Consider the following 144,179-nt stretch of genomic DNA (forward strand, 5'->3'; position numbering starts at 1 on the left):
CTCTCCTCACGAAAAAGAACTGAGTTTTCCAGTGAAATTTCCCCTCAATATATACCCTGGCGCCTCTAGGCGCCTCCTCTCTTAATCTGCATACTCTCCGGCAATTTCCCATTATTTCTCAAAGTTGTTTCTGAGGCCCCGCCTAGTCATTTACATGCTTCTTCTGAAATCCCCTCATTTCCCCGAAATTACCTCATACGCCTCCTCAGTGACCTAATATCCTGTTTCTTTGAATTCCCCTTATTTCCCAGAATCATCAGCTGATGCTTACTCATGTGCCCATGTATGGGTTTTCCTCTTTTCTTAATTTCCTATTATTTTCGGCCTTTTTCGTCACTGTTATTAAAAAAAATATGCTCAAGAGAGCTCTACTTCCTAGTTGGTATCACATTTGTCGTTCAGCCTTTCACGACGGACGCTTCGTGGATTACTCCTCTGTTTCAGCTACAATGAGTAAGTTTTTCTCATTTCTCTCATTATTATTTTACTTTACTGATTATATGTTAACGATTATATGTTAGTTATATGAGATTAACTTTGTCATAAGTTCTTACTTCTACTTGGTTATATTATATTGCTACTGTTGCTAAGCTTTATTGCTGTAATGTTACTTTGTATGTTATCTTAGAGTCCTTAATGTTGACTCTTTTCAGCTTTGCTGACCTTTTGAACTTTATTATGATCTCAGTCTGGCCTCCAGACTGGGCTTGCTTATTGCATACTTTAAGCTTTAGTTCCTCTATTTCTAGTTCCTCTATTTCTATTGAAGGCTACTCCCTTTTCCCCTTAGGTTCTCAACCTCAGGGTCAGCCAATTCGTCCTGGTCACACCATCTGGATTTCTCGGTCTACTCCCTATAGGAGGCCAATTCCTGCTGAAGTGTTAACCACTTTCCGTCACTATCACCTGAGTCATCTGTCTCATGAACTTTGCTCCTTTCTGGAACGACTGTGTCCCCCTACACTCCCTGAGCAGCCTCTCACGCCTTTTCACATTGTGCAAACGTCTATGACTCGGTCTTTCTCGACTCAGACATTCCTGACTCCTGTCGTGGTGGACCAAAGGACACAAACAGATGGTTGTCCTCACGCTGAACCCTGCTGCCCTAGGCTGACAACTCCTGCCTCCCCTCCTCGTGTCTCATCTCCTCCTTTCGCCTATATACGCCCTCTCTCTCCCACTTGGGCCTCTTCCCCTTCTAATTCTGATCCTGGTTCCCCAGGCTTTGTCCCTTCTTCTCCCTCTCCTAGGCCTGGGTCTCCAGCCTACACTCCTACTTCTCCCAGGCCTGATAGCTCTGGGTCTCACTATTATCATTAAGTTTATTTTGTAATAAACTCCTTCTTTCCTTATTATACCTTCTGAGTCCTGTGTGTTTTATTTATGCATTAGTTATATATCACTTTACTCTTATTATGACATCTGAGATCTATTCTCATGTATCTTATGATACCAATCATAATACTCTTAAAGTATGATCCCTACTTCTTTGAGGCACTTCTATAATGTAAGATTTTGCACAACATCGATTTTTCACAACAGCACTGGTCAGACAGTGAATGGTCTGCCATTGCAATATATGACCATGGGAATGTCTTCTATTTTAAGGGTTTTTTTGTCAGTTACACAAGACAATTTGTAAGACTATGGTTTCTTGTAGAGTTTGTACTTCAAAAGAATCATTTGTACATACTGAATATGGCATATGTTTGTGCATGTGTGTTTGTTTTTTACTGTAGTGAGACTTTGTGCTTTTGCGGGCTGAAGCGTGGATCCACATGGCAGCAAGTCGGTTATCTTTTCTCCTGTCACTCACCCAGACCTGACAGTCCACAGCACAACATAAGTCCTAAAAGGATGCCCTCCTCTGCACAGCGCAATGCTGGCTACAGTCCAAGAAGTGGACTGGCTCTTCATGGATAGACTTTTATGTGCTCTCCCCTCAGAAGAATGCAAAGCAATTAGGCTCAGCCATCCCACCCCCCAGATAGATGTTATAGAACCTCCAAGGTGCCCTGGCTACCCTAAAAATAGGTTGGGGTAAGCATGGGAGAACCACCAACAGTGAGCCACTATCTATCCTTCTGTCTCCTTAACTTCATGGCTCAGGGAAAGAGAAGTACCCAGGAGAGAGGCCCCACTGGGGATCGTCTTGTCGACGAGCCAATGCTCTGGACTGCCATTGCCACCCAAGGCCCCGAAGCCTTGTCTAGTGGGTTGCACCCTACAAGCCTCGCCTACTCTTAACTGCCCAACAGTGACAGTGGAGATAAAAGGCAGATGGCAGCACGATCACCCTGGCTCAGTCTTCGGTCCAGGGGCCCAAAGTAAAGTCAGCAGGGACCATATAGGCTGTGTGTACATGGCGTTCTGCCACACAAGTGCATATCAGCACAAAAACGAAAGCAGCAGCCCCAGACCCTCATTCCTTGCCCCCAGGAAGTATATATGGCTCAAGAAGGAAGGGATGGCCCTACGCCTTCTGAAGGTCAGACACTTTGCAATTATAATAACCTTGTCTCAGCTGTGTATCACCAGATTCCCAGGGAGGGCAGTTTTGCCCAAGAGCAGAAGGAGGGTGACTGTCTCCACCACTGTTGTGGCCAGCTGCTGTTATTCCTATTAATATCCTATTATTGGCATGCCCTTCAATCACATTGGCATGGAACTCGTCAAGCTGCTCCTGAAGTCAGCCTGGAGTCACGAGTACATTTTGGTGATCATGCACCACGTCACTCGATACCCTGAGGTGGTGTCAGAAGGACACCACCCGCAACATCCCCAGAGAGCTTTTGCCATCACTGCTGAATCTGTGTTTGCATGTGCCTCCACAGATCCCAGAGAGCGCTCCTTGGTCTAGCGGGGGCCAATGTCACTCTGTACAAGTGGCAGGATTTGACGGAGTTGGCCAGTTTGTTCTCCTCGTCCCTGTCCTAACCCTTCTCGTCCAGCAGAAGATCAAGACACCCCCCCGGTGGTTTTAAAGCGGCCATACAGAGTCCCCAAAGCCTGATGCCAGGCCACAGAAATGTAAGTAGGCCGAATACTAGGGTAAGGCATCATCAAGGAATATGTCAACCCCTGGTATAGCCAGATTGTGGTTGTCCCAATGCCTGATGGAAGCCTGCACATATGCAACAATTTCCAGAGGCTCAACCTGGTATCGGTCTTCGATGGCTACCCTCTCCCCAGGGTGGACAACCTAGTGGAAAGGCTAGGCAGAGCCTGGTTTACCTCCACCCCTGACCTAACTAAAGGCTACTCTTACTTTCAACTAGTTTCTCTTGCCCCGGTTGCTAAGGAGAAAACAACCTTCAGCATCTTCCGGTCCTTGGAGCACTCTGGAAGGCTGGGCTGACTGTGAACCCGAAGAAATGCCATCTGGGGCTGACAGAGGCACAGTACCTGGGGTTCCAAATCGGCCAGGGCCTGCTCATGCCCCAGAAAAAGAAGGTGAAGTTGTACCCCAACGCCTGACAAAGAATCAGATTTTCCAGAAGAAACCGTTTTGGAGTGTTGAATGGATATTATCGTAACTTCTCCTCTGTAGCTTCTCCCCTCTCATACCTTATGAAAAAAGGACAACTGGGTGCAATGGACAGAGGCCAAGGAGTAAGCCCTCCGGCTACTGAAAAAAGCCCTCACCAGCAGCCCCTCCTCCAAAAACCCGGACATCAGCCTCCCCTTCCTGGTCCATACGGACACGTCAGAGCTCTGCCAAACGCAGCTATGTGGCTATGGAACGAAAAGCCCTTATGATCAAATGGGCCATGAAGGAGCTCAGGTATTATTTAACTGGTTGGCACTTCACCTTAGTGACCGACCACACCCCCTTCAATGAATGTCAAAAGCCAAGAACACTAATGCCAGAGTGGCTCAGTGGTTCCTTGCATTGCAGGACTTCTCATTTCAGGTCCATCACTAAGGGGGCACACAGCCCGGGAACGCAGATGGACTGTTGAAATGACACACCCTTTTCGCTCTGCAACCAGTGGCAGTAACTTCAGAGCTGGGGGGAAACTGTGATTGCGAAGCATGCACCACCACCTTTAAACACCTCCTGCTACTATCGCAGTGGTGCTGAAAGGACAGTGGCGCTTCAGCATCACATTTGTTTTGGATAGCTGGAGAGCACATGGTGGCAATGCGAGGTGGACTTTTCAGCTAAGAATTCAGCGGGCAATCAAAGCTCTTCACCCACGGCCAGAAGACACGATGTGTGGGGAGCAGTGCATTTAGAGAGGTAAATGGCCTAAGGTTGCAGAAGGTCTGTTCTCTGTTCTCCAACATTTTTTGTTTGTCCAACATCAGATTTGCCCATGGAAACTGCTGAGGTAGACCAAGAAGACTGCACCTGATCTCGCTGCATGCTGCAAGTCTCCTGTGACCAACACCACCTAGAATGCCAACGCCATTCTGGTGACCCTACTGTTGAGTGTTGCTCCCGCCACATTTAAGTGAACACTTTAGAACTCTTTATATATTGTATCTTTATCACTGGTATTAAGATTATGCCAACGGGGTCTGCCTAAGTTCTGCCTTAGCTGCTCTTTGTTGCTCTTTGTTGACACCACCCTGCCTTCACCACCCTACCTTGCCTATGTTCAACCTCTCATTGCTATGAGTCACCACAGAATATTAATTTAGAATTTTAAGGATATTCAAGTGTACATTAAATAATACTAAAACATCTAAAAAAATTCCCCAAAACTGTAAAATATTTATTTTCAAATTTACTTTTAAGAATTAACAGATAATCAGCTTTTTTAAATTGGTCAGACTGAATGTAAGTTTTATATTCCTCACTAAATACAGGATGCCATACGATTCAAAAAGCTTTATTTGATCATAGCAGTTCACACTAATACGCTATACACTCAGTACACTTATTCCACAGAGATTTTTATTTTCATTTTCATTTTTATTTTCATTTCTCTTATCTTACACATCAGGTAAAACAAGCTCTTTTGGCTTATTTTGACATAAACAAAGAGACTACAGACTTATGTGTTCTCCCATGAACACTGTTGCCAATTATGTGATTCAGATGAAATGCTCCACAAATTAGTGGTTATTTTAAAAAATAGGAAAATGACAAATCTAGTGATGTTTTGAACATATTTGAACTCACATCACAGCTGCTGGTTAGAGACAGTACATTCACCAGTAGATACATCACCAGTCACTGAACACTATTGTTTCCAGAAAACAGTCACAGATTACCATAGCTTTCAACAACCAATCATCAAAATCAATAGTCCTATATTTCATGTCATTGTATCTTTCTGGCCTAGACTCAAGACTATTACTGCTTTTATAACACTTAAAGGAACATAGCAATGTGGGCAGTAGATTAATTCCCACTAGATTTACAGTCCCTCAGAGAGAAGCCAGATGTCACACCATAATTGTACACCACCTTTTCAGGTCTGGGTAGAGTCATGACTTGCTTCAAATAACATATATGCCTAAAATAACACAAACATGGACCTTAATGCATGTGTAAAAACTAACACACTCAGAAATATATGAGTAAGTCATTGTTATTAAATTGTAATAATTATATTGATTCTTTCAATCAAATAAATTATGAGTTATTTTTTCTGCTTATTAAGTCATTCTTTTTGACATCTTACTGTATTTTACTACACTATGATAGAGATTATATTTACCTGATATTCTCGTCATGGTGAGAAGGTAGGACATAAGTGTAAAAATGGCAGTCTGGATCGTTTGTGCACGTTTCTCGACAGATCTCAGATGTATCTGTTTTAAAGTCACGGTAATCATGGCCAAAGAAGTGCAGGCCTTCATAGCGTCCTGTTACCCAAACTTTGGAAGAACAATGAGAATAAAGTGGATTAACTGTAACATCTTTTCATGCACAGAATAGAAAGTAGAAAAAAAATCTAACCATTTGAGGGAGTGCAATTTCGTGTTGGAAATCCAGAAAAAAGTTCTTCTTCTTTTACTGGCTCTAGCTCACTTACACTGTCTGTATGCTTTAGGAAACAATGCATGTTGATCCTGTGGGAAAAAATCAGTTTTAAATATTCTGATCATTTGAACATTGACTTTCATGCTCTTGTCATCCAGTTCAGTCTGTTTCTCAGAGTGAAGACACCAGGGATGGAAAAAATACTGAGAAATTATAATTTAAGTTAAAAGTATCTTATTTAGACAAAAGTGGTTGTGTCTAAATTTACAGTAAACTGAGGGAATTAGAATAATGTCATGTTAAAATGTAAAAAGTAACGATTATTACTTCTCTAAACTGTTAGAAAATAAACATTTTACAGCAACTATGCATTTTTAATTGGTTGTTTTTATTTTTATACAACATGTTTATTAGACTCTTTTTTCTAGCACTTACTCAGGCTTTGTAGAATATTTGGAAGTTGTGTAGGTGAAATGTGTGCAGCGGGGATGTGCACTACACAAAAACTGACAGTGTTGAGGTGAGACAGCAGGGATGTTCTCAAAGTCATTTCCTTTGTAGTGTATGTTAGCAAAGATCTCCTCCTTACATTCTATAATAAGATGTATGTTTATTAATATTAATAATAACATTTTAAGAATTTTATACCAACACATATCATGAGAAAATTTGCTTACTTTCTTTAGTCCTATACAATGAATCTGAAAACCCTGACACAAGGCCCGGTGTTTTTATGAGTACTGATGGTGTTGAAAAAGTCCAGCGGTATTTAAGGAAGCACTTTTTCCTGCACAGACATCACCAACTTTAACCCACACTGAGTCATATTCACATTTAAATGGAGTGTGTATGTTAAAGATCTACACATTAGGAAGCTTATTATTAAATAAGCACAAAGTGTGAAGTGGCATGGTCTAGTTACTTGTTATTCCAACCTTGAACTTATAGCAAAATTTTATGTGTGATGTTCACTAACAAATAGATAAAAATCTCATTGTTCTTAAAGTAGTTTTAAAGATTTTTAATGTTATCTTGTGTTTATAACTTGTCTCTTTATCAAGTTATTGTTTTCAACTGATCTTATTTTACTGCATTACAATACAGATTATATTATATATTTACCTGATATTCTCATCATGGTGAGAAGGTAGGACATAAGTGTAAAAATGGCAGTCTGGATCGTTTGTGCACGTTTCTCGACAGATCTCAGATGTATCTGTTTTAAAGTCACGGTAATCATGGCCAAAGAAGTGCAGGCCTTCATAGCGTCCTGTTACCCAAACTTTGGAAGAACAATGAGAATAAAGTGGATTAACTGTAACATCTTTTCATGCACAGAATAGAAAGTAGAAAAAAAATCTAACCATTTGAGGGCGTGCAATTTCGTGTTGGAAATCCAGAAAAAAGTTCTTCTTCTTTTACTGGCTCTAGCTCACTTACACTGTCTGTATGCTTTAGGAAACAATGCATGTTGATCCTGTGGGAAAAAATCAGTTTTAAATATTCTGATCATTTGAACATTGACTTTCATGCTCTTGTCATCCAGTTCAGTCTGTTTCTTAGAGTGAAGACACCAGGGATGGAAAAAATACTGAGAAATTATAATTTAAGTTAAAGTACAAAATCTTACTTAGATAAAAGTGGTCATATAAAAAGAAATTACTCAAGTGCAAAGTAAAATAAAGTATACTGAGAAAATTAAGATAATGTCAGGTTATAATGTGAAAAGTAAGGATTATATCTTCTCTCAACTGTTATAAGATGAAAATCATTTTAAAGCAACTATCTCTTTTGAATCAGTTGTTTTTGTTTTTACCCAAGACATGTTTATTAGACTCCTTTTTCTAACACTTACTCAGGCTTTGTAGAATATCTGGAAGTTGTGTAGGTGAAATGTGTGCAGCGGGGATGTGTGCTACACAAAAACTGACAGTGTTGAGGTGAGACAGCAGGAATATTCTCAAAGTCATTTCCTCTGTAGTGTATGTTAGCAAAGATCTCCTCCTTACATTCTATGATGAGATTAAAAGAACAAAAAAAAACATTATGTGGATAATATTAATTATAACCTTTAGCGAATTCTATACCAACATACATCATGAAAATAATTGTTTACCTTCTTTTAATCCCTTAGTTTTATACAATGAATCTGAAAACCCTGACACAAGACCCGGTGTTTTTATGAGTACTGATGGTGTTGAAACACTCCAGCGGTATTTGAGGAAGCACTTTTTCCTGCACAGAGATCACCAACTTTAACCCAAACTGAGTCATATTCACATTTAAATAAAGAATAATAATATAATAATTATGAAGGTAATGTTTTCAACTGAGCTTATTTCATAGTGCTACGATACAGATTATATTATATATTTACCTGATGCCTTTATCACGGTAAGAAGGTAGGACATAAGTGTAAAAATGGCAGTCTGGATCGTTTGTGCACGTTTCTCGACAGATCTCAGATGTATTTGTTTTAAAGTCACGGTAATCATGTCCAAAGAAGTGCAGGCCTTCATAGCGTGCTGTTACCCAAACTTTGGAAGAACAATGAGAATAAAGTGGATTAACTGTAACATCTTTTCATGCACAGAATAGAAAGTAGAAAAAAATCTAACCATTTGAGGGCGTGCAATTTCGTGTTGGAAATCCAGAAAAAAGTTCTTCTTCTTTTACTGGCTCTAGCTCACTTACACTGTCTGTATGCTTTAGGAAACAATGCATGTTGATTCTGTGGGAAAAAATCAGTTTTAAATATTCTGATCATTTGAACATTGACTTTCATGCTCTTGTCATCCAGTTCAGTCTGTTTCTTAGAGTGAAGACACCAGGGATGGAAAAAATACTGAGAAATTATAATTTAAGATAAGTTATCTTATTTAGATAAAAGTGGTCGTGTCCAAATTTACAGTAAACTGAGGAAATTAGAATAATGTCATGTTAAAATGTAAAAAGTAATGATTATTACTTCTCTAAACTGTTATAAGATAAACATTTTACAGCAACTATGCATTTTTAATCGGTTGCTTTTATTTTTATACAACATGTTTATTAGACTCTTTTTTCTAGCACTTACTCAGGCTCTGTAGAATATTTGGAGGTTGTGTAGGTGAAATGTGTGCAGCGGGGATGTGCGCTACACAAAAACTGACAGTGTTGAGGTGAGACAGCAGGGATGTTCTCAAAGTCATTTCCTCTGTAGTGTATGTTAGCAAAGATCTCCTCCTTACATTCTATAATAAGATGTATGTTTATTAATATTAATAATAACATTTTAAGAATTTTATACCAGCACATATCATGAGAAAATTTGATTACTTTCTTTAGTCCTATACAATGAATCTGAAAACCCTGACACAAGGCCCGGTGTTTTTATGAGTACTGATGGTGTTGGAAAAGTCCAGCGGAATTTGAGGATGCACTTTTTCCTGCACAGAGAAAACCAACTTTAATTAGTAAAATGCACTAGGATACAAACAATGGGTCATATCAGTGTTCAGTTAAGTGCATTTATCAGGAGCTAAGGAAGTCCACCACTCCCTTAAATCCTCCGATAATTTCTAAAAATAAAATCACCCTTAGAGTCTTTGTCTCTAGAAAAAAAAAAATCAGTTGTTAAGTTTTGCTTTAATTAAATATTTTAAATTGCATATGATGAGGACAAATTTGCCTGTTTGGATGTAGTTATTTTTTGTTTTACCCCAAATGTGTTTATTAGACATTTTTTTTTAGCGTATTTATTACTATTAAAGTGTCACCTTGTGACAGGAATTCTGTCTCTTTTAAGTATGAAAGATCAAGTGATTCAGCTTAGCAATAAGAACTGTCTCTTACGTGCCTGAATGGCTCCTTATAATTCTTTTACAAACTGGTTTAGATTTTTTGAACAGTAATTACCATACTTTGAGTGTGTCAAAATTGTTTTCTTTCTTTTTATTAAGAAAAAAAATTACTATCTCAGGCCACTATCAATCAAGCTATATTAAAGCTAAATAAAATGCCAGTATTTGACTAGTTGCTGTAACAAAAAATTCTTCTGAATTCTATATCTATCTACATTGATCATATTGGTGTTGGTTCTGTTTTGCTGCCAAAACAGCCCTGACCCGTTAAGGCATGGACTACACTAGACCCCTGAAGGTGTGCTGTGATATCCGGCACCAAGATGTTAGCAGAAGATTCTTTAAATTCTGTATGTTGCAAGGTGGGGCTTCCATGGATCTGACTTGTTTCCATGGATCTGACATGTGCATCAATAAGCCTTGAAGCCAGTCAATAAGCCTTGACCCTGTAGCCAGTTCACCACTCTTGATTTTGGTGTATGTTTACACACACACACACACACACACACACACACTCACACACATACACACATATATATATATATATATGTATATATATATGTATGTGTGTATATATATATATATATATATATATATATATATATACACACATACATATATATATACATATATATATATATATATGGGTGTATAGATATATTAATATGGTCTTGTAATGTTAAAACAATGCTTCTGACCTGTTTTCTGCATGTGGGAAGGTCATTGTTGTGAATGAAAAAAATGCGCAGTCTGGATCACTGGTGCATTTCTTCTGGCACTCATCAGAAGTATTTAAGTTCAACTGGACATAGTCTGATCCTGTGAAATCTAGGTCCTGATATGTCGATGGCAAACAGTTATCTGTGGAAATAAAACAGTTTTTAAATTCTTCATAGTACAGCCACATTTAACATCTCATAAAAGCACTAATACAAAACATCTATAAGAATAAAGAAAGCATGGGGTCTTGTGATGGTGCACCAGGTGTTTCAATGACAAACTAAAAAAATGTTGCATTTACTTGTTTTGTTACCCTGGTGCATGAGTTTGAAGCCTGAGGTCACACCCTTCAGCTCTGCAACCTGAGATGGGGATCCAGTGGCTGTGTGCTTCAGGTAGCAGTAAAATGCCCTTTAAAAATAAGCAGTTTTAGTGGGTGTTCAATTACTGTAATGTCTTAATGAATTTTAACTTCACATTAGTGCCATACAGGAAAACCAGTGCCAGCTTGCTCACAGTTGGTCATCCTAAAATGACTCCCTTCTGCCAATATCTTCAATATTAAAGTCAAAGATTTACTGTTATATTACACCTTAAATATACAGACAGAATTAATCTCAAGACATTTCAGGAACATCAGACTAATTAGGGAGATATATGATAGTATTATTTAAATAAATACAAAAAAAACACTTTACAGTACACTTTACATTTTTGTCTGTTAATCTTATGCATTAAGCCATCGCGGATGCACAATACAAAGCATAGAGATCATTCTTGCCATAAATATAATAATAATAATAATAATAATAATAATAATAATAATAATAATAATATTTGTGATAAATTTCGTTGTCAGACTTTCAAATGATATTATTCACTAAACTTGTAAAATAATATGATATGTAAAATCATTTTTCAAATGTAAAACAGGTGTCAAATTATGTATTTATAATGCAAAATTTCCAGACATTTTATTAAAAAAATTATTTTTACATTTAAGCATGTTTGAAATTACGACTCACTTAGGAATACCCATATTGTTTCATGTTTTCAAATAGTGTCACAAGCTCATTAGAAAATATATCTCTGAAAATTCTTGTTTAGAGTAACTCCAGTATATAATACTAAATAATCTAACCTGTTATCTTTGTTCCAATCAGAGCGTAAAAACGTGAAGAACAAGCAGGAAGGGTGTTGTGTGCAGGCCAGCTGACAGTGCTGGACATCTGGGGAGTAAATCTGCAGAATATCATCTCCAGGAAAGTCCACATCCACCTTCAGCTCCTGGACTGTAGAAAGTAAAACAGTAAAACAATGCAGAATATTTGCACATCTGTTTGTAATTTCCTAATAATTCATTAGTTATAATGTCAAATAAGTACACACAGTTCAATCCAACCACTTACAAAGCTATAGCATTAGAGCACTAAATAGTGTGCAATATACAGTGCAATATATAAAACATGTTATGTATATGTTATTGATTAAATATATATATATATATATATATATATATATATATATATATATATATATATATATATATATATATATATATATATAATTTTTAATCAATAACTGTAACACTACCTTTACTGAAGGAATCTGAAAAAACACAGCAGAACACTATCAATGCATATACTCTCATTCTCCCTGAAAAAAATTCACTGCATCTGCTTTACACACGATGAGCCACAATTAATACAGTCTTTAGAATCACAGGTTTAAAAATTACAACGATAAAGGAAAGTTCATTGGCTTACATTAAAATAAACATGCCACTCACTAACTAGATAAATAGGTCAATGCGGGGCAGACTCATCCTTAAACCAGTATCAAAGTTCAAAAGGATTCCCAGAGCACCTTTCCTATTCTGTGTTGGCAAGGACATGGATCTGGACTTAAAAACAGAGCTTACTGGTTTTTGCTATAAAAAGTGAGATGCTTAAAATAAAGACCTAAAAAGCCCAAGAAATTACTCACCCAGGAAGATAAACTAATTGCTGGTTCAATTTCCTTCACTTCTTTGCTTTAGTTATTTAATGACCAAATAATTCATTATTAACAGCATGAATACAAGTGGCAGATGATTTACATTTTAAAGATATTCTGCCTTTTTATTAATGAACAACTTTATTCTTCTAGTTATATCATTATATATTATTTGCTGTCATAACCTTCAACATGGAAAACCCAGTCCTCTTTCATAAACCCCACTGCAAACAAGTGAGGTAAAACATCCACTAGAGAGGACTTCAATCTCTTCAAGAACAGCACAAGAAAAAAGGGCAGTTATGATGGCAGTAATGGCTCAAGTAGTTAAGGCTCTGGGTTGTTTATTGGAAGGATGGGGTTCAAGCCCTAACCTACCTGTTGGGTCCTAAAAAGGTCCTTAACTCTCTCTGCTCCATAGCTTCCCCTGCGCTCTGACTCCAACCTCCTCAGCTGGGATATGTGACGAATTCCACTGTGCTGTAATGTGTGTGTGCCAATAATAATAAAGTCTTCTTCAAAGTATTGCACATATGTACTAGATGCAGGGTGCTGTGAATTTTTTGTAAAAAAAAAAAATAAAATAAAAAATACTAATGGTAAAAAGTCTAATTTAAAGGTTATGTTTCTTTAAAATTTTAGTGTGAGATTAAGCTAATTAAGATTTTTCCCTCACCATACAGATTTAAAACAAAATTAAAAAAAAAACATTTTTTTTAAATCTTCCTTTATCATCACTGGTTATTCAAAACCACTTTCTTTAAAAGGAGATGGCTTTCAGATTTGTGTACAGTAACTGAACTTCCCAAGTTTGTACTGACGCAACAAATCAAAATGTGCTAATACAAATATACCCACTGAGAAACAGGAGTTACTGAACTGTGTAATAATCATTCAGCCATACTTAGTAATACTACTCAATACTCTTACTATTTGGAAACAAAATGCATATAATGTCCTTTAAATGTTGAATCATATTCCATGTAGATGAGTTTAAGGGGAAACTCTGTTGAAACTCTCCATTGGTTTTAATATGCTTAGCCTTATATGTGTAACCTGTACAAAAGAGAAATCGTGAAAGTGTACACACATGCAGGTTGTTTCAATAAATCCAACTCTGATATATTATATACTGGTTTTATTTAAGTCATCAGGGAAATGCAGACAGAAATGGATCTTGAAAGCGTGCAACACTGCTTCCTGTTTTCATACACAGAGCTGAGGCCTGAAAGATCATAGCTTTAAAGTCTTCCTATGCTCAGAGCACTTTTCATTTCAGCACGCATATCCCAGGGACAGACTATTTCATATGCCGCAGACTTTATAAAAAGCATCTCTGTAAATGATCTGATTTCCAGGACATACCTTTGGCTTCAAAGAGAAAACAGTGGATCCTCCACCGGAAAGAGGCTTTTTACATTAGATTCTAAATCTGTTAGAGTTACATGTTGTTATAATACTGCATTAGCTTATTAAAGGAATAATGGTGCTCATAGCAAAACATTTTTCTTAAAAATTAACAATTTAGAGCCCAAACACCAGTCATAGATCACAATAGCTTAAATGACTGCATAACAGAGAGGCTTTAAGTAGTGGTTAAATATAAAAAGATTGGAAAGTCATGACCCTGCGCTATTATGGCTAGATCACACACACAAAAAAACGATTAGCTTGGCTTATTAAAGATTGAAAAAAAAAGAAATACGTATAAACAACGATGCATGACGTGTACATGAGACATGACATATGTATTCACAATACCCAAGACTTCATTTCAGAAGTGATATTAGCATTTGTGAGTTAATATGAGGCTGCTTCTCAATCAATTCTCTAATGTAGCGTTACCTGAGTAAATGGTGGCAATCAGGTTCCAGTCTCAATTCAGAACTATTGCATATGGCTAAAGAAATCTCAACACTTTTCTTTCTGCATGCGCAGGAGCACCACAGATTTAGTGCACCTCATCATCACATCCAAACACCTGTCCTGCAGGTTTCTCTCCCATTCCTTACCCCTGTTCGCACGAGGCATCTATTGTCAAACTGGTACACTTGAGAATAGTGAGAAGAGGTGTGTGTGTGTGTGTGTGTGTGTGTGTGTGGAGGCTTTAGCATGAGGTGGAAGGTTACCATTCTGCACCATAACTGTCTTTTCCTCTTAAAAGATGCATTAAGACTTCTTGGAATGCACAATACAGTGTATAGAGATAAATATTGCCATTACTACAAGCATGATTACTGTAGATACATACAATTGCCTCTCTAGCACTAGAGGCAATTTGGTGTCTTGCCGTACACACACGTCCTCCTCCGAGGTATCGAAGAGGGACGGTAAGCGGCACGATTTCAAGCCTCTAAAACGTTAAGCACACTTCTCCCTCCGCTCACTCCTCATCCGCAGCTTCCCTTTTGGTTTCGTCAATCTTCTGATCCACATGTTGAGTAGCAGGACTTGGAAGAGGTACTACTTCCACTGCAGGCAGTGTGGCTCCATCGGGCTCAGTCACTTTTCTCTGAACAAGCTCTTCCTGATAAAAAAAAAAAAAAATTTTAAAAAAATCATTGCCTTTTTTTTAATAGGTGACCACAAATGCACTTCATGTGTTACATTCTTTTGTATTTTTATACGTTTATCATATACTTCAGATTTCCCTACAGTTCAACAAAAAATTTAAAGGCCACACAAAATGTTCATATGTCAATTAAGAACACAACATACATAATACACCATTATTAATTAAAATTAAAAATTAAGCTAATTAACATTTTCCCTCACAATAAAAATAATTTAAAAACATAATCTTCCTTTATCATCACTGCTTACTCAAAACCACTTTCATTAAAATAAGATGGCTTTCAGGTTTGTGTAACTGAACTTCCCAAGTTTGTACTGATGCAAGTCATAATGTGCTAATACAAATACACCCACTGAGAAACAGGAGTTACTGAACTGTGTAGTAATCATTCAGCTACACTTAGTAATACTACTCAGTACTCTTACTATTCGGAAACAAAATGTCCTTTGAATGTTAAATCATTTCAGTAGTTTTTTTTTTGCAATTATCTTCATTTGATTCTAAGCAAAATTCCATGCAGATGAATTTAAGGGGAAACTCTGTTTTTTTTAAAGGGGAAAAAAAAAATCTCCATTGGTTTTAATATGCTTAGCCTCAAATGTGTACAAAAAAAGGAATCATGAATGTGTACACACATGCAGGTTGTTTGAATAAATCCAACTCTGATACATTATATAATGGTTTTATTTAAGTCACTCACAAGAGAGGCAGATTAATAAAGACAATTTCATTCTTTTATATGTTCATTATGTTTTATAGGATAAAAAGTTTAGAATGATTTAAATGCTTTATGTTATCTTCAAGAATTACAGCACAAGAATAAAGGGCAGTTATGATGGCAGTAATGGCTCAAGTAGTTAAGGCTCTGGGTTGTTTATTGGAAGGATGGGGTTCAAGGCCTAACCTACCTGTTGGGTCCTAAAAGGTCCTTAACTCTCTCTGCTCCATAGCTGCCCCTGCACACTGACTCCAACCTCCTCAGCTGGGATATGTGACGAATTCCACTGTGCTATAATGTGTGTGTGCCAATAATAATAAAGTCTTCTTCAAAGGATTGCGCATATGTACTAGATGCAGGGTGCTGTGAATTTTTTGTAAAAAAAAAAAAAAAAAAAAAAAAAAATTCCTAAAAAGTCCAGAAGACCTGAGGCAGATTAATGAGGAAAATTTTTCTGCACTAATATGTTCATTATGTTTTATGGGGTAAAAAAAGATCAGAATTACTTAAATGCTTTATGCTTGCTACTAAATTCATTCATTTTATTTATATAAAATACATTTATAAGAAATTATTGTGCAAAAGACTTTAATTCAATTTTGTGACACATGTTTAGTTAATGGCTTCTGCATTATTGAGCCAAAAAAATTTTTTTTTCAGATTTCCAAAATCCTTTTTTTTTATAAAAAAATTAAAGGTTACAATACATGTAATATGGTGAATACACCAGTAATAAAAAAAAAAACATTACAAAGAAGCTTGTCAGGTTTTAGTGACAGAGGAACTGTGGCAGATCCAGGAAGCAAATTTCCCTGCACTAATATATTCCTTATGGTTTAAGGTTAATTAATGTAAATAAGTAAATAATCAACGATTACCGAAAAGAAAGGAAGAATATGCAGTAGATGTATTGTTTTATTTGTGTAATATTTACCAGTTTTAATCAAGTAGATTTACTTGGAATCGCATGACGTGTACAGCACCCTGATCAAAGGCCACAGTAACATATAAAGTTGGCATGGCATATTTCCTTGTTTATTTATTAAATCCAATATAAACCCTAATGTACCCTGATAACATCATCCATTCATTTTGAATAACGTATTCAGATAAAGCTACATCAGTTGTCTTTACCATGTTCAGGTTCGTTACAGGCCTTTTTCAGGTCAGAGTTGTTATGGTTTAAATTACTAATGTGTTCAAAAACTGGGAAACAGGACCAACTAAGTTCATTAGATATTACACAAACCTGTACACACACCTGCCAATAAATTTTCTGGTCACCGACCTTCCAGTACAACCTACTTACCCTCCTCTTCATCATCTGTTATAATTATGACTAGAATAACTAGTTAATCTCTCACCTGATCTGGAAATCGCTGACTCGCAACCTGTTCTCCAAACTCCTGGTTTTCAACCTCTTCACCGTTTGAGTGACAGCTGGGACTTGGTACTTCTATGCCATGACTCTCCAGAATGGCAGCCTCTGAGAACGTGAAATAGGGTGGTTGGAGTAAAGAGAGAAAAAGGGAGAAAAATAACCAATCTAGTTACTTCCATAAGTAGCTTTATTACATAGCCGTTATTTCTAGCGTCTAGGTAACGTGGAAAAAGAAATAAAACACAACTAGAGGTGCTGTTAGAGGAAAGTATTCAATATGAGGGTAATGTGGAGCTGAGATTTTGGCATGTCTCAAGTAATGGCATGTTAACACAGCAATGCAAACATTTTTTTTATTATATAAATGATATCATACATTTTATTCCATTTATAGTTACAGAATATCAATGCAACGATGTAGATCATGTTATCACTTCAGTTATAGCAGCTATAAACCATTGTTCCCTCTCTAAAATCTCACTCGAGGTTAATAAGACTGATATAACTGAAAAACTATCCCATCCTAAAGACTTTGCTGTTTTTAGAAACTTAAATAAACAGCTCGTGATGCTGAGAAATTCCTTTATATCCTCAATATCCTTGTCTTTATCATACTGACCATTGCCAACAGTGGAAAAGGTAGAGTATCTACAACAGACACCCATTGAGGTAATTACTCAATCATTTCTTATCAAACGTTTGTCCTCCTGATTCTCATTAACTGCAGGCCATCTCACCTATGTTGGCACGTCTCTTCATCTCCTTCCTGCGATTGGCGAACCAATTGTACACTTTCAGTGCAGTGACTCTCTCAAACTCAGAAAGTTTGCACCCTGAAACAGAATTTCCCCACATGTGATTATTTCTTTTTATTTTGTCCAAGCTAATCTACCTTAATCTGTAGTGTACCATCACCAAGAGGCAGTGGTAGAGACAGGAGAATATCTACAAAATATCTACAAAATCTTCAAACAAAACAGTTAAAGATTTCTCACCTGGTTTTTGGATGACAGAGTTGCAGGCGTTGGCGATCTCCTCTCGTTTGGCCTCATCAGGATACTGATTCTCAATAAAGAAACTGAGACAGGCAACAAATCAGGCCCAGTTTAATATTAGTAAGTAACGGCCGGTGACGCATTTCATCCCGAAGAAATATTTGTCCCCATACATGCAAAAATAACATCTGCATTCGATAAACATTCATAACAAAATTTACAGATGTTAAAAACACTATTATTATTGTTATATATACAATTTCTAAGTCAACAGGACTGTTAATAGTCCATAAATATTCAACTGGCTATACTGTAAAACCCAAAGAATGCATCTGCTTGAGAGGCCATTTTAATCTTTTTATGGTGAACTTTACTTATAGCACAGCAAATCCTGACAGTTTTTACACTAGTGCCTAAGCCCTCATGACTGCCATTTACATCATTTTTCCATCAGCTAGACAGACCTTACATCAGATAAAATCACTTTCATTTGCATTTCATTTTCAGCATGTAGCTGATGGTCTTTTCCATTACCGCTTAGAGTCTATCAAAAACCATATCCCTGTGCATGTACTAAAAGGCCAAGGCCTACAATACCACAAGGTTAAACCGTCTCCGTGCTAATTATAAGGGTTAACACAACATGAAACAGTCAGTTAATTGTGTGTAATGGTAAGTCTTCTATAATTTGAAATAAATGATGATTGTTATCTTGCTTTCTTGCTTTTTGTACCTACGTACATAATTTCTTGAGCAGCTAAATACAGTACCAGCATTCTTAACTCTAACCCATTTAACCATTAAAAAAATTTTTTGTCCTAAACCCAATTCATTCATTCATTCATTCATTCATTTTCTACCGCTTATCTGAACTACCTCGGGTCACGGGGAAATCCAATTCATTATCTTTGAAATAAGATGCCTGGAATGTGTTGCGCAGTCATTAGCATGTGCTTTGGGCCCTCCAGTCGGTCTTAGTGAAATACTATTGTGCTTTTTGTTTACTGGTCATTTATAAATGCTTGTTTGCAATGTGATATATGCATCCAGATTTATCTGTGAAATTTGGGAATGCTTGATGAGCATTTTTGCTTATTCGAACCGTTCTAAATAAACGATCATGCTCGAAGTATACTAGTAGTCACTATTAGTAGCCAGGTAACTATTAGGTGGGTGATTTGTAAAGACTAAGATTTTTAGAAAGAATCAAAAGCATTTCCAAATCTCTGTGACTGACATGTTTTTATCTGGTCCATGTGCTGCAGAGCCCCTTTGTAAATGTCTCACCTCTCCATGATCGACTGGCACTCTTTCCTCCAAGTGAAACGGCTGCCCCTCCTCAGTCTGAAAGGTCCCCCAACAGCCGCCCTGTCTCCGGGGCAACCGGCAACTCTCCAGTCAGGTTCCTCCTTGACCAGCGAGCGCATGGACAGAGTAGCACCTTCACACACATAACAGGACATGAGTCATGAAACTAAACTAGAACTTCCTTCATAAGAATGTCTAGTGTTGGACAGACATACAGTAATGTATGGACGATGCATTTTATTTTTTATGAAAAATGTGAAAGGAGTGCTATCCAGGTTATGCTTTGCCTATTGTCCAGGTGTAACTACAGCAGCTGGCTTCATGGCGGTTACCTGGCTGGGCCTGCTGTGCAGAGTACCAAGGGAGCAGGTGCATCAGTAGTTCTCTCTGTCTACTCCAGGGGGTGTCAGTCCTGCTCCTGGTGCCCTGAGCATGCTGGTTTTCAGTCCATCTGAACCCTTTAAGCCATTTGGCCAATCAGAAAACTGGATGTTAACTAAGGTCGCTTCCAAAGTCCAAAAAGATCTCATTAATGGACGAATACAACCATATCACTCAGTTAAAGCCTGTAGGGAAAGCTGACGTTCTACCAATTTTGTCAGGAGTTGCATTGAGATGTCTGTAATGCAGGGGATTAAGTGTGCAGAGACATGCTCGATACTGCGGCACTGCAGAGGATTACAAAGCAACATGCTCAGAGCTCTGTTAGTACAGTTAGGTGGAGCACGGGCGAGGCGAAAACCAGCAAGATCCGGGCCCAGGATTAGGACTAAGAGGTACATTGTTCAGTCTAGATCTGAGGTTCAACAGGAAGTTGAGGAGAGCTAAAAGTCCTGGAGGGTTTCATCCAAACTCTGCATTACTTCGTCAGCCCTTTAACCTATGTCACATTAAGTGTATTAATGTGAGTAGATGACTGTTTTGGCTGGGTGACAGCTTCTTAAGTTCATTTTGCAAACAGTACGCACATCTATAGGCTTTGCCAAACCCAAAATTAACTCAATAATATAAATGATGGCAAATGAAATAAGCTGGTTTCATTTCAATCTATAATTGAAAAGACTTTTTATAGTTACATAAGGCCCGTTTTAGAAAGCATACTGAATTACAAGCCCTCGAGGACCATGTGGAAAGGAAGTGTAAAAGAAAGTGGATGGTAAGTGGATGAACACAAAATCTAATTCAGTGACTGCTTCCTCCTGAAATACTTTCACCCCATGCTACATGTATCCAAGACTCAGAAGCCATTCTCACCTGGACTGTTCCTCTCCAGCAGATACCAGCGGTAAAAAGCCCTGCGCTTGGAGTCGCTCATCTCCAGGCCCTGCTGCAGCAGCCACTGAGAGATGTAGCTTTGACTGATACCTAAAAAAAACCGTGTATAATAAAGGAACACAGCCCTAATACATCGGTAAAGACATAGAGCATAAATATCCCAAGTGTGGGTCAAGTGTGATTTCACAAGGCGAGGGAGACAAATGCACAGCATGTTTCACACGTGTCAGCGGTACAGAATCTTTGCGAAATTTAGGCTATTTAAGGAAAATCCCTGACAGGATGGTAGAATTTAATCTTCTGCATCATACTGCTACCCTACTAATAGCAAGCATCCCTTATCAAGATCCTCCTATTGTATAAGCTAATAAGCTGGAGAGAAAATTCCCATTATTTTAAGCTCACTAGCTAACAATAAAGAAAATAATTCATCTTTGAGCTGAAACTTTGTTATATGCTATTATAGGAGAAGTGGTAAATTATACTGTATCCTGGAACTGTTTATTTCTTGGTTACATAACAAACATGAGGACAAAGTTTAAGACACAAACAATACATACAGCAGTTATAAGAGGCATATACAACACGTTTATTTTTATTTTATATGCAAACTTGCAAACCTGCTTTTTATATTTAAGTGAGAAAGGAACTGTTCTAAAGTACATTATATATAATATTGTGTGTGTGTGTGTGTGGGTGTGTGTGTGTGTGTGTGTGTGTGTGTGTGTGTGTGTTGCATTGCTCCGTTCTGCCATTCCCAGGTTTTCACAGAGAAGAGCAGAGTGTGTGGAATAATATTATTAGTAAAGTGCTAGAAAAACACTGTATAAACTGAGCACACAAATTAAGAGAACACAAATAAATCCAGTTTGACAAGTACAAAATAGTTGCGTGTCCCAACACTGCTTTTACTTGGATTTCAAATAAACGTACAAACGTGGCTGGAGCCTAGTGTAAGAATGTCCTGAATTAGCTCTTTGTTCAGTGAGCAAACAAACAGATGAAGCACATTATTCTTAAACAGGAACCACTTCAACTTCCTGAGAAACTTCAACTTGCCATGAAAATCAACAGTGAATTATTTTCTTTGAAATTATATTAAAGATATTGGCCTTTTTTTTATTTATTTTTTTTAAATTTATTTTTATCAAAGTTAAGTGTGCAAAGCAAGCATAAATTCCAAGGTCAGTTTGTTTTTTCAGCAACTTGAACTTTCGGTGTATCTGTACGTTCAAATGCACATCAGTTCTGAGTGTGTAGAAATTATCTTTAATCTAAAACTATGATTTTTCCGATAATTGTTTTCATTACGGCTCGATTAATTTCCATTAGAATTTTGCTGAAATAATGATTTGTTTATTTGATCAGGATTGAAATTTGTCTCAGTTATATTTATAAATAAATCTTCGATTTGAATCATCGAACTTTAAAAGCTTTAAATATGTAAGCTTTAAAACTGTCTTCTGCTGACTGAGACCCTAACGAGTACTAACATGAATAAAAATGTTGCAATAAATAAAGTTCACATAACTACCCGCAGGTGAAGATGGAAAATGGTTAAAGAGCTCCTGGTTATGAAAAAATACAGCACACATCTGCCTACATGTATATCCACCTGAAAAATACTACTTATTTCAGTAAAAACAAAATACTACAAAAAGACAAACTACTAGACAACCATTTCCTCTGGTGTAACTCTATTAACAGTTGTGTTGTTTTTTTCAGCTAGATTTTACTTCCTTTTGCTGGATCTTGGATATTCATATTATGCTGAATGTTTTCCAGTTATTTCATGTAAAGTAAATGTATATGAAGGTAAACTGGGGCAGGATGTATACAAGACAAATAAAGGTCTACTGGGAGAAAGTTTGCATCTTCACAGCTGAAGCTGATTTGCATTGAAACAGTTTCATAAATCAGACACAAATTACTTCATGCGTTATTCCAGAAGCTCGAACCAGCAATCGATTCTAGAGAAATTTGATGAATAAAAACTACAGTGCGGAGCTGAGCTGATTACCTGTAACTTGGCCGACAATAGCCTGAGAGATCCTCCTGTTATTGAGGAAAGCCTTGATTTCCTCCTTTACCAGGTTACTGTCCCTCCTAAAAGCCATACACAGAAATCACACATATGTACACATACTGTAGGCTAATATTCTGTACTATTAACATGTCATAACCAAACAGACTGCATGCTTACAAGTAGAATTGCGATGAACCAATGCAATAACACGGTAATATGTAAAGTTAAGCATTTATACAAACTAAACTTTAAACGACATAATAAATTATAATCAACGACAAAAAGCGGAATACATGACATGACATGATATAGATAAATTAAATCTTGACTGATGTTCTAGGTAAATAATTTCTAGCTAATTGGTATCACAATTCCTGAAGTGTCCTTGTGTCCTCTTAAGCCGCAGCAATTTGCCAACTGTTTTATTTACTAAAAAACGTTTTACATGTTAATGCTGTGAGAAGGTTTGTGAAATAAGTTTGTTTCAGTGACGTTAGCAGATATATTCCCTCACTTACTCGGTCAGTTATCAAGACAGAAACAAATGCAGCTCGTTACAGAGAAATTGGCAAAACACACACTTTCCTAAAGACTTTCCTACAGCAGAAACCTTACTTTACTGAATTAAAGTGGTGACAGCAGAGACTACTTGTTAAAGGAGTTCAACAAGGGCGTTGTTAAAGGACAACAATTCAATACAATTATACACTGTTACAGTTTGTACACTAAAATGATTAGTTCAATCACTGAAATAGTACAGATGAAAAGTACTGGTGCGGTAAGAAGGAAACCGAGATAAACCCTGTTTACATTCTCACTATCAACAGTTAACGTAGTCAGAAATTCACCCTACATACCAAAGGAAACGGCACCACTCCAAAACATTAAGCTTTAAAACGTCTTATTAAAGCCAGCTGTCTCCGTCCCACTCCGTCTGACCCACTTTCCAAAAGCCTACAACTCTATGAAAATTACACGGCCACTCCAGGGACATCCCCTGCCATCCTCTGAGGTTATATTAATCACCCATTCCTATTAGTGTTCTGAAAAAAAAAACAAGGTAATAACAGCAAAACAAAATGATGTGATACTATTTATACCTCATGTATTCCTCCACCTTCTCTTCCAGATCCCAGTCCTCTTCTGCAAGGTCATAAGTGAAGGACCTCTGAACTCCTCCAGGTGGGTACAGGGGTGGAGACGAGGCATCGTAACTGTTGCTGGGGGAAAGTGCAGCATCTAGAACCGGAGTTTGTGTGGTAGCTGAGGTGAGAGAGGAAGATGAGGAGGATGAGGATGAAGGTGCAGCCGGAGCTGCAGAGGTAGGAGCCCTGGGCGGGGCTGAGTGATTGTCACAGAAAGGCGAACGGTGCTCTGGATCCAGTCTCTCTAGAGACTCCAGAGCCTGGAGGATCTGAGGTTTGGTCAAGCCGGACAGCCTGAGGCGCTGAAGCAAGTCGATCTGCTCGATCGTGTAGCGTGGCTCCACATCACAGCACTCCATCCTGGCATCTGTGAGAAGAGATCCTTCTGTAATTGAATTTACGAGCATAGCAAAAGGACTGAACTAAGATCTTACAAAGAAAAAAGATCTGCATTCCAGCAACTACAGAAATATGTTTTTGCATGCCATATCACCACATCATTTCTAAAAAATCTGGCCACACTGCAACCCAATTTTTTTACTTTAATGCTCCACTTCTTATATAGTCAAGGAAATCAGATGAGACGTTCTCTCATTTAAGATTAAGAGCAGCGCCATCTCATAGAAACAGGCTAAGGAACCAAGTGCATCAGCAGTGCTAGGGCTGATTTCTTTCTATCTCAGACTGTAGATTTATGAAGAAGACGAATCTTTTATCAGTTACATCAGACTGACGACACAGCCCCTGGATTTCATCTTTATTTGTGCTTATGTTTTTCAGCCTACTTCCCTGACACATCCGCAACACACCACGCTGGTGTAATGAATGTGAACAAAGTGGATTATTTTTCCCCATCATCCTTTTTTCAACCTTAAATGTGCTTGGAGGAGAAACAAAATGTAAGGTGAATAATGGTAAATATATTGACTCTTAATTAATCATGTGAGGATGTGTAATTATTTGTCCCTCATCCTTCTTATTATACCATCACTAAAGTCTTGTGAAATAAATTACTCTATTACTCAACACGAACAGTTGAATTGTTCTAATATCACCACTAGCTGTCACTGGCTTAGACTGAAAGTCTGAATTGGTTTAAATTTAATTTGCATTCATTTCATTTCTTGACAGAAGTCAACAACTGCCCTAAGGTGTCTTAATAAGCCTCTTGTCGGGTTAAAATAAAAGAAACCGCAGGAGTATTTTTACTGGTGGTTTTCCATGAAACTTTTTTTCACCACTTTTAAAGCTACTACGTTTAGCAATAATGTGATTTTATATTTATTAGCAAGTTTGACACGTGACTGAATTTAAATAGGTTCGATTCAAACACCAACATATTAAAACATGTCAGGCTATAAATACGCTTTACACGGACCGAATGTATTCTGCTGGCAGAAGTTTCAGGAATTAAAAAGCCGTATAACATCAATAAACACCCGGAATTCCATTGTACAAATTTCAACATTAAGCATAATATTTAAAGACACACTGCACTACACCCCATATGAGCTTACTCCAAAAAACATTAGCCAAAAAGTGGAAAGCATACAATTGTCTAGAATGTAGTATAACAGAGATTTTTCCCTTCACTAAAACTAAGAGGCACAATCCTGTTTCAGCATGAAACTTGCCCCTGTGCACAAAGCAAGCTCCATTAAACCACGGTTCATCTTCCAGCTTGACGTAGAGGAGCTCAAGCAGCCTGCACAGAGCCCTGACCTCGACCTCACTGAACGTCTTTGGTACGAACTGAAATGCCAACTGTATTCCAGGCCTCTTGTCCAAACATCAATGCACAACCTTACCCATGTTCTCATGGGCAAACTAACAAATCCTCCCAGCAAAATCTAAAATCTAGAGAAAAGGCTTTTAGTTAGATTTCATTATGGGTGTCATGGTGAGGTGTCCATACACTTTTGTAAACAGGATTAGTTAAAAAATCTACACTGAAGGGGGGTCAGTGAAATAGTATTGTTTTTACAGTTAGAGAGGTCTTTGGAACACAAAGCTGTTCTAGACTACAGCTGAGGTCGAAACCAACCACTAACTGATTAGTGGAATAAAAGTAAGAGAGATGCATGTGTGTGGATGGATACCTGAGAGTTGCGGGGACACGCGGCCCGTGGGGAGCGGCTCAGAGCGCGGAGCCACAGCGCGGAGACTCCACTGGCGCATGATCCACTCAGCACCGGGGCTCGGGGACAACGCCTGCACACATCACCGTACTCTGTCAGCCTGGATCACACAACTATGACAAACTATGACAAGTGAAGCACGGGGAAATGTAGATAACAATAACCCGCAGTCATGGCGTTTGTTTGCGCGGCTCGTGCGTGCCAATGTTCGGGCGCTGCTGCAGTTTTCGGTGCTTTAGCTTTAGCAAGCGAGCAGCTAAGCGCTTTGGCCAAAACACGAGCTGAAAATTATTTTATTATTATTGCTTTAGTGCTCGTCTGATAATGTTCTAATGCAGGGAAATCCCTCAAAATCCAAATCAGAGCAACAGAAAATGCAAAGCTGGTAGTGTTAATAATGCAAACTAGTCCACAAGCCTGTAAGGAAATGCATCGCCGCGGATTCCGGATACTTTTTTAAGGATTGCGGACGCACGCGAAATGGCAGCGGAGCTCTGATGAATAGCTGAAGAAGTGCCATAAGTGCTGTAAGCGTTAGCAAAGCGAGCTAACGCCGTGCACACACACTCACCTCGCCGTGCAGCTTAACTCCGCTCCCCCCGGCTTTCAGCTCGGCCCAGCTGCACTTGGCTAATGAAGGTGATCCGGGAAGGGTCACATTGTCCCGGGATGCTGCAGTGGTTGTGTGGTTCGGTGCATGAGCCGCCTCTGCGTTTACTGACCTCTCACCCGCGGCGAACTTCATACAGGAAGTGCTTGTGATTCCACCAGGAGGACTGAGGAACTTTCGGTACACTGTATTCATCATAACTCATAAATGAAACTGATTTCTGACATTTTATACCATATGTATGTATGTGTGTGTATATATATATATATATATATACATATACATATACATAGATAGATAGATAGATAGATAGATAGATAGATAGATAGATAGATAGAACTTTATTGTCATTTTGCACTTTTGGCATCTACCAGAAGTGTAAAGAGTAAATAGACAAGTGCAGATAAATATGTAAACATATGTACAGTATGCAATAAATAAATAAATAAATAAATAAATAGTTATATACAGTATGTAACCATATGTACAGCGTGTGATATATATATTGTGAAATATTAGGCAGAATTTACAGTAGGGTATATATAGATACACATAATAAAATAGTGCAGATGTATGTAAGGCACAATATGTGTAGAGAATGAGGAATATATGAGGAGTGTATTTTGAGGAGTATCTTTGTATATTTACTGTGTATCTAAGTAACAAGCAAAAGTACAGTTTTGGACAGAGGTCCATCACAGGGCACCATGCAGACACAAATTAATACATTCATTTACAATTCATTCAATTAAGCATGACCAGTTATCCTGCTGGCATGTTTTAGGAGGTGGAAGAATACCAGAGAGCCCAGAGGAGAACATTCAAAACTCCATACCAACAGAACCTGATCTTTGGCTTGTGCTGGAGATGTAGGAGTGCAACATTTGTGAAGCAGCAAACAGCGAAAAGTACTTCTTCTAAATATCAACGTTGCTTGTCCAACGAAATTAGTGGACTGAATATAACTGTTTTATAGAATAATACTAAAACAATGCGGTCGGTCAGTAAAGACAACATTGCATAAAGCCTCAGATAACATTTAACTGTAATTAGTTCAAATGTCATGTGTTGTTCGCTTTTAATAAATTAAAATTTGTAATTGTTTTTTCACATTTTATTTCCTACTTCTAGGCTAATATATTTTATATTCCTGTTAATGCTATGATTATCCATGTTGTATGGGGAAAATAATCACTTCTACTATTTATAGTTTTAAAAATGACAAAACTGACTTGTGAAAGTGCGTCTGTTCTCTGTGACTAAGGATCTGTGGGAGGAAAGGTTTTAGACAACTTTAGGGGACTTGACAGACGGTTTTTACCACAGAGTTTGCTAAACTGACTCCTTACCCAGCATGATCTTGCTGCAGTGTTTGCTTATTTTCTACTTAGTCTCTCGCTCTTTCTTTCACACACTCACATTGTTTTATTTACTTACTTCACTGGGTTGGCCACCCTTGGTCTACATAAGAGCTGCAGTAAGTGGCACACCTCAGACAGTTGAAGCAAGTGTTTGGAGCCAACACCTCGTGTCCTCTAGGGTGAAAATGAACTGGGCTTTTCTTCAGGGCCTTGTCAGTGGCGTCAATAAGTACTCCACTGCTTTTGGTCGAATATGGCTGTCTTTGGTTTTCATCTTCCGTCTGCTAGTGCTGCTGGTGGCTGCTGAGAAGGTGTGGGGTGATGAGCAGAGGGAGTTCGACTGCAACACCAGAGAGCCAGGCTGCCACAATGTCTGCTATGACCATTTCTTTCCCATATCTCCCTCTCGCCTGTGGGCACTCCAGCTCATCTTTGTCACATGCCCTTCTCTCCTGGTGGTCCTGCATGTGGCGTACAGGGATGACCGTGAGCGGAAGCACGAGCTGAAGTACGGCGAAGGCTGTTCTCATCTCTACAAAGACACCAGCAAGAAGCAAGGGGGTCTGTGGTGGACATATCTCTTCAGCCTTATAGTCAAGATGGCAGTGGATGCCGTGTTCATCTTTCTTGTGTTCTACATATATGAGGCCACCTTCTTTCCTTTGCTGGTGAGATGTCAAGAGGCTCCTTGCCCTCAGGTGACTGACTGCTACATCAGCCGGTCTACAGAGAAGCGCATATTCACCATCTTCCTAGTGGTGGTCAGCTTGGTCTGTATCCTGCTGACATTTTGCGAGATACTGTACTTAATTTTTAAGCGCTGCCATGAATGTGTCATCTCGCAAAAGCTCAACAAACGTGAGAGACATAATGCATCATTATTTTCTCAGGCTAGCAAACACAATCAGGATAACATGACAGAGATGGCATTGGTCAACAAAGCTAACAGTCATTCTTCAACTAAGAATATGAGTGCTCCTGCGTACAACTCAGCCATCTCATAAATGACCAATATTACATTTAATCAATGATATCATAACAATTTATGTAATGTCTAATGTATGAGACTCTACTTTTTTTTAATTTCTTAATCTTGCTTTCCTTTTTAAATTCTAGTTTGTTTTAAAAAAGGAATGATTAAATTAAATAAATGGATGAATTTTCCAGCTTCACACCCAGTGTTCCTGTGACACTGCCTCCAGATCCACCTCAACCCAGACCAAGATAAAGCAGTTGCTGAAGGTGTATGAAAGAATGTAATAAATCTAAACTACAAATAAAAAACTATTAAATGCAGATTGATATTTCTTGTGCTGTGTGGAAAGACCTGAGAAAAATAAATGTATTAAATATTTTTTCTGTCAACTGTCTCTAATAAATACCCAAGATCAGAGCTAATGGGCTACATTCTAATTTATTACTCATATAAGACATGACCTGTGAACTCATTTAACACTAACTGAATAAAAATGACAGAGATCATTTAACATCATTGTTTGTCTGACAGTCTGACAATGGGGAGTAAAACAGTGCATGTGCAAAGGGGTGTGTGTGTGTGTGTGTGTGTGTGTGTGTGTGTTCATTATTTAAATGTACAATAGAGAAATCAGATCAGCACACACTATCAGATCTTTTAGCAATAGCTGGAGGTTTAAAAGAAACTCCCTGAAAGACAAACAACCTGATTAATCAGCATATATCTGCTCCATCCTCTATTACTCATATGAAATTAAAAAATAATAGCTCATTAGCTTGACGGTATGTATATACCGTTCAAATCTTTTGTTATACAGCTTTATTTCTTGAGTAAATAAAGACGCCGTATTTGAGTCATAAGAACTTGAAGGAGGGTGACTGGAGCCAGGCACCAGAATGAAGGTAAATAGTCTTTCACGATTATAGACTCAGATAAGCTTTATTCCTGAACAGTCACACAGGATGTGATAATATCCATGCTAAAGTTTTGCCATGCAATGTAAAGTAATGTTATGGGTGACATGAAACTAGTTTTCAAGCAAATGTGTTATGATATAGAAGAAAATGCCTTTATAAAATCAAGAGTGAAAATCTTTTTATCACTCCTTTGGAGGTTGGGATCAGAGTTCAGGGTCAGCCATACTACAGTGCCCTTGTAGCAGAGATGGTGAAGGGCCTGGCTCAAGGGCCCAACAGTGGCAGCTTGACAGGCTTGATCCCTGACCTCTCAACTGACCACCCAGAGTCTGGCCAACTCTGTCCAATGTCATGTATTTAATTAAATAAAATGATCATGATGGTCTGGAAGGGATGCTGTCATTTAAAGGTCTGGTGTAGGACTTCTATTTCTATTATTATAGAATGGCTGATAAATTGAAATGAGTACAATAAAGATATATTTTTTTAACGAAAACTGGATTGTAGTGGACTTGTTTAGGTCACTTTAAAAGTTTCCTCCCACGTCAAGCCAACGTCAAGATAAAGTTTTAAAGTGCCAAAGCCACACCTCTTATTATCTTAACACAGGACAAAACCTGCGGACTCACAAAGTGCTGCTAATCAGTGGAAGAGTGAGGAGATGTTTGGAAGGAACTTGAGCAGCTGGTGAGCAACAAGATCTAGACATCAGACTTAAATCTATGGAACATTATAGGTATGATACCTTGGCTATATTTATTGTTTGCATATTGTTTCTTTGGAAAATAAAATTGAGATTTCATACATTCATGTAATCCACAGCTTTCTAGCCCTGGTCCTAGAGTTCACCATGGTGTTTCACATGGTAGTGTTTTTTCTGCTCTGACAAACTAATTCAGCTCAGCTTGGCCTGTTAACTGGCTGAATAGTTGAAAGTGTGTTTGTTAGAGGAGGGAAAATACTAAAATGTGCAGGACAGATATAACTCTGGCACCAGATTTAGGAACCTGTGAATAATAATACTGTTTTTTTCAAATAGTATATTTTTTTTCTTGATTAACTAAATTGAAATGAAAAGTGAAATGCAATAATAAGACATGTTTTTGTATTAGTTTATAAAGGTTTCCTGTGATTGTTGTCAATCACTTGCACCATCAGAAGAACACCACATCTACAGCTTCCTTGATTCCCTAAACAACAACTGAATATAGGACTGTAGACTCTCTAAACTTTTCTAACCCATAACCCAAGACAGATCTTGTGCTGACATGGATTGGAAGACTTTAGAATCCCTCCTCAGTGGCGTAAATAAATACTCCACAGCTTTTGGACGCATCTGGCTCACTCTGGTGTTCATGTTCCGCGTCATGGTGTTTGTGGTGGCTGCTGAGCGTGTGTGGGTCGATGACCAAAAAGAATTCGACTGTGACACCAAAAGACCTGGCTGCCCCAATGCCTGCTACAACTACTTCTTCCCCATTGTACACACAAGGCTCTGGGCCCTACAGCTCATCTTCATCACCTGTCCTTCCTTTTTGGTTGTAATGCATGTGTGGTACCGTGAAGATCGCGAGCGCAAATACCAGCTAACACATGGTGACGGGGCAAAGCTCTACGATAACCCTGGGCAGAAACATGGAGGTCTTTGGTGGACATATCTCATTAGCCTGTTTGTCAAGACAGGTGTAGAGGTGGGATTCCTTTACCTGCTGCATATTATCTACAACAATTTTAACATGCCTCGCAGTGTGGTGTGTGATGTCGAACCCTGCAGACAGGTGACATGCTACATAGCACGGCCCACTGAGAAAAGGATCTTTACATACTTCATGGTAGGGGCTTCAGCCATCTGCATAGTCCTGAACATAACAGAGATTTTCTACTTGATCGGCATGCGCATTTTGCATCTTAACCACAAAGGAAGCCACGTCACCAAAAGCGGTACGTGTGGAGAGTCGGAATGTGATGAGTGTAACATGCCTAAGAACACAATCGACTACAAGTTAGCATGTCCTGAGAAGGTAGAAAAGCAATCTTAAAATGACAGACTCAAGCCAAAGATTTTGTTTCAATACACAACATTGTCATTTGTTAAGATTTGTCTCACAATGTTTAAAAAAAGCAATATTGAATTGTATTGAACAATATTTTTGGCCCATATTTAAAATGTATACTCTATCATCTATAAATGATCATTTTTAATAGAATTAAAATGATATATTTATAATACTATGTAAGTGACAACCTCTGGTGTAAAATGGTTTTGTAACAATATTCCTAAAATCTTTTATTTAGGGTTTTAGGGTTTTAATGTCTACGGTCTTAAAGATTTTAATCGATTTTAAGAGCAGGTAAAAATGCACATGATCTATTTATAATTCTAAGAATATTTCCTCTAATCCTGGCATCAATATAACTTGCTTTTCATTGTAGTAATTATTGTATATTTAAAGCTAATACATTAATGCTTGTAGAATACTTTGTTCTATAATCATGTTTTTTCTTCTTAAATTGATCTGTTGTAGTTATTGGCCTTCATCGCAACTGCTTTATAGGCTACCAGAAGTGATAGCAGACACTTTTTCTGTAAGCTGCATTAAATAATAAATTCTATAAGTAAACAATTGATTATTTTCTTGTTGCTTTTTATGTATTACAGAGAAAAATATCATGTCTCTAGCATTAAGAAGGCTGTATATTATTTTTCATATGCATTTCTTTATGTATAGGACGTAAGCCGTCTTGTTCTTACACAGAATCATTAGAATGTGATGAACCTGTTGCTTACACTGAGTTTAAAAATAGTCATAACCATGTGGGATAAAATAATACAACAAGTCTTGAACCGAAATGAACTGCAAGATAAAAAAAAAAAAAAGAGTATACAAAGTGCATTCGTCTGTGAAGGCAGAAAAATACATTTGATACATACATATAAGTATATATGAATATATATAAGGCATACAATATATTTGTTTGTTTGTTTTTTAAGTGGCCTAACATTTATGCTTCAAATAAGTGTCATTTTAATGGAGTGAAAAAAGCAATAATGGTGGTAATAAACATTATAAAAAAAACCTTTTTTGGAAAAAAATTAATGACTTAAACTAGATACCAATCACCTACACGAGACAACCGAACCTGAGTGAATCAGTGATTGAATCACTGATTCGAGTTATTTTAGTGCCAATGCCCAAAGATTCGAATCACAGAGAGTCATTTTCCATAACACTTTCCTGTCTGGCATTTTTTTTTTTTTTTTTTTTTAAAAAAGGGCATCTTTCAGCGCATGCGCACTATTTCTACCAGCTGAGTTCATGCAATTCTGCGCTTTTCTAGCTGCTGAACCGATCAGGTGTGGAGCTTCATGTGCAGATTTGTGTTCATTTCCGTCGTCGTGCTGGAAGTTCGTGTATGACTTTATTTATAGTCTTAAATGCCTTTGGAGGCGCAGGATAAAATGGATAATTCAGGTGAGCACCACATATATGCAGAATACAGGTGAGGTCTGTGTTATTTAACTCAATGAAGTACTGTAATCACTGTTAAAGGTTTGATCACTGATTTATTAAGGCTAAACCAAGTAATTTATTAGTCCACTCTTGGCCAGAAAGAGAAGGAGCTATTGCAGATTGTTTGTTTATTTGTTTGTTTAATTTATTCCAGATAAATAAATGCTGCAAGGCCTGCATCTGTGTTCTGATTCATTTGGTACACCTTGATCTGTGTGATGATTGTGTTGGACATTTTGCACCAAAACAAATCCTTATAGCCTCCTTTCCCTCTCCTAATGGTTTTAATAATTCATGTGGGGATGTGGTAGCCTAGTGGATAAGGTATTGGGCTACCAATCAGAAGGTTGTGAATTTGATTCCTACGTCCACCAAAGTTGCCACTGATGGGCCCCTGAGCAAGGCCCTTAACCCTCAATTGCTCAGTTGTATAAAAATGAGAGAAAATGTAAATCGCTCTGTATAAGAGTGTCTGCTAAATGATGTACTGTAAGTAATTGCCAGTAATTTTTTTTACCAGTAGATTTTGTTTAATAATCACTGAAGCCTTTCTGCTTTCAGTAAAATGTGGACAATTTGAGTGGAGATAAAAAAACAAACAAAAAACCACACTGTTCCATTGAATGTGTAATGATTAATCCAAATGACATTTTTGATGAAGCAGTCTTTGCCCTGACCTCAGTGCAGGATCAATACTAAACTTAATAGGCTGTGACTTTAGACAGAAAATAATCTACACAGACTAAATTCTGTATTTCAAGGCTTTAGCTATTTACCTTATGATATGACTGATTTCACTATTTGTTGAGAACTTTCTCCTTACTGTGTTTTGAATGGCTGTCATCTGCGTAAATTCTTAACAAACCAGTTAAATTGTATTCATGTTGTAATAGGCTTTGCTAAATACAGTAAAGGGTAAGGCCATGTTGACATAGAGTTCTGTTCTTTTTTTAGGGTTCTGAGTTCTGAATTTTGTTTTTTTCATTGCAAAAGTCACAACATTTTTGAAGCCATGTGCAATTATTACGTATGTATTCGGCGGTCCACGCAGTAAATCAGCTGTTTAGCTTGTTTCTAAACTTAGAGACTATATTAAGCATGTTGCCTTTAGCTGTGACATGCATTCCAAAGCAAGCAGGTAATTTTATGTTTTGAATTAAAGTAGAATTCAGGGTGTCTTGTCTATGAGGTTAATTTTCTAGACTTGGGCTTACTCTCCAAAAAGAGAGTGTAGTGCTTTTAAAATTACTATTAGTACTGCTGGCTAATAACAAATAGTATTTAAGAGACAGTATTTTAAAAAAATGCCATGTCTGTAGCATATGTGTGGTTACTACAGTCTCTTTCTTTTTAGAGATAAAAGAACTTAAAACTCTAGGAATGTATGTACAGTAACTGCGATTTCGCTGTTAACCCCGGGTATGAAAATGACCTGCATACCTTCTGTGTCTGCACACATACCTTAAAACGCTGCCAGAAAGTGCCGTTAGTCATAGCATTTACAATAAATACTGCTGTCATGATAGCTGTCTCCTCTTTAACCTTCTCTCTTCTTCCAGATGACAAGTAACCCTAGCTGTTTTAAGAACCGCACATACATGGCTGACTAGCTACATGTGGAATTAACACGATTAAATGTAATTTTGATTTTCTTTGGAATTTAACATGGTACCTGGGCCAAAAAACATACTTTATACAACCGTACAGTGCATGATGATCTCCAGATAGAAGTAGCACATATTTTCTGGTTCTTGCTAAACCTTTCACATGCTTCATGTCTGTTATTGTGTGATTGGTGTCTGTGTGAAGAAACTCTTTTCTGAGTTCATATTAGTTATGGTCTTATGTTGCAGATTCTGAAAGTACAGTTATGTTCATCAAACACTTCAGTATGATTTAAAGTATTAATTTATTCATGCAGTACATATATTTCTAACAAACTTCAGAAGTGTAGAGCACCATACAGTATGTCACTTTTACAACACTACATGGGTGCAAGTCAGATTCAAGCATTTATTTAAAAATCAGGTATTTATTTAAGCTCTACACCGTCACTTACGTTCTGATCAAAATTTCAGTTTGATCAATCAAGCTGTTATCATGAAGGCTTGTCAATCCGGCTACTTCCACATTATTTGGCTTTATGTAAACGTACTGATTGGGATCACTTGCTGCCATGTTTGAGAAGTTGTACTTATCCCAGTAAGCCTGCTGCTAGGTTAGGTTCCACGGATGCATTTTGGCTGTATGATCACAATCCTATTGCCACCACTGACAATGCCAGTTGCTTAAAATTTGAAAAAAACTAATGGCCAAAGAAATGTCAAAGCATAGACTTGTCCTTAGAGGGTAAACCTTAAAAGGGGGTCTGTGTTCTGGGGTGTTGTAATGTATCATTGTACAATTGTAATGTATCATAAGAGCCAGTCCTGTGGTTGCACAGCATGATCTGCATCTTATGACATTAGCATGCATGAAGTTCACCACTCAAATCTAGAAATGGATAGACTCCACTATTGTTCACTATTGGGTTAGAGTGACAACTTGGTGAGGACATGTAATTAACACTAGCATAAATGTTACAGGGGAGTCATGATCTTTATCAGTACAGAAGAATCTCTCAAAAGTTACAGCATCTTTGCACTCTCCCAATTAAGACTGAGGATTCTGACAGGTCACTAGAGCGAGGGCTCCTTTGGAGGGCATTAGTCAAGTTTTGATGTCTCAGGTTATTGGTTCCCGCTGAGCCATGTCTGCTACCAAATTATTACTTTATTAGAAAGTGACTCATTGCTTTTTGGTTTTCCTTTGATGTTTCAGTCATCAAAGTAAATGGGCTTTTGTGATTAGTGAGTGGTTTCTAGGTTACTGACTTTGTATGAGACTTGATTTGAAGCAGTCAGTACAGTATATGTCTGATCTTTAAGATATTCAACACAGACAGGCTCCAGCTCTGTGATCACTGCCAATTTCACTGCTATGAAAGCCAGACACTGTATGCACATGCATGATTTCTGCTCTAGTGTCTGATGAAACTACATATGAACAGCTTTAGTAAGACCTTCACTGAAGGATGTCACTTTCAAAGCTCTAAGTATAACAATATTAGTTTTTAATTTAGGTGTGTTCAACTGCAGATTTCTTTATATAATGTTTTTTGATCTAATGTTTATATATGACTTAATGGAGTTTTAATGAAACTGTCAAAACCTCTTTCAGTTATAGCAGTTAAGAGGTATGTATGTGTTTCTATCTCAGGAGTGTCCTGTGCCACTCTGCATAGGCTCAAGGCTCTAATGAAGATGGGGCTGTGTATGGTGTTGGTGGGCCATTTGAATTTCCTGTTGGCGGCCCTTGTCCATGGCACAGTTTTGAGGCATATCGGCCAAAACACCCAGACGCTGGAGTATGCTATCTCCAACATTTTGGCTCTAACAGCCGGCCTCGTGGTGAGACATGCCAGAGCAAACAAACACTTCCATCTCAACCCAGTGAGCACAAATATCCAGTGTCAATAGACGTCCTTATTAGGGGCAGTGTGGTCTGAATGGAATCCGGACGATAAGAAGACCTTGATGCACTGATGCATCCCCTACATACATGAGTCTATTTTCATTTGGATGGCTTGTATGTAATCATAGTAGGTATTGTTTTTGTGTATTAATACTTACTCTGGCTACCATCTAAACACCCCACTATTGAAGACGGACACTTTTTTAAAAGTCTTTAAAACCTCTTCATGCTCACTGAGTCATGTGTAGCCACCACCATCTTACAATTATTGCAGGGTTGAAGTTCAACATAATAAATTTATTAGAAATATTACAGCTATAATTTGGTCCTTTATCTATTTGTGTGTTTCTTTCCCTAATGCCTCTGTAGGGAATCTTGGTTGGAATCCTCACCATAGTCCTTTCTAGAAATGAGAAGAACAAAGTTCTGGTAAGTCTGAATGAAGGAATCTGTAATTCTTCATCTGTTTGTTCTTAGCTGTAGTTCAACACTTAAAGTACGTTCTATGATCCCTCCCACATTTCAAACACATTTATTTTAACTTTGGGTTTGTGTTATTTGTTTATGCTGGCGTTGTCGCCCTCTTGTGGTGCATGAACTCGACACTAGTAGTCAGTAAAGTAACAATTTATGTAATATATTTGATACTAAAAGATGCAACTCAATGTAGTAAATAAAGGGGAAAGCAGTCTAAATGAAACAAAGAACATAAGATGAGTTTAATTAAAAAGGGGAGGATATAAAATAAAAGGGCAGCATGGTAGCTTAAATTAAACACACGTAAACAAAAAAGGAATGAATCTTTTTTTTTTTTTTAAATGCATCACATATAGAAAAAAAATCCAAGGAATTACTACAGATTATTTTCAGTAGTTAGAACTGTAACAAATGTTTTTTGTTTTTTTTAATGCACATGTTCTAATTTATTATTGCTATCATTCCTAGCGTAACAGCTCATTCACACTATTTGCTCTAACAAGTTGCCTGCGATTCACCTAGATCTCACATCATCAACAGAAGAGCACATGCACACTGTATAGATGACTGCTGACAAAGCTTTAGTGTAATAAAAAAGGGTATTAATAATGAGATGTTCTAGATATAACAGTTTAGAAACTGAACAATGAACAGGATTATTCAGTGTGTTTGGTCCTACTGTCTGAATAATATGTTCACTAATATGTTCTGAGGCCTGTCTCATTGATCTGTTTGTACCTTGTTTGTTCAGTCATGGTGGGTGTGCGTGCTGAGTGCAGTAGGGGGCGTGCTGGCTGCTGCATCAGTCGTTGGGTTGCTGGTCGCTTTGGTTTGGACTCTAATTAATGGTACTAAAGGCCTTCTGCTCAACTGCAACTTACCTGACAACATGAGCTACTTCAGCATCACTTATGAGTGTCCCTTTGACCCCACACGCATTTATGTGAGTAACTGGTCAGACACTGAACAGTCTCGTATTACAGTAGATCACTGTGGCAAACGACAAACAACCAGAAATGACATATTATTGTAATCTCCTTTGTCCAATGGAGTTAAGATGATGATACATGATTATTCTTTACATAATATGGGGATAGTGACTGTAAATTGTGATCTAATTTGGTTAAAGTAGACCTTGGGGGATAAGCCTTGGGGTGCACTGGATGAGAAATGAACTGGTAGTAGGTAATAATGTTTGCTGAAATGTTGGGAAGAGAGTGGTGATGTACTTCATGCATTACTGAGCCAAAGCACAAAAATGATATTACCAGTTACATCATGGTTAATAGGAAGCATATTTATAATTCATTCAAATAAATGGCATTGCAGTACCCACAAAAATGTACCCACATTGTATTGGAGAAACACTGACTCCAGAAGTATAGGCACATTTCAAGGGATAGCAATATACAGTACCATAAACAAGCTACTTACTTACTGTTTCTTTAACAGTCATTCTTGGACTTTATTTTATTTATTATTATGGTGTGTGTGTGTTCGCTCATTTTTTTTATATTTACTACACTGACCACTCCTCTTAAATGTCTTCATTTACCAGTAAATTCTTATTGCCTAAGTGAATAAGCCTACAAAACATTTAACATTTAAAGAGATCCAATTAATTACTGAAAAATATCTCCAAATTATGATTTTACAGTTGTATATCAAATCAAATTTTCAGCTTGTTAAAGAATAATTAGATCATTAGCACAGTAATCTGAATTTATGGCCCTGACTATTGATCTATTTTGCTCCCTAGTGGTGTAACAGTGTAGTTGTTGGATTTTTCATATCAGTTATGACCCAGAAAATATTTTTACTCTATATTTATTTTTATATTCTATTATCTTTTTTTTCCCCCTTCACCAGATTATACCTTCATCAAGAAGGTACCAATGCCATATATTTGACATGCTTATTTTAACTCAAAATATGCACAATTCATTCAGTACTAACAGGAAGGGAAGAGTGCCAATATTTTTGCAATAGACAGGATTATCCTGCTACAATTTTGCTGAATCTAAATCCACATCCCGACTTCTGTTAAACAGCTTTGTGACAATGTCTGCTGTAAAATGCATTATACAAATGTATGAATGAATGAAGTTGAAATGAATTTTGTAATATTACATAAATGTTGTTTATGTAATCCTTTATCTTTCCTGGAGATATAATAATGTCCATCAAATTCTACCCATTCTTTAACAAATCATTGTACCTAATGAAATGGTGAAATCCCCCGTTTGTTTCATTTTTCCCCTTTTCTCTTTCTTCTTCCTGTGTCCTATTACTAAAAGCTGGATGAAAACAAATTGTGTGTGCTCTCACAGCAGCTCTTCTCCACCAGAACAGAGAGGCTCTTGTTTCGAGAGCGTATTTTTCATCACTGTGAAATGATGCCCTCTTCTTCTGTTCACTGCTTATTGGCTGGCCCCATGCGAGCTGATTGTTAGCACTGAGGCTGAAATTGTTGCTGTCACATATTGGTCACTGTTCATCAAGCCATGCTATCATGTGTGGCCATGCACACAGAAAGCAGTCTCCTCTCTTTCTTTCCTCTCAGGGAACCACTCTGATCCTGTGGGTGCCGCTGATTGTGACGAGTGTGGTGGAGTTGGTGGTCTCCGGGCGCTGCTGTGCCGCCTCCATCTCTTTCATCCGCCGTAAAACAAGAATATACTGCGAGACTAGATCGGTGTGTAACACTATGTGATACGAGGTTACTCCGTTTGTGTGCAGATTACTCATGATCCTTAGTATTTGCCTGCATGGATGAGCAATTTACATTTATATAGAATAAAAGAAAGTATATGCCATGTTTTATTTTATGTTTATATTCTACAGTGGGTCATAGAGTCAACACAGAAGCAAAATAAGAGTCCTAGTCTGTTATTTATCCTTATGAACTTAGATAATTCTCTCTTCAGGTAGAAAAACGACACCTTTTTGCCCCTGACAACATAATGAAAACATTGGGGATTTTCTTTATTCTTTTGTGTGTCATTAGAAATACATTTATGGGAAATTCTATTATCATATGTGAATCTGAGTTATAATTGTAGGCTTGCTTTTAAGTTCTGAATGCAGGCAGAACATTTTTTTCTTGTTACAGGAACACCAAAATATGAGTGAGTAGATCCAATACTGAGGGCCTCTAGTACAAAGATTATTATTTCTTCGTGGTTTTTGTTATACGATGAGGCTGTACATAATCCTGAGGTGTTATAAACAGCTGTCTGGCTTTAACATAACTGCAGTACAATCTAGATGTTGTGTCTTGAATCATCTTTACCACCACACAAACCCCTCACACTATATATTCCAGTGATTATATCGCGCTTGCTGATTTTTATGCACAGCTTAAAAATCATCTTGCTGCTATCTCGATTTCCTGCTGTAATCAATCACATTTTTCATTAGCATGTGTGTATATAATTACATTTTATATCGTTTAATGACATTTAATTGTTTGTGGTTGGGCTCATGTCTCACAAGGCTTAGCGAGTTAGCATGTTAATGAATGCAGCAGTGTTGATTTGTTGTAGGATGGTGCACGTTGTCACATGTTTAGAGACTGAACTAATTCCTTAGCAGTGAGCTCTGAGAGGTTTATCAGAGATTAGATTTTCTCACTTCAGAACCCATTACTTGGATCAGTTGGAATCCAAGTTGGCTCCCAAAACGTTTGATTATAGAGATTTTGGCTACAGACGCGTTTTAGAGAGAAGCCAGGGATATAGAAAAGTATTTCCCATCTTCGTGATTGCTGTGTTGGATGCATCGTTGCTCTTGGCCCTACCTGCCTGCAGTTCCCCCTGATGCACAACAGATGTGAAACAGCCTTCATGGGTTTTCCAAATGTCACTGCGGCTTGTGACAGCCATCAGGAACATTATGCTAATTGAATGAGTTTCCATTCTATGAAATTGGATTTGTCAAGCACATATAGAAATATTAAACATTACAAATGCTGCATTAAAACAACTCTCATCTGTTTCTGCTTCAGAAAACGGACATTTTAAGGGTTTTCTATGTACCGTACTAACTATGCTTCGCCGTGGGTGTGTCTGTATAATCACTCAGTGGCATGAACATGGCGACAACCAACAACTGGGATTTATTAAGATTAATTCTGTCCACTTGTGTGTACCACCTGCTGCTGTGAAAACGATTATAAATTTAATGTGCAAGAACCAATTAACTATTATATATTCTGTGTTAGTTTTGATAAATAAGCTACCTGCTTTGACCCCATCTCACCCACCATTTTTAAATAGTGTTTTTTTTTTTTTTTTTTAAAAATCCAATCCTCTAAGAGTGTGTGTGTGTGCATGCATGCCTGTGTGTCTGAGAAATTGGGCATATACACAGCCAGTGATGTATGACTCATGCTGCAGCAGTACTGTAATAGTGTGTGTGTGTGTGTGTGTTTTCTTCCAGGTGAAGACCCTCAGAGCAGCTGTGCCCCCAGTGCTCCCCTGCCATGTCCCACCACCCCTCCGTTACCATGGAGACCGTGAGCTGATGCGCCCCCCAGAACAGCACGAGCTGCTGCGAGCATCACGGCCCTACAGCTCGAGCCGCTCGGCACAGATCAGAGCGGCCTCGTCTCAATTCAACAGAGCCTCAGTCAACAGGGCCAGCTTCTGGATCTAATTATGAGCTTTTGTATTACACTGACCAAACTCGGTGCTACTTGAACAGAGGTTTGGAAGGAAATTAAATTGGAGTGTGCATGTAATTGTCTGTGCACAAGTGCTGCCTTCCACACGAGTTTACTGATAAAATTTGCAGTCCTTGGCGGCTGGTCTGAATTGAAAAAAGCACCGTTAAAGTACTTTTCTTGAAGGGAGGAAGACAGGCAGGATGGACAAGCTTAGTCTGCCTTGTGTGTGTGTGTGTTTGTTTGTATGTGTGTTTTTGATAAATAATTGAACCTTGAATAATGTGCAGAAAATTACATGCTAAACAGATTAAAGTATTAATTTCAGGTGAATTTTTTTTTGTCTTTTGATAACCCTGATGTCTCTTAATAAAGTTTTCAATATAGATGTGTGAACTGTGTGTTGAGTGAAAAAACACCTCACCAAATAACAATAACAATAATAATAATAATTAATAATAACATAGAGTAGAGTGGATCAATCAGGTGTCAAATAAACAGTGATGCTGCTCAAACTCTTCTGATTTTGCTGCAATTCTCATGGAAATCACCTCCAGACAAAGTTTGAAACACAAGTATATTTGTCATCAATTTCAGCAAAGAGGTTGGGGGATAGAGGGGGACAATCATGATGTCTTCACTTGAGGTTTTCATGCAACATAAGAGAGATCTTGCAATAAGGTACAGTCTCAGTACAAATCGGGAAGTAATGAGTTGGAAAGCTAGACAGAAGCTGCAAGTGCAGCGAGACGAGAGCGACTGAAGCTCCGTCACCACACAAAAAGACGTAGGAGGTGGATTGAAACGTTGCCGAAGAGAGATGAAATTTTCTCTCAGTTGTTGTGACACAGAGTAGAGAGATAAAAGCAGTGATATTTTCATACACCCCATTCAATCAATTGTGGAAATAAGCCCTTAGAGCTAGCGCTCACTGGGATAACCTCTGGTCTTGTAATAAGAAAAATAATTATCTATCAATTTTGTAAGAGTGAGGTGTGATCATAAATCATTGCACATTCTTTTCTGCCATTTTAAAATGACCTGTGTGTTACAATATTGTGATTAAAAATCAGTTGCAGGTGTGAAAAAATAAGGGTTTGGAGGAAAGGAAAGACCCAAAATACAATATGAGAATAGAACATGGGTTAGCAGTAGCCTGGGCAAACTGAACTATCCAGTGAATACAGAACTGTTGGCAACACATCTTTAAAAGGAGAGTAGTTAATTTGAATGCATGCGTAAAACTGATTGTGCGTGTGTTATGCTTCAGATAATGGAACTGATGAGCAGATATTTGTGGATGTTTTCAGATTTCGGGTTGGATGTACAGTCCTGAACTTGTAACGTTCTGAGAATATTAAATCAGGGGCTCAAAAACACACACAAAGTGAAACTATAAAGATAGTGCACACACATGCACAGGAATCATGCACAAAATACACTCACTTTCACACACACACAATCGCATGTGTTTCAAGCGTTGGACTTCAAACACCATGGAACATGTCCCCTGATGCAATGACCTTAGAAGGAAAAAGGTTCGTTTCTGGGTTAAAATTGAATGGCAGACAGAATTGTATAATGTTGGGGTCATGAAATATTCCTTCAGAGTTTTGCAAACCCTCGACAATCACGTTACAAGACATCTCGCATGCCTCAAATCAGCAAGTATGAACTTAAAAGTCTTGTTTCAGAGTAAGATCACCAGTGGTTTACTGCAGCAGACCTGATGACGCAACACTGATGCTTTCAGAGATGAAATCAAAGTTTCACAATATAAAACACGTGCAAAAAAAAATAAAAAGATGAAACAAATAAATAACCTTAAAGGAAACAATACATATGTACAAAAAAAAAGTAAAAATCAAGCAAAATAAAATAACGGGATCTGCAGCCTGCTCGTACTAACTTAAAAATCATAAGCAAACAAATCCTTACATCCAGTCCATCAGTCCACTGTGTCTACTGGATTTATTTATTTTTTTATTATTTTTTTATGGATTTGGATACTTACGTGAGCTACATAATACTGTCTGAGTAAAAAGGCATCTACACTACCTTCCTAATATGTTTTATATGCGTTTATATGTGTATATATATGCATATACACATCTATAGGAAAACCAAAAGGAGGAGAACAAAATAAACACAGGACAGCTAGACGTGAGAGGGTGAGAGAGAGAGAGAGAGAGATAGAGAGAGAGAGAGATGAGTGGGAGTGCATGCACAATATCCAGGGAACGGTCCTTCCCAAAACCAGGAGCCTGGAGACTGGTGGCTGAACACCGTGAGCCGAGCGTTCCATGGGCATCAGAGACACGGACAGACGAAGCGCAGCAGACAGAAGACGTCGTTGCGGGTGTTGTCTTTGTTCTTCGGATGTATGCGTGTCCCTTCTCAAAGAAACTAAACATAAAACAGATGCTTTTTTCCCCTTAAAACTCTTCCGTCTGGAACACAAATAACAATGAAAGACGAGAACCTTCATGCACAGAGGGCCTGTTTCTTAAAGGACTCAAAACTGTGAGGCACTGCTGGGGTCGCACTGCAGCAGCCGCACGATGGACGGATCGCTCTTGGCACCTTTTATGAACTCCTCCAGAGAGAGCTTACCTGTGTGGAGAGACAGAGAAGTGAAATGTGAGGAAGATAAAACAAAAACATTCAAACACATTTTAAAGATTTGCTCCAAGAACAGCTTCATATCTCACCATCATTGTTTAAGTCCATTTGTCTGAAGATCTTATCCGTCCTCTTCTCTGGTGTGGACTCGTCTTCAGGCATCTTCATCACAGAGGACACCATTTTATAGATGGCCTGTGACATGATACATAAAGATGTTAACAGTGTTAAGAGGAGAAATAATGTGACTAGTGTTTGTTTTGGGTTCTGTTCTCTGCCTCATCCTGCATTTGGCTTGTTACCTGATTGTGTTCACCTGTTTTGTGTTCGCCTTGTTATATCATCTGTGTGTCATTGCTAATTGTGAAGTTTTGTCATCCTATGAGTTACTTAAAGCCTTTTCCTGAGTTTGTTTTCTGTGTGTCATATAACTTCCTCATACTCATGGATCAGCATGTATTGTGTTTTATAAGTTTGTTTATTGTTGACCTTTGCTATAGACTCTAATTAACTTTCCTGGATTTGTCCCAACGCATGTTTCTCTACACTTAATTCAAATATTAATTCTGGGACTCATTCTGATTATGCAAAGTTTGACCATTTATTAGTTACTCAAGACTCACTTCATTTCCTCATGTCATTTCCCTGCATTTACATTCTTATATAGGTCACAGTTATTCACAGTTATCCGCTTTTTATTTTCGTTTGTGAAGGTCAACACATGCTTCATCGGAGACACATGAAGCCAGCTACTTCATCTTCAGTATACTGGAGCCAGCCCACGATGAGCTCTGAGGTCTCGTTTATCTGTCGAATTCCATAAATGTTATTAACATGGTGTTTGAATGAAAACTGACAAAAAAGTGTAAACACCTTTCTTCCCAGTGCACCCAGGAGAAATTCTAAAAATTGTGTGTGTGTGTGTGTGTGTGTTTGTGTGTGTTTGTTTAATTTAGTGATTCTAGCAGCAAACCAATCACCAGAACATAATGACGTTTGATGTATTCGACAGTCGCTTCTGTCATCCTTTAAAGGGCGAATGTGTTTTTCAGGACTATGTCGATATTTTGCTACATGATAACTGCCTTAAGAGCCATTTTCAGATAAAACTGCTTTAAAATGGAGACAGAACTAGAGAGCTCATTCATTCATCAACATTAAGCATCTTCAGTAAGCTCCTTATGGTCACTATGGAAACAGAGCCCAGGAACACTTGGTTTAAGATGGGAATAAACCCTGAATGCGACTCCAATCTGTCACAGGGTGCCATGTGAACGCACGTTTACACAATTTGTCTCATTTAGGGAAAGTCTAGAGTCACCAATCCACCTGGAATGTCTTAGAGGTGGATGGAAACCTGAGAACCAGGAGGAAACCCACATGGATTCGGTCATCATGGTGGCCCTGAAGACATCATTATAACAGAATCTCCTGCATGGACTATTTTCAACTGATTAGTGATCAGTCATGCAAAACAAATGACTCTAACTAAATTAGCTCTTGGGACTATTTACTATTCATTTTGAAAAGTTCCTCTTTCTCACCACCATTTCCAAAGAAAATATATGGAGAATCTTGCTATTAATGCCCACACCATCATGAGCAAACAAAACATGTATTAATAATCATGTCTTAATAAACATTTATGGGTGGGACCTAAACCTTGTGCAGCTGCACATGATATTAAGCATTTTTGGGGATTTATAAATGGAATGTACTTTTTAAATTTAATAAATGACCAACAGGACACAGAAATCCATCTTTCTGACTAAGAGAGCAAGGCCAGTTCTGCTCGTGGATGTAGATAACATTGGCATCTTCGTGATTCAAACTCCTGATTCGATTTCAACACTCTTTCTGTTACAGTAGAGTGGAGTGCCTCTTCAAGTGCTCTCTACATTAAAGCAGTGCTCCTGATAAAAAGCGATCGTTGCTCACCGGTCGACTGTAACGGCTCTAAACCTGCAGATAATCCCGGCATTCTACAGGATGGGATAAATAGTTCCCAGTTAAATTTAACCATCTAATCCGTACAGGAACAGCAAACTTGCTGCTGCTGCCACCATCCCCCTCTACATCTACATAAATCTCCTGACTGGGGTCACAGGCTAGGGGGTTTTATTCAGCACAGAGCACAGCCTGCTCTGATTGCAGCTGAGTATAAGCTGTGCACGTTGAGCACATACTAATAGCACTTCCCCTCTCTCAGGGCTGCAAGCAAAGGCTCCTGAACTCCCACTACAAATGAGTGTGTGAAATAACGAGTTGAAGCATTTCAAGCTCTGCACCTAAGTGCACTCGCAAAGCAGAGTCAAAGATAATATACAGTTAGCCTTGTCTGACATCCTTTATTAGAATCATGTCAAGCCAGTCTGACTGCATGGGGTCTAAATTTAGAAAGTTGTTGAGTTTTCCATGGTGTAGATTCACTCTAATGAAACACATGGCCTTATGACAGGCAACAATTAGTGAATCAGACCTGACAATCTATTACACGATCCATACAGAGTAGACTATTTCATTATAAAAGCCATCGGGTACATCAGGTACGCTGCTGTGGAGACAGGAGAAAGAAAAAAAACACTGAAGCAGACGCAAAGGAGATGCAGGCATGGGGTAAAGAAAGCAAGCTAAATGTAATTTGTTAATATTTCACACTAGTGACTAGAGGAAGCCAGTTCTCCAGACAGCTACATAAACCTACACTGAAAATACTCCTTTTTTGCCTTTAATGAACGATAAAACACTGTTATATGACTTTACATGATGTTCAGAGATGTGTACAAGGCTGTGTTCAAAGATGTGTACAAATCCCATCCATTACTGCTTCCTTTAATTCCTGCAAGTTATTTTTGTTGCCTTTTAAAGGTAAATAAAATGTTCATTCACGCCTGCACTGTGGTGGAGTGAACTCTGTTATAACCAGTGCTGTGTGACAGAGTGCTTTCTGAGCTGCGGGTTGCACATCGCTATCCAATCTCACTCGGCTAGCCCATTTCAGAGTCAATCTTTCTAACTGTGCAGCACGATTGCTCACACGAGTGCGTTTTAAGAATTCCTACATCTTTAAAAAGTGAAATATGATACACAGATGTATTTTGTTTGCACATTGTATTACACCTACTTTCATATAGCTTAAAAAACAATGAAGCTTGCAATGTAATTTGTAGCCTGTGTAAGGTTGGAAACTGAATTTAAAACAAATTTGAACAAATAAAACAGCCTATAAATAGTGATGTCCTGAACTATGGAGAACTATGGAGTACTGTAGCAAAAATCTGTAGTCATGCTTCCTCTAGTAGGTTTTACGTTTAATTTCTTGATGGGAACCAAATGTCTGTACAGCGATGGGAATGGCTGACAGTTTGGAAGTTGTGAGGGCAAGTAGCTTGTCCCCATGATAATATTTATATTTCTGTCTGTCTGTCCGTCCGTCCGTCCGTCCGTCCGTCCGTCCGTCCGTCCTTCCTTCCTTCCTTCCTTCCTTCCTTCCATCCATCCATCTATATCTGTCTGCCTGTCTGTCTAGCTATCTTTGTTTTTTTGTGACAAAAAGACTTAATTAAAAAAGCTAACAAATAAATTAAAGAATCCAAATGATTTGCTGATTATTATTTAGGTTAAGGTTAGGGTTGTGTGTGTGTGTTTGTGTGTGTGTTTGTGTTTGTGTGTATGTGTGTGTGTGTTTGTGTTTGTGTATGTGTGTGTTTGTGTGTGCGCCTCATCAATGAAAGCATAGATAATATTAATTAATTAATATTAACATTAACACCATTTAAAAAAACTGACACAAGTCCATCTCTAACAGAACAGCATTGTGTGCAGTGTGTGCAGTGTGTGCAGATTGCAGATTACAGCACAACGGCTCTAGCACATGCCACTCAAACATCCAGCAGAGGAACAGCAGCTTAACATCACTGGAACTATAAACTTTCTATATTTTTCTCCTGAAATTAAAAATTGTGTTGTCAAAAAAACGTATTTTATTGTCAGATAAGAAGGCAAACGTTTAAAATGATTATATCAGGCACTAATCTGGAATGTTCTGGAAAGTTTTTAGGGAATTTCTTGATCTAATGTTTGTAGTAATCACTAGACTACAGTAATCACTACACTACAGTAGATTGATGGGTAGTGTTTCCACCACACACAGCTCCAGACTCTGCATTTCAGTCCTGAGATCAGCTTACTGTCTGTGTCAGGGTTTTTTTTAATGTTATGGGTCCACGGGGTTTCCACTGGGTTCTCTGGTTTGAGTGTGTCATGTTGTCGTACTACAGTTTATTGTCCTAAATCATGGTGTATTCCTGCCTCATGCGTAGTGTCGCAGTGCTACCGCAAAAGCATTGATGAACATTTCTCATGAAATTCTCTGACCTGCACAATCTCGAGCATCTCGTCACGACTGATGTACCCATTGCCATCAAGGTCGTACATGCTGAACGCCCATTTCAGCTTCTGATCCAGCTTTCCCCGTGAGGTCACACTCAGAGCGATGATGAACTCCCGAAAGTCGATGGTGCCGTCGTTGTTGGTGTCAAAGGTGCGGAAAACATGCTCTGCAAACTTGGAGGCATCGCCGTACGGAAAAAAGTTGGCATATATCTTCTTGAACTCCTCCACGTTCAGGTGGCCACTTGGGCAGTCTTTAAGGAATCCCTGAAGAAAAAAAAATCATATTGATTTATAGCTTAATAAAATACATATTCCTTTATTTGATCTAATCTCCTTCACCTGTTGCATATCTGTGAGTACCTTAGACAAGAATTTCTAAATTTCTAAATTTACTCAAAATTCATTTCATACAGAAAGTCTAAGGGCAGTAAATATTATTGCAAATTTCCCATAAATTACAAATTCCTGACAGTGAATCAGAAAAAAATTAACGCTTTATAATTAACCTGATTTGATGAATAACACAAAACCATTTAGAAAGCTTTGAACAGCCAAAATTTGACAGGTTAGCATGTAATACATTCACATACATATATATATATATATATATATATATATATATATATATATATATATATACACATATAAGTAAGATAATCAAGCATTAACTAGCAGGCTATAGAAGTAATGCAGATAAACTCTACTGGTTACTGTGGATTCTAGGAGGTGGGACTTTGTGTGTAATGGAAAGGAGCTGAGGATGAATAAGCAAACAAATCTTCCTGATGCTTACTTATTTGACATTTTAATCACTACAGCGATTAAATACACCCCTTTTACCCAATGAACCTTAATTATGATCTTTAATACAGGATTTATGAACTGTGTTAACACACATTATCTGAACACGCTCATGTGAATCCATGACAAAGCCCTGTTTCGACCCCTGAGAGGGAAGCCTGTGAATTAAAATACAGGTCAGAGTGTTTAAGCTCTTTCCTGCCCATTAGCCATCCTGAGTCAGTGTAGCTTAAATTTCAGCACACGGTTCCTAATTCATTTACATATCTGGGTATTTTCAACGGCTTCACCTCAGGGCCATCACATCAGTGTCTGATCCCTGAGATACAGAGACTTACTGCAGCTCATTTCCCAAGTCCACTATACAAAACAACATAAAATGCTCAAGGAAATCTGTGCCTTTATATAGGAAGACTAGAAATAGCTACAGTAATATAGGTCCTATATTATAAAAATAATTTCTTACAGCTGCTTTATCTTACCTTGTACCACTCCTGTAGCTCATGGTCTGAAAACTCAGTATTCTCCCTCAGGTCCTGTAGCATCTCTGGCCTAAGCTTGCTGTTCTGCTTTCCCATGGTGATGAGTGTGTATGTGCTCAGCAATGACACAACCCCGGGGTCAGACCTGCTAGCAAAAACACACCAATTAGGGCACAGAGCAATAAGCAGAGATGAACAGACATGCCAACAGAAAAGAGCCCTCATTACTGCACCGAGACCATGCTTGAGTTTCATTAGGAACAGACACCACGGGATACCATGCAGAGAATTTAAACATAATTAGACGTCACAGACCCCTTTTAAATCAAAGTACGATGTGGCAGACCTACTACTGGAACAACCTCAGTGAGGGTGAATTTCTCTACTGATATCTTTATGGCTCGCTTCATGATAATGACCAATTTTATTTTTCATTTCATTTTTATTTATATATTGAGCTTATGGGAGTGTGTAGATACAGCAGGGTTCAGTCCATAGTTCAGGTTACTGTCTGGTGGCGTTTAGCTCCTCTACCCTGTGTCTGTGTGGGTTTCCTTGGAGCTTCCCTGTTTCTTTCACACCTCTCATAAAAGTGCTATGAGGTGGATCGTCTAAGCTAAATTTCCCCTGGAAGTGAAAGCATGTGTAAATTGTCCTGTTAATGACTGGCATCGCATCCAGGGTGAATTCTTCTGCCTCATTTCCTGTGTTTCTGTCACAATCCAGACCAGAACATAGCAGTTACTGAAGATTTCTGCTTTCCAGCAAAGTGTACCATGTTCAATACTTATATTTTCATTTACATTTCAACAAAATGAATTAATTTCAAAATCAGCTCATAATTTCTTAAGCTGCTGAATAAAAGATGTCGATTCTACACTCTTCTATTCATCCATCTCTTCCACTGTGTATCCTGCAATTAGTTTCCAGACACTTCAGCCTCAGACACTTTCTGTGCTGCTGATGTAAAATCAAGTTTAGCTGCTTCACAGGGTTGGCGCAGTCTGTTTTTAGCTGTCGCTTTACACGGATCACGTCTTTGTCTGTTGCCATGGTCAGGTGCTTCAGTAGGTTACTTGTACTTTAGAGAGAGGCTGATAGTGTTTAATCTCCTGTGATGTTCTTGTCTAAAAAGGTGAAGCAATTGAAATGGTAGCTAAACAGCCGCTCGATTCAGATGACATCCTTCAACTTGAGCGACTTCACAGCCAGCTGGCGCAAACCTGCTTAGCCCACAGCTTGTACAACTAAGTTTGTCAGTTAAATTAGAAAAATAAAATTTAGATTAAGATGATAAATTTAGATTTAAATAATTGAAATGGTTTTATAGAGAATTGCAAAAGTCTATACGGTACATTTACAGCATTTGGCAGACACCCTTATCCAGAGTGACTTACATTTTTATACAAGTGTGCAACTTGAAGTTTAAGGGCCTTTCACAGGGGCCCCAGCAGTGGCAGCTTGGTGGACCAAGGATTCAAGTTCATGTCCTTCCCATTAGTAAACCAAACACCTTAACCACTTGGCTACCACATCACAAACTATTACAAATACATCAGAAGTAACTGTTAAGTAAAAAAATAAGTGACTTTTTTCAGGGACAAAGTAATTGCACCCAACACTGATATTGTACAAATCTGAATCTGTGATCTCTGGGCTGCTCTTCATCTCTCTCACCATCCTCTCTGCTGTAAGTGCCTCTGAGTCCTACTCCTAGCAAATTTCCAACCTTTTAAAAAGCTTTTTTTAAATTATGGTCCTGTATTTTAATATTCACTACTTAAGGTATGAATCATCTCTCTCTCTCTCTCTCTCTCTCTCTCTCTCTCTCTCTCTCTCTCTCTCTCTCTCTCTCTCTCTCATTTTTGTTTTATGTTTAATATGTGTGCAATCATATATTTCATCAGAAGAGACAGAGCAACTTACTAAAAACACAAATCAAAGATGACAATTTTAATGCCTTTATTTGAAATATTTTTGATTTCATATTTTTTAATGCTGTCAATATTTTTGACATGTATGTTTTTGGGAGAAAGGCTATTATTGAGGAAATTATTTTCTTCCAATATGCTTTTGATAGCGTTTAAAACCGTTTTGATTTTTTTTTTTTTGAAGAGAAGTAAATATTTCTTGTTTGAATGGAAAATTAGAATCATTATGTGTAATCTCAATTTTATGCAACCATTTTACTCATTATTCTTTCAAGATGTCAGTAATTACAAAGCCTAGCGTAATAGTGAAAGTGTGTTTATACTTTTCTGTATTTGTGTGTTTACTAATAAATCAATTGCATCCTTTTCCACTCAAAAATGGCTCTGCTTCTTTTACACAGACTCAAAAATTCAGCAATCGAAAAGACAAGATGGAAGGAAAAGCTGTTTGAGATAAATGTTTTCATGGCATGTTTTGAGAACACAGTCGCAGCTCAGGAGCCAAGAATCTGCTGTAATTAATAACACAGTCGCCCACGCTGCCTCCGTATCCCAGTCCAGACACACCAGGAGGAAAGCCATGAGAAAAAGCGCTGGAGGAGAAAGGAGGAGTGATTCACAAATATTCTTAAAGATCTAGACGCTTCCAGCACAATGCATTGGCCACATGCAGGTTTTCTTATGAGAAGTTAAAGATGGGATTAAAGATTAAGTAAAGTAAAAGCCAATTAAAGCATTGGTGATGTTGATTGCTCAAAAACTGCAAGTCTGATTAGTCTGAAGATGATTAATAAATTGATTTATTGGTTTTGAGCCAAGCCACAGGTTTATATTAATACTCATGTCCTTATACGTTATGGTTTTTATAGTAACATCTCATTTTCTTCTGTGATGGACACGCCACATAATAAGAAACAGACTGTTATTGCACAAATTACATGAATAATGGCGTGTGATTTCTTGTGTTCTCTTCAAAAAGAGAGGCCGGTGAAGGAACAAAAGTGTATAGCGGAAGTGGGGGTAGTGGTAACTCAGTGAATCAGTGTTGTGCTTGGTGAAGTGATAGCTCAGGGTTTAAGGTGTTGGGTTACTATTCAGAAGGTTGTGAGTTGACATCCCAGGGCCACCCAGCTGCCACTCATGGGCCCCTAAGCAAGGACCTTAACCCTCAATTTCTCAGCTTTATAAATAAGTAATAAATAAGGATGTTTGCCAAATTCAGTAAATGTGTAGCTGCTGTAATGTAAATGATAACAGTGTCTTATAGTTCTTATAGTTGCTGTGGTATAAAGGGAATAAAACACTTCAGGACATCCTGTAACAGCACTCTTTGCATTTTTTATTAGCAAAGACTTTTAATAAGCTTTTGTTTCTAATATGATCGTTCTCGTATGACTATGATTATGCTAATAATTATAGCTTGTCCTATATCAGTTCCCCTCCTCATGGCCTCTGGAGAGAATTATAAAAAGCTCTCTCAGTCTAGTAGGCTCTGAGGATTTCCAGCTCTTACGCAATGACTCTCATAAACCACAGAGGCTTGTTATTAACTTGTGCTTTCCCCCTCAGATCCACATGCACCCTTGACCAGTTAAATAATAACAGTTAAATCTTTGACCCCAGTTCAGTTTGCTGAATATTGGATTTCCCATAAACGCAGATTCGGTAGACGTCATGTACGCTGTCATTACAAAGTCCTTTAGGACTCTGACTTTGCGGGTATATTTAGGTTTAAGGGATCAAAGCTGCAACACGAAGGGAATGTGGGAAAACACGACGCCATTAACAACAAACAGAAAGCAGAAGCAGCTTACTCTGAAGACAGGCCTAATGCTTATGCTGGAGAGTTCAGTACATGAGACACTGCTTTAATCGCCTAGATCAATGACTTTACCCTTTTTATGATCTCTGCCAGACTGCAAATTGCAAACCAAAGTTGATTTAGTTTGAAATTGTAAATAAGTTGAAACCGTTTTGGTCAGAAATTGAGGATTGATGTTAAAAAACAAGCATGCTATTCATTTCCACAGCTCAGAGGATCTGCTAACATGCTCTGAAGTACAGCACTTCACACAGCCTTAATGTCATCACCCATAACCCCAGGTGTCATTCAAGTGTTATCAGCCCAAGTCATCTTGTAGCTTAATATGCCTTTCAGAGAGATGACTTAAGACAGCCTAAAGCCTGCCTTAAATAAATTCACAGAGGAGAAGGAAGGAATGCTGAGCTTTTTCCCTCCAAAATGCTCTCTTGGTGATTTTCTAAGTAAAATTACCAACAAATTACAAACAGATCTGACTATTTATTTGTGACTCCATGTTATAAAAAGCTCATCTCATAAAAATCTCTTAAAAAATATCAGCAAATGCACAGGAGTGGAAGGTCAATTCAAATCCACTGTTTGGTTCTAGCTTTTCTTTTTAAATATAGCCAAGTTTCAATTTTCTGGACCAAGTGTTCCAACTAAAGTGTCCAGCCTGTTCATCACCCAGGACAAGCTTTCTATTAAATTTTATCTCACACACAGCTGTTCCTCTATGTGGGTCAGGATCACGACTGCTAATCCAGTTGTGAAAGGGTGTGTAACGGGTGGTGGGGTGGGGGGTATTGGTTGTACAGTAATATTGTAATGACGCTGTGGACAGATTGGTTTCGACAGGCAGCTGGAGGGGGTGTCAACATTCACAAAGGACAAAGTGAAGTTCAAGCTGACAGCTTCATGGAGTTTAATGAATTGAAACAGACAAAGGGATAAATTAGGAAAAGAAGGTGTTTAGCTTAGCAAAATCCACACATAAAAAATGTTTATTGCTTGACTACATAATACATACAATTTAAATATTTTAAGGGTGGCTTCTGTACACTTTTACAGAAGGAGTTTCCAGCCTCAGCACGTTGTAACAGTAAGTACGTTTCCAGATACAGAAAAGTCTTCAGGACAGAGGGGTTTGTGATTCTATGACCAGCAAGCTTTTCGTCTCATTAACATCAGGCTACATTATGCATAGCTCTTATAATGTAAGCGATAACATGAACTCAGTTAACAGTTAAATCTATCTCTAAACTGTTCTGAACCCCAACATGTCGTTCATGTACAAATTAAAAATAAATGACACAGTGGTAGAAGCGGAACGACAGACTCAGGTTTGGCTTCCCATCGGGCCGCATTGCACCACACTGGCATGGATTATGGATTATGTCGTACAGCCCAGCATGTGCGCTACTCCTTACTTAATGCACAGCACCTAGCCGCTGTAAATATTTGAAGATTAATAAACGTCTAACCAATTATGTCAACAAAATATCATGCTGAAATCTTAAAGATGATGTAACCTGATGTGTCTTTGAGACATGTTATTTTCTTAACTCTTTTCTAGATTTCTGTCTTCATGAATTCTACAAACAGTTTTTTTTGTTTTATCCTATCCTTATTATCCTGAGTCTACTTGCCCAGCATGTTTTATTGTCTTGTACCTTGTTCATTCAAGCCTGTCCTAATGTACACTGCATGCTGTCTAGTGATTATCTTTTACCACACCACAGTGCTGAGGAACAATATTGTGTTCAACTTTATTACTGTATTTGGCAGGAATGACAATAAAGCTCTCTCCTGCTACTACTGCTATTGCTGCTAATGCCGCTAATACTTCAACCGGTGCCGCTACTACTATTGCTAATACTTTAACACTACACATAGGGGATGTGCAGGGAACAAAAACCTGAAACTAAATGCTTGTCAGTCAAGTACAGCAATGTAAAAAAAACTCAGTTATTGATCAAATCTTTTCAGCAGTTCAGACGATATTGATTCTGTGTGATGTGCTACATGCATGGACAAACAGATAGATGGATGGAGAGCCCTGCATGCCAGAAAGGAAAACAAGATGCCAGCCTAAGTGCTGAGAGTGAGCGTGAGACTGCCTCTGTAGACCAACAAATCAGAGTATTAGGACAAGGGTACAGAAATGCTAGCAAGAGAGTGGATAAAAATGCTTCCCACAGTGAGAGGATATTATTGCAGTAACTATAAAAAGGCAAGAAAAAGAAGACACAATTGATTTTTTTCCCCACCCCTCATCAATTTTCGAGAAACTTAAGAAATCTGATCTCTGACTTTTTGGTCTCTCTCAATTCCAGTGTATCTCTCTTTTCTTTGACCTCTATCTTCTTGTCTGTCCTTGAGTGTGTTTTCATTCCCTCTGGCTTTCTCTTTAATTGCCATGTCTTTCAATATTGCGTTTCTCTTAAACAGTAACTTCTGATCTGCCATCTCCTTCTTCTAACATTTCGGCCTGTCTCTCTCTCTCTCACACACACATTCCCCCTCCAACTACCTACAGGCCACGGACACACACACACACACACACACACACACACACACACACACACACACAATTGTCTTACTATCCTTATGAGGACCTTCCTAGTAACAGAATTGTTTATGCAGCAAATTAATGCTATGCATACACCTAAATCTAACCCTAATTTTCACCTAATTAATCTCATTGCCTCTTTCTTTATTTCTTTCTTTAACTAAAGGCTGCAATTTTTTGACAGGAGCAGTTTTCCTCATGTGGACCGGTTTCAATTATTCCTATGCTTATAGAGACATTTAGTGACCATAAAGACACTTTCTTTACAAATAACCTTTGAATAAATTATTAATGCAGCTAATGTCTATGTGCATTTAAACCTAATCTTACTCTTTAAGCCAAATAAATACTTTTATTTTCATTACATTAAAATCTGTAAAATAAATAAATAAATAAATAAATAAATAAATATATATATATATTCCCTATTGGAATAACAGTTTATATATATATATGTTTATATTTATGTATATATTTATATATATACATATATGTATATATATGTATGTGTGTGTGTATATATATATATATACATAAATATAAACATATATATATATATATATATATATATATATATATATATATATATATATATATATATATATATATATAAAACTGTTATTCCCAATAGGACTAGTCAAATATCCCCACAAGGTCAAAACTATCACATATTTCTTTCCCTGTGGGAATAAAAAATAGACACGAAATACACACACACACACACACACACACACACAATCCCTGTGCTGACATCCAATATTACAATATTACAGGGTATTTGATCCCTCAGAAGCCAAAGATGGCTCTCCTCCCTGAAAATCCTCTGTTGACATCCCCTGCACATCAAACAGCAGTGTTTGCTGAAGCAATAGGCAGCCTGCCTGTCCTGCTCTTCCTAGGTGTGCCAGCAACATTTCCCAGAATATGCTGCAGTTAAAGATGTTCAACAGCGTTGCTATGACGTCTGAGCTTTACAAACGCACACAACCTTGTGCTAAACTGTATGTTTCAGGGTAAAATATTTGCCACTTTTTGTACCTTTACCATCAACTGTGAATTAGGTGTATTAATCACTAGTATTCATAAAAGCCTCATGATATAATCAATATAAAGCTCTATAAACATATACAGGTATAGTCTTACAGGTATCAGCTGTCATACAGCCTGCCTCAGACAAACTAAGACATTTGTTGACATAAGGTTGCGCTATGACACTTTAAACATCAAGACATTGTAGTTCTGTTTACTGTTACTGCAAGGTAAGTAAGGGTTTTATGTTAAAAAGAGCAAGCAGTCACTTAGATCTGAAAGAAGTCTGTTATTATCATGTCACTGGCTTTCAGAAATTCCTCGAAATAGTAATGTGAAACTCACATTCATCAAGGCCAATGTAATGACAGAGTTAGAAAAAAAATCTATTTTACTCTCTCATTATATTGTCAAGTCACTGACACAGATATTCAGAAAAAAAATCTTGATATTCATTTAATTAACAATTATGTAAGAAATAAAACATGATACAGCAAAAAGTGATGAAAAAGAACTAACAACATGGTGGTGGTGTGATGTGGTCTGGCTTAGTGACCACAGTTAGGATTACATTTACACCATTTTCTTTCTGACAGTGTACAATGTTACAGCAGGCCTGGATCACTGTGCTGTTCCAGTCTTTACACCGCCAGCAGGAACAGCTATTAATGAAGCCAGCACGGGTCAAGCCCCGACCTAAATCACTGAGGCATTTATTTCACAGACAGCTCATATGAGAGGGAAGGAGAGGAGGAGGAGTTGGTAAAGATAGGCAGTGATGAGGAAGAGATGGAGAATGAAGGAGATGTAGGGAGAAAGTATAATAATGAAGGCGGTAAAAATAAGAATGAGGTTGTGTCCTCGGTGGGTGAGTCCCTCCGGTCAGGGTGAGAATAACAGCTCACTTTGCAGTCTTCATTTAATTCCTCAGCTGGGACTTCTGCCAATCTTAGATGTCCATTCGTCAAAAGGATAAGAGTGTGGAGAGAGTCTGGGTTCAATGCTTCAAACAGTTTTTCTTTAACATGTACTGGGTGGAAATGACCTGCCAGAGTCAGATGAGGTGCAAAAACAGAGGTGCACATTCATCTCTCAGTCTCATTACACTGGGGAACAAATGATTAAATGTGAATTAAGGGATATTACTCAGAGAGAGAGAGAGAGAGAGAGAGAGAGAGAGAGAGAGAGAGAGAGAGAGAGAACCATGTGTGGGCGTAAATGTTCCAAATGTAGGCAGATGGATGGAAGTGCAGCTGTATGCCATGGGCACCCCACACCACCCGCCCCTTCAGGTTCATGCATCTACAAACGCATCATTCAGAGTGCTCTGTTATCAAACCAGCTCAGTTCAGCTCTCACAGGGAAACAGAAAATACTGATTGTTATAATCACGACCTGCCTTCACACAACACGCACACAATATTTATCATCATGACGGGGTTGCTGCACCCTGCACAGCGTATGGAAAACGGATAATCGGAGGTCTGCTCTCACTGGAGGCTGTTTGACCTCTGATGCACAGCGTGTTGGTGTGTGTCATGGCTAAAAGCAGGATGGAGGATTAGCAGGAGAGCGAGTGGATAACTGCAGCTGCCTGTAATCATTTGGAGAAATAATGATTAGGCCTGTTGCCAGAGTGGTCTCTTAAAATGGGGTCCAATCCTTTGAAATTAAGATAAAATTCTGATTAAAGGTTGATGAGCATGTATTGTGAGCACAAAAGCTTCTTTCTGACAAGTTATAATATCTAAAACACTATTTTGTGTAAAGAACATGTATTCAGTGGCATCTAATGTATTTTTTTTTAACAATTCTTCATTTTTAGGATAAATAAAGTCAGATAGATATGTATAATTCCAAGGCGCAATCCCAGGAAATTCATATTAAAGTACAGGCAGAACATTTCACTTAATTAGTGCAGGTATCATTTTGAAAAAGACAGAAGAATTGGGTCAAATGCAAACATGCTTCCGTTGAGGAACTTTTAAAAGGTCCTTTCTATTTCCATGTGGGTCAAGCAAAGAGGGAATTCTGACCTCCATTCAGCACCAAACCACAGAGAGAGAGAGAGAGACAAGCCCCAGCATGGAGCTAAAACAACCCAAATTTCATCTTTAAAAGAGAGAACTTCCTACTAATTATCTACGATTACTATCGGAATATGTCTGAGAGAGAAAATATCAGGTACTGACATCAGCGAGTGAAAGTCTTCATATGGTTCTATCTGACAAGTTTGTGATTTTAAAACATTCAAATCCACAAGGTTGTAATACACAATAATCTCAATCAGATGCTCCCTTTTTATATTATTAGAAGCCAAAAGAAGAAAAAGACAAAGAAGAAAAAGACAAAGACAAAGAAAAAGAAGGAGAAAGAAAAGGAGAAGAAGAAGAAGAAGAAGAAAACCTCTCACATATGTTCAGTGGCATGTAAATAATATAATGCAATAATAATAATAATAATAATACTAATAATAATAATAATAATAATAATAATATATTTATGACGATAATTGTTTGCCCAAAAAGGTCACTAGATGCTTATTATCCTGAGATTCAGAAACAAAATCACAAAGGTTGATGTATTTTATTTAAGTAACACTCAAGTTTAAAAAAAATTTTCTAGTCTCTTTCTATAAAAATCAACTACACAGTTATTATCCTTGATATATGTGCCTAAATTCTAGCAATTAAATGTAATAAAATGTTAATAAAATATAAACTATAATAAATGTGAATGTAATATAATTACATTTAATTATCTTTAGGACAGAACATGCTGTTACAGTATCATTGTGTGTAATGTTCACTTTCAAAATCATTTTTTTCATAAAATCTGAATTTGAGAGTATTTGTAGAAGATGAAAAAAGTTTCCAATGATTCAGTCATTTTGAGGTTCCATAATGTACATTAAATGTCAAAGTGTTCATTGAACATTAAAATTCAAGTGTTGCCATGTTGAATTCTTTGGGAACAGTAACGCTAGTCTGCGGCTGGCAGTAAGACTCAGAACATAACAACAATTGCTTCTGAATGTTTGGTTTTTTTGATAATTTGGGTGAGGCATTTTTCATTGCCATGGTTATGTGCTGATTAAGTCAAATACAGAGCAACAATTCCCTGCAGACTTCACAAAAGTGATCACTGTTTAATAGCAGACAATTATCTTATCACAGCTGAAACAGTACAAGTTTTAATATATATATATATATATATATATATATATATATATATATATATATATATATATATATATATATGTGTGTGTGTGTGTGTGTGTGTGTGTGTGTGTGTGTGTGTGTGTGTGTGTGTGTTTATGTATGTATGTATGTATAACATTTTTTACTCATTTTTATTTCATCATAAATAATCAACAACATGACCAGGCAAAATGCCTCAAACACCGAACACCTTTGCTGTTTTTGAGTAAATCAGATATTAAAATCGGTGCTTTAAACCTTTTACACTAACACAATGCACTTAGTCAATGACGTGTTAGCATTTAACAGCCTAGCAGGATACAAAAGCATTAGCAACTAGGCTGTTAGCATTTAACAGCCTAGCAGAACACAAAACACTGATTTTGGTCATGGGTGTGTTAATGCCTTGGTTTTATACCCTGCTAGCATCCATCATCTGCTAATTGGTCCAATCACTGTTGTAACACCCTTTCACTGTTAACCACATTAGCATTTTTCCAGAAATAATTTGTAATAAAGCAGGAGTGGCCAATTTTTGTAATAACTCCACATTAGTGAGCACCTCAGCATGGTGCATCTGCTAAGAAAAGTATTATGAGTTCAGGAAGTGAGTCACAAGCATATGCCTGTTGGATTTCATCAATGCACACCAGGAAGAGGAACAGGATTACATCACATCGAGAGAAGAGAATAAGAGAGAACACACACACACACACACACACACACACACACACACACACACACACACACACACACACACACACACACACATATACATATATATATATATATATATATATATATATATATATATATATATATATATATATATATATATATATATTCTTCTGTATACATATTTGCCCTAGATGTTTAATTTCTGACTTTTGTATTATTGGGTCAGTGTCAAAAACATTTCAAATTTTTATTTCAACCAAAATTAATGTTTGTATGTTAAATCTTGTCGGATGTCAAAAAAAATTTGTATGTCAGTAAGGAAGATATAGTAACCCATAGGCCCATTCTGTGCCTGCTGCTCAGGTGTCATTCTATTTCATCCCAAAAGTGCAGTCCACAGTATTTTTGCAGTCTACTTTTGCAAACTGTGTCTTCATGGACCTCACGTTGTTCACAGGTGGTCTGTCATGCTATAACTTGTTTGGGATTCTCATTTCCAGTGAGAGAGATCTTAAATCTAAAGCATACAAAGGCATTCAACTACTGTGTACCTTTTGTTACAACTGTACTAGTTGCCTAACTGCATAAGTGTGCACACCATGAACAAATACTTTGTTGAATCTCTTTTTGATTTTCAGACATACCTTTTGGAATTCAGGAATTATTATACCTTTTAGAATTGATTGCTGCAGACCATAACACATTTTGCCACATGGTTTGGGGTGAAAAGTGTGAAAGGGCTTTTGTCTAGCCACCCTTCCTCAGAATGTTGTCACATGCAGAGAGTAATCAGTACTTGTCAGATATTCCTGCAGCTTCTTTAATGTTGCCGTAGGACTCTTGACAGCCTCCCTGGTAAGTTTTTGTCTTGTCCTTTTATAAATCCTGGAGGGACATCCTATTCTTAGGGATGTCAGTGTGGTGCTATATTTTCTCTGTTGGTTGATGATGGCCTTTACGATGTTGTATAGTACATCTCTTGATCGATACAATCAACAAGTGAGATACCATGCATGCTTTTTCAAGAACATATCTTCAGCAATTCAGAGGAAACCAAGATGTCAAGAAAATGCTTCAGAAACAGCTGATCTTTATTTGGGGTTAATCAGAATCATTTCACTGATGACAGCTTTATACTAATTACTTTGGCACATAAGACTAAATGTGATTGATTATTTCTTAACACAGCCACATCCGAAATTATAAAAGGGTATACAAACTTGTGCAACTAAGTTATTGTTACTTTTTTATTTTTCATATTTTTTCTTAAAGTGTTTCTAGTTGTTTTTCACTCAGTTTTTATATGCTATAATTTCACACAGAGAATGGAAATGTTCTGACACATGTTTAATGTTTAATGTTTTAAAAAACCTGTTAATACATTAATACTGCGTACCAAGCCTGTATTTAATGAATTACATTGTTTTCCCAAAGGATATTGTAAAAAGTCTGTTTCCAATAAAATGCCCGAGAATGATAACCAGGCTGTAACTTCAGCAAGGGCACAAGGGATTCTTAAAGAAACCTAATTTTATAGCACGGAGACAGTAAAGAGTAACATTCGGACTTCCAAGGAACATCAATCAATAAAAAGTCATTGACCAACACTTTTAGATTTGAAATTCTGGGTTGATTTTTTTATTTAAACTTTTGTCATTGACTTAAGTAGTGTTTCCCACATTACCCACAATCAGTCCAACTACCTGCTAATAAGATAAGATAAGATATACCTCTATTTGTCAGACAATAGGGAAATTTCTCTGTTACAGCAGCAAGGAGAAAGAAATGCAAATATATATATAAAAAAACAAAAAAACACAATATACCGTATATACATAACACAATGTATAAATACAAAGAAGAAAAAAGAGACCACGAGTCAGTAGTTATGCTAACAGACATTGCACACAGGTAATATTGCACGTTTTTCAAAATTTCTGTTATTGCACGTGTTGTTTAAATACATTGTTATTGTTATTATTGCAGTTAAACAGTAATAAAAGTGGTGGTGAGATGTAATTGTTAGTTTATTAGTAGGGATGAGCGAGTGCAGCATTATCTGTATCTGTATCTGTTAACCATATGAATTATCTGTATCTGTATCTGTACTCGGAGTGGGTGGGGCCTAACCCGGAAATAGGCGGGGATTGTCTTGAAATGGGCGGGGCTTTAAGCGGTATGTTATTTTAAGCATGCAATTGATATGGGTTGATCAGAAATTGTTAAATTTTTGCTCATTAGAAAAATATTTACAGGACAGCATCAGGATTGAGCTTCAGATCAATGGTTTTGATCACGATAGCAAACGAACTATATTACAGAACAAGTTTTGCAACAATGAAAACAAAACAATGCAGTGCAATTATGAAGTAAAATGTAATGAACAACATAACTTTCTTTTTTAACTTTTAATTTTTTATGATCGGTGTGATTTTTTTAAATTTTTTTGGTTCTTTTTTATTTTTTATTTCCACACCAGGTGTGTGTGTGTGTGTGTGTAGCTTAATAATTAGTTTGTAATATTTATAACACTAGCTTACTACCTTTATGTTTTTATGAAATACAGCAAAAACGTGTCAGACACTCAGTGTCTGGTTACTGGTTAGAGACAGCTGAAGGTTTAAAAAAGAAAAAAAATCTCCGACAGGCAGAGACGCAATGCGAGTCGCATTCTACCAAGCAAGCACCACGTCTGAACGAACCCACGTTTACCAGAACTCTACTGGTTAGTAAGTACGTATTATTAACGTTACAACCTGAAGTAAAAAGCTGAAGAAACCCTAAACGTTAACGGAAAAGACCCGCGAACCCAAGTGACTGAGGGAGAGACAGAGAGCTATTCTGTGTGTGACTGTGAGTGAGCAGAGCGAGACACAGCAACACAATACATCTGTATGTGTGTAGGGGAGGGGCGCTGTGACTAGCCTATCACTGTAGGGGAGGGGCGCTGTGACTAGCCTATCACAGAACGCTGACACAATCAGATACCCAATGATGATTTTCATTCAATCCGAGCACAGATATTGACTCGTATTACTCATATAATACTCGTACTCGGCAGAAGTGCTTTATCCGTACCGGATACTCGTTTCAGCCAAGTATCCGGCTCATCTCTATTTATTAGTAACTAAAGAAAACAATGCAACAGTGCTTTAGTCCTTCAGTCTGTCCATCTCTCTCTCACAATCACTGCTGTTGTCACTGCACTTGTTATCTCATAGACCATTAACTTGCCATATTGTTGCTGTAACTTGGCTCAACTGTGCAATATAGCTGCATCATATTCTCAAACAGTTAAACGTGCACTGTCTTCACCAATAAATAGTGGTGAATGAGAAAAGAAGCTCTTGCTCTTTTGTTTTTAGGACCTAACAGCAAAACCTGTTTATCTTCCCTCATGTATGAGATTACCTTTAGTTAAATGAGAAAATATTTCTCCTATTTGAACATATATAATGAATAATAAACATACAATACTATCCAACAGATCAGCACCAAAATCACTTAGCACTTCACATATATTTCAATATAAACATATTTGATGTGTTTCTATTGACTGTTGTTATTTCCCTATAACTCACTATCTGAATAAAATACACTATCTAGCCAATTTTCTTATTGGTGATAATATAGAAACATCTGTGAAACTGAGCATGTTAATATCTTGTTGCTATATTGTTACATTTCTTTGCCATCATTGTCCTAAGGGGATGCAAACTTTTTGCGTTATTACTTTCCAGCTCACAGGGTAACAGTTGCTGAGGTCCCATTTTCCCCTCAGGGTGCCAGTCTGCTGTCTGCCATTTTTTGACTGTCCCATTGCTCTACTGGGGTAAAACATAAACATATCCATCATCAACTCGCAGCCTAGATGTGATTCCTATGGCTTCCTACAGAGTGTATGACTTCATAAAAGGTCATGACTCTGACACTGAGAGATGGGCAATTATAAATTTTTCATACTGTATGTAAAAATCTTCTCCGAAAGTATTGGAATGACAACGTATTGGGACGACCAATTCTATTGTTTTTTGCTGTACAATAAAAATAGTTTGGTTTAGCTTTTATTTGGTGATACTGTTAGAACTACATTGTACATACAGTCTTAAAATAAATGAGTATATATAACACTTAATATTTGCATACATATTTGCAGACTTTTTTTGCACTAACTGCATTAAGCAAATGACCCACTGACATTTGCAGTCTGGTTCATCACTTGATGAAGTCTTTCTTGTTCTGGCAGAGTGTTTACAGTCATTGCCTGCCTGCATACTGAAGGTCCTCCTAATTAGATTTGATGCACTTGTCTTTAAACTGACAGAAAGAATGTTTCTGTAGACTTCTGAATTAATTCTGCTGGTACCACCATGAGTTAACAAATAACAAAAGCACTCTTCATGTATGTATCCCAAGCCAAGGGCAACAATCAATCTAACTGTACACTTGGGCAACAAGAAACACCTGTTTCTATGTTCCTGTATATCACATATATAATAGGTTGAATAAAAAGTCTAGATGTAAATATCAACAAATAAAGTCCTGAAAGTTTGTTTGATTCATCTTTTCATCTCAAACCGAAATGTCTTCAGTACATTGTACAAACAAAAGAATTGGCCTTGTTGTTCCAAGACTTTTGGAGGGAACTATGTATTTAACAAAGGATTACGTCATTGCATCTTCTCTCTTTGGAATGAATGATAGTCAGAGAGAAAATGTGTTATGAATTCAGCATGAAATGCTTTTGCTTGTTTGCCCTTTAAATTGTCTATCCTACCAATTAACACTAACTAATCTGCCTAAATTTCCATTTTCATTGCTATGTTCTAGCTAACATAAGCTAAAGTCTTAATCTGCACTAATTTTGAGGAGCTACAATTAGCTAACTATGATTTGTGACAAAAAGCTTTTTAGCATTCATAAATATACATTGCTCTTTCTCTAGCCAAGTAGCTAAAATAAGATAACACGATTTCAAAGTCATATAAGAAAGACATTAATAATCTTCATGACTAACATTAGTCTACTATAAGTTATGTTTATAATCTAAAATAATGCTTGCCACATACACAAGGAACTAAAGTGACAAGATTTGCTACATCATGTCTAAACAAAATTCATAAATGTTCATCCTCTTAACTGCTAACATTAGCCAAGCCAAGCTAAGCTGACAGGAAATTTGAGAGGAAATCTCTTTAGTTATCTGTTTGTTTAATTTTTCCTGGTGTAAATTCACCTGATTAGTATTTAGCCGTTAGCTCTCAATGTACCAGCTTGCAATTAGGACATAATTAGCATTCCACCTCTATGCTGATCTTATTAGTGAAGCAGTTGATCAAGTTTATTGGCAATTAGCTTGCAAAGCTATCTGCCAGTCAATAGCACAAAAATTGCCATGTTTTACTTAGATGTGGCAAACAGCAGAAAATCTTAGGTCAAATTAGTAAATAGTTTTATACCTGAATTTTCTAATATGCCATGTTTCTATAAGCACAAGCAAATTATGCAAATTGATGGATGATGGCAGTCTCCTACAAAAGCTTAATTTGCTCTTTTGGGTAAGTCAAGCCAAGATGTCAGAACACAATGCATGTGCAGCAGTTAATTTTCAATTTATCAGTAACGCCGCTTCATTTTATCATTAAATTCATCCATGCAGAGCTGAATAGTTAAGCTCTGAAACAGGGTGAGCTGTTCTGACTCACCACTATTTCAACAATTTATCAGTAAAGAGCAGTCCAATTGATTTTTTAAGTCCAGTGCTGTGTGACTCACCCTGTGACAACATGCCGGATGTGTTTTTTTTCTATGTGTGTTCAGCTCCATTTCTTGTATTATTTCATGATCTCCATACAATTCTGACATATGTTTCAAAGAAACATTAAGCATATTTCATGATGGACCTCTGTGTTTGAATCAGCTTGTTTATTTCTGCTGAGATCATGATCCAATCCACAAGTGGTACAGTCATAGCATCTAATCTTAGCTGCTGAATCTGGCTCAGCTTATTATTCCTTACCATTTTTAATTTTCCACATAAAAGGGCTGGCACATTCAGATGACTTTCTATGTGTATATTATGTACTGGGTGCAAGAGGTACAAAGGTCATAGACAACAGATCTCTCACTACCGCAGACACTTACTGAACCAGAAATTTGGTGCCAGGAACCTACTGTACAGCGCTGACTCACATAGCCACCACACCACAGGTCTGACACACCAACCTTGGCTCGAACCATGACTGTGTAACAAAAAAAAAATGAAAAAAGATGTTCCTCTTACCTTAAGCACAATTGAGGTAAAAGTCACGTTTTCCACAGAGTAAAATGAAGGTACAGTATGAGTGAGTACAGTATCTGCCCAGATTGTGGCCCAGATTCACTATGGTCAGATTTAAAAATCATTTATATACCTACTGTTGAAGTTTTTAATTAATTAATTTTAAATTCATTAATTTTCTATAACATGACTTAAAGTAGTGCAGTTTGCTACTTTACCTAAAGCTGTGCACTTTGCCACTACATAATCGAAACCTAACCAAAAACACACAAAAACATGCACTTAGTAAACAAACAAAAAGTATAATTATTTTTATGATGAAGAATTCTATAGGATATAGAATTTATACATGTTTAAAGATATTTTCTAAAAGATTTTTGGAAGGAGTCTCAAGTGTCAGCGCTTTGTAACAAGGCTTTCCACCAAATGAAAAATTGCAAATGCTTCAACATGACAAGATATGTTTTTGTATTATGAATATAATGAAAGAAAAAAAAAACAGAGCCTGATAAGGGCGCAAAGCTGCTATAACATCAGTAATAAGGTGAAAAAAACAATTTTGTAGACGCTAGACAACGTTAAATGTAACTAAAAACTAATAAAAAGTATGATGTGTTCTTTACAAAGATGTAATCACTGCTTTGGTATAAGTGGAATAAAATACTTAAGGACATGCTGTTATTGTAAAATAATCAGTCGCATTGATGGACCTCTATGTACTGTAAAAGAATGTTATGTATTGAAACAACTTAAACAAGAGTAATTTAAAATCTGTCCAAAGAGACGGAAAGCTTAGCTTAAATATAGAGGTATTTTTCGTTCTTTGTTTTGTTTTATGTCTTTATATACAAACGTTTGAGCTGGAGACCATTTAGAAATCGTTTTGAAAGTTTGCAACATGATGCAATATAAATGCAAAGCACATAATCCAATAAAGGCTGAAAAAAAATCAAATAAACTGGCTCACATTGAACATTTCTCACCCACTGCAGCACTATTGTGAAGCGGTATTTTTTCCACCCGCTGGCATACACAGCTGATTACTTCCCGACCGTCTGTAACTCCATCCTCCATAAAAGGAGCACTCAAACTCCAGCTATTTTAGCATTTGTACCATCTTGTCCTGTTTCAGTCACATTTCTGAAGAGAAGCAAGCAAATGTGCTGAAATCAGAACTAAATTATTGACAAAAAATTCGGTCGATAAAGAGGACAGCAATGAAAAGGAGAGGCAGCAAAGTGATTCAGGACCACAATAATATGGGAATAATTTCATTTCCAATAATGTGCCAATTTTGTGCCAATAATGTGTTTTGTATTATGAGATACAAGATGATGTTTAATATTAGTTCAAATAAGCCATTAAATTAAGCATATATACAGAACATGGCAGCTCACTTTAATAATTTTGTTCAATAACAAATATTTTGTGATCTTTATATAAAATATGCCTGGACTTACGCCCAACTATATGAACTGCACAATTATGAACTGTATCAAAACCAAAAACACACTCAAACACTCATCACTGACACTCGTCTACACCACCACCCATATTAAACTGTTTACATGCTGTCTTGCACATTCACTCACTTGCGATTTTGCACACCACATTTCATTATTTCATCCAAATGATGCTATTACACAAGAGTATATATGTTTAATAGAACCCTCTATATTCATAATCCTATATTTTTGCACTTTACTGTATGTGGCTAGAACTGACTTACTCTTTAGAACAATATTACTGCATTTTATGCCTGGAAGGAATAAGATTTGTTTTTATCTATACTACCTCCTAATGTTTAGCTTTACACTAAATAACCCCTAAAAAAAGGTCAAATGCTTATTAGAGGAAAAAAAAACCTACCCATTGCGTTCCTACGCTGTGTAAACTATCCAACCCAGAGGCTTGGGAAACTGCACGCAGCACTAGTGAGAGGAAAATATTTGAGAAAGTATGTTATACGAAACATTACAGAGCCCCACTATCCCATTTCCTGTCTGGACGAGGACAGTTCTAAAAATACACATTCTCTTTCATCAGAATACAAATTGCCTTCTCAGCAAGAATTTCCCCTTTAACCGTTATTGTACGGTACATAAGACAGCCTCTGTGATCACATGTTACACACGTCACAGTGACTTTGATCCAATTCTACTGTGTACAATACAATGCCCTTATTTTCTCCATAACTATTTTTGTTCTTTATTGTTCTGTTTATTTTTTTTTAACCTAAAATGGCTCCCAGTCTACTAACAAGTGAGAATAAAGTCACACACAATACAACTTACTACAACAACTATATATATAAGTAGCTCGTCTGTAATTGCTGCAAACTAAACTCTTCTAGTATCTAAGATGAGGGCTCAGTCAGTAGCAAAATTATTTAGACAGTGCCAACAAAGACGATTAATCTGAACTTTTTTCTGCAAATATCATGATTTTTAGATTTGTTTTGATGGGCAAAAAAGGTTATCAAAACAAATCTAAAAATCATGATATTTGCAGAAAAAAGTTCAGATTAATTGTCTTTGTTGGCACTGTCTCTTTAACAAAAGAAGACACAATCACTGATATAGTGATAAGGTTTCTGTAGGAAAAAGTTTATAGAACATATTTGGAGGAGTCTCCATTACTAACTTGTTGCTCCATTGCCTTTTTAACACAATAAATAAAATCAGTCTAATCCTAGTAGTATAAAACATTGCGGTTGATTATTTCCCTACAAAAGCATCATTTTTTAAATATGTATTACTTTGTGTTTCTCTTTTTATTTGTGAGCAATTTTTGACATGAGAAGTATAGAAAAGAACTTGTATGCTACAAGTTACTCTACATTAAAGCTATCATTTAGGGAAAAGCTGTCATGGATAGCTGGACAGTTCGCACTGCTGGACAGTGTTTTGTTTACGTTATTCTTATGTTCCCACGTGTTTCTGCTTTTTTTGGGCTTGCACGTGTTTGTCCCACATAATTATAATTAATTTCTAATTACCTTCTAATTACCTTTCCCTTATCTTGTTTGTCTTTTACTGTGTCCTTGTCTCTTGTTGCCTGGTTTTGCCCTCTGTTTTATGTTTTTGGGTTTTGGGTTTTGTTTCTCTGTATCCTGTTTTGTATTTTTGATACATAGTTTTTCCCTCTAGTGTTCTCCTGTGTTTGTCTAATAGAAATTTAACTAGTCATTCCTAAGGGGTCACAAAGTGGCTCCACATCCAAAATAAGAAAAGCAGAAAGCGAACAAGACTAACATAAGGAATGGGTGATAGGACAAAAATGTCATTTCCTTTTTAAACAAAATATGTATTCATCCATTCAGTAATTGATGTAATCTGCTCAGAGTCATAGTGAATCCATCTATCCTGGTTACAGAGTAGGACTTAATACCCCATGTTTTTTTGGAGGTAGATGGAAACTAAAGAGAGAAGCCATACGGACATGGGGACAACGTGTAAAAACTCCACGCAGACAGTAACTCAAGGTAAGGAACAATCAGGGGAACGTAGAGCAAGGAAGAAGCATTAACCATTGTGCCACCGTGTCATAGTCCGCTGTTTCCTTGTTTTTGCTAAATAAACCAAAATTGCTAAAGGCCAAAACTGATTTGAGAATCCTTTGCATTGTTCATTTATGCTGTTTCCATTTGGAAAATGGCTCAACACGTCGATAAATTGATTCTCATCCTCTGCATTTGTAAAACTGACTAATCTCTCTGTATATCGTCTGAACCTTTTGCATAACTGAAAGCAGAATTTGTTTTTCTAATCTTTCCTAGCTCGTCACTACCCAAGTTTTACTTCCTGAGAGGCAAACCATCACTGAAATCAGCTTCCTGTGGTCAAGCATGAGAGGTGCTCTTAATCCCTCATGTGTCTGTGAAATGCTCTTCAAACAACCTGAAAACAGGGAAACTGACTTGAATCCACTGTAGAACAACAAATGCCTGAACAGCATCGTGTGACAGATATGCTGCTAGCTAAAACAGTACATCCTGCTTAGCATGTATTAAACCTGACATCACAGGTTTGGATACAAGGCAGACATCTCCTCACATACAACATATCCCTAGGAGTCTTTAGAAGACTGCAGACTAAACAGTATACAATCTCAGATTTCAAAACAAAAAAAAATCAGTCCTGATTTTTCCATAACAACACAAAACAACATTCCATTATTGAGTCTGCATATTTTTTCTCATTGAAACATATAGAGATCATGAAGAGAATTAACCACAGGCACTGAGAATAATTGCCTCCCTGACAGCACTCTCTAATGGACGGCTGAGATGAGTGTTATGGAGTCTTGGGAGAGGGCAATGAGAGGCACTCGGATGGTGGTAAAGCCCACATCCACCCAAGAACACAACATACTCACATGATACCATAATATAAAATACATCAGATACATCATGATTTGAAAACATGGAACAGTAACAGAGGAACAGCTTCACATCAAATTATTTGTTGATGCATTTTCCATAGTTCTTCTAACTTAGCCTTGACTAAATAAACACAGTGATAAGCAATCAGACTGTCAGCTTATCTAAGTTCAGGTTATCTAGTGTAATAATATCCAGGAGTTCATCAACCTGATTAAAGTCTTAATACAAGGCTGGTGATCACAAGGGGAATTAGTAAGAACACCTCTGAGCCCAATGAGACTCCTGAATGGAGTCTGAGCAAAAGCCTCAAAGGGAGAGTCATACCTCAAGGAACAAATGAATCTACTGCACAGATCCCTTAATGTAAAATGATGCCGTTAACAAACTCCATGCCAACACTGCAACCCCGAAATACTATCATTTTCAATTTGATTCACCCGAGTAACTTTCAAAGGAAAACAAGCAGATCAGATGCACAAAGTTCAATTTAATAGGAACACCTGCTAATTTATGCCGTTTTTCCACGATAATTTCTAGAGACTGATGTGTGAAAATACCAGATCAGCAGTTTCTGAAATACTCCAGTTGGCCCATCTGGTACCCATATCCATGCCATGGTTAAAATAACTTAACTTAAAGTTATTTTATAACTTAATAACTGAAAATTTCTCCCCGTTCTGATGTTTGATGTGAAAATAAACCGAATGTCTTTTTCTTCTGGTTTCACCATCTACAGCCTCAGAAGCACTTTGCTTGCACAGCTAATAAATAACCTGTGTTCAAAGTGCTGTTTCTCAGTTTAATACACTTAATTATTCTACACAAGTATTGTTTAATAAATGTTAATTCCTGTATTCTTCTCATATACTCACCAGTCACCTTTTAATTTGCACGAGAATACAGTTATAAAAGCTAATCTTGTGGTAGCTTTGAAATGCATAACATCGTTCAAATTCAGATAAAGAGCTTCAGGTATTTTATATAATATGATCTCTGTGACATGGTTGTAGGTGCCAGACAGGATTATTAACTAGTTTATTGGTAATGGTGTGGAAAACAAAAACCCTCTAACGAGCAACAGCTCTGTGGGTAGAAATTCACTGTTGACATGAGAAGTCAGAGGAAAATAGCTAGACTTATTTGAGCTGACAGGAAGGCTTCAGTAACAATACAATACAGTTAAGTATAATAAGTACTCTTTACAACTGTAGTAATCTGAAAAGCATCTCAGCTCTGCCAAGAAAAGGAACCTAAAGCTACAATGTACACTGGCTCACTTTAAGGAGACAAAAAAAGGTTGGAAGAAACACACCCAACCTGCATGGTGCTAACATTTCAGCCCCTTAATACTAATAAAGCATCTATGTGTTTCTGATTTAAAAATAATAATAATAATAATAAAAAAAAAATAATAATAATAATAATAATAATAATAATAATAATAATAATAATAATAATAAATAAATAAATAAATCAATTTGGTATATTTCTCAAAAAGCTTGGGACAACTAAAAAGCTCAGAAAACTATTTCATATAATGTATGCAGTTTTTGTTATAATTATGTTGATCATTTATTTATTTACTGCTCAATATAGTAATTATTATGGTACAGGGAAACATTTAATTTCACTGTATTTAAAGGCATCTGTGCTTACTAAATGTCTAGAGAGCACACAGAGCATACAGTACATACAGTACAAACACTAGGTTTAGATTTCACTCTGCTTTCTGTGTGAAGAAAATACATCCAATTTCTACAGAATTATGTTGACAGTAATAGCTTTGTGATTACAATATTCATTGACAGTTACTTAAAATAACTATATAACATTTCTAAACAATGATCACCAATTCCACACAGTTACTGTGTTCTGGTTTGTGTTTTACAATTTTTATGAAAAGTTAAAAAGAATAGATTAAGGAAAAAGTTATCGCTGTTATAAATTCATATGAAATCAGACAAAATCCAACCATGCTACCTTCGCTTATTTACCCTATAACATAATCCTGCAATCCATGATGATTATGTCAGAGGCAGGAAAGAGGCTGATTGCTTAAAGGATGAATGCATTAAACAGTAACAGGGTGGAGGTCTGCATCATTATGCCTCGAATTATGCTGTGATGTTATTTTCCATAGATACTCCAAACTAGATTTGCCTGAAGAAACACAGTCAATCAACCAGGTTTATTTTGCATCAGGGCATCGGGCTGTCTAATTTTCTAGCAGAGATATATGGTGCATCGTGTTAGGAATTACAACATTTTAACATTAACAAAATTAAAGGTTTGCATTACAGAAGCATTTATTATTCATAACTTTTGTATAAAATTGAACAAATTCTTGTCATACTGCACTGATCTGCAAATTTTTACATTCGATTCATGTTTTGGTTCAACTCTTTCAGAAATCAGACATGTTCTGCATTAAGGATGATATAAAAGTATTCTAGTCATAATTTCAGTTTAGAAAATAGTGTAATGATCCAATAGAGATGTTGATGATCAAAGTTGTTAAATATATAATAATAAGTGCAATTTAGCAATTTCATTCACACTGATGACTGACCTCATGTAGGCCGGACTGACCACGCTGGAGGCTGGAGGCTGGAATCAACATATATGTACTTTATGTACTTTAGTCCAGTGGTTTTTGGGACTTTTTGAACCTAGGGCCTACTTTAACTGTAATTTTTATTTTTTTTTCGAATCACTATAGATTTATTTCATGAACATGAGAATCATGAACATATACAGTAAAATTTTCTTGATTTATAAAAGTCATGGAGCTTTCTGACATAACAGACTAGGTCCAACATATCTGATATTATTTACAGGCTACTTGTTTGTAAGTATTTCTGGTTTAAAGTAAGTACATACAAACAAAGTGAGCAATCCAACATGTTAATAAAAGACATTAAAAAACAAAACAAAACAAAAAAAAACAGACCATACTGCTATGCTTCTCTAACCCCACTTTGATAACCACTTCTGCAGTCAACAGCATACAGTCATATTGCACACAAGTTTGCTGAGTTTGCTAGGGATATTTACACACATTAATATTTGATTGCTGACTTAAAAATTTTGAAGCTATTTTTTTTTAAATCTTTTTTTTATTTCTGTGTTATTTGTTCTAAACTTGTACATACATTAATGTCTTTTTATGTTAAAAAAAGCATGGTATTTCAGTACTGCTAACATTTCAGAGGTCACATCAACCCCACATGTGAATAATCACATATTTCACGTTTTGACATGTAATGCCTGTTATGCTTTATTTTCATGTGACTTATTTAGATGATTAATTAATTTTTACTTCTGATAACATATTATTCATATAATGGCATCTGTCTTAGCTGAAATTCTCAGGTTTCTTCCCAGTTCACTGATACACACCTGTATGCAGCTAGGTGCGAATGAGTATCTGAATGCTTGTGAGTGTGATATATATATATATATATATATATATATATATATATATATATATCCAGGGTGTATTCCTGCCTCACATCTAGTGTTCACAGTACAGATTCTAGATCCACCACAAAACCCTCACCAGTATAAGTGAAGATGAATGAATAAATGACAGAATGTATGAAAGGATGAATTACTGTGCATTCCATAGTGAAATTAAAACACTGTTCAAGTGTGCTCAGGTATGATCAAGAGTAATGTATGTCATTATTTCGCCAGACAATGTTTCATTCACAAACTAGTGATCAGTGGGATCAAGTGAGCTCAACATGAAGCAACCTCCCACCCTCTGGAGTCTCCTAATCTTCTTATCTGGGACTACAATGAGGGTCAGACTGGTGCAACATGAATGGGATGTTTTTATTCATTTATTTATTAATTTTTTCATTGTTACCCAGATTGCTCAATAGGACAAAAAAAAACAAACACTTATCCAGCTCGTTCTCCAGCTTGTGGAGACTCTACAAGGTGTTACTTATTTAAAACAACCCAGAAAAGCAGAGCACCGTCCAACACAACATAACCAGAGCGCGCGGCGTCCTCCGTCGTTAACAATTTAACACTGATATCAATACTGCAGATGAAGAGAAAGCCTCAGTGGCTCATTTACTTACCGCGTCCGAAAACGACTGGATTCCTCCTCGGCGTGTTGATACGTGTTAAGCTGGGACGTGGTGTTGTTTTGTTGTGGTGTCCTTACGCAGTGGCTCAGTGCCGCCCTGATCCTCGCACCATGTTACCACCGGGACCAGCCGATTGTACCGGAGAGAAGACAGTAGAGAGGAGAGATGGGGAAGAGAAGAGAGCAGAGAAGAGAGGAGGAGAGGAGAGAAGAGAGAGGAGAAGGCGCTCGGCTGAACACATGCGACTGGACGAGCGCATTTAAGCCTGGGGTGGGGGGTGGGGGGTGTTGCAGGGGGCAGGACTACACAAGCCCTTTTCATAGGATGTCCAGCTTCCTATAACTGTAACATTCCAGTCTAGGGTTATAGACACGAGAAAGCAAAAGAGGACAAGATCAAAGTAAGGGCTGGTACGGTTTAATTGAGGTACATTTGCAATATATCAGATTTGAATCTTAAAATACACTGATCCCATAATGACATTAATGACTTGGCTATGTATTTACTACATTATGCAAATCAATGTAAAGAATGTTGTTTAATTTACATACTATAATAGAACAACGATGCATTAATATCCACGTGATTTAAACACAATCCTGTTTTTTATGAAATATAATAGGGTATATTAAGACATAGATTAGAGTATATATATATATATATATTTAGTCTAATCTATTATTCTGAAAACATCAACATGTACACTGATTACATTTCAATGGAAAATGTTTAGATTATATTTTTAAAAGGATTACCTTGGAGGATTACTTTGGGGCAAAGTTTCTAAGGTTTCAGTCTTTACTTTTCTTTACCTTTTTATCCACCGTTATTTTATATAATTCATTCAATATTAACAACAATAACAGGGGTTAAATATTTTCAATATTCGTAACCAATACTTTCTAAACTTCAATATAATCAGTAACAATGACACCGAAACCACCACAGCAAGAAACAGTAAGGTTTATTTTGTAACAGATTTCCTGTAGCAGCTGTAAAACAAAGGATTTCATAGAAATTCCAACATTAGTCTCAAAATTAAAACTGTATACTTAGTAGGCCTAAATAGGCCCTGCTTCATAAGATCCTTCATGAAAACATCATTTGATGCATGTAAAAACCTATCAATGCATCATTTAACCACATGCGTGGGGAGTTTAATGCATCCAATCATGCATCCATTACATCCCTTCACTTTTTCATTCTCCACGTATTGTATTTTAAGAGCATTCAAATTATCCTAAACCATGTATATAGAAAATGGTTAAATTCTAAAAAAAATAAAAATAAAAAACTGCACATGATTGGAACTAGTTAAGTTTTGACTAAATAAAATAAATGCTGCTATTGTCCTGATGATCCTGATTCAATATATATATCTATTCTATATATATATATATATATATATATATATATATATATATATATATATATATATATATATATATATATATATATATCAATTCAATTCAATTCAATTTTAATTGTATACCATTTTTAACAATGGACATTGTCACAAAGGAATATACAAATTCAATACTTAAATTATAATTTAGAGAATGTATTTATTTTATACATTATTTTAAATATTTTTTTCTAATGTATTTCCTATTTTTCACTTATCAGCCTGTTTGCGATACCTAGTCCTGCAGCTATGCCTCAGTTTGAGGTCAGAGATGAAGTGGCTAATTGTGATGGAAATTGTGATTTCAATGTTGGCATCTGCTAACCTGGGTCACCCATGTAGCCACAGCCTTTATAATACATGCACAATTTAAATGAATGTGATTCTTATTATTAATTCTCCTATTACTGCTCAGGGCCCCATCTATGGGATTGAGCTCACAACCTTCTGATTGGTAGCCTAAAACCTTAATCACTAGGCTACATGTACATCCACAAGTTACAGCTGCATCCCTGTAAACCTTAATATGGTTCAGAAACAAATGAGATTCAGCCAAATTTGGAGTTGAAAATGTGTATAGGTTAATAATTTCAAAGGCCAAGGAATTGAGTCACATCTCCAAGAAGCTCAGGAGATTCCTAATAATAGCTTTTTTTTAATGAAAGGATAATATTCCCCAAATACCTTGAATCGGCATGGTATGATTCATCAGCCTCAAGAAGAAACGCAATATATAATTTGATAACCAAGAATTGTAAATGTTGTAATTTTAAACTTGTAGTGACCTCTATTGTTTTCACCCTCTGAGAATTCTGCAGTCAGAAGTGTGTAATCATTGGACACTGTGTCCTTTGTATGGTACCAAAAAATATTACGTATAGTAAATCGAAAACCGATGAAACCAACATCAGTTTTAAAATTCATTTAATATAAATATTGAGGTGGGTATGAAAAGTATTCAATATTTTACACCTCAGTAAAGAACTATTTCAAGAGCATTTAAATCCCTTAACAAATAAAACTTCAGTAAACCTTACAAGATCAAAGCAGAAACATCATCAATGAACGCAGAATGTTTAATATCATAAACAGAGTGGGTGGGCTATGTTATAAATTGTGTATGAAATACTGTGGTATGGCACCACAGCAGAAAAACGCCAAGTGACATTAAAAATTAAAGACTTCGATTAGAGAATACTGCAATTCCTTCAGCCAGTTTGGTAATATATTTCAAACACGAGAATCTGTTATTCTGAAGCACTGAGGAGAACATACGCACAGGATGAATTTAATCCTTTTAAGAACATTTTGTTTTTTGTTGTTTTTTTTTTACTTTACTTTAATGTATATGACAGTAGGCAAAATCTTTAATTTTATTTATTCATCCCAATAACTGGTTTATTCTGGCCAGGGGTGTGCTGGACAAGGAACCGATCCCAGGAACACTGGATATGAGGCAGGAGTAGATGCTGAATGGAATGGCAAAAAACAGAAAGCGCTATTGTATACTCACAGAGGCTTGAAGAGATCCAATTTAGATTAGATTGTAATGTATATGAAGGGGGGAGGCTAGTTTGCCTTGCACCACCAGGGTTGGGGGTTCAATTCTTTACCTTGTTTGTGGAGTTTGCATGTTCTGTTGTAGAAAAGACATTATTTACTTTGCAGGCTTGCTAATAAGGGATAGATTTTGGGCGTAGATGATAGAGATAAATAGGCATTTAATTTTAAACTTTGGATGGATGAATGGAAGGATGAATGGATGGTTGGATGGATATGAATGTCACAGTGGAACATGTCAGGTCAGGGCTCTCCAGGATCTTTAGAAGGATCCTTTGATTCATGTATCCAAGCAAAGAAATACGACAATACCTTACATAAGACATTATCTTTATGCCCACTAAAGGAGATAATTTAGATCCCACTAATGCCACAACCATTTATGAAAGAAGTCCAAGACATCATAATTGGCTGGGAAGGATAGTATTTCCTTTCTCTCTCATCCATCAGAACACCACTATCCATTAGTCTTTCAAGCCAGACATCATCATTAAACATATCCAAGAACTATCTACATTCACTGGAAGAGTTGTTGTTTTGAATGAGACAACACTTGTTAGAGGGGGAAATGGGTTCTTAAAGAAGTCTTTGAATAGTTAGTGGATCTTAGTTTTGTAAAGGAATCCTAAGCTAAATCAGTAAAGTACTTCTGACTGATCACCTTTAGTCTATGAGAGAACATTTCTGTCCTGATGGAGTTTGTCTCTTTCAGGTTGACCTATACCATTCACAGGGGATCACTGAATGGATCAACGGAAATGATGGAAATCATACAGTATGCAATAGATAATACAGTCAAAAGATTTAACCCAGCTAAACAATCATAGATTTTCGAGACAAAGATCTCCACCACCATGATCAAAACACTCATCACAGCGTCAAAATTATGTGTTTTAGCCGTCAAACTTGACTGGCAATTATCCATCAATTCCAGGTCTTTATAACTCTATAATAATTAAAATAACAAGGACATTACTGCAAACCATTAAACTACAAACACATCCAGAGTGTGCTGTGTGTACCAATGATATTATGCAAATTATTTAAATTAACCAGTGTTATAATTAGCACAAGTATCATTTTGACAAACTTGCAGGCTTAGTGCATATGTGTGATCAAAAGAAATGAATGACATGCAGCTGGAAGCTAAAGATAGCTGATGCACATTGCAATGACTCAGCAAGTGCTGATTTCATTAGTTGTGCTGAAACTCAGCATCTCCCTACTTTCCAGGCTCTGCCCCTGTCCTGCACATAACTGCTTTTCTTTTACTAAGTATTAAACTATAAATGAGAGATTTAATATTATTGAATTATCTGCTATTCACTTTCATTGGAGGATTCAATCTTTCTGTCATCCAGATGTTTTTTCTCATTCCTTGTGTGCAGCTCGATTTTCCTTCACACTTTGCTATCAACAAAGTTCAACTACATGACAGCTGGAAGCTGGTAGAGAAGCTGATCTGCATGCAGACCTTGCTGAAGAATCCTGGAAGAAAACTAAAATATAGAATTTACTTCTATATAATCAGAAGACATAAAAAAACATTTAAGGTAAAACTTTATCTATTAAATTAAATTTATATATAATAATAATAATAATAATAATAATAATAATAATAATAATAATAATAATAATAAATGAAATTGCTGCTGTGGTTGGTAGTGTAGTGCTACTGGCTTGCTCTGTGGGACAAGAAGACACTTTCACCTGGTCATTGTCAGTGGCAGCTAATCCTTATACAGCTGATATCACAATTTTAATTTTAGCAGATTAGCATGATGAGCTATTTCTGGGGAAACAAAATAAGCTGTCCTGTAATCCTGCTACAATCTTGAGCAATACCTACATGGCAGATGTTATGGATGAACACAACCTAGCCACTTCTCTCTGTAAGTTAGCAGGGAGTTTGGTTTAATGTACCTTTCATGGCTGCAATGATTACATAGGGCCTGTAAAGAGTTTTGAATAATTCTGAAATATTAGTATTATAGTTTAGTTATGAATCTTCTTGATCTCTAAACTGTGAGGAGATGATCTATGTGGTTTTGGGGAATTTTTAAGTCATAGGTATTCTCACTAATTTGCGCACTTTCAGTGCTATGAATGAGTTGGGAATACACTCTTGGGTGGGATTCCAAGCCAATGAATACACCATGTAGACATCACACCTAGGAATAGTTTATCTTAGCCAATCCACCTTTATGTTGTATGTGGGAGATGGGAGAATACCAGAAAACCTAGATGAATCCCACATGGACACTGTGAGAACATGTATCCGATATATGTTGACCAGATAAAAAAAATTATCTTACTGTTAAATTTCAAATCATATCCATTTTGATGTTTATATTATACCATGATAAAGAAATAAAACAACCTAAAAGAAGTCCTCTACTAAATGACTGATTTGATATTTTTGTGTCTGCCATCATTTACAGAAATCCAGTGTGGACATCTTTCCACATTATGATCATTTTTAATAATGATCCATGACTTTGTAATGTGTATATATTTTTAAAAAAGAAAACATATCTGAGAAATGCTGTATGTGTCAATTTTCCTTTGAAGTGTTCGTTTGAGTTTAAATATCTATATATTTATTTAAAAAAAATAAGATTTTAACAAAAGAAATGAGTCTAAATTGAACACATTACTAAAAATACATATTATACTTTCAAATGAAGTCCCTTCTTGGGGTCCATTTTTATAGAACTGAAACAAACAAAAAAATATTGCAGTGATGAAATCATACGTTCAAACCATATCTTTGGAACAGAGTGGTGATAGTTATCATTAGGTTGCTATAATTATTTTTTACAATGGTGCTGTTGAATCCTTGATTCTGATTGGTCAGTAGGTGTTAATTCATTTTCTTCTTATAATACTTAATGTTTTCTATATTCACAGAAACTTGTATGGTAGATGCTTGTATGGAAGATGCTAATCTTAAACTAATAAAAAATTAAGCTTTCTGCAAGGATGTTTATTTACCGTTTATAAAAGAAGTCTCTTAGTCAGTGCTATGTAACAGTCAAAGATACTGTTTCCCATCATGTGCTATTGACTTTTTCGATAAAAATAACTTTCAATAATGACAGTAGAAAAAAGACAGGCTTGTGAAAGAATGATTTTTTTATAGCTTTTAAAATGTAAATGATCACAGGAGATACATTTAATTATAAACAGATAAAAGTTATGGTGTGTTTTCCTTTAATCAATAAAGGGTAATCATACAGAAAAACTCTCTTAAACATAATGTTCACTGTGGTTAAGGGTGTTAATAAATATTCAGCTGTATTGTGGTATTTTAGACATTATTATAAAAAAGTGAAAAAGAAATAAAACTCATTCAGGACTGACATTTCAGTCCACAGCTTTTAGTAAACACTAGTGTGATGCCATGTTATTATTTACCTGAGTCGCCCATCTTCTTCCTCATGAAATCATGGTAGAAAGCATATTTCAAATGACCTGGATGAATATTTAGTGTAGCTTGAGTTTCCAGAGAGAACTTGATTTTTACTGTTACAGCTATCTGCATCCTTTATTAGATAAGCGATTGTTAAAGATGAATGGGTTGTAAACACAAGGGGCACCACTGACCTTAAGATGGTATATAATGTAATTACTTTGCTGCCATTCTGCATGAGGATGTTGTTGTCTCATCCTTCACTTCTTTCAGTTACAATATCATTTAGTTTTTTTCAATCATACTCATCAGCACCTACTGTAAATACAATGGTCTAATTGTAAAAGATTAGATTGCTTAACAAGTAGCTTTAGTTATGTTTACATCTAAATGGACACCAAATGAAAGGAAAAAGCAGTGGTTTTTAGAATGCAGGCATTTTGCTGGTGTAGTTTGTGTTTACTTGTGCTTGAAGAGGAAAGTTTGACTGCAACTCTTATCGGTTCTATAATGAAACATTTCCATCCTGGATGGAGTGCTGTCTTCCAGGTTGACCCACCTCCAATCCACAAGTTCAGGGACTCATTTAGCATGAGAATCCTTTGCCATGGTCTTCACATGCTATAGATATTACCCTAACCAAACATTTATGGGAGATACTGTATTGGCATGATGCATTAGATATGTTTGACAGCACTCTTTACCACCATCGTCAGTTTTCATCCCTCTATTACGGTTTCAGAGACTTGTAATCAATGTCAAGGCACAATATCCACAAAACTGTTCTGGAGTCTTGTGATGGTTCAACCTTACACATTGTCTTACCCCTAGCCTTCCACAGAGCCAGAGAATCCACCATCCACCTGACAATATTAAGGTAAAAACATTAAAAATACTTTTGTTTCCTGACCTTGGAAGGTCTCCTTACTTTATGCCTCTCAGACTGCTAATCAATAATCAATATTTAGTTACTCGGACAGACTTGATTGTATTCTCAGCTTGTGTCCAGTGCTCCACCATATCCACCCTGAACAGGATAATTAGTTCATTTTTAAGCACTTGAGTACACTGAAGTGTGAAAACATTCCCATCCCATAAAGATTTCCACATAAAACTGGTGCTTTAAAATATGCAGCATCTGCAGAATACACTGATAGCTATAAATATTTGAAAATGAATGCTTGTGTATAAAGTCAGTCATCTTCGGAAAACACCTCCATCTCACTGGGCGATGTAAAGGCATACAGTATATCAAATGATTGAGATTGAGATTGTTTGAATATGCACTTCGTGCTCTACTTGAGTGAGGCTGACGCTTTTGACATGAGTAACTAAACAGCAAGGGATGGAAAAATAAAAAAATGAAAACAAATCTAAATTAATAATGGCAGTGGAACCCACCAGCAGGAGCAGAGCATCAATGCAATATTGATGAGCTCACTACAAGAGCAGCAGGAATTCCAGCCTTGTCTACGCAGAGGCTCAGAAGAATAACAAATAGCTAATTATCTGGGATAATTATTATTTATTTTTATTTTTTTGCATATCCACAGTTACCATGTCTCAAACCGTTCATTAAATTAGAAACCAATACAACTCATAGTGTGCTTCAGAGAGATAATGAATAAGTTCTAAACTACAAGGAATAACATTTATAAATGAGGACAAGTACAGTCAACGAGGTTCTTTTACTTGGGTGGATTTGGGAAACTCCAAATGTGTAAAATAAACAAGAGCATCTATACATTCTATCATACATCAGTCGTAGATGGGCATTAAAATGCAGAAAGCTACACGGGAGCAACCTTCATAAGGTAGCTCAATAAAACTAAAGCCATGGCTCAGGTGCAGTTCATTACAAGATAATAATCTAAGAAGCTAAGTCTGAGGTAAAGATATGATGATGTTAAAGACTTAAATCCAGAGTATGAACACAACAGTAAATTGACTGATATTGTGATCCTAATATACAAGGGAAGGTCATGATCAGGGGCTGCTGGTTTAATTGGGTTATGAGGGAGAAGTTCCCAAAGTCATTAAAAGATAAAAAAGAGCAATCTATAATTATTTTAGACTTTTTATCATCTACATCAGATTTTTCATTAAAACAAGCATCATAAGAACTCCTAAGAAAAATACAAAGAATGGTATGAAGAAGTTGGGCCATGAGGATGGGGTTGATTTCCGTCTATCACAGACTGCGCATTCATCAGTGACAGGTCATCATGTATCTGTAACATGCCACAGCAATGATCAATATATAATCAATGATTGAGAAATACAGTCCCAGTCTAATAAATAAAATTACATGAATTATTTCATCTCATTCTTTTTTCTCAAAATATTATCAAAAGTTACCCAAAGGACAAATTACGCAATTCAGATCAATTTTTATGTCTCAAAGCAGCTTTACAGAGCAAAAAAAATATATAATACAGAAAGTTTAATATTATATAAAGGTTAGTATTATACAAAGGTTCAAGATTAATATTAGACATATTAAATGTGTTTGTATTTATCCCCAATGAACAAGCCTGAGGTGACTGGTGAGGAAAAACTCCCTTAGATGGAAGAGAAAGAAACCTTGAGAGAAACCAGACTCAAAAGGGAACCTCATCCTCATTTGGGTGACACTGGAGGGTGTGATTATAAATATACAGTCTGACAATTGTGATAAGTGTGTGTTATTGTGGGCTAAAGATATTAAGAGTGATAGACAGAGCTAGTATTAACTATAAAATATAAATATGTTATGTGGGACAAGTGCATAATTAGAGTAATAAAGATTTGTGCCATTGGTGCATGTTGATTATTAACTAAATATGGAGGAAAAGCAGCAGCATAAGAAGAAGCACTGTTCAAACACAGTAACTTGGCTAGCAGAATAGCAATACACTCTTCTAGTCAGGGTCCTCACTGCCAGCCTTGAACAGTTTGAGGTCATCTACCAAACACCCTGAAGCCAATATGGAGTATAACCCAATAACAAACTCTACACAGAACAGAGGAGGGAAAAAATCAGTTTCTGTCGACACTTTTTTAGTAGCAAGATTCAAGAAAGTAGACAACAATAGAACAGAGTATTATTTTTGTTATTGAACACCGATTGGTATTTCAGTCAAACGCTACTAGCGTAATTTGCATCAATCTATGTAACGTACACGGGCATGTAAAGCAGCTGAAGGTCCCAATTGCAAGATTCAAGTGCGTCCCTTTTTTCAACAATAGAAAACAACAATAATAGAAAAGCTAACTAACATAAATATAACAAGCATGACAAATATAACAACAGACTGCACATGACTACAGTAACATTCGCATCGATGTGATAGGCATAAGAACAGAGACAGAGACACTGACTCACAGAGACCAAGAGAAATAAACAGACATATATAACACAACTAATGGCGACATGGCGGCAACACAGGTAAGGGCGTAGCACCGCCCACACGGAAACAACAAAAACAAGTAAACAAGACAACACATTCCAGGAACCGACAAATCTCCTGAAAGTCTTTAATTTAGTATTAGACTATTTATCATGTGATATTAGATATATGTTGACAACATAATGTATAACAATAGCATGTTACTCTCCGACAATGTCATCATAACGCATGTTCAATTAGCCTAAAAGCCACTGGATGTGCAAATACTGTTTCAGAAAGTCCTTTGCATTTACTGTTCATACTTCAGATTTTCCATGGACATCATCAGGGCAAAATTTAACAAAAATAACAAATAGCTCAGAAGTGACTGTATTGTTTCTTCAAAAGCCACTTTAAATGCAAATCCAGTTCCAGAAATATCTAACTAATATGTTGCATGGGAACAGTGACAGCATTTATACTGCGTTTGGTTTTTAGGATATCCATTGTTATGCAGAAAATTAAAAAAAAAAATAACAACAGGAATGAAATTAGAATTTATGGTATTTCCAGAAGGACTAAGTGTGTATTACAACCACCCTGAAAACAAGCTCTGCAAATACACACCAACATTTAGAATGCTAAGCAGTAAAGTACAGTTAAATAACACACTAAGTCACTTTTAATGATGAAAACTTAAGGAATCCAATCATTTATTCATTATAAAACTGTCTGGCTAAAGTTTGAGCTGAAAGAATTCAGTCGGAGCCGCTGAACATTGTGTGTCATGAAGAGATTTTTCATTAATTAAAGACACCATCTGTTTGTAAATAATAAGTGAACATGTCTTCAAAAGAGTTCCAGCTGAATAGTTGTTTCAGTTGTCTAGATTTGTCATTTATACTGTATGGTGAATATACCCAATCTATTTGAATATCAATAATCAAATACAACTCAATCCAATCGTATCTAACTGTAGATACTGTTATTCCCATTATTATTACAAATTCTAAGCGTATTTGTTAAACAAATTTGTTGAACATTGAACAAATGAAAAAATAAAAAAATTATCAATGAAAAATCTGAAAGAAAAAAAATTACGAGTTTTCAGATTCTGTTCCTAATTAAATTTCCTACTGGGTCTATTTATTTGCACTTCTAACCTGGCAGATTCAATTAGCCTTGAAACTGAGAGTTACTTCAGTCTTTGTTTTTGCTGGTATGGTGTTTTGGATTTTTCTTCAGACTTGCATCTGCTGTGAAAGAAAATCTGAGAATAAGATCCTACATTACGTCCTGACTGCTAATTAGGTTGTAGTTTTGTTGTCGGTTTGTTTGTTTCATGTTGTTTTTTTTTTTTTGTTTTTTTAATCCAATATTTAAGAAAGAAAACTAAACTGGACTACCTCACTGTCAAATCAAACAGTAACTAAGTAAAACTTTAAGTTTCAGATCATAATGTATGACGTTTTGAATCATTCACAGTACATTTACCTTTAGCTTTTGGCAGACAGCTTTCTTTAAAGTTTAACACTTATACGAGTGCTTAGTAGACTCTTTCAAACAGATACTCTCATCCAAGAATACCCTGACCTGTGAGCTAATACCATGTTAGGGGAATGTTAGTACAGTGAATAAAGAAAACAATAGTGGAGAGATTTTGTGTAAATAAATTAAATAAGTGCTAATTCAAATGCTCGGTAGAGGCGTAAGGCTTCATTCTTTGTTTGAAGAAGGCCAGAAGTTCATTCCACTACCAGTTCTGGCAGAGCAGCATGCATCTTAATCAGCCTGAATATTCTTTCATACACTATGTGCCTTGTAGTTAAAATGATTAATTTTGCCAGTGTGATATAAACCTCCTCTTTCCAGTGTGCAAAAAAAATGTCACCAGGTAGGTAGGCTGCATCAAAACAATATGTATTTAAAAAGAGATATATTTTAAAATGATCTAACTTCAAATTGAATCGACTGTTTTTTTCATATTTTCAATTATCCAAAGTCCATTGTTCAAAACATGCTGTCTGCAGCCTTCACAGACAAATTTAATACTCAAGCCGTTAAAGCTAATTGCGTGAAAGTCATTTTTTCAAAAGATTTTGTTCTTTTATACTGAATTATGCTTTATCTCCTGCTTCCTGTTTCCTGGGTTATGCATGGTTTTATTTATTCCTGGAGAGCTAATTTCTCAGAAGGCCTATGCTTTGTCTTTGTATAACTAAACATGGTTATGTAAGTGACCAATTAACCCAATACGAGGAAGAAATTCTAGGCAAAGATAAAAGAAATAAGCATGAACTGAACAACAAATAAGACAGACCCAAATATGACTTATGAATTATTGAAAATAAAATGCACTGTGTAATAGTTTAGAGAATTCACATAACATTTCAGATAAATAAATTAAGGGCAAAGGAATGTTTTAGAAAGCAGTATAATAAAAGGGACAGATACACTCATGAATCATGGCCTGGCACAAATTTCTTATTGTTCATAACTTCTGTTAAATGAGAGCCATTGTTTACAGAGCCATCGACAAATGAGTCTGGATTGAGTACAATTTCACTGTGTGGAGTTAATCTGATTGGTTATGCAAGAATGAAGATTCATCATGATTGTTCTCTAGGCTTTACTAGAAGACAGGATTGGGTAATATTTTAAAAGAAAATGCTTTCCCTCTAGCAAATTCTCATAATGTAGCCTTTTGTTCCACAGACCCAAAGCCAATGCAAATCCATGCACTCACAAAATTTTCCATGAATCATCGAAAACATTTCATTTTCATGAGTTATAATCTTTGTAGTATTGAGAGAATAACTAATAACTGTAATCTGTTAGCAGCTTATTAAGGCTGCTAATTAGTGCTAATGTCAAGAATAGCTAGGTTAAATAATTATATATGCGGTCTATTGTGATCTTATAATACTAGATATTACTACATTAATTTTTGCAGTGGATGTTTGTGGATGTTTTATTTGATATTAAACCAGAACGTGATTAAATTCTTTATTCGTATATGTTGGAAGTAGAAGCTCAGACAGGTTTATATCCATGTACTCACTTTAGTAATTAAATGTTTGTATATTATTAACACAAATACATAATATAATAAAATAATAAAATAAAATAAAATACATAAAATAATAATATAATAATTATGATGATGATGATGATGATGATGATGATGATTTTTTTTAAGCTGTCTCGATGGATATGTTTAATAAGCATTTTGGGAAGCAGTTTCTAAATCTAAATACACCTTACCACCATTTTAAATTGTGGGGACTGAAACTGTGCCTAACACCTACAGAACAATCATACTAATACTAATTCATTGGTTCTTTTCTGACTCATGTGACTGTGAACGTTTTAGTTTCTCTTGTGCGGTTACTGAGGCTACAGTTTCTCTAATTACAGTTACTGAATAATAAGTTGAGATCTCATTAAGGGGAAAAACTCACTTATTAAATAATGTGTAGAATGATTAAAATATTTATAATGTGATGTTTTACTTTCATTTTTTTCTTTCCTATATTTCACAGAGAGTCACATCCATCAATTTTCCATCTACGAACAACCCATACACACACACACACACACACACACACACACACACACACACACACACACACACACACACACACACACACACACACACACACACATAGTTATATAGTTATAGAAAGTGAGGATAAAGTAATTATGCTTACTAGTCATTATTATTTTACTATATTCTCTCAGTGATGATGGGATTCACCATTACAATTTATGGAATTAGGTCTGAAATGTTCCTCTTATGGAATTAACATGATATTAGAAATCTTAATATCTGAAAATTAATGACATCTAGAAGCACCTTAATTATCAAGTGACAGTAAAGATTGTGCAAAATCACATGTAACTTTTTGTTTTTAAATATACGGCATAGTGGCACAGCAGGTAGAATTGCCTCAGAGCTCTGGATTTGAACCTAATATTGGGTTTATACCTTGCAGAGTTTCTCCCCATGTTTGTCTTGGCTCCCTAATACTGTCTATAAACATACAGGTAGTTGAATTGGTAAACTCGTTAGCTCTGGACCCACCCTGACCAGGATAAAATGTTTATTGATGATGAATGAACTTTATTTTTATCCCAAAGATAACTTATTTAAGAAATATAATTTCAAATCAAACAATATGCTCCAGAGGCATAACCAAAACTGAATACAGCCTGGTCTGCTCAGCATTATTGCACCTGCTACAGAGCATTATTTTACTTTGAGACATATTGCGATCATATAGGAATGTAATATAAAGGTAATTTTCTGTGGTGGTGGATGATGGCTTTGCTGGGCTTGAAATTGTGCACATATCGCTTTACATGCTTCTATCAGCCAGTCAGTGAGAACATAATCCATCAATTATTCATAGCAAGTAATGCACACTTTGTCTGAACAACACACAGTGACACTGTTAAAGATAAAAACACTTCCTGAAACTTTCTGTGTGACTTTTCCATTAGTTTGGGAATATTAGTGGCGTATCAGAAGCAACACTGTAGTCAATGATTTTGTAGGAAGAACACATTAAAGCCCACTATGAAAATATCAATCACATTTGCAAAGATCCTTCGATCCTTTAAGTCCAGTTTGAGACCAGCTTCACATTGGAGTGATTTAATTAATCTGGATTGCTCCAATTAGCCTCTCTGTGACTGTCTTAATCACCAAGACAAAAACCCAGACACCCCAGTCCGAAATAGCATCATGCTGGAGGATTGTGTGCCTTATTTTTATGCAAAAAGGGGTTAAATGTTTCCGTTCTGCTCTCGCTGCGTTAATGAGAATGAATTTGCGTATGTATTAAATTAGATATGACAGATTGTTGTTCCTTATCTAATCTCTAATGCCTATGTCTGAAAAAGTGTTTGTCTAAAACAAAATACAATAGATACTATATACATTACTATCAAAAACAGAGTCCAAATTTATCTTAGATATATGACAAGACCATCTAAGAACACGTCATACTCAGTGAACCAAGTCTACAAACAATATTATCTGTGACTTTGCAGCAAGACAGACAGCAAATAAGACTGAGAGATACTGCTCTTGAGCCAAGGCAAACATGGCTCCACCGAATCAATCCATGCAAAGACCTACAAAAAAAAAAAAAAAAAAAAAAAAACGCCCTTTGGCACCTCATCACTTTAATTAAAAGCAATGTGTTTCCATGGCAACAAAGTTGGGATGGGTTATTGTGTGATGTTGGAGCTTGAATTTCTTTTTTTTAATGTCAGCATCTCACTAATAATATAATTGATTTCATTGGCAAGACTTATTGCCCATGGCTACATATATATATATATATATATATATATATATATATATATATATATATATATATATATATATATATATAAAGAGAGAGAGAGAGATATTTACCAAATACAAAATGCAGAAGACTTGAGTGATTTTTGAAAACATATAATAAACATAATATACGTCACATACATATAGGGTCAAATTTAAGGGACTTGAATATAGCAGTAGAGGAACAAAGATTCTGATACCAAGCCACTGAAAATAGCCACATGACTATATAATAATGGGATGTATTCATGAAAAATGCAAGCTTAGTTAAAAGTACCTTACAGCATTCCCTTTACAAAAGGATTTTTTAGTTATTGTCAATATATACAGTATCTCAAATCTTGGGGTCACATATAAACAGATGAGAAATGAAAAGAAAACATTAATAAATTAAGTGAGAAAAATAAAGAGTGCAGATGTTCCCAGATGTTGTCCATGATCTCAGATCGGCATCTTAACATTAACAAAACAGTCTGTATGTTCTTTTCTAAGAGGTCCACAAATGTACAGCAGGCAGATGTTTTTATAGAGGGAGAAAAAATCATGGAAGTGTCCAATTTTAAATACCTCGGTATTATTTTGGACTCTAATTTAACTTTTAAAAAGCATGTAAAAAAAGTGGCTAATACCATCAGATATAATATGGCTAACTTTAGATACATTAGGCCATATATAACAATAGAGGCAGCCAAACTATTTATGCATGCCATGATTTTTTTCTCACATATCATACTGTTTCACAAGCTGGTCCCAAGCAAATATGACAACTCTAAAACCAATTGAGACCCTTTATAAGCAAACCTTAAAAATATTAGATCAAAAACCTATCAGTCATCACCACTGTAATATTATTACTAAATACAACTTATTCAGTTTTAACAATTTCTCACATTATCAAGATGCTTGTCTCATTTTTAAAATCTTACATGGGCTTGCACCCCCACCACTGTGTGAATTCATAAAACTGAGAAATAACAGTGATAGGGCAAACAGGGCAGCTACCAGGGGAGACTGTGTTATACAGTATAGGCGAAGTAAGTTTGGTCAAACAGTCTTTTCAGTACGGGCCTCAAATTATTGGAATTGTCTCCCTACTGAACTCAGAAAGAGCACCAGCTATTCATCATTTAATTCAAACTCAAGAATTGGATTAAAAACACTCAAAATTGCAATCATCAATAGTTAACTTATTTTATCTTTGGTACTGTCCATTTTTGTATTGTATTTATTATTATCTATTTAGTGTTTTAATTTGTTTTGTGTTTTTCATGTATTTAATTTTTGTACTATGATATCGTGTTGACCTGCCAAGGGACTGCAGATGAAAAATAGCTCTTCAGCTAATTCTGGCACATTTACATTTTGAGTGTAAACAAAAAATGTTGATTGATGTGCATTGTCCCTTTCAAATAAATAAATAAATAATAATTAAAAAAATACAGTTTTTAATTTTAACATTTCCACCAACAAGAGAAACATAACAACATTCATGGGTAGAATGTAATACAATAGAGAGGCCACCAGGGGCAGCATTATTGTACCCCACATCACTGTGCACTCGACAGTCCAAACACTGTTCAGGTTTATTTAATGAGCAAAAACATATAGACATATATAGGTTTAATGTTGAGTTTATGTGAACTTGTGCATGCACTGTAAACATTGGTCATTTGCCACTTTAAAAAAGTAAAAGCATAGAGTACTGTGGATTGTACAAAGCAGAAATACCTTTCATAGAGGAAATTCAATAAGACACACAAGAACACACCAGCAAACTTATGCTCAGTAAGTGGAATATAGTAAAAGGTTGATGTGGTCTCATGTAAGGCCCTTGATATTGTTCTATGTAGTGGTAAACATTTTGTTTTGTCTTATTAAAAAGATTTGTTATAAATTAGATTACGAATAAAAGCCAAATATTTTATTATATTTCTTATAGCCATTTTCATTTACAAGACACATTTAAGCCAATTCACATAAATAATTCATATTTATATATATTTTCTGCATCCCTGCTTTGTGGTACAAAATGCTGAGCAGGCCAAAGTTAAATTCAGTTTCAGATCATGATTTTCAATATTATTGAGTATTAATTGAGTATTGGGTATTATTAGGACACACATGACAGAAGCTTCAGTCACAAACACCGGCTGTTTTTAAGTATCAACAATGTCTAAAGTAAAGATCTGTATTTTGATTTCTGGAAAGAATTTCATTAAATAAGTTTGAAAATTGTAGTCATGCATTCAGTGCCTGTGATGTCTGGATTAGTGTGATATGGAAGGAGAAACAGGAGAGCAACTGATCTTGAGGTGACTGAGAATGTCAGGACATGATCAGACTTTCACTTTAGTGTGTGTGTGTGTGTGTGTGTGTGTGTGTGTGTGTGTGTGTGTGTGTGTGTGTGTATAGAATACACTTCTCTCCTCAGTTTCTTTACTAACTCATGGTGGATCACAATGAAAAACCTTCGCACTGGTGTTTGGGATTAGAGGAGTTAGTTCTTGTCATACATCCAGGGATGGATTACTGTCCAGGCCTACTGACCACATGCCCAGCCTGCCACTAGATTGGAAATAAATGATAAGACCATTACACAATCACAAACAACTTACAATCACAAACAAACTTACTCTTATATAATTTATTTAGGGTTAAGGGCCTTTGCTCAAGGGTGCATTGTATTAGCAATGCTAATACAACCTTAGCCGTTCACATTGTAAATATTTTACACAATTAGCACACCAGAAATTCTTTTTTTTTTTTCAGCAATCACTTCACCCTGGTCAGGAAAGCAGATCTGGAGTGTTACTGGGAAGACTGTGTGCAAAAAAAAAAACAAAAGCAAATTTTTATTATGGTTATGGAACATAATTGACATGAATATCTGCCAGTCTTACATGCTGTTTCTGTGAATGAATGCTACACTGCATGAGTTGAATGCTGCCCAAACCCAATCTGGTTACCATGGTGAGGGGTAAAATGGCTTCACTCCCATGGGGACTGACTAAGGGGTATTAGACTAACAAAATATGGCATTGTCTGAAGCGTTTTATTTTCCTTCTTTTTTTTTTACACTTTGCAATACCGTGTTATCAAGGCATGTGTACTGCTGTGTTCTAGTGGCTCATAAAAAAAGATTATTTCTACTTTACCAGGCTTTTCAAAACCAAAAGCAGGAGTTTCATGTCAGGGTTTTGTGCTTTTCCTTACCTTTTCTGCCATGAGAATCAATGAGCGAGTTGAAAAAATGTTTAACCTTCAGCATATCACTTTTAGTTTTTTATAGAACCAAGACAGTATCCAAGGGCTTTCTGTAAAGAAGTAGCATTTATACTTTTACAGTGAAAATAACAAGCTACAACTCCATTGACTTTTTTCTGGTTTATCTAGCATTAAGTGCATAATACTGTCCTTCTCAACCATGTCACTTTCCATCTCTGCAAACACTTTCATGTATAAAGTTGTCATTGTTCACAGTCTCTTAAAACTATTTAAAGTGTGTGTAAAATCCTCAGAAAGTAAACACAGCATATTCTAGTTAGGTGGAAACTTTTGTTCATGGTAGAACTAAATTGGCTGTTTAAAGATACCCCATGGAGGTTTGAATGATGCCAAATGAATCTGGCAGCACTGACTACAGGGGGATTGATGACAATCTATTATTTTTCATAGTTGATGACTTAAATATTGGATATTGGATGAATTAAAGAACACCAAAAGTGTATCCTTATGGAGATAAGCAGAACTCTGAAGTATTAATGCTTTATAAACCGTTTCCATTGCCCCAGGAGCATGCAATAATCAGTGGGGGAATAAACATATTTTTGAAAATATTCTCACATTAGACGCTCAGCAAGACCTATCTGTTTAGATTTGTTCAGCTTCAGGGAGAGTTTGGTGACTCAGATAAAATTAGAATTGTTTATTTATTTATGCATTGATCCCTCACATCTACCTCATAGACGTGCTTTATGCTCAGCATCATGACCAGCAGGCAGCATGAAATACGATCTTACAATCATGTTTCACATCAAATGAAGTGTTTACTTGCTACAGCAGATGACAAGCATATTTGTTCCTCTAAGCAGATAGTAAACTGAATTATCCTAACCATCAGATGTTTTGTTTCAGGGTGGTGTTGAGAGGTGAGGAAGTGAAAATTATGCTGCTAATCAACAGAGATTGCACACAAATACATGAACTTATGTAACTATATAATCAGAGCCAAATCTGAGAAATGACATTATTACAATTTACTCTCTCTTTGTATCTGCAATAGAGAGAGAGAGAGAGAGAGAGAGAGAGAGAGAGAGAGAGAGACAGAGTTTTAGAGAGGCAGATGAACACGCAGATAGATAGATAGATAGATAGATAGATAGATAGATAGATAGATAGATAGATAGATAGACTACAGTAGCCACAGGACATAGGAGAAAATCATATCACAACAGCAAGTTCAGCATAACGTCTGTGAGCTTTGACTTGCTTGTATAGTAGATATAGTATCAGTGTGACCATGGTACAGTATGTGTCTTCTCTGAAGCATTTACATGACACAGGACAAGACTTTGAATTGATTGTCATCCAGTCCCTTGTCATTTCTGAGTCCTGGCTCAGGACTTTCCATCTGTGCAATCAGATTGCTGCCACTGATCCAGAATACAATTATATGCCTTATTTTCAATCTCTCCAGATTCTCTCACTTCACCCCGTTGCTGCATTTTCTCCACCGTCTTCATGTATCTGCCCATATCAGATGTAAAACTAAGGCCTCACTCTGTACCACATACACTCCTATTGCGCTCAATGAACAAGAGAGACAAGCATCCCTGTACCAGCTCTGAGGTGGTGGAATGAATTTCTGCTGGCTGTCTAAACAGCTGAGTCACTAGCTGTCTCCGAAGTAAGATTAAACACCCAGCTCTTCAACAAGCAATAAAAAAAGCACTAAACTTAAATCTACTCTAAAGCTTCAAACCCTTCGTTTGCACTCTGCTTTTTTTTTTTTTTACCAGTACTAATTCCTTTTTAACAAGCTCTTTAGTATTCTGATTCCCTGGATTATATATACAAAGGATGTATTCTCTATGGAAACTAATAAGCACTTTGTGTAAGCTGGTCTAAATGAAGGCAAGATAAATGTAAATGTTGATATTGGTTGATTTATGAAGAATTCTGCACATGCCAAATACTGCGTATAGTGCATTTTCATGGTTATGAGATATTTCATGGTTATTTTCCCTGCATCACCAGAGTGCTTCTGATCAGAAGAGAAATAAATGGAGCAGCCCTCAAGTGTATCGTTCAAGCTCTATTAAACCTCTCTGCTTCATTTGATTGAATGCAGAGCAGATGCAATTAAAACCAGACTATAAGCCACCCACTACTAACGTGTCCACCCACAGCCTGAACAAACATCATCACTGGCTTCTGTGTGTCAGGATAGTGTTTGCCTATGTAATGCATTTTACCTAATAAAGAAGGTGTGATATTAGAAAGGTAAAGGCTGGATAAGAGACATTTTGTTAGAGCCTGAGAGCAACCCAAGCCTACAGGTCAGTGTAGGTATCAAGAAAATGTAATGTAAACTTTTATTTCTTTGCTTTACTTACTCAATGTCCAGACATGTCAGTTTAGGCACTTATATTATTACATGAGCATTATTATTCCTGTCACAATTATGCTATGTTTTACAGTTTCATCATATTATATTAACAGAGATCAGGTCCACTTAAATTAAAGGTGGGGAAGCCCAAGCAAATAAACCCCTGGAGATGATCATATAATTTCAATGGACATTTTCCTCTAGTATGGATTAAAGAATCCTGCTCTCATGCAAAGTACTACTGAGGTCATGGATGGTTTGCACTAAGAAGGATTTGGTTACTATGGAGACTGCAGTAAGATGGTCCCAATCTAATAAATGCTATAAGATTGAGCATAGATTACCCATTGCACTCTGCACCTCAAGGGACACCACTCTGATCTTCTGACTTTCGGCAGATGGGAAAAAACTAGGGTGTGTAAAGCACCAGAGCCATGTGTTGTTATGTAAATGTGTTTTTGTGAAGGATTCATTACATCTTTTTTTCCACTGTCTTGCTGACATATGTTGCATTTAATGTGCCTCTGCTTTCATATTGCCAACCAATTCTGATTTTTATTTTCACTAACCACTGATAAGGATTGTATAATGCAAGATTAAATGCACTTTGCATCTATTGTAAACCACAGTATTATTGAAAGTAAAAATCTCAGTTTCTTTTAACCCAGTAAATATATCTCAAAGATCTTCTTCTTCTCTTATCCAGACAATGACTGTTTGCTATAGAAATATCAAAATATTGGTTCATTTTTGCAGATAAAGTTCATCAATGGAGAAAAAACAAGAATCACACAAATATCTGCATGTACTTTCTCATGATACGCACTGTAAATAACACTTAATTCAATGTGTGTTGAAAGATGTATAAGAAAGCGGAACTGACATACTAACTAATAAAATGTTTCAATATTCTGGCATCTCATTTGCCTTGCTATTTGCATGCTTTTATCCATTGTACTGCTGCCATGAGATTCGCTGATTAGATAATTAACGATTATATAAAAACTTGTATATAGTTAGGGCCATGTTCAACCACATGATGTTACTGGTAAAAAGTTGCTATATTTCTGTAATTCAGCCTTTTGCATTTTGACAGAGGAATGATGTAAACACTGGTCTCACTGGCTATGGATCAGGAATCCTGACAAGTGTTTGTGCAATACTGAAATCTCACTGCAGTTAAAGGAGTAAAACTATACTGAAAATAGCCCAAATAAATAACACACAATGTTTCTATCAGTCTTGTGGATTGAAAACTGATTCTAGGAAGTGTCTAATGGTCATGCAGACCCAGTCTAATCTCCACTATTCTAACAAATCGGTCCACATCACTGCTGATATTGAACAATTGTCGTTATTAGTTGCAGTTTCCTCATCACCAGCCACAACAGCCAATTCATTGCCTGTAATAGAGGTGTGAAAGGTTATCAATTTCATTCAGGATATTAAACATGAGGCATGAGCAAGGCTTACTTGGAAGAAAGAAACTATCTGCAGAAGCACTAGTCTAAAGGCACAGGGATTTATCTCGCTCCTGCTGAGGGTGTTAGTGACCTTCACTGCGGTACGGTGATTGTGTGAGTTCTCTGTGATTCTCACCATCTGTCTCTGGACTGGACTATAGCTAAAACTCTCTGGCTTATGAGCTATAATCCTCCATCCAGCTCTGGCTCTTCATCTCTCCATCTTCAGATCTGGCTCAGTATCAGATAATATTGCAGCCACTGAAAACTTCACACTACTTGATAAAACATTTTTATACATTTGTACCCCAGATCAGTGCTAGATTAGTATTACAGTGGTCATAGTAGTGATGAAGAAAAAGAGGTCTTGTGAGATGGTCTGGAGTATTGTGGAAGGAATCAAATCCAATGGACAAGTGGTAAATTCTTCAGCAGTCGGGGAGGACAAAGCAGGAGAATCCAGGGGTTGAATGGTGAAGAAAAGTTGTTGTGGACCCAGAAGGATCTTGTGCAAAGGTTTCCAGCTTGTTTGCAGAAGTAACTTCAGATGAGATTTTGGACAGGAGAGCACGATGAGAGACAAGTTCTGTGTCGAATTCTTCCATTTTTTTTCTCAGTTGGTCTTAATTTTCTCCGACTGGTGAGTAATACACATAGATATGTATTGGTGAGTAATACATAATACAGACCAGAAACAAGGGCTAACTTCCTGTATTTAGAAGATTTAGAAGAGGGTACAGGAGGTCTCTGGATGAGAACAGTGAGGTCAGGAAAGTGTCTGTGGGCTCCAAGGGCAGGAAGGACTCCAGGGGCAGGAAGCTATGAAAGGAGCAAAGGTTTCAGCATGATGATTTCATCATGGTATGATAATTGAGATATCAACTTTTGATTTGATTTGTAACATATAAACACATTTGGTTAAATATTAATGATAGGTTAATTGTGTGTTTTTAAGAGACTGCTGAAAACAAAGTCGCCAATAACTAACAATATTTCCATAATGATTTTATCAAGATTGAATCCGAAGATTGAAATATTAACATATTTCTTATTTGACTTAGATCTAAACATATTTAATCATAGGTCAATTGTGTATTTCAATGAGAAAGAGACTGACAGCTTTTGCTGAATACCAGTTAATGATGTTTCCCAGTAGTGGAAATGCAACAATTGTTGTAAACATTATTGCTTGAAACATGGTGGTCATACAAACTGTGCCTTTTTCATATTTACACCATTTTTCCATGTCTACACCACAACTGTCTTTGCACATCCATCAGTAGTCGCAACTGTCAAATATCGCATCTGTTAAAACTTGGACAAAAGAACATGTTGGACATGTTAGACAAATAACACCTTACAATTAATTGCTGGCATTGTGAATTTTCTGAACTTTGCAGAGGAGCAGATTTTCTTTTGCATCTGCATATCTTATATTTGAGTGTAAATCAGAAGTACAGTGTCACTACAAAGATTCCAATTTCCAGAGCTGCGTTTATTTAACTCTTAATTCAACATAGTGAACATATTTGGAGGATGCTGAAGACAGAAGAGAATTTGTTTAGAGAATGAAAAGAATGAGAGTGAATCATAAGAACAGATTTATTTATTTTTTTTGCATGAGATTGACTTGAGGATAATGAATGTGAATCAACTGATTCTGCTGATTTAACTCATTCTGACATCACTTATAACACTATTTGGCTGGGTTTTTTTTTTTTTTTTTGTTCAGTTGTTCTGGGAAAGTATTATCCAGATGTTGGTGAATATTTCTTTATAACAGACATGGTAAATGCTCTTTTAGAAGGAAATGTTTAACTGTTAAAAGTAAAAAGTCCTATGTTTAAGGTAAGCTTTATTTGGTTGTTACAGTAAAGTACATTGTTGCTATGGAATATTAATGTAAAAATCCAGCCCATGTTACTGACAAATTGGACAAAGTGTTTCAGAGCAAGAAAGTGAACTCTAGATACAGTTCTTATATAGATGGTAATTACTTCACAGAGAAAAGCCTTCTCTACAAGGACAAAATTTGAGTAGCTATTAGACTGAGGTAGCCAATCCATTAGGATCATCAGGATGTAAACACAACATTTGTGCAGTGTACTAAGTGTTCTTGTAACCAGTTATAAGTACAATATAAATGTAATATATTATTTGCTTTTTCACAAAAATCCTTATTGTATTACTGTATTATTTCCGTTTTCTTTCTTTGGGTATCAAGTGTTCATTTTGCTGTTTGCGGTTAAGACACTTTTATTTTGAGACTCGCTCTTGGTGTTATGCGGACGGCATTTTCAGGTGAGTGCCCGCGCCTCGTCAGTCTGCATTGCATATGCTGGATAGAGGTGGTTACTTGTGTGAGCTCTTCAATTAATGAGATAATTAAGTTTATTAAGTGTAGAAATCGACTTGATTTTACTTTGTAAACAGACTATGAGATGTTCTGTTGTATGTTTTATGTGCAAGTGGATTTAGAATGTGAGGATTTCTCCTGTGGTTCTAATGTTTCTGCATGGCAAAGATAAAAGAGACTCAGAGGTACACAGGGGTAGGTTTCAGAAACTTTGAACCTTGCACTAAAAAAAAAGAGGAGGTAAAGAAGCAACCTTCTGTGAGTAAGCTGTATGGAGTGAAAATACGCTGCCCACTCAGTGATGCTTTACATCGTGCAGTCACTGACTACCCACAAGGCATTTTTCATGACCTTCTAGAGGGCATTGTGCCAGTTGAACTCTCTTCATCTCTCTCTCTCTCTCTCTCTCTCTCTCTCTCTCTCTCTGTCTGTCTCTATCTTACAGACATGGCTGAAAATTAATTATTCTCTATTGAAACAGTGAACCATACTGTTAGTACCTTTGCTAAGGCTTTCTCTGATAAAACCATTTGACTTTCTCTGATTAGACCAACCCACCTCAGCCAATTTCAAAGGATTTCGCCAACAAAGGCTTAAAAAATTGCTGGTAAAAGCCATTAAAACTGGACATTGCTTGGTCTACTTCCTCTCTTAATTGGGGTAATGTCTCACAGGAAAATAGCTCATGGGAAATTTTGGTGCTGCCTAAAGATATAGTTGAGTTGACTTTGGCATCAAAACGTACACAGGAGTCCAGTAATAACTTAAGTTGCAAAATAAATGAGCACAAAGAAATGCTGTGATCAGCAATCCTGGTATTAGATTGAAACCAAAACATCATAATTCACAGACATTCTGCACTCACAAACACTGTGTAACAGTTTCTTCCCACAAAATTCATATATTTTTGCACAATGTACAGTATAATATACATAATGCACACTGGTCAATGCTGCTTTTTGTGTATTGTTTTTGGTGTGTTTTGTATTGTTTGTTTGTACTGTCTTTGGTCTTGCACTGTTTGCACTAGGTTGCACAGATGCACTTTATGTGGCTAGGACAACTTACAAAGTCTGTCTTACGATACAACTTACAATAGCACTGTCTTGTTCTGTGAAGCTTTGGTTTGTTCTGTGATAGCACCATGAGCCTGGAGAAATGTTGTCTCATTTCACTTTGTACTGCTTCAGATATATATGGTTAAAATGACAATAAAAGCTTCTTGACTTTAAAATTCATGAATCACAAAAATGTGGTCCTTACATTAGCTGCCCAACATCATGTTTACTCCATAATCCATTAATTAAGGATAAAAAGTTTACTGTTTAACAGTGTACAAGTTAATGTGGGACATCGTAAGTGTTGTTGCCACCCATACAGTGTGGTACAATGTTGTTGTGAACCAATTCCATTTCATTAATGGACAAATCTTGGTCAATAAAGACCAATAAAGTCTATGTGAGGTACAGTGTGTTTTATTTTAGTTAAGAAAGTTGCATAAAAAAATACTTACACAGTAAAAATTAATGTGAACTGAAATACCGATTTAAATGTTTAAATTCATTAGAAAGCGGGGGCATGGTGGCTTAGTGGTTAGCATGTTCGCCTCACACCTCCAGGGTCGGGGTTCGATTCCCGCCTCCACCTTGTGTGTGTGGAGTTTGCATGTTCTCCCCGTGCCTCGTGGGTTTCCAGGGTGTATCCTGCCTTGATGCCCGATGACGCCTGAGATAGGCACAGGCTCCCCGTGACCCGAGGTAGTTCGGATAAGCGGTAGAAGATGAATGAATGAATTCATTAGAAAACAAAATAAATCAGTTGGTATGTTAACTCTGCTTTGAGACAATGGGAATTGTTAAAAGTGCTAAACAAATACATTGAAATTAACTGACATATTTCAGTATACCTTATGAACACCAAGTGAAATGAATTTAACAAATTTAAGTACAGTCTACATGAGAACCAATTAAGCAAACTTAAAAATACATGTTTTCCATATTTTGTATATAGACTCCGTTACTCAGTTCCATTAAGCGGATAAGTCACTTTATTAGGGGTTTTTCGGGGTAAAGCTGTAACTTGTCAGGATGGATAAGTTGCATTTTTGTCTCATTAACTTTAAGAGAAAATAGGACAGAATCTGGTAATGAAATAACTCTTCATAACTGCTATACCATAAGTGATAATAGGAACCAACTTTCTCAGACATTCCACAACATAACGTCCAAAATGTTATTCTTTAATAACCTATAAATATTATGTTGATGCGTTATAAGATACTTTGGGATGTGTTATTAGAAATAATTAGTCATTATGGTGGTAAGAATAACTCTGCATTTTGTCCGGCTGCATTGTTGCTCGTTTTCCTACAACAGCATATCCCATCCATTTTATTTCTTATCATGTTTTATGAAATTTTGCTGAGGTCTTGTCGATGAATTCCAAAGGTCAGACAGCAATCCAAAACAGGTTGTGGCATAATTCATATAAAGCCACCATGCTCAGGAATCTTTCATGCTGACATAAGGAAGCATTTGTTCTGACAGGAAGTTCTGATATTGATTTCAAATACAGCTTGGCATTTGTGATTCTCTTTTCATTTGAAACGGACATTAAGTCCCACTAGGGAAGCAATAAAACCCACTTTTCACCATTTTTGCCATTAACTGTACATATGGACCTTACAGAACAATATGGATATATGGACAGAACATATGTAACTATTACAGAGTTTTATACAATATTTTTAAAACATTTATTTGATTGATTTATCACTTTTTTTGTGATACATATTTTAGATATTGTTGTCTCCCCATGTCTGCTACATTTCCACAGTAACAAAAGGAAAACCAGGTCTGATCAAGAAGCATGATGAAAGAAAGCTTCAATAGCATGTATTGCCAGCAAGGGAGAGTTGCTTGATGGTGTTCCTGTTCATCAACTGCCTGACACTCATAACATTGTGCTCACAGTACGATTGTGTTCACTGAAGCATATAAACAACAACACTTCAACAGAGTTCATGCCAATATTGATAACTGTAGGTATAGATGTAGCACATTAATACCGCATGGTGACACTTCAACATCTTACCACACTTTAACGTCTACTACAGGCTTTCATTTTTATCATCATTTAAGTCTTCTTCCCTGCTCAGGCATCTCTGTCCTTACTCGGTGCTTATATTCATCTGGATCTCTTAATCCACCTACAGGTTTTTTCTCTGGACATTGCATGTCCATCCACTTTCCCCCTTGCCTTGAGGAATAAGCAAGTGCTAATGAATTGTTTTGAACCCAAGACAGATCCATGGAATCTCAGATATTTGTTAGTCTATCAGCTTTAGACTACATTTTATTCTATCACTTCTTCTAGCTCCTTGGCCCTCCAGGGGGACAAGCTCTGCATTACTGTTGTTTTGAGGATCTTGTTTTTCCTTCTGTGGATAGGATGGTAAGTTCATTCAGTTCAGAGGTGGCTACCACAGCAATGTTCTTCTCCTGCATCAGGTGAGGTGTGTGTGGGACAGAAGCGGCAGGTCATCAGCAATGTCATGGTCATCAAGTCCAAGACGCCTTCACTGTAGACGCCTTCATAATCCGGTAAGAAAAACTGCTAGCTCCCCTACTCAACAAAAGACAATCTGTAACAAAATAAGAGATGCTGTAGTCTTTACAAACCATATAGAGGCTGTTAAGTAGCTAATTTGTCAAATTATGATTTCAGTTGATTTACAATTGTGTAGGGTCTGTGGAAATGCTGATCAGATGATCTACAGTTATACATCTATATATCAACTAAACATGAACAAACAAAAATTGTTGACATATTGTTCAATATTTGTTCATATGCTGGTTGTTAACTATCACCTAGCAGGTTACTGGCAATTTATTAAAGATTTGTTAAGTGTTTGCATTGTATCTACAGTGGACTATTCAGTTTATTGGCTTTAGTCTAAAACTACAATAAAGCTGTGTCTTACAGTTATTATCTTTCTTTATCCTTTTACTGCAGCAATACAAACAGCACTACTGCCATCTTAAGTGATATTTAGGAGGTACAGGGTAAAATATGTAAAGCTAAGCAATGCTACTGAAGACATATTTAAAACAGAAAAATCCTTTAGGCGCAATGCTGCATCATGCCTTTTGAACTCACTTCTAACTCTTATCAAGTATTAGCCTGAGGGCAGTCAAACATTAAACATTCATCCAAGCAGCTTTTGTGAGAGAATTTATGCTGATGCCATGACTGGTAATGCTTTTCTGTGCTCTGAAGAAACTACACACACAGTTTCCACAGCTTGATTTACACATTAAAATTCAAATCTCTGCTCATATTGAAATATGATCTAGCTGGAGGACTAAAACTGGAGAAATTAGACTTTCACGTTAAACTCTAACCATGCACAACAATGCAGAGAAAGGAAAGCAAACCATAGCTTATGTGCAACTGCAGAGAAACTTGTGCCTTAATATCCAATTATTAATTGTCTTAAACAATATTAATCTACTGCACTTTAAGCAATACATCGTCACCATACACAACTGAACTGAATTTATAAAATTTAAAAAGGGTTCAAAAGCTAATTTTGCTTTCGATTGGCATTCACATGTACAATTATATATTTATAGCATATCAAACTTCAAACAACATAAGATAATTTCTGCAGTGGGTTTGTCTTTATAGTCTCTAGAGAAACATAGCCACCAATTTAAAGATGCCATAAGTAATATTTAACATTCTAAATGTAGAAGAGGAAGAAAAGAAGGTTAACAGTGCTCATGGGTGTGAAAGACATTTTAAAAGTGTAAATGCTGCCATCTAAAGTGATGTTGAGGAGATGCATGACAAAAATGTTTTTTACATTTATTTATTGAAATATGTATTTCAGCAGATGCTTATTGTATAAATGTACATGATCACAATGGCTTCCCATCTTCCCCATCTTGTCCAGCTGTTATGACATTTAAGACACATCTCCTCATACGTTTTAGCTGATGCTAAAATTGACCCCATTTTAATAAATATAAATTTATTGTCCCCTAAATCTACAGATACAACCTGACAACTTGATAGTCACCTTTTTTCAGTTCTTTTTTTATTTCAAGTTTTTATAGAGCAGATTTAAATGACTCTTGTTGTTTGGACAATAAACTCATTATCTAGGAAAACGGTGAGTTTAATTGATTCTAGAACATAATAATAAGTGATATTTACTGTTATTTATTACTCTTGATCTTAGCTGCAAAAAACAGTTCACATTCAGTCCTTAGACACATTATGGCTTCATTTTTTATATCATTGGTAATTCATTCATTCCATACATGATCTTTACCACTGAAGCCAGAAGCCTTGTTTACAGAGAAGCCCTGCATGACTACGTGATCATGTACAGGATATACATACTAAATTACAGAATATCATAAACAAACATATAAAGATATAGTACACTTCTGTCTCATTAAATATACATTTCCTGTACACCAATTTACAGTTTCCCAATTGACTTCAGCAAACAATATTTTAGATATGAAGGAAAAAAAACATATCCGAATATGCTGCCTGACTCCACAGCAATTTACCAACATTACAGTTTTTTGTTAATAAATGTCACATTGTACGTTTTATCGATTTATAGTTGCATTTAGTGTTGTGGAACATCCAGGAAGAAAGTTATTTCCTGTTATCTAGCATTATCACAGCTACTGTATAAACAATCCTTCCCTCATCAGCCTGTCTTTAATTTAATCTTTAATTTCTACATCAGAGGCCTCCTAAAACAATATATGAGAGGTCAAAAAAAACATTTCTTATTTTTTTCAATATTTGGGTTTTACAGGGTTAAATTAATAATACAAAAATGCAATAAGTGTTACCAAGAAACTGCAAAGTCCTCCATTTTAACGACTTTTCAGTGTCTCCTCACCGAAAGATTCATCAAATAATCTTCAAATAAGTATTTAATATCTGTGTACTGTATATACAGTAGAGCATCTGATATCCAAGTCTGTTCAAAAGCTGTTTCTAAAGAAAAAATATTATCTTAGAATCAGTGAATAAATCTGATTTCTCTTGTAGCCAAAACTACTGTCAGACTTGTTTTTATATAAAATATGTGGTATGGAACCTATATAAAATACACCGTACAATATATGATGTATAGAATGAATTTTTATATATGGTTTTACATAAAAACATTCTGTATTGTCTTTTTACTATGGTAGAAAACTATAAACATAGCATACAGTATATCACAATTATGTATCATACACTAAACAAAAAATAAAAGGGCACCAAAATTGATAGAGATTTTTCATTTCGGGAAATGAATACTCATTCACCTGAGTTATTTACAAATCAGTGAAGAAAACAAATATCACAGAGAGACAAATTTAATTACTAGTCTTTTTGTCTTCATAGTGTGATTGGTGAACCAATCAGCCAGTCAGCTTTTATATAAAATAATGTTGGTTTAAAAAAGTTCATCTCTTGCTGCTGAGTCACGGAGTCATGCAGGAGCAATATCTAATGTCCATTCCTATCCTTATTTGTCAGAGTTGACACTCTTTTTGTGAGGGTACTTCTGTGCTATCCCGTATGGTACGTGTGCAGCAATCGTTCCCATCTCTGCAGCACCTTCAATATGGAACATCTGATCATCAAAATAGATGTGGGGTCGGATTTTCTCTAGCATGGGGCCTTTGGGAGCTCCGGCTAAAAACAGGGCTTCATCTGTTTCCAGTCCCCAGGCACGTAGAGTCTTTAAAGCACGGATCCCTGAGCTGGCAGCACTGCGAGCAGTCACCAGATAGGTGCGAATGGGGCAATCTAACCTGTGGCCTTTAGCATAGAACTTTTTCTGGAGCTTTCCAAGGACTTCAAGGAAACTTTTCAGTGGACCCTATAAGTAATGCAGAGGAGAAATAAATGTAATATTTGTATTTTTACTTTATAGCCGGTTACCCCCTTTTTGGGTATGCATTGTATCATAAAATATATAATGTACAATTATTGGTAATTTTTATGTAACTTTCCCATGTACTGTAGGTTACAGACTGTAGTCCATCTGTTACCATCCACCACTGAGCTGCTATTATATGGATGGTAGATCACAGCTGTGATACTGACATTGTAGTGTGTGTGTGTGTGTGTGTGTGTGTGTGTGTGTGTGTGTGTGTGTGTGTGTGTGTGTGTGTGTATGTGTGTGTTGTTCTGATGTGAGTGTATCAGGTACACCTGTTTGGCTAAGGTTTTTAAACAATGATCACACTACCAACTACCATGTTGATGCACTGAAAAGACAAAAATCTTTTTCCATGTTCCATGTCTGTTGATTGTCAACCAGCATTTCCTCTGGTTTTATATGTCACTGTTGTACTGAACCTATATGGTATATTTAGCTGATAAATTGGCCAACAACTGTAAATACAAAATAGCTGTAAATTAGGTGAATAATTAATATGCTGGCAACCGACGTCCTGATTTACCAGGATCCTAAGTACCAAGCTCTCCATGTGCAAAGGGTTAAATCACGAGCTCAACAAAGTGTGTTGTTACTTTATGTGTTTATAAATGCAAACTAACTGCTTAGGATTAGGTCACTTTCACAGCTGAGGATGTAAACAATATATTGCATGCAATTTTTTTTAAGAACAATGTTGATACACTACATGATCTAGCAGCCTGTTCTCATTTTCCTTCTCATGCTCAAAGAACTTGTCCAGGCCATGAGCTTTAAATATTCGTTCCGACTCATCAGAGAAGAGGACAGCATCGCCATCAAATGCCACTCTCAGCTGTGTCTCCGAAACGTCTATCTGCTTCTCTGCCATGAACATGGTGGCTGCTGCAATGCCTGAGAGAAAAAAAAACAAGACAGAGAAAAAAATGCTGCTGGCTGTCGGTCAATATGGAGTGCAAGCTTTTAGGATCTATGACACTTAAAAGCCTTTAATGAAAGGCAGCCATTAGAGAACTGCATAACAAATAGGTCACTGCACTTTCACACATACAGAAACATTCAGCACTAAGTATTAGCTAACATTCGCCTTCTTAATTTAATATCATTTCACATGAAATACTTTAATCTTAATTTAATTCTATTTAGTGAAGTGAATACGGCTTGATTAGGTCTAGAAGAGCTAAGTGTTTCTGCTCATTAAGCACATTTGTTACTCTGATATCACATTAGCAAAACCTGTGGGATAGCCTTGACCAGCTGGCTATGTGGAGCTTCATTTCATAACCACTGACAGGTTACCTCTCCGATTACATTCTAAATATACTGTTGTAACTTATTTACTCTGCCTGTCTATCATACAGTAGCTATCTACAGTGATCAAACTCTGTTGAAGATATCATTTATATAATATATTTATATATTTATATATATTTATTTATATTTATATTTATATAAAATAGAACATTAAGCTATAACGAAGGGATTTAATTCTGCACTCATAGAAAATTTAAAAGGCTTAAGGCTGCATCGTTGTTCTTTTTTATCAAAATGTTGTGCACTTTGAGTACAAAATTATTTAAATCCAGACTAAAGACTATACCATGGCTATCTTTAACAAGCTACATTTATCAGACATGCATTTTAGTGAACAGTTATGTGAATCTCATGTGAATGCTTTTTTTAATTTTTTTTAAACAAAAAAAATACGATTCAAATTTTTTAAATATAAAATGTTAAATTAGAACTTTTGTATAATATTAAGCTTTGTACTAAATTTCTTATGTTTTTTATATGACAATGTCCTTTGTTAAAAGCGCTATACAAATTAAATTGAATTTAATTTAATTGAACTGAAATATTTTGAGGGGGGCATGGTGGCTTAGTGGTTAGCACGTTTGCCTCACACCTCCAGGGCCCAATGACGCCTGAGATAGGCACAGGCTCCCCGTGACCCGAGAATGGTTCGGATAAGCGGTAGAAAAAGAATGAATGAATGAATGAATGAAATACTATGAATGCAATTCTGAAAAGTTTTGGGTATTTTGAATTATGGGGATGTGTTAGCCTAGGGGTTAAGGTGTTGGAATACTGATCGGAAGGTCATGAGTTTAAATCCCAGCTCCACCAAGCTGCCACTGCTGGGTGCCTGAGAAAGGCCCTCAACTCTCAATTGCTCAGTTGTATAAATTGAAATAAAAAATGTAAGTCACTCTGGATTAAGGGTGTCTGCTAAAGGACGGAAATATAATGAATGTAACTACTGTATGCAGCCAATGTATATTCTCTGAATGTGATGACTTTGGTCCAGTTTGTCCTCCTCACCTTCAGCCAGTGCCTCCTGCACCTTTTTGGGGTCAGCTGACAGGTACAGGTTTGTGTGCCATGCTTTCAGGTAGCCAATTGGATTACTGCCTCCTGTCATGCAGAACCGCTCAATGAACAGATCTGAAAAAAGGGAATAAAAGTATATACTTCATTCATTCTGTACATTAGGACAAAGGGAAGTTAGATCACTGTTTAATATGATGGATTGCTCTGTTCTTAAGTTAAGAGTTAAGAGTTATTATGAGGAAGAATTGTGGTAAGCCAAATAGGCTGGATTTATATCTAAGCTTCCACTGGATGAATAGATGATAAGATCCAACTCTACAACCCTGTGTTCATGTGAACACATATGTGTGGCTGTGAACACAATGTTATACTGAGAGTTTATTACTCCTTCATAGTAGAATGGGTCTGCATCAATTTGACTTAATGAATTTGAGCAAATCTGAGTAAAACAAGGGTTTATTTGATGGAAAAGTTTTGATTTCAAACATATGATGTTATAAGTAAAGATTATTATCGCTTATCCTGTCCTTTATCCCTTATCTTTAACTTTTTGTCTTAACATACGACTAGAGTCATTCAAATTCTTATGAATTTGTAAGTGTAAGAACATAGTCAGTAGTGAGTAGCCACTATGTCATGCACAAATTGTTCAGTTCCTGAATCTCACAAACTAAATTTGTCATTGTTTCTGTTTAATATCCTGCCAAGAAAAACTCTTTTAGATCAAAAATTTTAGATTAAAGCATAATGCATGTATATGCGGAGAAATCACTGTATTGCATTTGATGAGTAACAGATGCTTGTGGGAAGGTTTCCTCTTTATCTAATGGCACTTCACATGGTGTCCAAACACACATGAGGAGAACTCATCAGCAGATATCACTGACAAGTCAAGTGGTTTAAGCATTGAGCTGTGTGAGTATGACAGGCTTAAAAGTATACGATTTCACTTATACTGAATTTATAAAATGAAAAGCAAGTTTAAAAAAACAAAAGAAACATAAATAATGACTGTTGAAATGAAAAATAAATTAGATCCGATATCATGAATTTGAGAGGATGAAAATAAATAGTATTTTGATTAAAGTTCAATATTTATATTTTCTATTAAAGTTAAAGTTATTAAATCTTTCTATTACAGTTCAATATTTCTAATATTTTCAAATTATAATTAAACAGTTATAAAATGTTTGTGTAATGAATTTTGGATTCTTTTGTAATTATGTGTTTCTATATTATATAATAAAAATGAATTTAATAGCGTCTTGGATCTTATAACAAGGAATAATTAAACACACTCACTTAAAGTGAAGCACCCAGTGTTGAAATTATAAATGTTTATAAATAAATACCTGAATAATTTAAGAAATATTATTGCTGTTTTATAATTATGCAAAAGTCGTTAATAGTTATAAACGTTGTTCTGAATATTACAAGGATTATCATAAATACTGACACAACAGAATTATAAGTTATTAATTAATTAATTCTCAATTTAGCTTTATTGAGCATCAGTTTCATAAAATTAATTACAAGAAATCATTAACAACCAAGATTAATACATTTCAATGATTTTAAGTTTGAATTCTTTTTCATTTTAACACATAATAATAAGTTTTGATGATTTATGCAAAGTGCTACTCAGACTGTCTCCTCAGCTGCTGTGATTATTTTGAGAGCGTGGCTACAGGAAGAAGCGTACATTTCCCACATGAGATAAACAGTAGACCGTGGGAGTCTTTCCTTCATTCTTTTTGATGGTTCAGTTAAAATATTCATTCAATAAATTCACACAGCTTATCTGTGAACAGCATCTTTTTCTTGTTGCATGTTCTTGTTTACTGGGAAGCATTTTATTTAATGGGTTTGTTTTAAATGGGTTGGCTTCAAATAAGCTTTATGTAAGAAAATAATACGATAAAACACACAAAAATAATATTAAACACATAAAATATGTGGATGTTGATAAGTATGTACGGATTTATTAGTTTTGTTAACAATTAGGCCAGGACAGAATGCTGTTTGTTGGATTTATGAATTAACCCCCAGGATTTTCAGAACTTTTCCAGCTCTGTCACAATGGGGACTGGAGCATGAAATGACTGGCTTGTGACACAAAGAAGTTCCACTAGGTCTCTGTAGGAAGATGTGATTGGCAAGCTGGACATATACACTCCAGTAAAACCCATGTCCAGAAAAAAAAAAAAAAAACAGGAACTGTTGAGCCTTGATCCATACATCCTCATCTCAGACCTACATGTTTGCTCTAGTGCACATTTTTCGTATTGCAATTCTTAACTTAAATTAACACAGTCTCAGGTTTTGCAAAACACTGTCCCAATAAACCAATCAAGACCTGGGATCAATTATATACAATGAATCAACAATCTGTTGAATCAAACAATGAATCAGCAATTCATTCACATTTAGTAACTGCTTTATCCTGGTCAAAGTGGAACACCAGTCCATCACAAGCCACACCTAGGAGCAATTTAGAGTTGCATTGCACTTACATTTTAGATTTTGGAAGTGTGAAGAAACAAGAGAACTCAAAACCCTGGTGGATGTGGAAAGACATGCACATCTACACACATACAGCAAACTGAGCTCTGGATAGAATCAGAAAGTCTGGTGCTCTGAGGCAGCAACGCCATGCCATCGTACATTCCTTCATGTTGTAGTTATTTGTTGAAAGGGTCATGACATAGCTATCTTTAAACTGGGTGTATGTTGTGTTGCCAAGTACACCAAAATGTCATTATATAGGTTATACCAGGTGACTCAAGGTAAGCTGCTAACCCATCACACGGCACAATCGCATATACTCTCACACACGCTTTCACACACTGCAGACAATTTAGAGACGCTAATCAGCCTACAACGCATGTCTTTGGACTGTCTGCACTGTCGGTCTTTGGACAGTCAGCCCTGTTGGGGAAAGGCAAACATGCTGACCATTAAGCCACTGCGTCCCCCATACTCAGCTGTAATCATTGTTAAAAAAGAAAGGTTCACAATACAGCGATATCATTTATATAGTTATAAATTTATAAATAAACTGGCCCCAAACATGGCCCTGATTTATTAATATTCCAGTACTAGATTGTGTTATCAAATAATCATTATGAGCACAGGATAATCATGGATACATGGATTTGCATGCGCTTCTGTGTGGTGCATCAGAAAAAGATTTGCCTTGGATATCTCAAAGTTGAATCTTGACTATGCGTCTGTGATTTCTGCATAATATTACATTTTTACAATTACCTCATCAAACACAACGGTTTCTCTGATTCACTGTTTTGCTACTATGGCTTCATTCCCTATAGATTTTTAGAGTAAATATGAACTTAAAAAGCTTTCGAATTGTAGTGAATTTAGTTTTATCACTAACATAACAGAGCTATATTTGTATGTTTCCCTGCTTTCTCAAGCTTTCATACTTCTCATACTTCCATACACCTCAAATCATATTTAGACATTACAGATGAACACTTTATATTCAACTGCCACTGAATTACATGTGTATGTGAACATCTCTACTAAGTTCTTTCCTGGTTCTCAAGCTGGTTCTCAGTAAGTATTTTGAGTCCTGCTGTTAAACAATTTATTTATGCAGGACACAAAGGGTCGTTCCCATTTCACCACTTCCTACCAGTGTTTCTGAGACTGAGCTAAGGTCGGCAGTGATGACGCAGCTGGGAGGTCTGGGAGTGTCGTCGTGTTTTGCTAACAAACATGAAAAGCCCCCAGATGTGCTGTGTTATAAAGGACGTTATTTCAATCAGTGATTCCTGTCCTTTATGTGAGCAGATTATAAGCACACATCATAATTTTAACAGTTTGCAGGTAAAGTGATGTTTATTTGTAAAAGAGTGGGGTTTCATTCTGGTGCCTAGAAACTGCAACTGAAATAATATTGAAGTTTGTAAATATATATAAGCAGTAAATAGCATATAACGGCCACAGAAACAAAGATTAATGTTTAAGAAAAAGTACATTTTAACATAAGTTACCGTGACCACCCTAAAGTCGATTATATTCCAATAACAGCACAGCAGTGTTTATTTCCACTTATACCACCGCAATTACAATTTTTCAACTTATTAATGAACAAGTTATATATTTATCTGTTGCGAAATATTATGGAACATCTGAAACACAAGATAGTTCCTGTTAACACTTACAGAGATAATGGTTAACACTTTCTAACCAATTGGTTTTGAGTAATCAAAAGATTTGTTACATTCTGCAATACTGTTATACTGTTAATGCCTGTAGACTGTTGACAGCCTAGGATGTAATATAGGCTTTTCAGGGGTAGATGACAGGGCACTCACTGTGATAGTTGATGGTGTTAATTAGTCTTATTCCTACATGGGCATGATTGTAGGTCACCAGAACTATGTCAAAAAGCTCCTCACTTTCAGGGTACAGCTCTCGCAGTTGAGCATTAACTGCCTCCAGGGCCTAAAAAAAACACAGGTTAAGCTCTTAGCAATCGATTTCTTTATGCAGAGACATGTATAACTGACCATTTAATATCCCTGCTTATTATTCAGTTATTCATTTCTGATTTTAATTACTAGAATTAGTAGGAACAACATTTAGCTAGCAGTAAAAACAGAGAAACTATATGAAAGTGTTCAGCTAGAAAGTCTTTTGTCCTCACAAAGTAATAACTCATATGATACACTGATTTTTATTTTCATTTTTGCAATTAATGACACCACTGGACTTTTTTTTTTTTTTTTTTTTAAAAAAGGGCAAAAATGAGCATCTTTGCATTTTTAATATGGTCAATATCTTCAGCCGTCAGCCAATCGAACCCAAGTTCATGTAGTTCATGCCCATAAAGAGATAAACTATTTTTCTAAATTTATATAAGGAAACAATTAATTAATAAATAACAAAGCAATTACATAGCAATAGTTTCTATAGAGTAACTGGGTTTTAAAGTCTACAATGTCTATACTTTATGTCTTTGTCTGTTACCTTAACAAATGGAAATGCTGGTCCAGGGGCTAAAGGCTCGTTCTCATGTTTCACCTGGTACATGAGGTACTCCTCCACTCCTTTCTCTTCATACACCTTCTGCTCATTCTCTGTGCGGAACAGCACCCGAGAGGACACGGCTATCGTTACTGCGTTCTCTGGTTTTGGCTGAATGGGGAGTGAAAAGTGTAATATCCTTTTACATTTAAACCAGTTAACAGCATAAACACTCCTAGTAATCAGGTTCTGTTTTAATCCGAAAGAGATCTTTTCTTCTGGTTCTCTATATAAACCTACAACAACAGAGAAAATTGATACAGAAGACGGCTGATACGTTCTTAGTAGAGAAAATCGATATAGAGAATGCTAAGAACCCTTAACTTTCCACAGAAGCCTTTTGTTTAGAATGAATATATGGCTTTGTGACGTGATGGTAATTAATTATCTCATTCAAGATGTTCTTAAACTCTTCTAAGTACTCCAGGATGATTAAATTATAGTTTTCAAATTTGGTTGAAAATTCTGCAAATGTTCAGAAAGTTCAGATGAACAGGAGAAGGTGGTTTGAGAATTTGTTTGATAATTAGAATGAACTCACATTTCCAGATTCACAGTGCAATGCTCTTTTCTTGGTATCGTAGTTATTATTCCTGTGATCACTACTGAATTTACTACTGAGAACTCTGTCATAGTTACACTGTCATACCAAAGTGCTCTCCTAGGAGTGATCACATATCCATTAATCTTGCTACTAATCCAGTACATTTTCCCTGTAAGTGCCAATAAATCTTTTGCTGATGACTGGAGCTTGGTGTTGTAAATAATGACACTAGCACATAACGTACGCAAGCACACATGCGGTGAGTCACCATGTGGATCAGAAACAGAAGGCTGACTAGTTAACTTAAGGAAGGGATTCTGTTATGTGACCCAGCAGAACACGACCCTCATAACATCCAGCATCCGTTTGTTGCCAGGGCTGGGAAATGTGAACAGGATAGACCACATAGCATGAGAGGACATGTGACAGGGTGAAAAACTGCAGCTCCTCCCCCAGGAACACGTTGGAGAAACAGGAGAGCAGAGTGCCATTTGTTACGCAGTATCCTGAACCTCTTACACTTGAGAGAACTGCTGGGTTCATAGCAGGGTCAAAGGATTGTTAGATTAATAATGACATTTTATATTAGTTCAAGGGGTTACAGATACTGTGACCTTAAAGAGCTCAGTTTGGATGGCTTTAACTGTAGGTATGAGAAAACCATACAGCACAATGCAGACGGCGGTGACATTTAAAAGATCAGCATCAGTATTCTGACCTAAGATTCACTTTAAAAGAATATGATACTCTGTAAGACAAACACACGATAATATAACTGATGGTAGCGCAGACACAACCATGATTTATTTAAAACAGAGTTAGCCCAGTTAAGGAAATCACCATCTATACCTTTTACACGTAACGTGTATTTTTAGAGCCATCTTGATTAGATTTTACATTTGTTCTTTGAAAGAGTGGAAACATATTTCTTTTAACACTGACAATGACAATATACTAATATATTACTGTAACATATATTGCAAACAAAATCTAAAACACTAGAAAGAGTGCTTCTTTTAACCTGTAGGACATTTTAATTCCTGTACATTATGTAAGGAATAAAATAACTAACGCTCCACTTTTCGTATATTATTTTTTTATACCACATATTTTTAACACTATTTTTAATAATCTTTTTAGCAACACAGCTGTACCCTCACCAACCTCTCTATTTTTTCTCTTGAAATAAAAAATTATTTTTAAAAAATGCATCTTGTCATTTTATTGAGAAACCGCAAAGGCCTCGGTCGTAATGATGTTTTGGAAAAGTAAAAGCTTTACCTGTGTTAAAAAACACTGACCCTGGAGACTCCTTCCAAAAATGCTGATTAAAGATCTGTAAGAACATTTACCCTTATCAACATATCTGTCTTACCCATTTATGTAGTGTGTATGCCTTACATGTCTCTGTAAATTAGCTATTATTATAAAATAAAGATAATATATTAGAATGAATGCATTAATTCACCTGTGATTTTTCCTTGCACCAATTACTGTCAGCTGCTATTATAGAGAATTAATTATCAGAATCAATCAGTAAAAATTCAGTACTGTGCTTTAACTATAACTAACCTCTACTAAGCTACGATTTTTTTAACTGGGAGCTGAATAAGACCTAGGACGTGATCTTCCATTTCTTGCATTTCTATGCCATGTCTTTCTATAGTTTCCTGTGTCCTGTATCCTTGTATTGCTGTTGCTTGCCTGTAAAGTCTGTTTTTTGTTCTCTGATTGTGGATTTGCACATGAATACGCAGGCTACTCATTTTTCAGTCCTTGCTCTGATGATGATTCTTGGACCAATCCCAATAAAATCACTGTATGCTTACAATTTTACCTCCTCATTATTACATATTTGTAACAGTAAGGCTAAATTTCAATTGATATTCTATATAAATAGCAAATAGGCTCAGCCAAATAAATGTCTCAGGGCTGATATCACAATAGATCCAAAAGGCTAACTTTTTCTGTTTATTTTCTTCTTTTTAATTTTAATTATCTTTTATTTATTTTCTCATCCGCAGCAAAAAATTCAGACTGGAATGTTTTTAATCTGTTCCAGTTTGTCTTGTCAATAAAGCATGAGTATGTTTATTGTTAGTATGATTCACCAAAAGACTTCATGCATTTAGTGCAAAGTTAATGAAATTTAAATAACGTCATAGTCTTCATAACGCTTGGTCTGATTTGAGTATACTTACAAAGAAAATGCCTCCCTCCACCTTCCTGGTTCGTCTCACTGGTCCCTTTATAAAAGCACATTTCATGTCAGTCTCTAAGAAATAAGTGTAATAAATAGTAACTGTGTGTTTAGGGACTTGACTTGTAAAATGATCACACAATATACAGAGACAAAAGGCAAGGATCTAGTAACCATGTTAACAGTAAAACCACAGCTTGAGAAGTAAAGATTGCTGTCTTTCAGTTCAATTAATCATTTAACAGAATAAACTGAGGAAAATGTAATTCAATGGAGTGTTAGAAGATGCCAATAATCAATCTATACCAATCACCAACACAGATTTATGTAACGTTTGAGGTAATATGGCTCTTTCGTCCTGATGGTTAGCATATTTGTAACATAGAAAGTCAGCATTAAAGCACAAAGTGTTAATTGGGTTGCAGCCATGCCAGGATCATGTTATAGAGAAAGAACAAAACAGTCCTGTGATGGTATTTTACATGGGTTAAGTGTTGGGTTTCTGTTGTGTGATGATATTCATAGTGCAAACTATTTGCCCTTTTAATAGAGACTCTTTTATTACACACAGGCAGTGTGACATCTACAGACACCAGGACAGTTTATATAACATTTATCATGTAGGGAAAAACGCCTGAGAGATTATTTCGGTATGTAAATAATTGTCTTTTTAAGGTAGGATTTGATGTTATAGCGCTTTGTCTAATATACTTTGTTACTTCAGTCTTCTTGGGCAGAAATGTATTAAAAGTAATACTTTTTCCGTTTCAGTAAAAGCAACAACATACTGTATGTATGACATAAGTAAATGTAACTTCTCTATTATATTCAATAAAAATTCTTTATTGAACAGCTTTATTGAATATTCTCCATGGAAGGAATTAACAAATGGACAAACCTAATTAAAGCTCAGTCTAAACTTCTATCATCTCATGAAGACATTATTTTACTCCAAAAAAAAAGAGTATAAAAAAAATATAAACTTGATCTCCGTGATGGAGCACACAGCACATATGCTGTGTCACTGGGATTAACATTAAAAACTCTTTCAATTTCCTGCTTAAATCTAATAACTAAATCCGTTCATCACTAGCAGAAAGAGCAATGATGGCTAAGCGCAAAGATATGAACCCAGAGAAAGATGAAACAGTGCCTGAGGAACAGTGATGAGAACAGCACAGACTATGCAGAGTGACCAACCATCAGTTATGTCTGTCTGTTTTACAAATGATCTACAAAAATAATTTCCAGAAACTGGAATAAAACAACTGTGTCCTGAGAAAAAAACTATCAAAAAACAATAGCACATATTACACATGACATCTGGCACTGACAGAAATCTAGTCTTTTATTCAGTTATAGTTATACTTTTAAACACTGTTTAAACACTGTTTAATGTTCTTAAAGCTAGTTAATTCCTCTTACATTACATCAGCTATAAGAACATTAAACACTGTTTAAACACTGTTTAATGTTATTACATCAGCTATAAACCATCATTCACCAACCTTTCACTCTTCCTCTCTGTGGAAGGTATTAAAATAAAACTGCACTTTTTCACATAACGGTGAAACAGTCTATATTATAAATGTGTTCGTGTCTTGTCAATGTCATTCTGTTACACTGTGGAGCTTCTGTACTAAAACAAAATTCCTCGTATGTGAAAAAATATCTGGCAATAAAGATCTTTCTGATTCTGATTCTTCTGAAGTACAAACTCATTTATCCTGGAAACTTGACCATGGTGGAAAACAAACAAACAGCTTTACCATTGAGTGTTAAAAACTCTGAAGACTCATTCAATAAATGTTAGATAGATAGATAGATAGATAGATAGATAGATAGATAGATAGATAGATAGATAGATAGATAGATAGATTATTGATCCCAGAGAAAATTCAGGAAATAAATATTTTTTTTATGAGAGCTTTGTTTTTGGTTGTTTTTAAGTAACAACACTTGTTTAATCCATTTATTTTTAGGCTTTGGTTTATGTGGACTGTACTGTTATTGAACATTAATCAACATCTTCTGGCACACAGATAGATATGATACTTTTAATGATGGGGTACAGTACCCCTGACCATGTGTTTCTGTCAACAAATCAGTGCATTAATATTTATAAACAACTGATGAGTTTATATACAGTATATCACTACACAGTATTTATTTATTGTGTGAATGTATATCAGGGCAAACTATCCTTTATTTATTTATTTTTTTCAGTGTTTTCACAGTATTATGAAGTTTATATTTACACAGAGATACCCTTACGGTAGCATTAGTGTGCTTGATATCAGGAATAGCTCATGTGACCTGACCAGCACCTGCTGCAGCTCAGATGGAATTATCCCTCCACTTTTAGCTCTATTACTTAGCAGCCCATTCTCAATCTCTCTCTCTCTCTCTCTCTCTCTCTCTCTCTCTCTCTCTTTTTCATGACCTCACCATCTGTAAAAGTATCTGTACATCCCGTCACTCTTTTATCATGTTTGACACAAACAGCCACACAACAAAACATTAAAAAAACTGTCTGCTGTTTGTTTATCATCTAATACATACATTGATCTCCATAATGCAGCGACTTTCTATTCACTTGCATTAAAAGTATCTAACTCTCTACCAATGAATGGAAATCAAAGTGCTAATCCACTAACTATTGGTACTAAGAGAAAGATAAAAATAGACAAATGAGAGAGAGAGGTGACCTGTGAAACACGTGTGCAATGTAAACATTTAGCATGCCGACATGCTCTATTGGCTAATTTCTGTGAGAGGAAAAAAATCACTGTGAAGAGGAAGTTAGCTGAGAGATGAAAAGTGACTTACAGTTTGGGGCTTTTTAGTAGAACCCACACTATCACAGAAGCCTTCGTTGTCATCCCAGGAGGCTTTGCTGTCACCATTTGAGCCGGACAAGGGGCTGAGGGACATGGGGTCCTGGCCCTTCATGACCTGCAAAGGGTCAAGACTCATCCTTCTCAAATGCACTCATTAACCATTGCTCCACGGTAGCTTTTCTCACACGACACTGTTCTCCACATAAACACAGGTCCTGTGTGGCTCCAGTACAGAGTGGGCTAGTAATATTATTAGTAGCCTAAAGTGCTGCTGCAGTGAATTCAGTGGCTCTGCTCCTGCCAGCTAGTTGTGTTTTATATCTTGTCTTCTCTGATGCGGTGTCTGCAATGTGCTACTTGTGTGTCATGTTGATTTCCACCCCCTCTCCCTCCCTCTCAGTCACTCACACACACACTCGTCCATCCCTCTCCTTCTATAGGGATCCACTTACATACTGTCTCTGTCTCAGGGTATAGTACAGCATTTATTCATAAGCAAACAAGCAAACAGATCATTCATAGTGACTAAATTGTAGTGTTAAAATGGTTTGTAATTAGTAATTAATGTCTACCAATTAATTACATTTAATGACATTTTACTACTCAATATCTGTTAATACACAATAAACAGACAACAAACTAGTTAATTAATAGTTAAGAAATGTATTCATGCAAAGGGGCAACTTTTTAAAATAAAATTGTGAATATCGGAGGAGAAAATGGCTTAGAAAATCTCCCTGAGACAACATAAAGAAGAAAACAGACTCAAAAGGGAAACGATCCTCTTCTAGCTGACACAGGATAGTAGTATTAGAAATCAATACTGCATATCTGAAATTTTATACTGTAACATCATGCTCATTATGAGAGGATTGTTAATAAGACAGCATGCTTTATGATTACAGCAGCATTCCAGACGTTGATGAAAAATCCACTTTCTGACAAGCGAACAAATTCCAAGACGCAGGATGAGTTGGTCAAGCTGTTAAATAGTACAGTTTCAGAGCTGATGAAACATCATAGATAGGTTATTTTAAAGAAAATAGCATGACAGTAAGACATTTTATTCATCATTTTAAACAAGTAATTGGGAAGCTTATCCACTGGAAATGTTGGTCTATCAGCTTAACCAGAGTTTTAAAACCTCTGTAGAGGTTTAGACCAACCTGGATTTGATTTAGTCTAGAATATCCTTGGAGATTTTCCACTAAAGCAAAAGTGAGTCTTGAACATAAACTGTGTTTGAGAAATGCAAATCTTTAGGGTATATGATATGAATATAACTTAGGGCATACCAGCTGAAATTTTACATGATCTTCAAACTGGTACATCACCTCTGGCACCTAGAAGCCATTTTCCTGATTCCTTATTACTTGAATAATTGCTTTAATTTTGTATTGTATTGTTTTCTCAAGAACAACTTGTTTACCTCTTACCTTTACCCACACGTACCAGCTGGTAAAGATGGCCTACGTGTTTGACAAGCTTGGCCTGTGTTATTTCCAGACTAAGCTGGATTTTCAAATAGTGTGATTTATATAATAATGCATTACATTCCAAAGTGAGTAATAAACACCATTATCAACAACAAAACACACAAAGATTTTTTTTCTTTTATGTTGCTTTATTAAATGTTAAGCTCTTTAGAGAATTAATAGAGGTGAACTCTGGCTATTCATTTTCTCTAAAAAATAAAATAAAATAAAAAATAAAATGTTATTGAATATTTACACCTTTTTAAGACTAAATCATGTGCCTCGGGGACTTTTATGTTGTAGTCACTAACGGTAACAGTCTTGTCGTCTGTAAGGAAAGGCGATGAAATGAAAAGGAAGTATTGGAAAGAAGAAACAAGTCATGATTTCTGTCTATTTTTGCTAGGTGTTTAGATTTTTTTTTTATTTGTTGAAGAACAGTAGAGGTTATATATTTGGTCTGTTTTTTCCAGCGCGATGGAGCAGCCTGTGCCTAAAAAGTAAGAGCTATTATCACTCAGAATGTTAGCTCCTAATGCTAACAGTTATGTTAGCTCCTAATGCTAACAGTTATGACTACAGGCCGCGCCACAGCAGCTGTTCATCACAGGGTTCACTACATTCAACACTGCTACAGCGACAGGGGGTCGGATTTATAATAACAATTATATATGTGTTTAACATTTATTAAGTTGGGTCTGTAGGCAGATGAGCTGGCTAGCAAACTAACTAGTATTAGCTAGTCAGTTTATTGCTAAAACACCTACAGTGGTTTAGCATGCTAATGCTAGTGTTAGCTATTCAGCCAATGTTTACAATAATTCAGCAGAGCAGGGTGACGTGACAACTGCAATTGATAGAAGTATTTAATCATGATGCACTTTAAAGCAGCTGTTGGCTGATTTAGAGATAAAACCATATGAACTATTTAACAATTTTTTGATTATTTTCATACGAGATATAGCCATTATGTCATTTATTTAGAACAAAAATGTACATATGTTTATGAAGATGAATCTTCGCCTATTTAAATGTGAATGAATTGGAAAACTTAATAAAACCAAAATAAAAACACCCTTTACTCGGTTTAACTATTTTGTACCAACTTTTCTTATTGTTTTCTGTTGTTGTTGTTGTTGTTTGTGAAAGATAAAAACAACAATATATCATTTTTCCCAGTGGTTTGTTGGTGCTTTGTTACAAAACAAAACTGAATCCCAAACACGATTATATTGATATATTATAGTACTGCTATCATTTTCTGATACCTCCTTGCTCAATAAGAATAGTAATATGTTTGGGGTGCTCTTATCGGACATGTTATGTTTTAATGCCTCACGTCTCTGAACAGTAAATTGAAGAAGCTCAGTGAAGACAGTCTGACCAAGCAACCTGAGGAAGTCTTTGATGTCCTGGAAAAACTTGGTGAAGGGTAATGTGAAATTTTAATTCTTAGAGATTATGTAGGTGACTAAATTGTATTGTTATCGTCTCTGATGAAACTCACACTGTGTGTTCAGGTCCTATGGAAGTGTATTCAAAGCAATCCATAAAGAATCAGGCCAAGTGGTGGCCATTAAACAGGTTCCCGTTGAGTCGGATCTGCAGGAGATCATCAAGGAAATCTCCATTATGCAACAATGTGACAGGTAACAGTGTAGTATGTTAACTTTGAGATACTTTTTTTTATTAATAGATGAACTCAAAGTTAGTCTGACAAAAATGCACCAGTTGGGATATTAGAAGGTAAAGACTCCTTCTTAACAAGTTAAGCAATGCTTTACTAAGATTGTAGTAGAAAAATACTAGTGTTCTGCACAGAGCCCTGACTTCAGCCCCACTGAACACCTTTGGGATGAACTGGAACACTGACAGCATTAGTGCCTGATCTTGTAGCTGAATAAACACAAATCCCTTCAGCCAAGCTCCAACATCTAATGAAAACCTTTACAAAAGAGTTTAAAAAAAGCACATGGGTATGATTGCCAGGTATATTGTTTCTTAATCAACAATGTTATCATGTTCAGTGCATTATAGGAACATTATGAGAATGCCAATGCTCATTATGACTATTGGCAGTCATTCCTCTGTTTCTATTTTTTGCCATTTAAATTTTGGAAATTCCATTGTGACCAAAAAAATTAAAAACAAGAAGAGTAAATAATTTTATATTTTCAAAAAGAATAATACTAATCCTGCCTCCTTTCCTTGACCCACATTATAAGTTGTCATAAATGTTCTACCCACCAGTCTGGTCCATGTTATTTCTTTTTAAGAATGTCTTTAACAGTATCTTCTGTTTCTCTTTTTAGTCCCTATGTGGTGAAATACTATGGCAGTTATTTTAAAAACACAGACCTGTGGATCGTGATGGAGTACTGTGGCGCTGGCTCTGTATCTGATATCATCCGGTTACGTAACAAAACAGTAAGTAGAATAAATTGCGGCTATCAAAGAGCTGTTTTGTTTTAATGTCAAGGGCAGCGATAATATTTTTGTTCACATTTTCCCAGCTCACAGAAGACGAGATTGCTACTATCCTTAAGTCCACATTGAAAGGTCTTGAGTATCTGCACTTTATGAGAAAGATCCACAGAGACATCAAAGCTGGGAATATTCTTCTTAACACTGAGGGACATGCTAAACTGGCAGACTTTGGAGTGGCTGGGCAGCTTACTGTAAGTGTTTACCAATTACAGATTCAGGTTAATGGATTATGTCTGTGGGGGTGTTATCAGTTATTTACCAGAGATATGTTCACTTGTCTACAAAAGGACACGATGGCCAAGAGGAACACTGTGATTGGTACACCGTTCTGGATGGCACCAGAGGTGATTCAGGAGATTGGGTATAATTGTGTGGCAGATATCTGGTCTCTGGGTATCACGTCTATAGAAATGGCAGAGGGCAAACCTCCTTATGCAGACATTCATCCAATGAGAGTGAGTGAAGTATACACATTTTCTTCATTTAGTCTAATAGTAACAAGACGCTGTTAATAACTGTTTTTGTCTTTTTCTTGATAGGCGATTTTTATGATTCCAACAAACCCACCACCAACATTCCGGAAACCCGAGCTGTGGAGTGACGAATTGACAGACTTTGTAAAGAAATGTTTAGTGAAGAACCCAGAGCAGAGAGCCACAGCTACTCAACTGTTACAGGTGTGTAAAGTGAATACTGTCAAAAATACAGTGTGTTTTCACATTTCAGGCAGATACTGATTTCTGTTTGTTTTTGTGATTGTGTATAAATCTTTGTGGATATTCAATAACACGGTTTCACTTCTCAATGTGGGTGCCATCGCCAACATTATTTTGTTCTGAACCATGACTCAGTCACGCAATTTCCTTCTGCTGTATTCGTGGAAACAAATCAGCAAATCCAGCAAAGCGTCTCTTTTCATAGTCACAGAGTATTGAAACAGGAAGTAATGGGATCAAAACACCCTATCACATTATTCTGTGGCCTGCTCTGGGGGCACTTTCCTTTCACACATCATGTGAACATTTATTGAAGTGAACCAAAGATCATGCTACAATTAGGCTACGGTGGAAGTGGCTTTCAGTGCTGATTATTCTATAATTCTATAGAATTTTGAGAATGAACACTTTATTAAATTATATTATCGCTTCCATTCAAAATACTGTGCTGTCAAATCACCTCTTTCAGACCAATGCATCATAATTATACCTCTAAATGATAAAACAACAACCGTTTTATCTTGGCACAAACACAACATTGAAATCCCACAATGCTACTACACAAAATTACTGTACCATTGAACATCTCATATGAAATGAAATTCAGGTCTTTTAGTAATTGAAGGTCTTTGTATTTTAGCTCTTTTATTTCTGTGTGTTTTTCTAGCATCCCTTTATAACGAGTGCTAAACCAGTGACCATTCTAAGAGACCTGATCACAGAAGCGATGGAGATGAAGGCAAAGAGACAACAGGAGCAGCAGCGTGAGCTGGAAGAGGAGGATGACAACTCAGTAGGTTTAGTGTATAATATGGTCCTTAACATTTCTGACCTTTGCTTTGACTGCTTGATAGTTAATGCTCTATATTATATCGCCCATGCTGGGGATTGCTCAGGTCTTTGTTGTTTGTGTGTGTGTTACAGGAGGAAGAGGTGGAAGTGGACTCTCACACCATGGTGAAGTCTGGCTCAGAAAGTGCTGGCACCATGAGAGCAACAAGTACTATGAGTGACGGCGCTCAGACCATGATCGAGCACGGCAGCACCATGCTGGAGTCAGACCTGGGCACCATGGTCATCAACAGTGACGAGGAAGACGAGGATGAAGATGTGGGCTCAATGAGAAGTGGGTGTTAAAATTTCATGAAAGATTACAGCCTGATTTTTGCCCGAGAAGAATTACGGCCTTTTTTTTTTAATCACATCTTTTTCATTCTATATATAGGAAACCCAACAGCACCACAAGTCCCACGTCCATCTTTTATGGATTACTTTGACAAGCAGGACTCAAACAAAGCACAGGAGAGTTTCAATCACAACCAGCAGGACCCTTACCATATGCCCAAGACTGCTTTCCCAGACAACTGGAAAGTACCACAAGATGGAGACTTTGATTTTGTAAGTAGAAGTAAAATAATCATAGGCATTTTGAGTAGTTTATAAGTCTAAAACTCAAACGTACAAAAACATAATAAAAAGTAATTGATTCAAATAACAAGGTTGATGCATGTGAACTATTATTTTACTTGAATTTTAATAACAGAAGCATAATGTTTATGTAGCTGTAGCTTCTTCTAAATACTGTGTTAATCATATTAACATTTTCTTTTTTAAGCCTCTCCATGTCAGTTAGGCCATGTCGCAAATGCTGTCCTTTTCACTGTGTGTTTACTATATAAAATATAATGTCACAGAGTTGTAGAAGATTTTCTATTGCATTAATTTGTGTGCAGCTGAAAAACCTTGACTTTGAGGAGCTGCAGATGCGCCTCAGCGCTTTGGACCCCATGATGGAGCGGGAAATCGAGGAGCTGCGGCAGCGCTACACAGCTAAGAGGCAGCCCATTCTCGATGCCATGGATGCCAAGAAACGCCGGCAACAAAATTTTTAAGACTGACTCCAGAATAAAAGCAAGTACATTCAGAAAAAAAGAACTGCAGGCCAGATATTTCCCCTCTTACAGTCTTTATTCAGTTTCACTCCTGATGCTGAGCCTCTTGCTGTACACCCTCAGCTGCTGATTAGCCACAGTTGCATATTAGAATGCTGTTTTACATTAATTATAGTGAATTTATCTGAGGCCTGAGTCTTGTTTTCGGTGGTTAAACTGTGTACAATAACACAAGTACAGCAACATTTAAGTAGAAAGAGTAAAGGAGAAGAAATGGCAGCAAAGATAGTCAGTTGATATGACGGAACATTCACAACCTCCGATGAGCTGAAATTCCTGTGAAAGATCACGTAGGTTTTCATGAGCACACCCAAATCGAATTCATCTACAAATCTTTCCACGTATTTAAGTCTCACCTAAATGATGCCACCCGAAACAAATGTCACTTTTATTCACCGTTGGTCAGACCACTGTTTTATCTGATAAAGCAGAAATAGTATCTCTCTCATCACTATAGCAAGGAGTCCCAGATTGTTTGTACTGTGTCAAAGCCAGGCATTCCCAAACTTGGTGTTGTGACCCATACAGTATATGAGAAGGGATTGATTTACAAATGGGGTCACAATAGAAACTCACCAGCTCCTCTTTTTTCATTCATTTCTTTAACAAATGAATATTAGAAATATCCAAGAGGATTTTGTGTGCTAATATTTTAAAATGTTACTTGGAGTGACATTCATACAAGCCACATGTAAATGAACAAAAAAATTATTTTAGTCTTTTTCACTATGACATATTGCACTATCATAGTTCAGCAATAAAAATGGACAAGTTTCCCCGTCCATCAGCCTCCATTGAACAAGCTGCATCATATATCACCAATCTCATGTACTCTTCTAGTCTGTTATTGAGTACTAATACTAATCAGTTCTCTTGAAAGTGAGAAGCTCTCGTGTCACCTTCAAACCCGCTGAAAGCTCCGTTTCCCTTACCAGTGTTCAGGATTTTTGTGGTTTAGTAAATACTTTTCAGTGTAAGATGCAGCTCATGATTAATAATCCTAATAATGGTGGAACGTTTTAAAAAGAGACAGAGTTGATCGGCCTGTTTAACGGCTGTACATAACATCACTAATTAGCGTTTCAGCTCTGATGTGTCATCTTGTGAATGTTGCTTGTAAATTCTCTGGATGTGCATAATATACAAACCAGGGTGTGTGAATATTAATACTGTTAACGTTACCACTGCTTCCACATGTGCACGCAAAATCATGCATCAAATATAAACCAGATTCTTCTGCTTCACTGCTCACCTATAACAATAGAACTGGCCAGTAAATCAGTGCAAGGAAGATTCCTTTGTTCTTTAGTCAGTCAGTTTACACATGCGAAGGTTACTAACATAACATAAAACTGTTCATGTGTCGCAGTAGTCCTATATAAATCTGGAATTGAACATAAAACAGTGTCGCGTGGTCAGGGCTTTGGGGTCACAGAAAATTCATAATATTCACTTGGGATTGTTTCCTGAAAGGTTTAAGGATGCCTGGTCTAAAACGTAGATATTGGCACCTCTGCCTCTGTAATCATGTGACTATTTGGATGAATTACTCACAACACAGAAAAACAGTTGGTCGTTTTTAAATAATGATTAAAGTAAACCAAAGACAATCAAACTAGTGAAGCATAATAGATAGCTTTCATTAGTTGGCCCAAATTTATATGGGCTTCCCTTACTTTGTCTGGAATGGGTCTAAGTGAGGTTTCTACTGCTATGGGACCAGGTTTTAGTAGACTGGATTTAAATGAAGCTTGAAATGTCCTTTTTGCAGTAGTAAGTGGATATAGTGAAGCAATTATTATAACTGTGTACTCTTTACAGTTATTAAGCTTTTGCTTACAAACACCACCCTATCTCTGTAAATATGCATGAAGTATTTAAGTTCACCTTTGCTTCCTATATTGAATGTCATTTTGCTTATTTTTTATTTTCTTTTTCACATTGATCTATTTCACTTTTGAATCCTATGCTCAGTAAACACTCCTGTAAACAAATAACACGTCCTTGAACTGTCACTTTATCTCAGGGGTTGATGAACAGTACTTTCTCTTCACTGATTGTGTTGAAATGACATTTCTTATGTCTTATCTCTGTGTCTATGGGACCAGCATTATTATTTGGTCTGTCTGTTACTGGTACTTAGGAAATACCACAAACATAATTTGAAAAAGAAAAAAAAAATGCCTGTAAGAATATTGTTGTAAAGGAGTAAACTGTTACATACAGCACAGTGATGTAGTACAGCTATATGATGTAGTACCTGGACCTTTATTATCATTAGCAGGCCTATTGTGGACATTTTGCTAATATTGTCTTAAAATTATGACATCTAGCTTCTTTGGTGAATTAGTTGCTTAAGAAATGAGTTTGATTGTGCTTAAAATGCCTTAACTTTGATCAAGTATGTATATTTCATACCTTGACATGTATTTTAAAATTCCACTCGATTCTAATTTATTGTGCAGCTTTATAATCATATATAGCTGCTGTTGCAAGAAAATCTTTCCTAAGCATTTCTCACATACATCACAGTCTCATAATGCCTGAAAATGTCGATCTTGATATTTTAGAGAGAGGTTTTCTTGCAATAGAAATTTGTCATTCTCTCCCCTGAGAGTGAAGCTTTTAATAAATTTCACTTCTTTGCCACTTTATTATTATTATTATTATTATTTGTTTCTTTTTGTTTTTTAACAAAACTGATTCTTCCACCAGTATTAATGTATAATTCCTTAGTATGGTCATAAAGATCATTCAATGCTCATCCCAGGGCTCTTATTGATAATATGCTAAGGCTAAATATCCTTTCGGCACACACGGTACTGTTTGACTTTACTCTTCCACAACGGATTTAGAATCTCACTCTCTGGGTTTTCTTTTGTGTCCCTTCATTATGTTGTCTCAAGGAGAATTATAAACAAACCCTGAGCGGTTCAGACCAGAACATAGTGCTGTGTAATAAAGTGCTGAGATCATTCTGAGTGTCACTTCAGTTTGTACAGTCTCAGAAAAGCTGGTTCTTATTTTTAATACATAATGCAGATCCTCTTACAATAAAATATGACTAGCGATAAAATTGTACTAAAAGTAGCGTAAAGTCACATTTTGTCACATTTTTTTAAGGGTATCAAATATTTTAGTGAGTAATGTGATTGTGTACATTGTGAATATTATGACTGATAGGCAAACTTTAAAAACCTTAGATTTTTATATAAATAACATATTTATGCAAATAAAAAACAGTTCGTTAAGTTATTATAAACGTTACATATTTGTATTTTAATAAAATTATAGAATATTATTTTTTCATCCATCTTTTTTCTAACTTTTTTATTACATTAGTTCCGCTGACTTTTTTTTTTTTAAACGCTAAGTTAAAAAACCAAGACGTCATATCCGGCGAATTAATTGATGCGCATGCGCACTATGCAACCTGCCAGTTGACATGAACTTCCATAGATATCTATGGTTAACTCCAAGCTCCAGCGTGGTCCCTTGTCCGGGTGAAATGATGCGCATGCGCACTGTGTAACCTGCCAGAAGAACATTAAATGATGCGCATGCGCACTGTGCAAGCTGCCAGAAGAACATTAAATGATGCGCATGCGCACTGTGCAACCTGCCAGTGGACATTAACTCCAAGCTACAGCGTGGTCCCTTGTGTCAAACTCCACTGAAAGTTTTCACAGGAGAAACGTCAAACAAAATGTCTGCAATAATTCGGAGGATTATTATCAACACTGCTGCTGCTCCGGCTGCTATCGGCCCTTACAGGTTAGAAATAGTTTGTACACTTAGTAGTAAATGCATGCGGCAACACAGTGAATTTCCTGCATTATTAAAGCTCTTTTAATCAGATCTCATTCAACTAACAGTGCATCTTTACCTGCCCGACATGATCAACACTAGTTAATTATCAGTTAATGAATCAATCTGTAAAGTTAGTTAGTTAATGAATATGCAAATGAGTAAAGTGTTTGTTTAGGGGCGGGTCTTAGTACAGATAGTATAGACATGTAGAGCAACTTTGTGCATGTTCATTTTCATTCCTGATCAGATGGAGGATTCGATTAGGAGGCAAATACCTTATACATCTAAAGCCCCAATTAGACAGGGCATATACAGGTAGGTGGCAGATTGGTGAGATGAATCTCAGGTGTTTGTTTTGTTTTGTTTTTTAGATGAACAGGTACAAATGTCTATTAAACTGTCTATAGAAGTAGACTTTTTATTTTTGCGTTAAGATTGCAGTCCTATTTATTGCCACACACATCAACCTCCTTCCTGAAAGCTGTCTGAGATCATTTAAGGTTTTTAAATGAAAGGTGTAATTATGTATTGTGGATACTGTCTTGGTTGTCATTTAGGGGCAGCACCGTCTCAGCCAATAGGCAGTAAGGTTCAGGTTTAAGGCCATCAGGTTTAATGACTTTTGGAATTTGTTCTGGTTTTTTTTTTCCTTTCTTTTTTTTCTACTTGGCACCTTGCTACAGTTTTCAATTGAATTATTATTTATAAAGATGAACTGAAACTTAAATGATTGCATAAAATGATCTTTGGTAGCAGAGATAAATTGCAGTGTGACACAAGCATTAGTATTTTCAGCCTGATTATAACAGGACATGAGAAAATTCTGATAAGGTTTCTGCTGTCAAATTATTACATATACAAACACTGGGTTTAGCTATGATTATTAATTGAGGGAATATTACTTATTCATTCAGCCAGGCCGTGGTGGTGGATCGCACCATGTACATTTCAGGGCAGCTTGGAATGGACTCAGTAACAGGTCAGTTAGTATCAGGAGGTGTCCAGGCCCAGGCTAAACAGGTGAGATGGGTTTATATCCCTCTGAGCTCAGTCCTTAGATACTTTTTAATATTAAACATTTTTAATGGGTTTATTTTTTACTTATTTCTTTGTTGATATTTGCATATACATTTCTGTTTTTTATATTTACACATTTGTTCTTAAATCAAAGGCCCTTATTAACATGGGAGAGATTCTGAAAGCAGCCGGATGTGGATATGAAAATGGTAGGTAAAAGACATAAAAATGGGATACCGCAAATATTCCAGAGAGAGAGAGATTTTATTTCTATTTTTTTATTATTATTATTATTATTATTATTATTATTATTATTATTATTATTATTTAATTATACAATAAATTGCCATTAACTACAAAGATAAAGAAAATGATTTTATATTTAAAGAATTATATACACTATAATTTGTGTGTATTTAACTTATGTTAAGCATTTGATGTTTGAATTGTAATGTGGGCTATTTTATAAACAGCGAAAAAAGTTGATATAGAATAATTTGAATGGATATTAATATTTTTTTCTAAAAAGATCCCACTATGGAAGCAAACAGAAAGGTGGCATGTATTTGATTTACTATTACTAATAAAACGTGCTCTTTTTGGCAGTTGTTAAGACCACTGTGCTCTTGGCAGACATGAATGACTTCAACAATGTCAATGATGTTTATAAGCAGTGTAAGTACACGACTGGCAGCTACAGGATGTTTGTGTTGCTTTCTCAAATGCACACATGGTGGCGCTGTTTCATCACTGTTAGCTTTCACCATCACTTTACCTACAGCCATGGATTTAGTTTAAATTTTGCTTCAATTATTAATTAAATATGTTTTAAAATAATAAAATTATTAGTTTCAATTTTGTTTCAATTATTAATTAAATGTTTTAAATTAAATTATATTCTTAATTCCATACATGTTTTTGTATCCTTTTTCCTTCAACAGTCTTCAGCAGCAACTTCCCAGCTAGAGCTGCTTATCAAGTTGCTGCTCTGCCTCGAGTAAGTGCACTGGTCTGTGATGATGGTGCAGCATCCTTTTTTTTTTTTATAAAGACAGAAGCTCAGATTTTAGACCAAGTGTACTCTCAGCCATGTATCATGTCTCAAGAGATCATGTGTATTGTAAATGAAATGCAACAATTAAGTTGAATTTATAGTCTTCACATTTATTTATATTTACTGAACCATGAATTTAACATACAAACCCGTGTCATTGGGATGGTCTTCAAAAAGGATAAGTCCTCTACAGCTTTAGTTTTAGGAACATTGTAGAGAAATAACATCTATTTGTAACAGGATCTTTAACTTCCGATGGTATACTTTGCATTGCTTCTACATTAATCAGTCCGTGATATTAGGAGCAGCTTGAATTTTCTTTTTAAATTACCAAAGATTTTCATTCAGCATTGTCTTCGATTCATGTGTGTCGAACGTGAGTACAGCTTTCATAGAAGCTAATGACGTGTGTTCACTGGATGTAGTTTAAAAGAAGAATCCTGTGCTTCACCTATTCAAATAGTTTTCCACCAAAAATTTGAGTTGCATCACAAATTTTCAAACAAATACTGATTTTTTCAAACAAAAAAATCAGAGAGTCTGAGTAATACATACAAGCCCCAACAGTTTAGTCAGTCAAGCACACTTTGAACTGTTTGAAATGTTTTACTCTGACTCAGTTAGTTTCTCATTTTACATTTGTTTATATTCTTCTCTATAGGGTGGCCTTGTTGAGATCGAGGCAGTCGCTGTGTTGGGACCCATAACAGATGCATCCTGACTAACTGCTACAAACACAGCCAAATTGTAAAGCTAGAATTGGATTGGAACCAGATCCTTGCCAGCCTTCATCTTAGGATACCTTTATAATTTATACACAGCAGTACTGCAACACGTCATTGACCTTATAATTCATTGTGCACTTGTTAAATTGATGTTTTTTTCCTATTTGTACTTTCCATGATTTGGAAATCTCTGCATCTCTACATCAGCTTCATCTATTCCATGATATAGTGTAATGCAGGTTTATTGCTTGATTTGAATTTGCTTTACAATACAATATTTCTGTCTTGCTAAGTTATAATTTCAGTTAAATCAACACTATCACTGAGTGATCTGTATTTCTTACACTACAGTATTAAAAGTACACATGAATAAATTTTAACCTTATTTTGGATCAGTGATGATTTATATAAACATGTGAAATCACAGAACATTTTCAGTTTTATTGTGATGAACATTGCCAGATTGTACATTCAAAATTGGGTTATCCTCAAACCTATCATTTATGATATATTTTTCTGAGTTTTGTGCTAATGGTATATAATTTAGAAATATTTTGAACATATTGTGAGGTGGTTTGTAGTCTATTGTAAAAGTGCTATATTGTTATTATATTGTAAAAAGTCAATCCAGTGAGGAAACAATTTGGTCACTCAGTAGAAACATTTCTGTGAATTATTTAGCTTTAGCTCTGTTGAATGCACTTAAACTAATTTTAATTTGAACTAATTGCATGTTATTTTGTTTCCTTGGACTGCATTTCCATAAGAACAGCTCATTTGCACAACCTTGTGTATCAGACACAGAGTCTGATAATAAATAAACCAGATACATGTTATTTAGCAGACACAAGGCTAAATATAAAGCGTTATTATAGGGAGATATTTATTAAACATTTGTTTAAGAAGTCTCCAGTTTCAGTAAGGAGTCTTTGGAACAGTTTTCCATCAGTGGGAAAGTCTTTAGGTCAATGGACCTTCTGGATTCTTGGTGACATGACAAGCTGCGTTATGGTATAATTCACATCAAGAGAGAGAATGAAGAAGGTGGTGTTTATAAGATGCTTATAGATGCTATAACGTGTGATAACAGGAATTTGAGGCATAGATGAAATCATTAGCAAACTGTTATTCAGAAAGAAATAAAACATTGTGGAAGATGTTCATGATCAGACTTCCCCACATTTCCTACGCTGTCTGTGAGCCTCAGTGTTACTCGCTTGCACCTAAATGAGAAACAGGAGTTAGCAAAGCAAACAAGATATGATGAACATAATAGAAAATAATGCATTTGATTAGCCTTCAGAAATCTCACTGACCTGGTTATTCCTCTTGTTTCACGTGATCTGCCTCGTCTGCTGCTGGAGCTTCAGATTCTGTTGACATGTTTTTACTCTTTTATTCTCTTTCATAAAATGTTATTAACCCACTTAAACCAAATGTAAGAAATATTAAGTATCACTCTATAACAATTATGTTATAATTACACCTAAAAGCATTATATCCTAAAGATGTAAAGGTGGGATGAGGAGTATAATCATTATTAGCTGTGTTTTGGGAAACTGGGTCTAGTTAGAAGCTGAAAAACCAGCACAGCTTCTTCAAAATGTTGTATACCCTTTTCATAAAATTAACAAATGAAGAAGTTTAATTTCTATATTTGCAAAAGCATATTCATTGTGTTTCAGAATTGTAACTTATTTTCAAAATGTTCAGGAATTGTAAGTTAAGTAATTCATATTAAATAAAACAAAATGCTAGTATAAATTTAAATATTATAATATATTAATATATAATTAATATAAATTAATATATTAATTTTTCACTTCTACTGAAATGTCCTTTTTCCTGAGAGTGATTTATAAATATCATCTAGTAACTTACATTCCACACCCTTTTTCATTAACATATGTATTCTTTAAATGTTAGTTTGGATTCCTTCACTTATAATATTCACCTTTTCCTGCAAAATGACATACAAGGATAAAGCATAATGAACCAAGAACACTGAGCAAACGTCTTTTTCCCCCTGTAGATTTTGCCTTTTAATTTTTATTTTATTTGTTTATATAACCAATTCTGAAAATACTATATTAAAATAAACAATTTGGCATTTTTTTTATTCAAGCAATCAATTTTCCAGTTTTAAAAATATATATAATAGAAAAAGTGAGATAAAGTGAGATTATTTTATAAGATAAAATAAAAAAAGTGAACATATCTTTTGCAAGACCAGTAAATGATAAATTTGACTAGTTCTAAATGCAGAGATTTTTAATTGACAGGTGGATGTGTGTCTGTGTGTTATGTACCTTGGTTTTCGTCTGGTGCTGGTTCTGGTTTTGTAGCATCGTGATTCAGATCATTCTCTGCAGTGGTTACTGGATAGAAAAGAAAACTTAAAGTTAAACTTAAATTTTTTGAAAAATGTGCCATATTACCTATGTGCAATATGTCTTCAGTGTAACCACTACTCTTTGTATACATTTTTGTTTTTGTATATACTGTATATTATATTATGTGTTCTTTATCATATTCTTTATTCTTTTTGTAAATTTTTGCTGCTGTAACAGAGAAATTTCCCCCGTGGGATGAAAAAAGGAATATCTTATCTTATCTTATCTTATAATAATTGAAAAATAGAATTACAAGTTATTAATTTTCATATACACTCAGGTAAAGTATAATCTCTTAAATCAGACTTAAATTTAACTAACAGATGACTGCTTTCACCTCAGTAACAGGTTTCTAAAGTTAAATAGAAAAAGGAAGTTGGTGAATTGGTAAAGCAGGAATCAGGAAACTTCAACAAAATAAGGTAATGAATCAATTTATAATATATAAACAGTGTAGCAAGAATCTCTTTTAAAACCACTAACAGATTGCTCATTCATAACACACATAATGTGTTGCTGGTTACTACAGCATACTTTGTTGGAGGTCTTTTTGTTAATGATTAGAGGACATAGCAGGTACTTGCTGATACATTAACATCTAGCTAAATCAAAGACATTGTTCGGGCAATTCAGCCCAAATACACTATAAAAAACAGAAGGTCACTGCGAAATAAAATTTTAACTCTTTACATTTTTTTATTTATTTCAGACTGTGTTCATATGCACTCTTTTTTTTTTAAGCAACCTGGTCCGAAAAAATGCTTTGTAGATCTGTACACATTTTTTAGCACACTGTTTGCAGCAGTAAATGTAATGTACCTGAGGATGTGGTGACATGGCAACTTGCCTACTTTCCTCTTATATCTACAATATTTGCATGAAATTATTTCCTCCTGAAGCTATGCTTTATTTTCATTGATGTAGGAGTATTGACTCTTATATCCGGATAACAAGCAAAGATCCGTGGAAAAAGCAAATATGGAGGTCCTGAGAAGGAAATAATCCTTCTGTTCACCTGGAAAAAAAACACTGAATCCAAAAATTAGGTACAACACAATTTCAATTGATGTTTTAGGAAAAAGTGTTCTTCATGTGTTAGTGAGTTATAAAGCTTATGGGCTTTTCTAAAGGGATCAGTGATTGCTCCTCTGTCATACCTGGTCAGTAAAGAATAAAAAAAATGCCTACATTTAATATGAAGCAATTATAAAAATGTCTACATTTATTATTATTATTATTATTATTATTATTATTATTATTATTATTATTATTATTATTTGTTTTAAAGGAGTGAAATCCTTTAAAGCCATTAAGAATTGTCTGGTTGTGTCTCTGGGGGATCCCTATATAGCAGTCTTCAACAAAGTCTTTCCACTTTTAGATATGGTTACAAGTAGATCCACTTTAGGAAACAAAAATTGAGAAAACAATAAAAATGACATGATAAAAAGTTAAACTTTCTATTTTTATACAAAACAATTTATGTATACCTGACAATTCAGTCACCTAAATGAAGTCTATTACACAATAGATACAGGTAACTATTAGATACAATAGACACATACAGGTAACTCTTCAGGGATAAAAGATAATCATCCACAAAGATTAATGACTATTAAAACAGCCAGTACATGTGTCTGCATTTAGATAAAAAAAAAAAATAAAACTCACCACTATTGACTCCATCAGATTCAGGACATTCTGATTTGGAGTTTAAATGTGGTTTGTCTTGTGCCGTGGTGCTGGAGTTGCATCCCATCCTGCCTTCCTAAGTCAGAAAGACACAAGAAGTGTGCAGGTTTGTATTAAATAAGAGTGATGTGTCGCTCATTGAGGCGGCTCTACGAATCGACTCTTTGAAGTGAACTTTAAGAGCCGACTCACATACATATTATATATAATCACATATTTCTGTATTTTAATGTAATCAAAAGTATTCCAAATAGTAGCACTTACCATCTTACAACCTGTGCCAGCTGATTGTTCAAGGCGGTGTATTTCAAGGCGGATTGTTCAATATGTGGTGTATTAGAGGAGGAGATCAATTATCATATTGAATGTAATAAATGAATCTTCTTAATAGAGCACAGAAATAGCAGGAACAATATGTGTTGGTGTGTAATGCTTAAATAGATTATAGGAAATATAATGCAGAAGGTATCATAAGATTTCTTTAGGTAAGCAAAGATTAACAATAACAGGTTTAGAAGTATAATGGCAACGAGCCAATTGGGAGAGTAAAGAGTCGACTCTTATTATCTGACTCACTGAACAGAGCCTAAATTCGCATCATTAATAAATAATCTGTTCGTCACCATCACAAGTTTGTTCGACAAACACACAGACAAGTGTATAGGATACAGGATACGGACTGCGTGAAATGATTTTTTTTTTAATAAAAACTGCAGCGACATCTGGCGGCGGTTTCTAGAAAATATATTATTATAAAATAATAATAAATTAATATAATATTTAAAAATACATTATTAAAATAATATATTATGTTATAAATAATGTATAGTACACAATTTGGGTTGTTGTATGTAGGATGTATGGCACCATTTCAATACACAACCCCTATAACATCTCCAATAGTTTCTTCATTTTGTTTAATAAATCTGTGTATAGAATTAATTTTATTACAGTTGTAAAAATCGCAAGTCATTAAAGCTATTCTAGTCATTGAGTTTATCTAATTATTAGCTATTACTATTATGTTTATAAAATTAGCATGCTATAAATAACGGCATTTAATTAAATTAATTTAGATGGAGTTTCATGTGAATGGAAAGTTCATAGAAAAAAGAACATTAAATACTATTAACTATGTAAACATATATATATAGACAGAAAATATTTCAATTAAAAAGACTAATTGAATAAAATCTGTTCCTAAAGCAAGTCTCTGTTGTTTATTTATTTATTTTTTAATTTACAGAATAACTGCTGCAGTATAAATGAAATTACATTAAATTAATTAAACTACAGTACCATCATTTTAAGTCTCAAACTTTGCAGTAACCATAGAAAAGTATTCTGTATTCTCGTCTGTAAAGCACATTGGACTCAATCCCAAATGCCTTTACTTTGGCTATGTAGTGCACTATATATTCCTAAGCAGACGCCATGTTTTTTTTTATATAGTGCTCGAATAAAGGGAGCAGTGAGTCATTTGGGATTCGACTCGTTTTAAGGTCGTATTGTCGCGATGTAGGCGTGTGGTTTACGAGCGCGGTGCATTCTGGGAAGTCCTTTCTCTATCAGGCCATCTTGGAGTTAACCAGGCAGTAAGTGTGGCTCTTCATCAAAATGAGAAAATAACTCCTTTTAACGTGCGCGTTATAACCCCCTGTTGTTATATTTCAAAAAGGAAAGAGTTTATTTGTGATATTTGTGTGTGCAGGTCGGCCGGAACGGACTGAAGCTAAAATGGTAGCCGCAAAGAAAACGGTGAGACTCAGAGCCGCTAATTCATGGCGTCTGTGTTCACGTGTTAGTGACAGAACGAGGCCTCGAGTTTATTTACAGCCTTTAACACTACAATAGCGTGTTATTATAACCTGACGGAAATGAGGGAGACGTTTCAATAAGTTTGCTTTGCGATGAAATGTAAACTGGTTTAATCAAAGTAGCTGAAAACGTGAGGAAACACATTTAGCATTATAGCTAAACCTACTAGCATTATAGCTAAACCCATTAGCATTATAGCTAAACCCATTAGCATTATAGCTAAACCCATTAGCATTATAGCTAAACTTACTAGCGTTATAGCGCTAGGTTCCGAGTTTGGCGTTTGAGACATGTACAGGTTAATACAACAGCCAGATGTTGTATTACACACAATGTTAAAATGATTATGTAATTTTTTTTTATATCCATGTTTGAGTTGTAGATCGTGAGCCTGTTGTATGTGTCAGCACAATATTTTGAACGAATCTTCATTATTGTTTATGAATAAACTCCACAGCTAAGCTTTCCAACTCTGATCCTAAACTGTGTTCTCTCTAACATCAAATACAACAATTCTTCCTGAGTTTGGGTTAGATTTGTTAAATAAATGTGTAGGACCACGGTTTGGGAATCTGTGCTGTTAATGATGAGGATTGCTGTGAGTTTATTGTTATAACACACCCTTTATTCCACCATAGAAAAAGTCCTTGGAGTCTATCAACTCCAGACTGCAGCTGGTGATGAAGAGCGGTAAATATGTGCTGGGATACAAACAGTCACAGAAAATGATTCGCCAGGGCAAAGCCAAGCTGGTCATCCTGGCCAACAACTGCCCTGCTCTGAGGTATCTACGTACATTATTCATCAGTGAGACAAAATAAAGTATCAATATAAACTGGAGTTATTTTGACAACCCCTGCTGTAGAATGATGTGATACAAACAGCTCAGTATGTCTCCAGATACGCTCACAAGTGTGCACTTCTAATCACTACTACGTTAAACAATCATATTAATGGTTCCTTCACCGTTATTCTAGCAGTGAGGATGCACAATTATCATCCTCAGTAAAGGCACTACTGATGTACTGACAGCAAATTCAGAGCACAACAGTCTTAAAACATTGTGTGAAATCTAACCTAGAAATTGACCAGATGAATATTGGATGCAAATTAAATTAAGCCTACACACAATCAAACCTTTAATTCTCTATTTTTGAGACACACCTGATAAAAACTTAGCATGGTTTTGCGTGAATTTGGCCTACAGATATTTGTGACTGTGGAATGCAGACAACCATTTCTGTCACTGAATTATTTATTTATTTATTTGGGGGGAGGCCCTGATTTGTTGGGATGTGACTGAATACATGTGGCCTAATCTTAAAGGTAACACGTACTCCTTTTTAATCTGGTCTGTTTCCTGCAAAGTTGCACAGTCAGATTTTGTTGTGCAAGATGATTTAACTTTTGAGTGTTACTTGGCTTGAGTCTGTCCCTGTTTTAAATGATTCTGTCAGTTTAATAATTGAATGCATGAGAATAGACCAGGTATTGTGGCACCACCAGATTTCACATCTGACAGCTTTTGTAGTTGTATTCATGCCGTGAGCAATTTTATATGCTGAAGGTGGCTTAGAAAAGTTGTCCAAGTTTTTTCAGGAAATGTAATTGCGTTTAATTTTGTTCATGGGTCTATTTTGAAAGTTGCAGATGATTTTGGTTTTGTAGTTGTATTAGATTGCTGTTTGTAGTTGCAGCCCCTGAGATCAGAGTTTTGTGTCATAGTACATGCTTGGAGTTGAGTAATACTTTTCCCCTCTCTTACAGGAAATCAGAAATCGAGTACTACGCCATGTTGGCCAAGACTGGTGTCCACCACTACAGTGGAAATAACATTGAGCTTGGCACAGCCTGTGGTAAATACTACAGGGTGTGCACACTTGCCATCATTGACCCCGGTAAGTAAATGTCACCTGAGGCGCAGTAATCTAAAACATGTTTACACCATCTGCAGTCAGAAGGCCATCCTTTAACTAAGTTTTTATATGCGTCATCTCTCCCTTCACAGGCGATTCAGACATCATCAGAAGCATGCCTGACCAACAGCAGGGCGAGAAGTAGAGCCATTTTTCCTGAAAGTTGTTATAAATAAATATGGTTGAAATGGTCATGATGTTTTGGTGTTTATTTGCTCACATTTTATGCTTATTTAATGTATCTTCTATGGGGACTTTAATCAGTTCCCGTTCATTTCTCTTCCTCCTCTTTATCCTTCTTTAAAATGACATTGCAGACAATTGGGTTTAATAGAACTGCATATAACAGTGACTACACACTGGACTAACCTTAATTAAATTTAAATAATGCCTGAAAATGTGTGATATCCCCTGACATCCTATGCCCGTGTGGTTGTATTTTGAGAATGGATGCCCCAGATTTCTGGTTCTCAGTGAGGTATGTGCTTGGATCAACGCCTTGCTCCTGAAACATTTTTATGTAACCCATGATTTTACTGAGTTTATGACCCTTGGGCCTCCCAAGTCAGAAACTGTCCACTCCATGCAGGTCTAGTACATGTTTATGCTGGTTAGGATTTTATTTTCCTGATGTATCTTCACACCACACACACACCTGATCATGTAGCTTCATGCTGTCTGAATGCTCTGCAGACATCCGCATTATAAAAAGGTTGAATTTTGAATGTAAGTGTGAGGATTTTAGCTGGAGTTACCACATTTATAAACACAGAACATTTGAAAATGCTCATTTAGCCATCATGAATGTATAGGCAAAAAAAATTAAATTACTTTTCGCTTTCCCTTTGCAAAACTGTATTATGGAAATTTAAGAATTTGCTGGAGTTTATTTGGAAATAATACATATTCTAAAATTCTAAGACCTTTAGTTAGTTTGTATACAAAGCTGTATCTAAAGAAAAGGGATGTAAGACAATTCAAAGTAGATCCAGACCTTAACGTATTTGGCAAAAATGAAGAAAACTCCCCTATCTTGTAATTACTGCTTGTAAAGTCTAAATTTAAAAATTTAATTTTTAGTTTAGTATTACTAATTACAACTGTGTGTATTTACAACCCTGTAACAGAATCCCTTATCATTCTTTTGGCTTGTGAAGGGTTGTGTTCCTTTGGTATACGTGGCAAGTGCCGTGTAAACCTTACACCAGGAGAATTAAAGGATTTACAGGTTTAAGTTTGGTTCTGCATCACACATTGCCAAGACAGTACACTTAAACCGTTTATATGCAGTGATTATTTACTGTGCTGTTATTCCCAGTGGTTCATTTCTATTTATTCCTAGGAAATGAAAAAAAAAATAACTGCACTGATGCAGTTTTATCGGTTGTGTAATCGGCTCGATGCTGATGATTTAAAGACAAGTGTCCTTGTAAGTGTGAGGTTGTAAACGTAGCTGGATCAGGCGCTTTGCTGATGGGTGTAAAATAAAAACAGCCTGAGTTCAGATGGCAGACGTTGCCCTTAGCAAGCATGTTCTTCATGTCTCTTAAAAAGCTACCGGCAAGGGCAAGTCACAAAGTGTATACATGATGCCGTTTGTCATTTTCTCTCTGCTGTTTTGTTAACTATGTTTGGAGAAAAGCATTAAAATGAAGACATGATGAGTAACGACATACAGGATATCATTAGCCATCAAAAGAAACCTAGTGATGAAGTAAACAATGTTTTGTTCGTCTTTCTCATCTATTAGATTGCATTAGTCAGATCTCTATAGCTTGCTGTTTCATAGCTGCTCCAATTTATGCCTGATTAAAGCTGACCTAGATGTGTACATATTAGAAAGATGATACTAGATAGAAAACAAGTAAGAATGTCTCCTCTAATGATGGATCACATTCGGAGCTCATATTTCATACTGTATATCTCCTTTCTTGGATGTGAGATGAAAGATAGGAAGACATATCTGGAGATGATATGGAGACTTAAAGGGGTGTAGCCGGGAACTCTTTCTGTGCCACATGAAAAAACAGACCACCATAAACAACCTTAATATATCTCAATAGAGATATTTAGACTGCTGAAAATGATTATGGTTAGTCTTTGAGATGAGAGTCTCTAGACCACTAAACCACAAAGATTTCCATGAGAAGTTTAATAAATAATAACCAATCATGATGATCCTCCACAATCAGTATACTTTAGGATGTACAAATAATAACATTAATAAAGGAGTCTGTATTGAGTATACTGGGGTAAATGGAGTCTTACTTTTCACTCTATTGCTGTATTCATTTGTTAATCTTTAGTA

General features: G+C 36.1%; 10 protein-coding genes and 1 long non-coding RNA gene across 23 annotated transcripts; 6 read left to right on the top strand and 5 right to left on the bottom strand.

Annotated features, from left to right (window-relative positions):
- Positions 1-4,885: 4,885 nt before the first annotated feature.
- LOC132837578 (coagulation factor XI-like) lies at positions 4,886-16,003 on the bottom strand. Of its 3 annotated transcripts, none has more exons than XM_060857322.1 (17): positions 15,979-16,003; positions 11,642-11,792; positions 10,802-10,911; positions 10,479-10,641; positions 9,257-9,366; positions 9,015-9,171; positions 8,557-8,669; positions 8,316-8,475; positions 8,055-8,173; positions 7,794-7,950; positions 7,303-7,415; positions 7,061-7,220; positions 6,616-6,725; positions 6,374-6,530; positions 5,915-6,027; positions 5,673-5,832; positions 4,886-5,468 (listed from the first exon to the last, which is right to left on the bottom strand). In XM_060857322.1, exons 3-17 carry the CDS (start codon positions 10,821-10,823, stop codon positions 5,354-5,356), a joined length of 1,929 nt encoding a protein of 642 aa, XP_060713305.1. In that variant the 5' UTR covers positions 10,824-10,911; positions 11,642-11,792; positions 15,979-16,003; the 3' UTR covers positions 4,886-5,353. The 3 variants fall into 3 exon arrangements, with proteins under 3 accessions (XP_060713305.1, XP_060713304.1, XP_060713303.1); XM_060857321.1 differs by lacking the exon at positions 15,979-16,003 and adding an exon at positions 12,094-12,249 and having other exon boundaries at positions 10,814-10,911; XM_060857320.1 differs by lacking the exon at positions 15,979-16,003 and adding an exon at positions 12,094-12,249.
- Positions 13,619-28,119, bottom strand: zgc:91944 (uncharacterized protein LOC436941 homolog). 5 transcript variants are annotated; one of them, XM_060857324.1, is made up of 12 exons: positions 28,104-28,119; positions 26,628-26,851; positions 26,018-26,129; positions 23,874-24,285; positions 22,768-22,853; positions 20,727-20,837; positions 19,805-19,930; positions 19,452-19,605; positions 18,165-18,247; positions 17,907-18,002; positions 17,153-17,274; positions 13,619-15,022 (listed from the first exon to the last, which is right to left on the bottom strand). In XM_060857324.1, coding segments are annotated over exons 1-12 (1,671 nt in total). In that variant the 5' UTR covers positions 28,105-28,119; the 3' UTR covers positions 13,619-14,878. The 5 variants fall into 5 exon arrangements, with proteins under 5 accessions (XP_060713307.1, XP_060713306.1, XP_060713309.1 ...); XM_060857323.1 differs by having other exon boundaries at positions 23,874-24,303; XM_060857326.1 differs by lacking the exon at positions 19,805-19,930 and having other exon boundaries at positions 23,874-24,303.
- An 18-nt stretch (positions 28,120-28,137) lies between these two features.
- Positions 28,138-29,420, top strand: LOC132837581 (gap junction beta-4 protein-like). The gene has a single exon (XM_060857330.1). The coding sequence runs from the start codon at positions 28,213-28,215 to the stop codon at positions 29,029-29,031; it is 819 nt and encodes a 272-aa protein (XP_060713313.1). The 5' UTR covers positions 28,138-28,212; the 3' UTR covers positions 29,032-29,420.
- Positions 29,421-30,500: 1,080 nt separating this feature from the next.
- On the top strand, positions 30,501-32,544 carry LOC132864191 (gap junction beta-3 protein-like). Its single transcript, XM_060897482.1, has 2 exons — positions 30,501-30,656; positions 31,033-32,544. The coding sequence occupies exon 2, from the start codon at positions 31,189-31,191 to the stop codon at positions 31,957-31,959; it is 771 nt and encodes a 256-aa protein (XP_060753465.1). The 5' UTR covers positions 30,501-30,656; positions 31,033-31,188; the 3' UTR covers positions 31,960-32,544.
- Positions 32,545-33,226: 682 nt separating this feature from the next.
- Positions 33,227-42,450, top strand: tmem54b (transmembrane protein 54b). 2 transcript variants are annotated; one of them, XM_060897481.1, is made up of 6 exons: positions 33,227-33,393; positions 36,691-36,881; positions 37,315-37,374; positions 38,174-38,365; positions 39,986-40,117; positions 41,863-42,448. In XM_060897481.1, the coding sequence occupies exons 1-6, from the start codon at positions 33,357-33,359 to the stop codon at positions 42,076-42,078; spliced, it is 828 nt and encodes a 275-aa protein (XP_060753464.1). In that variant the 5' UTR covers positions 33,227-33,356; the 3' UTR covers positions 42,079-42,448. The 2 variants fall into 2 exon arrangements, with proteins under 2 accessions (XP_060753464.1, XP_060753463.1); XM_060897480.1 differs by having other exon boundaries at positions 33,268-33,421; positions 41,863-42,450.
- Positions 42,451-42,576: 126 nt separating this feature from the next.
- On the bottom strand, positions 42,577-76,600 carry hpca (hippocalcin). 4 transcript variants are annotated; one of them, XM_060857150.1, is made up of 8 exons: positions 69,746-69,886; positions 68,844-69,016; positions 68,095-68,130; positions 67,880-67,978; positions 50,386-50,530; positions 49,085-49,366; positions 44,797-44,902; positions 42,577-44,698 (listed from the first exon to the last, which is right to left on the bottom strand). In XM_060857150.1, the coding sequence occupies exons 5-8, from the start codon at positions 50,479-50,481 to the stop codon at positions 44,601-44,603; spliced, it is 582 nt and encodes a 193-aa protein (XP_060713133.1). In that variant the 5' UTR covers positions 50,482-50,530; positions 67,880-67,978; positions 68,095-68,130; positions 68,844-69,016; positions 69,746-69,886; the 3' UTR covers positions 42,577-44,600. The 4 variants fall into 4 exon arrangements, with proteins under 4 accessions (XP_060713133.1, XP_060713135.1, XP_060713132.1 ...); XM_060857152.1 differs by lacking the exons at positions 68,844-69,016; positions 69,746-69,886 and adding an exon at positions 76,352-76,600; XM_060857149.1 differs by lacking the exons at positions 67,880-67,978; positions 68,095-68,130; positions 68,844-69,016; positions 69,746-69,886 and adding an exon at positions 76,352-76,600.
- Positions 76,601-105,822: 29,222 nt separating this feature from the next.
- On the bottom strand, positions 105,823-121,136 carry nt5c1aa (5'-nucleotidase, cytosolic IAa). Of its 2 annotated transcripts, XM_060897397.1 has the most exons (7): positions 120,806-121,136; positions 117,978-118,022; positions 115,176-115,343; positions 114,521-114,650; positions 110,172-110,294; positions 108,559-108,743; positions 105,823-107,789 (listed from the first exon to the last, which is right to left on the bottom strand). In XM_060897397.1, exons 1-7 carry the CDS (start codon positions 120,950-120,952, stop codon positions 107,433-107,435), a joined length of 1,155 nt encoding a protein of 384 aa, XP_060753380.1. In that variant the 5' UTR covers positions 120,953-121,136; the 3' UTR covers positions 105,823-107,432. The 2 variants fall into 2 exon arrangements, with proteins under 2 accessions (XP_060753380.1, XP_060753381.1); XM_060897398.1 differs by lacking the exon at positions 117,978-118,022.
- A 1,465-nt stretch (positions 121,137-122,601) lies between these two features.
- Positions 122,602-130,421, top strand: stk3 (serine/threonine kinase 3 (STE20 homolog, yeast)). The gene is made up of 11 exons (XM_060896783.1): positions 122,602-122,791; positions 123,643-123,723; positions 123,812-123,940; positions 124,604-124,718; positions 124,805-124,969; positions 125,066-125,233; positions 125,318-125,455; positions 126,162-126,287; positions 126,419-126,620; positions 126,720-126,892; positions 127,228-130,421. The coding sequence occupies exons 1-11, from the start codon at positions 122,769-122,771 to the stop codon at positions 127,384-127,386; spliced, it is 1,479 nt and encodes a 492-aa protein (XP_060752766.1). The 5' UTR covers positions 122,602-122,768; the 3' UTR covers positions 127,387-130,421.
- Positions 130,422-131,058: 637 nt separating this feature from the next.
- rida (reactive intermediate imine deaminase A homolog) lies at positions 131,059-134,437 on the top strand. 2 transcript variants are annotated; one of them, XM_060896786.1, is made up of 6 exons: positions 131,059-131,220; positions 132,171-132,276; positions 132,428-132,482; positions 132,880-132,948; positions 133,215-133,270; positions 133,989-134,437. In XM_060896786.1, the coding sequence occupies exons 1-6, from the start codon at positions 131,153-131,155 to the stop codon at positions 134,046-134,048; spliced, it is 414 nt and encodes a 137-aa protein (XP_060752769.1). In that variant the 5' UTR covers positions 131,059-131,152; the 3' UTR covers positions 134,049-134,437. The 2 variants fall into 2 exon arrangements, with proteins under 2 accessions (XP_060752769.1, XP_060752767.1); XM_060896784.1 differs by lacking the exon at positions 131,059-131,220 and adding an exon at positions 131,432-131,571.
- Positions 134,438-134,911: 474 nt separating this feature from the next.
- Positions 134,912-138,260, bottom strand: LOC132863799 (uncharacterized). The gene is made up of 4 exons (XR_009650149.1): positions 138,117-138,260; positions 136,362-136,430; positions 135,369-135,425; positions 134,912-135,275 (listed from the first exon to the last, which is right to left on the bottom strand). It is a non-coding gene; the product is annotated as an uncharacterized LOC132863799 (long non-coding RNA).
- A 1,361-nt stretch (positions 138,261-139,621) lies between these two features.
- On the top strand, positions 139,622-142,063 carry rpl30 (ribosomal protein L30). Its single transcript, XM_060857272.1, has 5 exons — positions 139,622-139,732; positions 139,849-139,895; positions 140,594-140,739; positions 141,723-141,853; positions 141,964-142,063. Exons 2-5 carry the CDS (start codon positions 139,875-139,877, stop codon positions 142,014-142,016), a joined length of 351 nt encoding a protein of 116 aa, XP_060713255.1. The 5' UTR covers positions 139,622-139,732; positions 139,849-139,874; the 3' UTR covers positions 142,017-142,063.
- Positions 142,064-144,179: the final 2,116 nt, after the last annotated feature.

The sequence above is a fragment of the Tachysurus vachellii genome, chromosome 21 (genome assembly GCF_030014155.1).
Source record: "Tachysurus vachellii isolate PV-2020 chromosome 21, HZAU_Pvac_v1, whole genome shotgun sequence".
Classification (NCBI taxonomy): Eukaryota; Metazoa; Chordata; class Actinopteri; order Siluriformes; family Bagridae; genus Tachysurus; species Tachysurus vachellii.

What these genes read in the sequence shown, in the direction of transcription:
- rida (XM_060896784.1), top strand. Translation starts at nt 131,480, where the DNA reads ATGTTCATTTTCATTCCTGATCAGATGGAGGATTCGATTAGGAGGCAA. An exon ending in ATTAGACAGGGCATATACAG is followed by an intron (nt 131,572 to 132,170) that starts GTAGGTGGCAGA and finishes TTATTCATTCAG; the next exon opens with CCAGGCCGTGGTGGTGGATC. An exon ending in AAGTTGCTGCTCTGCCTCGA is followed by an intron (nt 133,271 to 133,988) that starts GTAAGTGCACTG and finishes TCTTCTCTATAG; the next exon opens with GGTGGCCTTGTTGAGATCGA.
- LOC132837578 (XM_060857320.1), bottom strand. Translation starts at nt 12,151, where the DNA reads ATGAGAGTATATGCATTGATAGTGTTCTGCTGTGTTTTTTCAGATTCC. An exon ending in ATTGTATAGGACTAAAGAAA is followed by an intron (nt 9,172 to 9,256) that starts GTAATCAAATTT and finishes ATCTTATTATAG; the next exon opens with AATGTAAGGAGGAGATCTTT. An exon ending in AAATTGCACGCCCTCAAATG is followed by an intron (nt 7,221 to 7,302) that starts GTTAGATTTTTT and finishes GTTCTTCCAAAG; the next exon opens with TTTGGGTAACAGGACGCTAT.
- tmem54b (XM_060897481.1), top strand. Translation starts at nt 33,357, where the DNA reads ATGCCTTTGGAGGCGCAGGATAAAATGGATAATTCAG. An exon ending in GGATAAAATGGATAATTCAG is followed by an intron (nt 33,394 to 36,690) that starts GTGAGCACCACA and finishes TTTCTATCTCAG; the next exon opens with GAGTGTCCTGTGCCACTCTG. An exon ending in TTGACCCCACACGCATTTAT is followed by an intron (nt 38,366 to 39,985) that starts GTGAGTAACTGG and finishes CTTTCCTCTCAG; the next exon opens with GGAACCACTCTGATCCTGTG.
- zgc:91944 (XM_060857323.1), bottom strand. An exon ending in CGTGTCCCCGCAACTCTCAG is followed by an intron (nt 24,304 to 26,017) that starts GTATCCATCCAC and finishes ATTCAATTACAG; the next exon opens with AAGGATCTCTTCTCACAGAT. An exon ending in TATTGTCGGCCAAGTTACAG is followed by an intron (nt 20,838 to 22,767) that starts GTAATCAGCTCA and finishes GGTTTTTTTTAG; the next exon opens with GTATCAGTCAAAGCTACATC.
- hpca (XM_060857149.1), bottom strand. Translation starts at nt 50,481, where the DNA reads ATGGGAAAGCAGAACAGCAAGCTTAGGCCAGAGATGCTACAGGACCTG. An exon ending in AGCTACAGGAGTGGTACAAG is followed by an intron (nt 49,367 to 50,385) that starts GTAAGATAAAGC and finishes TTTTTTCTTCAG; the next exon opens with GGATTCCTTAAAGACTGCCC. An exon ending in AATGGACTTAAACAATGATG is followed by an intron (nt 44,699 to 44,796) that starts GTGAGATATGAA and finishes CTCTCCACACAG; the next exon opens with GTAAGCTCTCTCTGGAGGAG.
- stk3 (XM_060896783.1), top strand. Translation starts at nt 122,769, where the DNA reads ATGGAGCAGCCTGTGCCTAAAAA. An exon ending in ATTATGCAACAATGTGACAG is followed by an intron (nt 123,941 to 124,603) that starts GTAACAGTGTAG and finishes TTCTCTTTTTAG; the next exon opens with TCCCTATGTGGTGAAATACT. An exon ending in GAGTGGCTGGGCAGCTTACT is followed by an intron (nt 124,970 to 125,065) that starts GTAAGTGTTTAC and finishes TGTCTACAAAAG; the next exon opens with GACACGATGGCCAAGAGGAA.
- LOC132864191 (XM_060897482.1), top strand. Translation starts at nt 31,189, where the DNA reads ATGGATTGGAAGACTTTAGAATCCCTCCTCAGTGGCGTAAATAAATAC.
- rpl30 (XM_060857272.1), top strand. Translation starts at nt 139,875, where the DNA reads ATGGTAGCCGCAAAGAAAACG. An exon ending in TGGTAGCCGCAAAGAAAACG is followed by an intron (nt 139,896 to 140,593) that starts GTGAGACTCAGA and finishes ATTCCACCATAG; the next exon opens with AAAAAGTCCTTGGAGTCTAT. An exon ending in ACTTGCCATCATTGACCCCG is followed by an intron (nt 141,854 to 141,963) that starts GTAAGTAAATGT and finishes CTCCCTTCACAG; the next exon opens with GCGATTCAGACATCATCAGA.
- nt5c1aa (XM_060897397.1), bottom strand. Translation starts at nt 120,952, where the DNA reads ATGAGTCTTGACCCTTTGCAGGTCATGAAGGGCCAGGACCCCATGTCC. An exon ending in CAGCATTTCCATTTGTTAAG is followed by an intron (nt 114,651 to 115,175) that starts GTAACAGACAAA and finishes TGTTTTTTTTAG; the next exon opens with GCCCTGGAGGCAGTTAATGC. An exon ending in TAACACCATCAACTATCACA is followed by an intron (nt 110,295 to 114,520) that starts GTGAGTGCCCTG and finishes CCCTTTTTTCAG; the next exon opens with ATCTGTTCATTGAGCGGTTC.
- LOC132837581 (XM_060857330.1), top strand. Translation starts at nt 28,213, where the DNA reads ATGAACTGGGCTTTTCTTCAGGGCCTTGTCAGTGGCGTCAATAAGTAC.